Source organism: Takifugu rubripes, chromosome 22, assembly GCF_901000725.2.
Source record: "Takifugu rubripes chromosome 22, fTakRub1.2, whole genome shotgun sequence".
NCBI lineage: Eukaryota > Metazoa > Chordata > Actinopteri > Tetraodontiformes > Tetraodontidae > Takifugu > Takifugu rubripes.
Window position 1 is genome coordinate 6,952,147 of NC_042306.1, and position 142,237 is coordinate 7,094,383.

The 142,237-nt window shown below is 42.7% G+C and overlaps 5 protein-coding genes and 1 long non-coding RNA gene across 14 annotated transcripts; 2 read left to right on the forward strand and 4 right to left on the reverse strand.

The window, feature by feature from the left end:
* Nucleotides 1-14,837: 14,837 nt before the first annotated feature.
* On the reverse strand, nucleotides 14,838-19,845 carry LOC115248055 (uncharacterized). Of its 3 annotated transcripts, none has more exons than XR_003887093.1 (2): nucleotides 19,619-19,845; nucleotides 14,838-15,388 (listed from the first exon to the last, which is right to left on the reverse strand). It is a non-coding gene; the product is annotated as an uncharacterized lncRNA (long non-coding RNA). The 3 variants fall into 3 exon arrangements; XR_003887095.1 differs by lacking the exon at nucleotides 19,619-19,845 and adding an exon at nucleotides 18,221-19,392; XR_003887094.1 differs by lacking the exon at nucleotides 19,619-19,845 and adding an exon at nucleotides 17,484-18,213.
* A 603-nt stretch (nucleotides 19,846-20,448) lies between these two features.
* ptf1a (pancreas associated transcription factor 1a) lies at nucleotides 20,449-21,781 on the reverse strand. Its single transcript, XM_003975508.3, has 2 exons — nucleotides 21,084-21,781; nucleotides 20,449-20,972 (listed from the first exon to the last, which is right to left on the reverse strand). Exons 1-2 carry the CDS (start codon nucleotides 21,700-21,702, stop codon nucleotides 20,767-20,769), a joined length of 825 nt encoding a protein of 274 aa, XP_003975557.1. The 5' UTR covers nucleotides 21,703-21,781; the 3' UTR covers nucleotides 20,449-20,766.
* A 4,873-nt stretch (nucleotides 21,782-26,654) lies between these two features.
* Nucleotides 26,655-87,340, reverse strand: LOC101066834 (disks large-associated protein 1-like). Of its 4 annotated transcripts, none has more exons than XM_029830405.1 (16): nucleotides 87,192-87,340; nucleotides 73,325-73,417; nucleotides 65,515-67,026; nucleotides 61,684-61,898; nucleotides 61,064-61,259; nucleotides 60,093-60,363; nucleotides 57,675-57,793; nucleotides 48,193-48,318; nucleotides 47,927-48,085; nucleotides 46,729-46,811; nucleotides 44,793-44,838; nucleotides 44,357-44,638; nucleotides 43,842-43,974; nucleotides 43,497-43,588; nucleotides 33,115-33,267; nucleotides 26,655-28,995 (listed from the first exon to the last, which is right to left on the reverse strand). In XM_029830405.1, exons 3-16 carry the CDS (start codon nucleotides 66,913-66,915, stop codon nucleotides 28,771-28,773), a joined length of 3,501 nt encoding a protein of 1,166 aa, XP_029686265.1. In that variant the 5' UTR covers nucleotides 66,916-67,026; nucleotides 73,325-73,417; nucleotides 87,192-87,340; the 3' UTR covers nucleotides 26,655-28,770. The 4 variants fall into 4 exon arrangements, with proteins under 4 accessions (XP_029686265.1, XP_029686266.1, XP_029686264.1 ...); XM_029830406.1 differs by having other exon boundaries at nucleotides 73,319-73,417; XM_029830404.1 differs by lacking the exon at nucleotides 73,325-73,417.
* Nucleotides 87,341-90,283: 2,943 nt separating this feature from the next.
* Nucleotides 90,284-98,569, forward strand: cahz (carbonic anhydrase). The gene is made up of 7 exons (XM_029830412.1): nucleotides 90,284-90,441; nucleotides 90,643-90,840; nucleotides 91,467-91,585; nucleotides 92,229-92,321; nucleotides 92,567-92,629; nucleotides 92,743-92,898; nucleotides 97,707-98,569. The coding sequence occupies exons 1-7, from the start codon at nucleotides 90,408-90,410 to the stop codon at nucleotides 97,824-97,826; spliced, it is 783 nt and encodes a 260-aa protein (XP_029686272.1). The 5' UTR covers nucleotides 90,284-90,407; the 3' UTR covers nucleotides 97,827-98,569.
* Nucleotides 98,570-111,167: 12,598 nt separating this feature from the next.
* LOC105418115 (uncharacterized) lies at nucleotides 111,168-120,137 on the forward strand. 4 transcript variants are annotated; one of them, XM_029830408.1, is made up of 7 exons: nucleotides 111,361-111,400; nucleotides 111,884-111,890; nucleotides 112,087-112,358; nucleotides 112,515-114,218; nucleotides 114,800-114,889; nucleotides 119,552-119,659; nucleotides 119,938-120,137. In XM_029830408.1, the coding sequence occupies exons 1-7, from the start codon at nucleotides 111,376-111,378 to the stop codon at nucleotides 120,120-120,122; spliced, it is 2,391 nt and encodes a 796-aa protein (XP_029686268.1). In that variant the 5' UTR covers nucleotides 111,361-111,375; the 3' UTR covers nucleotides 120,123-120,137. The 4 variants fall into 4 exon arrangements, with proteins under 4 accessions (XP_029686269.1, XP_029686268.1, XP_029686270.1 ...); XM_029830410.1 differs by lacking the exon at nucleotides 119,938-120,137 and adding an exon at nucleotides 119,732-119,775; XM_029830409.1 differs by lacking the exons at nucleotides 111,361-111,400; nucleotides 111,884-111,890 and adding an exon at nucleotides 111,168-111,269.
* Nucleotides 115,685-127,407, reverse strand: gad3 (glutamate decarboxylase 3). Its single transcript, XM_011616343.2, has 16 exons — nucleotides 127,234-127,407; nucleotides 126,214-126,312; nucleotides 125,561-125,667; nucleotides 125,039-125,174; nucleotides 124,792-124,882; nucleotides 124,568-124,680; nucleotides 123,355-123,470; nucleotides 122,961-123,040; nucleotides 122,474-122,528; nucleotides 122,096-122,212; nucleotides 121,584-121,648; nucleotides 120,312-120,390; nucleotides 118,361-118,510; nucleotides 117,907-118,014; nucleotides 115,937-116,026; nucleotides 115,685-115,858 (listed from the first exon to the last, which is right to left on the reverse strand). Exons 1-16 carry the CDS (start codon nucleotides 127,253-127,255, stop codon nucleotides 115,685-115,687), a joined length of 1,602 nt encoding a protein of 533 aa, XP_011614645.2. The 5' UTR covers nucleotides 127,256-127,407.
* Nucleotides 127,408-142,237: the final 14,830 nt, after the last annotated feature.

Sequence of the window (142,237 nt, forward strand, 5' to 3'; positions counted from 1 at the left end):
TCAGTAGCATTGTGGGACTTAAAATATTACCTCTAAGTGTGTAATTTATGCCCACTAGGGGGAGACATACAGCCGTTCATAGAAAAATCAAACTCGAGAACGTCTGTCATATCTATGAACCATCTTGCAATGTAGTTACACCACCCCCCTCCCCAAACCATCGCTCCTTCTACCGCTCCAAACACACACGCACGCATCGTAATTGGAGAATATGCCATTGTTCCTGATCACAGATGGTCTATTGTTCTCACTCTGAACTAAACATAAAAATGATTCGAACCAATGAAGAGATCAGAATAACCAATTTTAAATGCTATTCATTGATAATTATTTCTCAGACTTAAGTTGGGCATGGAGTTGATCACATGTGGACTAATCAGAAATTTGTGATGATTGAAAAAAAGAGAACTGATACACCATAGGTGTTTACACACCTTTGGAGCAGAGCAATGAATAATTCAGGAGTGTAACATCAGCAAAGGGCCCCATCAACCCTATCAAAAAACACACACTGGCGCGCGCGCACACACGCGCGCACACACACACACACACACACACACACACACACACACACACACACAGAGTTTTCTCCACAGTTGTCTGTTGATATGTGTCATTGATGGTCCATTCATTCTTGGACCCGCCCAACTGTCCGTCACTTCCACATCATTGCTTTTTCCAACGGCTGCTGAGTCCCCGTGCTCCAGACACCCCTCTGGTCTCAGTTATGCAGTCTGACTGCTTATTGCTGTAAAAGATTATTAGGCAAAATGAAACAAAACAATGCGCCAAAACCTTTTTTTTTGTTTTGTTTTGTTGTTTTTTAAACATAGGTAAGCACTGTCAGTCAGGGTCTCAGAGATTTAGGTTTTGATTAATTAAAAATAGAAGCATATTGTTAAGCCCTCGGGGCAGACTCATACAGTAGAGAAGCTACGCTAGAGGAGACAGGGTGGGGTCACATCTCTAGTTATCAACAGACATCCAATAGAGGCCGCAGGAGTGGTGGTGGTGGTGGTGGTGGTGTGTGTGTGTGTGTGTTTGTGTTGAGGGGAGGGGAGGGGGGGCGTGCATTTCTGCAACCAGGGATTATGCAGCTCAATCAGTCTCTGACAGATTATGTCTGAGCAAAACAGACTCTAGGGAAGAAGATTAACAGTTATTTCAAAAATAGTTGTAATGGGTGAAAACAATCAGCACTGTGATTAACAACAGAGCTTGCGGCATCAAATTGCCCCCAGATGTAAAAGCGATGGTTTTAGAAGATAAATCAGCCCCGCAAATCCTCTCAGATCCATTGGTGCCAATATGTTGTGGATGTCGGATGATAATTGCCATGATTTTACTAATCCCAAAAAATTTGAAGTCTTTTAATTATAACATATAACACTATAACAAAATATGTCTCTGTCTGAGTATTGTTGAAAATTCCCAATAAGATTAAATTCAGAACTCTGAAATAGAATCTTCATTCATTTCTTTGTTTTTGTTCTTGATTTTTCGGGTTCCCCTATTTTATTCTATGCAAACCGTAAAATGATATGAAGTTTGAAAGACTCGTCACAGATTGATGTGATGATTCATTTTATCTTCATTTTGGTCATTTGCTTTCAGACGCTGGATGACAGTATTGGAAAAATAAACAGATTATGTCAGATCTCAGGAGACAGTCCTTGCAACCTACAGGTGTGAGGATTAGTGTTGTTGTAGGTAGAAATTAAAGTCAAGAGACTATAAATTCTATAAATTCTGTGTGTGACTGGAGTATCCTGTTATTTGCAATGACATAAACAAGGAAAATTAAAGAAAAATGTGTCAAAACCTAAAAAAAGTCCATAGTGCCTAAGATCCTCCTTTTTATGTTTTTAAGTTGTGTTTATGTTCAAGGAAGTAGTCTTTTTACTTTAATAATACTGGGTCCCCCCTTCCCTTAACACAGATACACACACACACACACACACACACACACACACACACACACACACACAAAAAAAATTGAATTGACCTTCTCATTTACATTTTTACAGTAGTTATATGAATTTTGTTTTGGAGTGAGCCTTTTTAATGTCCTAAGATATCTATCTTATCTATCTCATATATATCAACTTATTTTAATCTTTCAGCACTTTAAGACATACCGGTACATTTGCCCTCGTCCCTTGGATGCCTCTCAAATTATGTTTGACATTGGCTGTTTAAGCCAATGTCACAATTTTTTGCTTGGTAAATTCTTTAATAAAAAAGTGACTTTTTATTTCTTCATTAACCCAATGTAAATAAAAACTGACAGCGGATATAATTCAAGTTAATATGCTCAAATAAATGAAACCCCAGGCTAGTGAAAGTGTTTTTTTGCTGTCAAATGGAGGTACAAGCTGGACGATGGGTGCATTCCACTTGATTTGTGCAGTTTTTCAATCCAATGATGGTAGTCCTTTCACCCTATTAGCTCTGAATTCCTATAACTGGCTTTCTAAATGCATAGAGACCCTTACCATTGCTGGCTCCTGCTGGGAGGGCATATGGGCTGCTTTGTTATCAGGAAGGGAGTGTGTGTGCAGGGTCCACCAATCATTGCCCTCGCCTGGGGAGTTAAACAAATTGATTGGCAGGCTAGTGGCAGTCAGTTCCAGACTCTGTGGTCCCCATTCACATAAACACAGGGAGGAGACCAGCTGAAGACTTGTTCTCTACTGGGTTCAGAGTTTTAAACACACAGATAAAAAGTAACATTTGTGGTAGCTAAAAATTTTGGTCATGGATTTTCATGTACATGCATATGTCAGTGCACATGTGAGAGAGAGAGCATGTGTTTCTAACTAATTTCTGTATGAACTAGAATCTGAACTTGTGGTTGATCAAACAGGCCTGATAATCCATTAATTAATGGCTGCTGCTGCAGGCCCTGGGATTTGGAAAATGCCTGGAGACAATTTTGATTTGTACAGTTACTTAAAAATAAACAGGAATTACAATGAATTTAATACAACTGCCACGGAGACGATTTGCCTCATGAAGTGAAGACAATGAAGGATATGTCATTTACCAGTTTATAAGTTATTTCAGTTTTGGGAATTTCACTGTATCTCCTTTACCACCTAGACAGATGTACTCAGCTGCCAAAATTGGCCAATCTATCTATCTATCTATCTATCTATCTATCTATCCATCCATCCATCCATCCATCCATCCATCCATCCATCCATCCATCCATCCATCCATCCATCCATCCATCCATCCATCCATCCATCCATCCATCCATCCATCCATCCATCCATCCATCCATCCATAATGGTCTTGTTTATGTCTCATTGGCAGAGCAATCAGTGGTTGAAGTAAATTTGAATGTTGCCTTTTTTTTAGTGTCAGTAACAGCATCAGTAATGTATTCAAATAGTTGCACATCCCCCACAACAAAAATGGGAATGAGTGAATGGGTGGGGGAACTCTCCTAGCCCTGCAGGAAGCCAGTGACTGCTCGAACAACTAAGGCATAGTTTTTAAATACATAAAGAGAGCCGAGGTACACTCAGGGCTGCAGACTGCAGACATTTATGATATTTAACAACACTTATGTATTTGAGCACTGTCGCACAATGTGTGGGAGCTTTGTGAGAAAATACAAACGGCAAACAGGTGATTCAGAGTTTCAAGGGCTTCTTTATCTCCTGCAAATATTTAACTGCCGTCCAGCATGGTTATGTAATTTGGCTGGCAACATTAGGCTCCATCACCAGTGTTAACAAGACTGATATACACTAAATCTGTCAATGGATTGATGAATTGTTCACAGCAGAAACAGGCTTCAGACCTGGACGGAACACTTTCATGCTAAGTGGACATCTATAAGCTAGAGTAAACAGTAAAGGGGTTGCTCCTTACACACACACACACACACACACACACACACACACACACACACACACACACACACACACACACACACACACACACACACACACACACACACACAAATAAATACAATTAAATAAATACGCACACAGGATCTCTAGAGTTCAGACAATGAACACAGGCTACCTAGTCAAGACCATTTTCCTAAGACCTTGCTCAGTTTGGAAAGAGTTATGGTTGTTCCAAAACATTTTCCATTTTCAAGATGCCGGAGGCCACTCTGCTCTTAGAAACCTTCAGTGTAGCAGTCATTTTGTTGTTGCCTTCACCGGATATGTGCCTCACTCAACTAAAGCTAGTTGTAGCAAAAGTGTAAATACTTATGTCTTTTCAATATTCATAGTAAGTACACATAGTATATGCATCACATACATGTGAGCGCATGCTAATGTTTGGAGCTCTACCTGTTGTATAGTACTCCAGTGAAATCATGCACAGACTTATCTGAAATTCCATGGGATTCAACATAAAAACATTGTAAAACAAACAATTCCAGAACAAATGTCAGCATCATGGGAGATGTACACTCCAAACCAATAAAAGCTCGCCACACACCTCACGTGTCACTTTGTATTTGTACACTAATATATCAAATAAAATAAATGCCTATAGATTGGGAGTATTGTGTTACTGTAAACCACCAGGATAGTGATGTAAATGCACTAAATTACTTTATTGGGTTTTATCAGGTTTTTCTGAGGCAAAACAGAGTCAGTTAATGATTGATGTGCCTGCGCACCAAGATGGCTGAAACACATGGTGAATGAGTAAAATTGAGTCGTAGCTCTTAGTCTTTATGGTGTGGGCTAATTTGTCCCTGGCAATCAAAATGCAAATACTGATAAGGAGTGAATGGCTAATTTTTCTTCCGTTAGTTGTGTTTTAATATTGAGAAAACCAGAGCTTTTTTGATCAGTATTTGAAAAGGCTGTAATGGTGATGTCACTGAGTAATTTCACTGGAGTTTAATTCCCAAATATCTCTGAACTGGGTATATTACTGAGGTGTCTTCATGTATAATGCCCAACCTCAATGTGTGAGGGGGCCATTTCTCCCCCCCACCTCCACCTTATTTTAAACAAAGGCATTATTGAAAGACATAGGGGCCACTTCACTATATAAGTATAAGGACCCGATCACTTGTTTAGAAAGCCTGTATGGAGCACACATCCTTAGCATTAAGACTCCATTTATATTACATTGATTTGAAACACATTACGGTAACCATTTTTACCATGCAAAATGATAACCGATATTATAACTACTTGATTTCAAAGAGATGATATGGAAGGAATAGCAATTTTAGAAACACAAGTAAACTACCAAATGTAAGTATTGTGGGAAGATGTGTTTATCTTAGAGTGATTTGTCACTGGTGTTTAAAAATGCTATTATGGCCATCAATCTAAGATCATCTATCTATGTCTACATGTCATAAAATGAGTATATGAGTTTCAAATAATCCCCTGCTGAAAGCTTATGGTCATATGTGACAGAATGACTTAAACAGTTAGCCTTAACAAATTCAGTACGGGTCAATGTCATGCTCAAATTCAATATGTTTAATACTATTTACTTTTGATCTGTCATTTTGCATAGATACTACTTTATAGAATAAAAGTCAAGTGAACTCTGATGCCTTTCTTGCTCTTAGATCCCACTTGTAGAAATGTTGTTGTAGGGCGCCTTTTTAGAGCCACCCATTAAAACCTTAAACAGGGCTAATGAATTGAGTTCTCTGTTATGACACAATAATAGGCGTTGTTTGAGGAGAGGTAGAGGGCAGTTGAATGAAGAGAATAATGTCATGAAAATGATAGAGAGCTCTTTACCTTCACAACTCATGGGCACAAGTGGAATTCAACCGTTATCATGCCATGACAATACACACAATACTAATAAGCATCAAAGTGGGCAAAATCAAGGGTGCTATTCTAACTGAAAGAACACATCTACGTCTTTAGTAAAGTAATGGACACATGGGCGATCACACAAATAAAGGGAGGGAAAGAGCATTAGAAGGACACATACAAACATAGGCATACACAATTAACCAGATAAAGGGGTAAAGGTTGGGATGAATGATGGCTAAGTAAATGGTATAGTAGCAGATGCTGGACACAGCCTCTTATTGGTGGAACCCCCTCTTGCTGACATCTTGTTAATAGAGATGTCCTCCTTCAGGTGTTTTCAGGGGGCAACCATGTTTTGTCTGATAAACTAAACCCCACATCCACAAAGCATTTTGTTTATGGCTGTGGTTTTTGTCTTTCATAGACAACAGACCTGTGCAGTTTATTTTACTACGTAGTTATACACTATTACTCATGAACCTTTAGAAATAAGGATGAAAACAAGAGTTCTATGGGCAACAGTATATCTAATATATAAAATTGATTATTTCAAATTTAAATTGTGTCAAATGGCATCTCCCTGTTTAATTCTGTCTGATTATGTCAACTTAAGGGTTTCAGTGACAACAAGATTAAAGTGTTTAATCAGCATCACCTTGTATCCACTGATCATAGCATAAAGGCTATCAGACAAAGAGAAAACATTCATGGGCTAAACACACATATGGCTCCCGCCACTATTGATTTTTTGTTAATGTACAACTGTTGGCCTAACACAGTCAACAGTGAAGTGTATTTATCAAGGTGGCTAAATTAACACGTTTTACCAGCATCAGGAATGTGAATACAAGCTGGAAGATCTTTGAGTTTCACTCCAAAATGATCAGCTGTGTAATAAACATGTATTACAAAATTAACCAACTCCCAAAAGTGGTTGTGAAGCTGCAAAAATTGTAAACTGTATTGTTTTATTTATATTGTAAACATCCCAAAATGCCTCCCAAACCTCAAAATGTTTCTAATCCATAATATCAGTGCCATGTATTAAGTGTGCTGCAGCTGACAGCAACTGTAACTTCTTCTTTGCCCACGTTTTTCCTCTGAATCAGGCACTTTAAATTTTTATCTGCATTAGTGGAAGTTCTGATCAAATTGGCACCTCATAAGAAATCCACCAAGAAACATTACATTTCAAATACCTTCAGAGTTTGGAACATAATGTTGCTTTCACCTTGTTGCCAGTAACAAACACCTACACTTCCCCTCTTTTTTCTGAATGTACAATGAACATCAGAACTTGAATTAGCAGGAGGGCTTTCTTTACTTTTCCAGACTGAGTGAAAGAAGTGAATCTGTCACTGGCCTTTGACATGATTATTTCAGCCAGACCAGAGCTGACAGTGACACCCACTAACATTCCCCGCTATTGCTAATGTGACAGGCCAGGCTGCTTTCCATTCAGCCGCTGACACATTTACACACAACCCACACACACACACAAATAAATAAATAGAGTAACCATCACCCTCCCCATACATAGTGTGATGAGTCTTTGAGCGTGTCCTTTCAGCTAAGCTTTTGTCAGAAGAAGGTGCTTGGAAATCCTCCAATGTCTTTAACTGGGATGGTTGACTGGAATTTGGTCAGATGTTAGTTTCTATGACGCTGCATTGTTTACTTCACAATATCACAGACTGTCACATTAAACAGTTATAAACCTGAAATGAAATCATTCAAGCATATCTAATCAAATTACAATCATTTGGAAGATTTAGCCAGATGCTATAGGTTCCTTCTTTATGCCAACATCAATATAATGTAAGACATATAATTACAGTAGGACATATTTTCAATAACACAGATCAGAGTAAAAGCTCAACAATAATTATTTGTGAAGGGACCAAGTGCGAATGCCTAAATGCCACATCATTTGTGCTGAATTTGTGAATGAATTTGTTTTGCAGGCAGTTGTTGCTCTACCAAGTTTGGCCTTAGTTCTATTAAGCACAGTGTGTGTTTTACAGAGCTTAAAATATATATATTTTTAATCTTTTTAAGCTGCACACAATATATACTGGATAAACGTCCATGGCACATGACCAACCAAAATGTTAGTCAAAGGCCACACTGGAGCCTAGAGTGTTTTCTGTTTTAATAGCTGGCATGCTTAAAAAGCTCAGCTGAGATCCTGTATCATGTGTGAAGCACATCAATGTCAAAATAGCTCCATTTGCCAGAATAGGGAACTCCTTTGCAGCAGTCAGGCCAAAGCAATCCACGGGTAGACGACCAAAGTTCATGCTTTAAGGAAACCATTAACTCACATCATGTCAGTCAGTCCCTCCTGCTTCTTAGCCCCACCAGGCCTGAGTATCTAATTTAAAATGGCTTTGCAGACAGGTCATTTTATTTATCCATCCATTTTTCTTTTGTTACATGATCTCTCAGGGCACATCAGTTTGCACAGTGTTAAAAAATAATTTCCTGAAACTACTGGAATTTCTTTGATGAACATTGCATAGAAGCCATATATCAGGTCACTATGACACTGTGCAGGCTGTCCACTTTCATTGTAATGGTCATTACAGCTCCATCTATGTGACTGCAGACACGCTGCAGTAAATTAGATGTTCCGGGCTGACCTCTTGTGGCCTGACCTTCACCTATCTCTCAGACCACAAGCATTAAATCTGCCACTGCAAGTCATTCACAAAGCTGGCCCAAGCCCCTAAAGAAAGGGCGGCGGGCCCACTTACAATTTAGGACCATGGGCCATGAGAAAGGACAACTCAAGTTATCCCTGGTTTGGTTCCTTTGTGAGAGCTGCAGATAATACCACAGAAAACTTAAAGTTGTACTTGTATCAGACATTGCGTAGAGTCTGAGAAAGGAAGAAAAAGTTGCCATATTGAAACAGTGAACTCCTGAACTGATCCCAACATAGTTTACATAGTGTACCTTCATTTTTGATCTACTAACAACACTTACCACTTTTAATGAAAAACACAGGGCACAGATTTTCTTTGCGGGGCTATTTTTCTCATCTTAATTGTTTTGTGGGTCACTGGAGAAAATAGATCCTCTTGAAATTTTATTGGCTTTGTTTTCTTGGGTCTGGTGTTAAAATGAGAAAACGACAGAGGTCACATGTGTATGTTTTCCTGAAGCTCCTGATGAAAAAGCTGAGACTTCGACTGACCGGTACAGCTGAATTAAGTGCAATAATCTGCAGACCTCATATTGACTTACTGATAGTCAGTCTGTGGACCTAATGAGCTTATCTGACATGGCTACAGCCGATAAGTCTGGAAGCTTCAACACAATGACCTGCACCCTTTATCATTATGGAAGCTCACAGCAGAATGACGTATCAGACACACAGAAGCCAGGCTACTCATGCGAGCAGATTAAGTCATAGCTGTGAAAAGAGCTTCCTCTGCTGATTAGGCCTAAGAGGAGGATTACTTTAGGAGAGCTGTTATTGGCATTGATCTAGATCTGGTTGAGGGTGCTTCGGCATACAAGAATTTCTCATTTTCATATACAGTACATCCTGATATATTTCTGCTATTTGTGTTTATCATATACATTAGAAAACATTCCAAAATGTTTATTGTCCATCAAATAATTTATTGATTATGAAAAGTATCAAAACAATAGCTGATTAGATACCGGTATGTAATCATACTCTCATAGTATCTCAATATGAATATGGTCTACTATACTTATGTTCTGATGAGTGATATTGGAAGATGTTATAATCATCTCATACTTTATTATCGTTATTATCTTTATCACAGAACAAATTTTATAATCCAAATGTATAGATTGATTGATTGTTTTTTTTAACATCCAAGTGCAAACAAAGACAACTAAATAAATGATAGATAGATAGATAGATAGATAGATAGATAGATAGATAGATAGATAGATAGATAGATAGATAGATAGATAGATAGATAGATAGATAGATAGATAGATAGATAGAAAGAAAGAAAGAAAGAAAGAAAGAAAGAAAGTAAGAACATACAAATTGTTCCAGAGGCATTTTTTGAATGTAATATACATGTTTAAGGGGTAGGAAGAAATAAATACTTCTAGGGTCCCACTCCATGATGAATGACTTATGTCAATGTAAAACAACCTGCAAAACCCTCTGTCCTTAAACCCTTGATGTAAATAAACAGATGAACAAATGAAAATGAATCACAAATCATGGAATATCATCAGGTTTTCCCTTAAACAGCTTTTTCTCCATTCATTTGATGCAGTTAATTCAAGTATGCATCTACATTTGTATCTAAGAATTGTCACACAAACACACTGTCTGTGTGTGTGTGTGTGTGTGTGTGTGTGTGTGTGTGTGTGTGTGTGTGTGTGTGTGTGTGTGTGTGTGTGTGTTTCACTCACTTGTCTTGGGTGTTGCAGTCAAGTAAAAGTCAACAGAGCTGACAGGGATCATGCTCTGGGGCAATCGCCCTTGGAAAAGAACCACCACACCCCTCCTTGCCATATTACTTCAGTCCATATAAACATAATCACACACACCCACCATGACCTGACCATGTGGTCCAAGGCCACCTCCAGCCAGGTCCCAACCTTTTCTTCCCCATGCTGCCTCATAGATCACTGCTGACACATTGGTAATTGAGCTGGGATAGATAAGTGTATGTGGTGAGGGCTCCGGAGTCTTGACGCTGTTGAAAAGCTTAGAGCAAACACTACATGTCACCACATAAGATCTAATGGATCCCTCAAAGTCAGGTTTCTAAGCATTTTTATTGGGGGCTGTCTTTTCAAAACCAGCTCTTGTTTTGAAATGCTGTTCTCTTCTTTCTTATTTATTATGGCAATTCCACTGAAATGAGTCAGATTTTATTTACTTATTATTGAGGCTGCACGCTCTTTATTTCTATAAAGGCTTTCCAGCAGTTTTATTCAAATTCAGGAATCATGTCACCACAAGAAAATGTATTGTCCATCAGCTTACAATACTGGCACAGACAGGTCATAATATCTGTAATCACTGGAAAATCACTTTCCGTGTGTATTAGCCAGATGAAAAATGTGTTCATAAAACATTTAAGGTAACCACAGATGCAGCAGTAGTCTACATGTTTGAACTGCAACTTTGATGTAGGCTTCATTGGCCTGATGACATCAGACTTTACCATCACACTGATTCAATGATGAAGAGTAATTCTAGTTCTCAATATTAACTTCACAAGTTAATATTGTGATTTGATCTTTATAAATTAAACAGACTTAATTTGCTTTAATATACGCAGTAAAATATTTCCAAACAAGTAAAAATAAAACCATACATACCAGCAATTTTGGCATTAATTCAAACCTAATAAGAATAAACACCAAGAATGTGTCACAGTTGTGGGCAATCATGCCCGTGAGCCGCCTAGCCCCGCACACCTGTTGTGCATCAGGACTCTAATGAGCACTCTTCTTAAACCCCGGAGGCACACCTGCTCTCTGCCAGATCGTTATTCGTTCCCGATGACTTTCCAGCGTATTCCTGTTTGCCTGCCTGCCTGCCCGGTTCCGACCTTGCCTGTTCCTGACCGTTCTGTTTTGCCTGCTCCCCTGTAAACTCTGTCTGCCTTCTGCCCGATCTCGACCTTGCCTGTCCCCGACTATTCTGTTCTGCTCGCTCCCCGGAGAATCCTGTATGTTGTCTGTGTCCAACAATAAAGCGGTGTTCAGCCAGACTCGTGTGTCGCATTTGGGTTCTTATCTGGTTTCTGACAGAATGTCTACTGGGATATAATTTAAAGTTCAGAAAGTTATCCGAATTCCTCCACACTGCTTCATGTATTCATATTTTCTTGAACAGAGACAGAGACAGAGACGCAAATGTTTAATTTAGCTCACTCTGATAGTCTTCTACCTATACCAGACATTTAAGTTCTCTTGTATTAGTGTCAATGTCATGTGATTTTATGCAAATGTGAACCGGCGTATAGTCAAAATAGTAGTAAAAATATGGCCAGAGTTTCTGCTTTAGAAAAATGTTATTGCCACTCTTGGAGTCCTTTTTTCAGTGTCGCAAGCTCCAAAGCCTGTGTGTCTAAGAGAAAATCTGTGTTTAGACTAAAAAGAGAGAAAGAGAGGGGGAATATGTTGTTAGCAGGACATACAAGCGTGATAAATTTCTGTTCGTCTTTTGTCAGTGAATACGTCTGGGCCCATATGCTGGACTACAAAGCAATGTGAAAGCAGCATTTAAAAAGCCAGGCCTACCACATTAAAGCCTATAACAATCTGTGTTCATGGTAAGTTATCACTCTCAATTAATCACGTCACACAATAGGATTTCTGATGTGTTCAAGCCCCTTGAAAGCTGCAGGTCAGGCTGAGGGCAGACTGACTCCCAGCTTCCCAGTCCCCATCCTCTGCACTTTCCTTTCACTTAATCACAACTTTGCCAGGATAACCACTGCCACATTTTTCTGATTTCTGCAAGAATCATGGTTAAACATGGCTCCTAGCTCCTCAGTAAACATATATCTATAGACGAAAAGATGAGGCTTTGTGTAGGCGGTTCTGTAGTCTGGCAACATAATCAAAAGTCTTTCTGCCTGATTAAAACCCCTCCCTAGTCATTCCACTTGGCTTGTGTAAGCTCATGAATGGTATGGTATTGTCAGGGCTCTCTCCATTCCTGCACTCCTGAATGGGTTTTACCACTGGTTTAGATTCGGTTACACGGTTTTGGTTAAAAGTGTTCCCCACCCACCACTTTGGACTCCATGGTTCCCTTGGCTGACCTGTTTAGAAACTGCTGTGGAAATGTCATGTCGCCCCTCCCATAGGCCGGACAGAACATTCATTTTGATAGATTAGATAAAAAAGAAAAAATTACTTGGGATGAATTAAACCAACGGAACCAGGTGGAGCTGAACAGTCAGTCTATGGTGCAACACAAAACCATAAACAATGCTCAATAGGCTGAGAGGCGTTGACCAATATTACCCAAAGAACATTTCAAACCTAATGCAAAAATGCACAAGGAAAGAGTTTCTGTGTTTTAGAATATTATACTTTTGTGCATATAGAAATTAAACCCAGTTTCTTTGCAAAAGCTAAGAAGATAAAAACACTAAAGCCTTTTGAAACAAAATGTTGGATGTAGATTAAGAAAAATTAAAACAATTATACTTGTTATCAGTGTACATTAAACAATGTCAAATGTTATAAAATGATGTAATTAATATTAATATTAGATAAATTATTAGAAAAAAATAATATTAGATACATTCTAAATGTATCTTTACTTTTATTAAGGTCACAGTTTTGGTCGCACTGATTTTAGGATTTTGGCATTAAATTAAAGGGGAATTTATGGCAGGGATGATGAGGCTGAATGGAGGGAAATCAGGAATCCTGAGACTTTATATTTGGATCTGAAACTGTTTGTTTTAAAGCCATCTGCCAGTCATTCTGCTTTCCTTAGAGCACTGTTCACATGTTGCAGGTGCAGTATTTAAACACATCCCCTGCTGTTTGTACAAAATGTAAACTGGTTTAGAAATCTAACCTGATTTCATTTGCGATCATTCCCTGTTGAGCCTATAATCAATTAGCTGCTTTCTCCTCGTGTTGCTGTCAATTAGACTGAGCACTGAGGAGACTGCTCATTAGTTCAACCAGCACCTCCTACATTACCAAAAGATGAGAATCCAATAACATCTTATTTACTTGACACTTATTGGACAGATATTTTTCCTTTTTGACCGTCCCTGCTGCATGACTAAGAAAACCATCACTGGCTGCATTTGAAGGTGATACCTTTTTAAATGGTTTGGCTGTGCCTATTCATGTTCCATCAGCCAATGTCCATGTTCGATCAGTTTTGTGTTGGTTGGATTTATTTTCTCATTAAATTGTAGTTTAGAAACATAAAGTTTGATGTTGAATTCATGTATCATCACAATCTTTATGCTTTTCCCACACTTGAAAAACCTTTTCACAGTTAACATGAAATTTTGTTTGATTGTGGTGGGGCCACTCCCTTAAATTCAACACTCAAAATGTATATGTTGATGCTGACTACTACTACTACTACTATTATTATTATTATTATTATTATTATTATTATTATTATTATTATTATTTGGGGGGACTTACTTGTAACCAGTAATAAAAAAGAAACAATGTATGTTCAAATGTTTTACTTCAGGATTCCAAGGAAATTCTTAATTGTTTTGTGACTATCAGAACATGAGAAATACATTTCAGTACAGTGTGTTTTAATTTCATGAGGGTAATTATTCAGGAAATCAGGAAAAGAAACAAGTAAACAAGTAAGTAAACTGCATATATGTAAAATGTTAATGGCATCTCCCACATATCAGCCAGTTTCCATGGTTACCAAGGTATATTTTATTGCCTGTTGAAGCGACTCAGGAGGGATTCTACTTCAAGTCCGCCTCTTCTTTCACAGCTCAACTCTCCATCTCAACAAGAACAACACATATAATGTCAACACCAGAGTTCCCACTAAAAGTAATTGGCCTTCATTGGAGAGCATATAAAGAACAGTAGCTGGTTGCAGGGGGCTTCCAGCCGAGTTGAAGCACTCCTGGGTTAATCGCATTTCCTGCGAGGGCTGGAGTTTGGTTTTTTTTCTGCCTACAAGCTATTGGAAGCTGCTGATATCAGCAAGTAAAGCTGGAAGGAGATGATGAGATCATGATGAAATCAACATTTTACTGAAACAGATGAATGAGTAAATGAACATAAATATTCTCATTTACTGTATATCTGCTCACCAAACTTGTCCATAGCACACAAAAATGTAACATCAATCTCTGAGCAGGACACTGTTCTGGATGCTGCAGTTTCAATGTTTGAACATGATTGCTAACTTCTAGATTAGCAGATACAAAACTGTAAGGTACTTGGGGAATAAATACAGATTTAGCAGAAGCCATACTTTGCCACACGTGGGAATAAATCTTAGCAATCAAATGCATCAGTCTTTGAATGTTTTGTCTTCTTTGCTTCATTGAGAAAGCTATACTTTAATGTTCAGACAATAAGTCACAATGTTGAATGTTTTAGTGTAACATGTTTATTAACTGTTTACTTGAATCTTTCCTTTGATTCTTTTGAACAGTACAGAGATCCGTTATGCTGCAAAATTTAAAAAAAATTCGGAAACCTCTGAATGTAAACGTTATGACTATTTCTTTATGAAGTACTATTGTTTGAATATGGAATAATTTCTTGGTTGATAGGAGAGGGAAAAAATACAATTCTTTAACCATAAACTCGGTATTTTCCTCATGTGCGCTTTTGTTTTTGATTGATTTGACGTGCGTATAATGCTGACTTTCTCCATCCCCTCGGCTTGCTGAAACGGCCTTTTTGTGCCACTTGACTCCCTCGCACACACTCAGCCGCATTTGTCTTGCAAATCCATCCCCGCTGCGCTGCGTTCAGGCGAGAAAAAGAGAGCAGTCGGACATCAGTGAAGTTCAGGCCAACGAACAAGCGGAGAGGCTGTTCCATAGCAGCCGCTTTTGTCGATATCAGAACGGAGAGCTGGTGAAAAATGATGCATGCTTTTGCACATCTGAAGCCTGGCAACCGACATAGTAAGGGCCCTGGGGGAGGGGGATCAAGGAAAAAAAAATTAAAAAAGGCCTTTAAAAAAAAACCTTTCCATCGTAAGGGCTAAACAAAGAAGACTGGGTGCGTAGAAAGTCCTCTTACACACGACGGGGATCAGAGTGTCGGAGAAAAGACGCACGGCCGTGATTGAAATTAACATATTTGTTATTTATCACTTTTTCAAGTTTCAGGGAGTTCGGAAAGCTACACAGATGGATTATCCACTTACTCTGAAGAAATTCAACAAGTCATGAATCATTATTAGATCGTGTAACCAATAATATAATATAATATAATATAATATAATATAATATAATATAATATAATATAATATAATTTATTTATTAGCCTAGAAGTTTAAATCTTTTGTCTTGTGCCATGAAATTCGGTCTAAAATCAGACCCGTCTGGTTCATTTCCATATCCTTTCAGGTTGGCTTCCTCGTGAATGGACTGTAATATTTCATGACGGGGCACGCAAAAGCTGTGCACAATGCCACTCATATCCCCTCTGCTTTCAGTCGTAACAAAGATCATAGCAAGGAGTCTTTATGGCTAATTCACTGAAAAGCACATCTTTCGTTCTCTGGCACGGAGGTCAGGCCGCCGTGTTCCGTCCACCAGGAGGGTTTTCAGAGGCAAGAGGCAACCAACTGGCTCCATCACACGACCCGCCCCGCCCCAAACACACGCACGTACAAATACGCGTGCGCGCGCATACAAGCACACGGATAGATGGGCTTACATGGACGTATTCGCACGCACCATATAACTATTTGACCATTAGAACTTGGACAAGAAAATAAAATACATATTGGAAATCTATTGATAGCTTGCAGAATATTCAAATTGATTTTTAAGCATTTAAGATATATGGTTGATTTCATACATACATACATACATACATACATACATACATACATACATACATACATACATACATACATACATATATACATACATACATACAGTGTTATTAATAATAATAATAATAATAATAATAATAATAATAATCGCGTGCGAGTCCGCAACAAGCGGATCATTACGCATGGAAGTAATACTGGAATCTGCCTTTACGCGTGAACGCACGAATTGACTGTGGATGAGTTGTTCCAGGGAAGGTTTTCTAGTGACTTTTTAGTTATTATCAATTCAGGGTATTTTAGTTATTAATCATAATTCATGCCACATTCATGGAGAAAATGTTAATTCAACCTTGTAAGTAGTTTTCAGAATGTTCACATGCTAAATCATTAACTCGTGTCCGCATGCGCTCTCGCTTCTGTGGATGTTTTTGCGCTTTTGGAACCTATCCAAAGCAAAGTAACCCCCTATCTAGGAAAAATATCATCCCTAATCTTTAGACACTGTCTAGTAAACTAATAAAATAATCTTTAGGCTCCTAACTACTTGGTTTCTTAGACGCCTTTTGCACAGTGGCCAAAACTGCTGGTGCGCTCGGAGGTACTTGCTGCGGACGCATAAAGTTGGTGCTATTGAGAAGTTTAATATCCCAGGAGAAACGCAAGTTTGTATCTCAAGAGCTTCGCAGGGACAAAAGCCCAGCGCCTTCGCACCATATGCTTAATGGTCACAGCCGTCCAGGCTTTATTAGTGGCAAAACGTGCTTTTTTAAAAGTTGGAAAGGCTCTTTTATTTGAGTTAGATGAAGCACTTGCGCACAAAACCAGAAGCGCGCGCTGCCATTGACTCGCCCCCTTTTTCTTTCTTTCAGCGGTCTGAAGCGGCCACCGTCATCGCCCGTTTCACTCCAACATAAGCTTTTCATCACCCGGCTTTGTTCTCGGTGAAAGTAATGCTGCGAATCAAAGACATGACAATATTTTCCATCAGCCTGGAGACTCCGGACAAGAGCCCTCGAGCCTTGGCAAAAATCAGGACCGGTTATTCATCCTGTCACTCCGCACCTGTGGTCCCGCATTCAAAGTATACAAACCTGTCCCTATTAACATTAATTATTCACAAACAACACAAAGGCTGAAATAGAGCAGGTTGAAGTCTGTTTATAGCTTCTAAATGTTTTATTTCTCTGAAGATGTGCCCAAAGCCTTTTCTCCCTCTTACTCACCACCGAGTGCTCGTCTCTCTTTCAGCCTTGAGTAGCTCTACAGCTTGGATTGTACAATCGCAGCATCTGCTTAATCTAGTGGATAAAATATGGCACAAAACATAGCTAATAGAGGATTTTTCAGACAAACCCCACTATAATGACTTATCTGTGCCGGAAACAAAGGTGCGGGCGCTGTGAGCCGTGTGCTCATGGCTGCACTGGTTTGAGGAGAAACATACCAGGTGATGTCAAGAAAATCAGCATACCGAGAAGGACAGTGCTCCGAATCCTCATTGGTCCATGAAAAAAAGCCCGAAGACCTAAATTTAATTGGTCTATCAGAGGGCCACCAAAGACCTGATTTTTAATTGGGCACACAAAACAAACTGAGGGACACGTTAAGCGCGATTGGCCCGCGTTCTGCTTTTAGTCCAGTGTCACATCATTGAAAATCTGTTTTTATTGCAAAACGGCATGCTTTACAGTTGCTACATTGTGACCTTCACAAAGGCTAGTGGGAGATTAAAGACTATGAAAACTGTGCCAACCCGTCGTGAAGACACTGCGAGGGCCTCTCTTTGCTTGTTTTTGGGCAGCTGCTGTCCAGGGACTCAGACGCAATAAGGACATGAAAAGAGCCTAAGTTTCAACAACCAGGTGCATCCATGACACAAGCTGATCTTTCCCAGCGGGAACGAGTAAACGCCAAAGATGTCATTTATACTGGATGGTGTAAAACAAAAGCTTTATCTCACCTCTCCAGTGCACACTGTTCCCTCCTCCACTTAACACCTTGTATCCTGCAGACACGTGTTGCTCACCAGCAGAAAGCCCCCAAGAGTGTTTATGTCACCCGCTGAATATCTCTACAACAAAATAATCTTCGAGTTAATCCGATGTGGAGCTGTCAACTAGCGCGTCAGATCCCCGCTTTATAGCGTATTTCGGATGATCAAGGGCGACTTTCCTAATTTTTTTCACATGAGTTACTTTTAACCGAATCCCAATTAACCTTTCTGGTCAGTCTTTTTTCATCTATTTTTCTTTTTCAAACTAAGAAAAATTCCAATTTTCAGCTATGGGTGTAATTTCAGCGCACATTTATGTAAAGCGTCGGTGCGTAAAAGTGTAAATTCTGTTTTCAAATAAAGTCTTGGGATGACATAGAACTGAGCGTCAAGATTTAGTTCCGAAAAATATCAGATGCGCGGAAAAATGAAGTATCTTTACACAGTGTGTTGGAAATATGTTCACTATAATAACAGAGCCGAGAACGTTTATCTGTCTGCCACTCCAGTTCAAAACATCACTTAATTTAAAGAGTTACGCTAAATTTCAGCCAAAACGAATTTAATATGTAAGTCAGCAATAAACGTTTCAGAACATTTTCAAATGAATGTTCAATAGTAATACATGTGTATTTGGAATTCAGCGCAAGAAACTCAACGGAAGTTATTATTTCCATTTCCGTGACTAATTCAGATCTCAATTCAATAAAACGAGCAGTTATAAGAAAATTATTTTAAGAAATCACATAAATTGCTATTTTCCAAAAACCAGAGCGTTAGATAAACATTAAAATCCTTCTCTGTTCTATAGTTAAACGGCGACTATTCAGCTCAGGGCGCCGGGCTTTTATTAACCAAATTACCGCTCTGCACGGCCGTCCTATACGTCCGTGCCTGCTGGAAACTAAAAGGAATAAAACCTGTCAGACAGTCAAACACCCCCGTCCCTTAGAGCCTTGCCAAGCCCTCGGTCGGAGTGACAAGATAGCGCGAGAATTTCAGCCCTTCCCTTCCGCTTGGTTGAAGCGCACTAAAGAGCGTGAAATGACAGTTTGCGCACCAAAACCTCCGAGACACGAAGATCTGGTGTCGCTTCAATAGCTTTTCAGCCCGCTGACTCATAAACGCAACACTAACGTTAGACTGGAGTTGCAGGGGTGGACTGTGAGATTACTTTTCAGAGAAAGACAGAGAGAGCGAGAGAGTGAGTGCATGTGTGTGTGTGTGTGCGCGCGCGCGCGTGTGCGTGTAAGGGAGAGAGAGAGAGATGGAGAATAAAATGATCTCTAACAGTATTTCAGTTTTAAAAAAGAGCAATAATAATGATATGCATGGATGAATAATGATAAATACGTGATTACCAACCTGTTATGTGAGGGGTTTCTGACACCAGTCCTAACAGCAGTGCTCTACATGTTGCAGCAGCCGCCGGGTTTGCACATGGCTCATATGCGAGAAGCGCGGTGATGTTGTCGAGGCGGACACGAGGCCGCAGGGCCGGGAGGCACATGCGGACGGATGTAGAGAGATGCGGATACCACATGGAAAAGGGTCCATGCAGCACCTGGCAGCATTCAACACGCGACCTCACACTAAACTGCTCGATTAACACCTTCAGCTGTTCCACAGGCTTCTCATTAGCATAGTATTAAGATGTAAGTCACCACAAGCTACAAATACATTTATATCTTCATCATTTCACTACCTCCGTTTTCAGAAATACCTGTGGCGCACAAAATATCATAGACCAAATATGATGTTTCAGGTGCTTTGTTTAGAGTTTTCACCAGTTTACTTTTCAGATAATTGGTCTCTGACGTCATTACATTAAAAGCACATATATTTTGCATAATGTCGGTTTTCATGCGCCATAATCCAACGCCAACAATATAGTTCATGAATAACCCTGAGTGTTGACACCAAAATATTACACTACATTTATTTTCTCTGGACTCGTGTATTTTGATATGTTCTATTGGATTGATACCAGTAAGAACAATCTGAATTAAATTGTGAGAGTTAAACTGCAGTCTGGAGTCTAGTCGTGCCCCCCCCCCCCCCCCCCCCCCCCCTTTCATCTGTCAATCAAGAAGGTCAGGAGGTATAAAATACTGATACTGAATATCAACGACAAAAACTGAAGTAAAAGTATATACGGTCATTACAAATCACACAAATTTTCAGGAACAGATGTAGTTTCAAGTGCTTTTATTCAGTCAATATAAATAAAATCAGAGTAGAACTATATAAAGTATTTGACATTTCAATTACAGTTAAATTAAAATATATATTATCAAAATAAATATATGATTGCCAGTTGCCTTAATTACAAAATAGAATTATCAACGTGATAAAAAAAATGACGTTATCAGTCTTATATTGCTACAGCATTGTTACATGTACAGTAGAAGCTCCACTCAGTGTTCACAGTTTGACAGTGCGCACTCAAATGCGCATTAAAGTAATAAAGTTCACAGTCTTCATATTTCCAATGTGCTTTTGATCAGAACAAATCACACTTTGTTTAGGCCAAACGGAGGTTCGTTTTCAATGTTCGACAGAGTCGTTTTGCTGTGCACTTTTCTTGGGTCCTCCGGGGTCCATACCTTAGCCGTGCGGATGATGTTCTGCTCGCGAAGCAGCTTCTCGTCAGACCAGGAGAGAGAGTGACCGGTCAGGGGCGGCAGACCGTAATCCGGGTCGTTTGGGGAGGGCGACCCTGAAGGAAAAGCATTCATCAACATTAATAATTAATAATAAATTTTTGTTCATCTTCATCAGCTTTGCTACCTGTTTGCAATACGAATATTATGCGAAGTTCCAGACTTACTAGTTCCTCTATGACAAATGATGACCTTCCTCGGTTGTGTATGTGTCTCGCTGCTGTTATTCCTGATCGGGAGGTCGGACTGCACAAGCTCTGCCAGGAAGTTGATGTATCCGATGGCCAGGCGCAGCGTATCGACCTTGGACAGCCGTTTCTCGTAAGGCAGGGTGGGGATGTGCGAGCGGAGGCCCTCGAAAGCGTCATTGATGGACTGCATCCTTCGGCGCTCCCGCACGTTGGCAGCTTGTCGTAGCTGCTGCATCTCCATCTCCGATCTCATTCGCCTTCTGCGTTTCAAAAGCGGCACACCGTGCTGGCCCATCTGCGGGGACAGCTCCGGGGTGCTGTCGGCGCAACCGTACGAGAAACCAGAGGAGGAGGAGGAGGAAAAGGACAAGTTGCCGATGTCGTAGTCTCCATCGTGATGGGCTGCTTTATTGTCGTCTTTGCTGTAATAGTCCTGGAAGTGACTGGTGAGAAAGTCTACATCGTCATCCAGAAAATCGTCTGTATCCAGGGTCGCGTCTCTGGAAGAGTGGTCTGTAAAGAATTCGTCGTCGTCAAAATAAGGAGGAGACGAAAAGGAGTCCAGGGTGGAGAAAGGCTCCAGGACGCTGTCCATGTTTGTATTATTCTGGTGCTGTTGCACGAACAATAAGCCCTGTTTGTGTGTTCGCTGCTGCAGGGTCAACTTTTACATTTACTCCAAGCGCCGGCACGCGAGGATACTTTATAGTGACAGCCTGAGTCGCGTGCCGCTGGCTGAGACATGGAGCCAATCACAGCTTTGTCCGCGCGACGCACCCCGATTTCCACGAGAACTCGTCACGCCCCTTTTACGCTTCTGGTTCTTTTGACCTTTTGAGCCGACACGAATAATACACAGGCACAAAGAGGGGAAAGAAGAACAATAAAATTGAATAAAATCATACTCCCCAAAATAATGAACAATAATAATAATAATAATAATAATAATTAATAATAATAATGAAACTGCGGATTAGCACAAAGGTCTCATCATCACCTCGGTGCGGTGTCGCGCTGACTGTAAGTTTATTCAAGAACAAGGCTTCATGTTAGTTTTATGTCGATTATTACACTTATGTTCAACATCGACTTGACCGGACACTTTTAAAGGTAAAGGTGGAACTTGTGCAAAACACAAACCCTTCATTACTAACTAATAATTCGTCGCTAAAAAAAAAAGATTTTAAAAAAAGTTTTATAAAATGCACTCGTGTATATATATCTCCTATACACAAATATCGTGATGTGGAGGAAAAACTCGCTCATTTAGTCATATACTCAGAAAGTGGACAATGCCTTCCTAAATACATGCACCAGTTGGTCGATGCGCCACTTGTGCCATCAGAAACCGTTTTTAGTTTAGGAGCTGGTAACAAATAAAGGCACAGTGGTGGGCACACGCCCCTCTGACACCTCATGTGACAAAACCATCGCGGAGTCGCGAAAGAGTACCGGTGTTTGCAGTGTAAGTACCCATCTATTCACTCTATTCAGTCTGGACTTTGTTCTGCAAAATGGACCACTCTGTGTGTGCGGCGTGCATGCGCGCGTGTGTGATAGAAAGCTGCAATACGGGTCGCGGCCGTGGGAAGGAGGCCAGTTGCGTCGCAATCGTCAGTCAATGCAACATGTTGCGTTATAAATGAGGCTTGTGTCGCTGTCTGTCTACATAATAAAGCTGTAGCTGAAAGCCCACACGTCCCAAACAAAACACAACAATACATGCACGTCCCAGCACCGAACAGGTGCCGAACAAAGCCACCAGGAGCCCGTAGATCTGCATCTACCAATCTCTCGATAGCTGCATACTTTGTGTAATATCCACATGCAGGGCTGTTTCCTGCAAACTTGATTTCTGTGGTTTTCTGTACACAAAAATCCAGCTATGTTTAACGGTGACAGTCCAGAATTGACATAACGGGCCTTGAAGACAGTCATTTGCTGTTGTTCATAATTACGACATTAATTGATACAACAAATTCTACTCTCAGGACATGAGCTCTCCTTCTTTACACACATGCCACACGCACACGTCTGCGCACGTCTGTACAAATCCTTCATTGCGTTGCTGAAAAACGCATGATAATTCGAACCGTGCAGGTTTTTAAAGCGCCGTGACCGCGCGCTCCACGCCACCACATTGATGAATGTAACGTCACGCTTAACAGGGCGACGTGTACACGCGGACAAGTGTCTTGGTTCCCATGCTGCACCTCGGTTTGCAGCATGCAATAGGACACACACACACACGCACACACACACACACACACACACACACACACACACACACACACACACACACACACACACACACACACACACACAGTATATTTGTGAGTATGGTCGCCAGAGGCGTCGCATGCTGATAATAAAAGCAACAGCTAACGCAACTGTAATCAGCAACAATAATTGTAGGTCGATGTAGACTATAAAGACTTGACTTGCCGAATATTTTTAACAATTAAACAGTCATCTCCTTTTCTGTCAAACAGCAAAACAATAATGTGTCCTGATATTGCTATTTATTTATCTTCTAAAAGTTTGAATTAATATTTATGAGAATTCATAGGGATGTAGATTTGTGCATGGATTTTGTGGGGCCACCTCCGGAACAGATTGGCTGTCAAGCGCGGAAATCCAGAAAGTGAAGTTCAGGAGACCAATATGTGGAATTAGTGTTGTAGTTAATCCTCAATTATAATCCTGTGTAATCTCCTCATACAGAGGATTATCCATCTGTATGACAAAGGGATTGCCAAAACAGTATCTTAACTAATTGGATGCATCTTTATCCTTTATCAGAGCTAGTTAGACTGGGGTGTTTTAAGATCTTTATGATGTTTTTGAGATATCTGAGCTCCATTTGAATTTTGATATTTAAAAACAAAGCATTAATTTAGATAATCAGATGATACTTAGAATGATACACTCAAAATACAATTCTCAAATACTGCTATTGTCCCTGCCGTTTATAGACTATTTGCACACTCGTACAAATGACCAGAAATATGGAGCCAAATCCATTAATATTTGTCACACTCATTTCCTGAATTAAAATATCTTCTTCATTATATTCATCAATAGACATAAATATTACTTTGAACTGCTTAAATAACAATAAATAATATAATTATTATTCTCCTAACAAATCGACAGTTAAGTATTGTCACAATTTACGAGCTGTTATTTAGTCAGTTTAGTTCATTCATCTTAAACAGAACTTGTCAAAAAAGCAATGATCATCTCTAGATGCTGTGGGGAGGTCAGTTTGAATGGAAATGCCATTAAAAAGTCTTAAATCACCATTACTTCTATAGAAAATACAATAAAACTAAACTATGGCTTCGTAGCTGAATGCAGTTTTTTATTTATTGTGTATTTCCCAGCATACAATGGCTGGAAGATATTAATACATTTGTATAATACTGTTTTTCTGTTGGCAAATGTCTGCATGTGCTCGTGTGTGACTCTCTGTTTGTCTGTTTGACACACACCCCCAAACACACACACACACACACATGAAAACAGGTCACAAGGTGTCATTCTGCAAGCTGCTGTGTCAGCACTGGGAAGGTCTGGGAATCACACCACATGCACAAGGACAGACAGGAGGTAGTTGCTCTGTAGATTGACAGACAAATTAAGGAGCCCTTCATAAATTCATCTAACCGTATGGCAGTGCCACAGGTGCGCGCGCACGCACACACACACACACACACACACACACACAGAGGAGCCTATTCCATCTTCCTTCAGGTGAAGGGCATGGTATATGGGCCAGCAGCCTGTTGTAGACAAACACATGCTCACATTCACATCTATGATTGGTTGATTTAAAATAGCCACCTCTCTTCATTATTTGCATCTTTGGAATGTGGGAGGAAGCTGAACCCAGACAGAAAACACACAGGCACAGGAATAGCATGCAAACCCATAGAGGATTTGAACCTTGAATCTTCATGCTATGCGGCAACAGCACTAAACACTTTGCTGCCCTCAGCAAACTATACTAAAGCGCATTTTCATTCAGTATGAAGCACAGCTGTTAATGTCTGTAACTGACTAAGATATTAATCTGGTTGTTCCAGACCAAGAAAGGGGCTAATATCTGAGGAGGGCAGAGAGAGTCCAACTCTGCCAGAGGCTATTGATGCCTCAAGAAGGATTTGATGGGATTAAGAGAGATCTACAAGTTGATCCTTTATTACTCAGTGAAATCTCAGCTTGTTGAGATATATGTATATATGTATGTACTAGATAGATAGATAGATAGATAGATAGATAGATAGATAGATAGATAGATAGATAGATAGATAGATAGATAGATAGATAGATAGATAGATGTCTGTCTGTCTGTTGCTCACGCTGAAATATAACTCAATCCAATGTGGCATTATGAATTAATACTGTTAAATCATGCATTTGTTATAATTGTTTTACTGTTAATAATGTTAATTCACACTGATCTTTTAATGTGTGATAAAAGTAGTTTTTGTGAAATAAAGTCAAACTCCTCTTGATAATGTTCTTGATAAATACAGAAGTACGGTATTTGAATATTTGATATGTATGATAAACATTTGAATCTCTAACATTTCTTTATCAGTTTTGGCAAAACTAGAGAAATAAATGAGAGAGACAAAGATAAGAATTACTTTTATTTCAGCTTCATCAATAACTGATTGACATATATATTATACTCTTTTCTTTACAGTGTAACACAAAATCTAACAGGAGAAACCACGTTAAAAAGGATATTGTTGTTTTTGTTGTTTTAAAAAAAAACAACTGAATAAATTAGAGCATATACAAACCAACCATATTCAACTGAGGTTTAGATTCATTTGTACCAATAATGTGTCTGCATGCATTATGAATCTTAAGGAATCATTTAATGTATAAATACATCTGACCAATTCATGTACAGAATGACTCTATGAGGTTGCTATAGAACAGAGAAAACAGGGAAGCACTTTAAAAAGACTATACACAGACACACACGCATGTACACCCGCACGCCGCACACACATATGCACACGCATAGATGCACGCACGCACACACACAAACAAACAAACAGTTCTGTTACTGCACAATTACATGTGTGAGAACAGACATATGAAAACAGACAGACATGTCTGGGAAACCCTGAATTTTGTTTCTTAATGTCCTTCTTCCTGAATGGTAACAAAGATATCAGCTCAGGATCAGCAGCATTGTATTCATGGAAATGTTGACATTTACTCGCAGTAATTCCTCTTTTAAATGCTAGGCTATTTAAGCATATGTTGTTGTTGTTTTTTAAAAACCCATCTAAATAAGGAAGGGATTACTATTACTATCTGACACCTTGGTATTTCATTGTTTAGTATCTTTGTTACGAAGGTATTCTCATAATGAAAATAGGTTTTTTTTGCAATAATAATAATAAATGAGGAGTTCACATTAAATCTATGGCTCACTGACATTGTTTCAACACAGAGGTAATCAACTGCTGTACAAAATCCCCCCCCCCCCCCCCCCCCCCCACCATTAAATACAGAAAACCAATCTGTACAAATTAAGTTAATCAATGCATCAATCCATTTTTATCATCCTCTTCCTCCTCCTCCTCATTGTGTAGATAGTATATAGAAGCGCCAAATAAAATATCATAGCTGGTGCCATAAAAACTAAACAATAAAATATGACAGTGTTCAGAAATGTTGTGTTTCAAAGTGCCAGATTAGACATTCTACTTTTTAAAAACATAAAATAAATGTGTAAATGAACTAATCTGAGAATGGATAGTGATCTGATCTATCAAATTTCTAAGGAAACACAGGAAATTGCTGCCAAAAGAAGAAAGCAGTACATAACAGACCAATAATTACCCACTGGGTGTTAATGACGCTTTTTGTACCAACTTGTGGACGCTTTGAAATCTCATTCTCTTTATTAGTAGTGACATCTGGTGGCAAACTGACATTAAAACAACTCTGGGAGCTGCACGTCACCCTTCAGCCTTTCTTACACTTCTACATGCTGTAATAAGTCTGTAGAAGGAGGAGGATAAGGTTGAATCCCTTTGGGACAAAACACATTCTAATCCAGGGGTAAGATTAAAAATAATAAAACTCCAGAAAACATTGCACAACCAAACATCAAGACATCAAAGGATAAATATTCCATTTTATCTCATTCCATACTTTTAGCTGTTTGCACTACATAGAATATCTCTGAAATCTTTCATAATAGTATTGCTGTAATGTAAATAAGTGATTTTTAGGGACAGATCATCTGTGGATGAGGTAATATTAGGATAAATGAGCCTATCATCAGTGCATGGATAGCGATCAGACAAATACGGCAGCTATAGCCATTCATTCCTCTTTTGAAGTTATGGCTATCAGAAGCTGCATCAGTTAAACTGGAGCCCCCTGGATCACTGTGAGCTTTGTCTTATTCACAAACAATGCAAGAAAAAAATCATTCTTTCAACACTGTTTCATAGTGGCTTTTATAAAAATGTATATCGTGTTATTTTAAGATCATATCAAGTATATTATACTTGGTAGGAGATGGAAAAGGAGGAAAAAAAATCAGCCACCACTTTAACACTCAGTCTTCATGCATTTGCACATAACCTGATTATTCTGGACTGTAATGACCATGTGTATATGTGTGTAGGATTCTCCATCACCTCTGTACGTGTACGTTTGTTTAAAAATGGCCTACAGAAAAAGCCAACATCAGCCAAAGGGAAAGGCAGGTTCTGACCAGTCTGGTTCCAATCTCATACTGCACCAAACACTAGAAAATCCACATTTACTCAGAAAGAGTGTGATATGTTTTAAAAAGGTTACGCAAACAGTTCAGCTGTTTTTTTTTTCGAGTACTGAAAAGCTACCACATGGATTCTGATACTGATAATAACTACTAGTAACAACTGGTAATAACTGGACAGCCTTGTTATTTACAATTTTTGTGCATTAAATAATTATTTGAAAACTTTGCTGTTTGATGGAAAGGTGATGATCAGTCCCCATCCACACAAATAGGTTACAGTTCAAACTAAAAAACAAATTCATGTGTGCTTATGTAGAGGCCTCTTTAGATTTGAAATTGAAATTTAATGAAGAGGTTCAGCAAGGGTGGTCCATTTTGGTGATGTATTTGCTCAGATGTAACATTGCTTGATGAATTATGACTACCAACCAGTGTTAGTTTAGTTTAATAAACTAACACTTAATCCCCCCAAAAACAACAAAAAAAATCTGGCTGCTAATCATGTGTACCTGATGTGCGCATTGATCTGTGTCTGTGTGTGTGTGTGTGTGTGTGTGTGTGTGTGTGTATTATGGGTGAGGTGTGGGTGGGTGGGGGTTGTGTTCAGCAATGCTGTTAACTGTACAGGGTGGCTCTAACATGCCTTCCCCTGCATTTTACTGCTGATAAGGCTAATATTGTAATATCGCCGTGTCTCTATGTAAAAGTCATTTGGGAAACATGAACATATTAGTTTGGACCTCCAGAATATGATTCTCTAAAACCAAATTTGACCTCTGTGTATTAAAAATATGTATATATTGTTTGCACCAAAATACTGTACTGTGGTGTGGACGACCATACATATCCGTGCTGTGTATGGCGTCTCTTGCGTGTTACTGTATCCCCAGGACATCCTCATAGCCTGGTCTGAGCCTCAGGAATGTAGATCTCAATGCTGTCAGCACTCTCTGTGGCTGAGTTTTGCCTTACAGATGCAGCTCTCTTGGCAGCCATCAGGCGTTTTCTCGCCTCTTGCCGTTGTTTCTCTGAGCTTTCCAGTGAGCGGTCTCTGACCAGAGGGGGGTGGTGGTGGGGACCCTTGGGTGGCTTTTTTGCCACTGAAGGAGGAAGTGGCCTCTCCTGGTAGGGAGATGATGTTAAGGGAGTAAGGCAGAACAATTTAATGAAAAAAGATACTTTTGTTCATGCGACTTGGATTGCTTTATGATCACCTAAACCTTTGTGCTTATAATGTAGGAGGCTCCATCTTTTATTCAAAATATAAATAAAATAGATAATTTACATGATTCTACTCCATGGTAAAAGCGTGTTCCAGACAAGACACAAATGATTATCCCTCACATAAAAGGAAACAAGAGCAAACAACTGCAATATCTGTTTTACACTTCACTTAAATAACATGGGATTATATAGATGATTAGATTAGTGCACTTAGTGCAAATGTGCCAGTCAGGTCTCTTATAATTACCTTTTAACATTTGTCTCCTCCACTGCAATTTAGAAATTTTCAACTTTTAGATTCCTGTTTTTAGTTAAGTGGCGTTTAACCAACACCCATGGCTATGAAATTCCCTAAAAAGAAATTTAAAGAACTGTAGGCAGTAAAAACTTTTGTATTTTGGTCTTTTGCTGATTTTAAGAGCAGAACCATTTTTTCCAGTAAAGAAGATATTGCTCTGGGTCTAACATGAGCTCTGAAGCTTTTTAAGTGAAAGGAGCCTTTCACTACATTTATTCATATACTTTCCTCACAAGGCTGTTTTTTTTATTATTTGCTTCATTAAATGCAGTATTGGACTTAATGTCATCCAATTCTCATTCCATTTATAATATCAATTATTATTATTTTTACTAAATGGCACTGATTAATATTTAATAACATTTATCTCTCTTGTTTATCTATAATAAATTGGTTCTGCAGCCACAATTACACATCCCAAAAAGGTAACTGCATTTGTTGGTCGGTTGGTCAGTTGGTCATTAGGAAGGAATGAAGGAAGGAAGGAAGGAATGAATGAATGAATGGATGAATGAATGAATGAATGAAGGAAGGAAGGAAGGAAGGAAGGAAGGAAGGAAGGAAGGAAGGGAGGGAGGAAGGGAGGAAGAGTCAAAAGTGTGAAGAAATGGATAGAATGACAAACAACGGCGCAGGGTACCAAGCCCCTGTGGTGCTGTTGGCATTGCAGTGATGCTGTTTGATGTGTGGTGGATTGTGGGGGCCTTCACTGTCAACACAAAAAAGCACAAGGAAAAATACAACAAATAAGAAAGCCAGCAGAGTCATCCAACACAGTGATGCAAAGCCACAACAGACATTATTATGGCAGGTGTGTGATTTACAGATACAGTAAAACACTTGCAAATGCAACTGTATCTGCATGAGACACACCCTGACAGTCAAGCTCCAGCAGTGAATACTCAATGTTGCCTAAGACATTGTTGTGACAATGTTGTAGGAGAGATTAATGATGGACTTCATTAGAACAATGTAGAGAAACATATTTAATAAACAGCCAGGCCGATAGTATTGTTTAGTGCTGACTGTTAACTATCTTCAAGGATCAAGGATTTTTATTTTCATGCCATCACATTGCACACATGCTGCATCAGATGGTCCAAAATGAAGCACCCAAGTCACAATTAATAAAGCACAAAATAAGGCACATGAGCAATTCACAAAATAAAGTATAAAAACATAATACATGCAACAATATATGTATATACCAGATGCTATTATCAGAAGTATCCATTCCCAAACAATAAATACAGAAAATTTGATTCTTTGATTCTTCCTTTGATTGGTGCATTTTGACTGATTAACCATGATTCAGATTAAGGAGTAAATGAATTGATTACATCTTTAACTAATCATCGGTTGCATTTTGCTTGATTCACTTGTATTGTGATAACATTTTAATTCATTGTGCCATGGATACTGAAATAAAATTAAATGTGTCCAAATCTGTCAGTTTTTCTTGTGTAAGGTTGTTATTTGACTTCAGGTTGTGTGTTTATCCTTGTCCTGAGCCTCTCTTGTCTCTGTCTCTATATTGGTCTCAACCTTTTTGCTTCCTCCATCCTAAAATCTGAGGTTTTGATGCCACCAGATAGGCCAAAAAGGTCTATCAATAGGACTATGTCTATGGTTCCTGTCCTTGCAAAACTCTTTAGCATGCTCCACTGTGATGACTGTGGATGTATGAATTCTCTATTGTGTCCACTGGGATGTCTCTTTTCAATTGCAGCATTGGTAATTGGTCAACCCTGTTTTCAGGAGGTGAATGTTCCTGGCATCTTGCTCAGTGAGCCTGCCAACTCCAGGTACTTTATATAGAAAAGCAATAGAATGGAGGTGTTGCAAGGGCCTGTGTGGCTACCAGAAGGTGTAGCAGCACTCAGTCACATAAAGGCTGTAGGCCTTAGTGGCCAAAATTATTACTGTTGTGGCTGTTAGGCTGTGTTCCATGTCAGCAAGGTCAAACCCTTAAGGAGAGTTCTCTGGTCTGCTCCCAGATGCCAACCACATTCGTGCTTTTGGACTGTGCTATGGTGTCATAAGAGACAACCAATGCAATTACCCTCCAGGGGTGGCTGGGGATGACCTTGGGATAACTTAAGGCTCGCCACATGGTTAGCAGTTAATTGTTAATCTTGTCATTGGCCACCAGGGAAAAGTACCATGAAGAGCTGCCAGTTAGTGTCATGATTTTTTTTTTGTGGGTCGGTTGTGTCTTAAGCCATGTCTGGTGTTTCTCCTGTCTCTGGTCTCTCTCTCGCTCTCTGAACTTTCTCCCTCCTTCTTCACCTAATCTCATGATCTTGATTGCCTGCATCTCTGTCCAGCATTCCAGCCTTGTGTTTCTTGTGTTCTTTATTTCCTGTGTTTAGCTTGATAAAATCCCCATCAGTGGACTCTCAACTGGGTTGTATGCATATTGTTCCATGAAGTTTATTTGTTTAGTATCTAAGTCATACACATTAATTACAGTATTATAATGTAGAAAAAGATCTGTGTATTTGAAAGTTCCAAGGTTCTGAATAATAATAATAATAATAATAATAATAATAATAATAATAATAACAATCATCATCTTGTCAGGCCCACCCCTCGATGAGTCTCCATTTCATCACAGGGCCCGATATGAGCAATTGTGGGTTTGGTACCTTGCTCAAAAGTACCTGGGCAATGCTCTGAAGGTGTTCTGGTACCTCTCCCTACTACCAGAACACCTTCCATGTTTTGTCTGCCCTGGGGCTCAACCAAAGAACACTCCACTTCTTAGCCCAGTTCCCAGCAGACTGAGCTACTGCCACCACCCCTAATAATAATAGTTATTATTATTATTATTATTATTATTATTATTATTATTATTATTATTATTGTTGTTGTTGTAAATCCAATTTAGAATTAACAAAGTCTGTTTGCTCCACGGCAGGCAATAAAATGTGTTTTGCTTACCTTTTTGGCCATTGCTGGGCCTTTTTTTAAGCCTTAATTATTGAGCAGTTGATGAAACACATACAGAGCGATTCTATAAAGTATCGTGTCTAAAACAACAATACATTTAATAGGGAAATACATTAAGTAGAAAGCATGTAATGACCATGGTAAATGGAAGTTAATTTAAGAATTAGGGGGAAATGTCAGTGAAACAGAGCAACAGAATTACAAGATGCTTCTTGCAAATACAGTCACTAAGTCAACCTTAACCCTCATCTCCAACCCTAAGACTTTTATAGCCGCCGTATGAATTTGGACTGAGCAATAGTTCACATCACTGATATCATAGTGTTGTAGTTTTATTGAGATTATACCATGACTAATAATTTCATTAGCTATGTCATAAAGACAGGTATGGACAGACTGCTTCAAGTTAGAGGCTATTCCACCTACATATTTATGGCTCAAAGCACTGAACATTTTTTAATTCAAAGCAAAGTGACAAAAGTGACCCCTAGCCTACTAATAGCACATGTATATTAATATATAGTTTGAAATAACCTCTGAAGTCTGAGTAGGGCTGTTTTGCCAACAAAAAAACGTTAATTTACCATTTGAGGTCTCTGCTTCTGTTCACAACTTCACTGAACACACAGCTTCATTACTCTCAAGCTGATGTAGTTTCTGTCTTCTTGCCAAAACTTAATTATGTGTACTAAAAATCTTACTGTTGTCAACAATGTCCTGACATTACTCAGTGTTTAATAGTGATGGAATGAAATTGAAGGAGTTACCTTTCTTTCCGGTGGATCAACCGGTCTCCAGTTGTTGGCTCTGAGCTGGTGAAGCTCATCAAACTTAAGACTGATGTTCTCAATTGACAGCTGAATCATATCCCAGAAACCAGCAAGGTCAGAGGCTATGGGACGAGGGTGTGCATTGGGGTTCTACAAGAAGGTGAAAGCCACAAAGATTTTAAATTCAAGCTTAATTTTTTTATAATAAATGTAGAGCAGAAATGTACAGCATAGTTTGTTTAGAGAATACACAGCAATAATACTTGCAAAATCCACATGAAAATGATAGCACATAGCCGTAATGTCTAACTGAGACCTGGCTTCAGGAGGAGGAGTATGTTAGCTTAAATGAATCTACTCCTCCTACCCATCTTAATTATCATATTCCTCGCGTTACTGGTTAAGGAGGGGGAGTGGCAGCAATCTATCACTCCAAGTTATTAATTAATCCTAGACCAAAACATGGTTCCAGTTCATTTGAAAGCCTGATTCTTGGCATCACCAATCTGAACCGGAGGACAGAAAAGCCACTTTTGTTTGTAGTTGTATATCGGCTCCCTGCTGGACCACATTCAGAGTTCCTATCTGAGTTCTCTGATTTCTTATCTGACTTGGTCCTTAGAACAGATAAAGTCATTATTATTGGAGACTTTAACATCCATGTAGATGTTGTAAATGACTGTCATACCCTGCTCCAGCCCATGGACTCAGTTCTTTTCCACTCCCCTGCTCACACCACACCCTCTGATCACATACCTGCTCTCAGTCACTGATCACACACCTGCCCTCACTCACTGATCACACACCTGCCCTCACTCATCAATCAGTTCACCTACCAGTATATATTCTCCAGCCTCACACTCACTCGGTGCCAGATTGTCTTTGCTATGCATGACCTTCCAGCGTTTACCTGCCTGTCTTCCCGGAATCGACCCTGCCTGTTTACGACCTGCCTGTTCTGCCTGACCTCCGGTAAATTAACTCTGTCTTCTGTCTTGACCACGAGCTCAGCCAGTCTCCCTCTGGATTGTTTGCCTGATTCTGCCTGCCTCCCGGTTACTGACTTTTTGCCTGCCTCGACCAAGTCCACTGCCCCGCCCTCAAACTGTTCTTTGTTTGCCAGATTACAGTTAATAAACCTGTTAACGGATCATCAGTTTATTGCCTGTTTTGTACTGCACTTGGGTCCATACCATACCCGTCACAGTACAATCTGGCCAATCATGGACCCAGCAGAACCACCGTCACCACGGGATCGGTTTGAGAGAATTGAGGGAGTACTCATGCTTCGTGAGCAGCGGTTGGAGGAGGCGGCTGCCCATGCCCGACAAGCTGCGGAGGCCCAAGCCAGGGCCATCACAGCCCTCACTGCTCAACTGCAACAGCTGACCTCCACCCTTTCCTCTCCAGAGGCCACTGTCTCTGCACCAGCACCTCCACCTCCTGCTCCCGTTCCAGCGCTGCCGAGGATGATATCAGAACCCCGGCTGGGGGCCCCAGAGCGCTACAATGGGGATCCCAAGCTCTGTCGTCCCTTCCTGACTTCCGGTTCCCTGCTCTTCAGTCTGCAGCCACACACATTTGCCACTGAGGGAGCCAAGGTGGCATACGTCATCAGCAACCTGACAGGAAGAGCTCTCCTCTGGGGAACTGCAGAGTGGGAGAGGCAGACTCCTGCCTGTGCTTCATTCCAGGCCTTCACGGAGGAGTCTTCGGGCTGGGAGCTACGGGTCCAGATGGCACTTCGGAGCTCCTCTCCATACGGCAGGGGAATCAGTCCGTGGCAGATTACTCCATCGACTTCCGGACCAAGGCTCGTCAGAGTGACTGGAACCTGGCTGCACTCCGGGATGCCTTTCTGCATGGTTTAGCAGAGTATATCAAGGACGAACTGGTTTCTTACCCTCTACCTGCCACACTGGATGAACTCATCAAACTCAGCACTCGACTGGATCTCCGTGTCAGGGCCCGGAGAACAGAAAGGAGACAGAACCCCGCACCTTCCACGGCAGCTCACCGCCTGGATTTCCCCCCCGCTTCGGCCCCTGTTCCTGCTGACACAGAACCGATGCAACTGGGTCGCACCAGACTCACAGCAGAGGAGCGTCAGTGTCGCCAGATGGGGAATCTCTGTATGTACTGCGGGCAATATGGACATTTTATCTCTGTCCGTTAAAAGGCAGAGCTCACCAGTGAATGAGGAAGTCCTGGTGAGTCATGTGGGAGTGAAATCTTCCTCACAGATTAAACGCCCCCTCTTTCTAGCCAAGCTTCTTCTCGCCGATGGCTCTCACACCCTGGCCACCTTCATTGACTCTGGTTCCGATGGCAATATTATGGACGAGGGCTTGGCTATGCAACTCGGGCTGGAGAGGATTCCCCTCAACCCACCAATTCCTGCCAGGGCCCTGGATGGTCATCTCCTGGGAACGGTTGCCCACCAGACTGCCCCTGTTCACATGCTGATTTCTGGTAACCATCATGAGACCATCCAGTTTCTTCTCCTGCCCTCATCCAAGATCCCTCTGATCCTGGGCTTTCCTTGGCTCCGCAAACACAACCCGCATGTCGACTGGACCACAGCCACTATTCCCAGCTGAAGCGGCTTCTGCCACCAGGTCTGCCTTCGGGATACATCAATGCCGCGCCAGACTACGCTCCCCAGCACCTGCCTGGACCTGGCCAGAGTCCCTGCTGAGTACCACGACCTCAGGGAGGTGTTCAGTAAAACCCGAGCTACCTCGCTGCCCCCCCACCGCCCTTACGACTGCGGTATTGATCTGAAGCCTGGCACGTCACCTCCTAAGGGGCGCCTCTACTCTCTGTCTGGTCCAGAGCGGGAGGCCATGGAGGGCTATATTAATGACTCCCTGGCTGCAGGAATCATACGCCCTTCTTCATCCCCTGCAGGGGCAGGATTCTTCTTTGTGGACAAGAAGGACAAGACTCTGCGCCCTTGCATCGATTACCAGGGTCTCAACGACATCACAGTCAAGAACTGGTACCCCCTACCACTCATTTCCTCTGCCTATGAGCTACTTCAAGGGGCCAAGATCTTCACCAAGCTTGACCTTCGTAATGCCTACCACCTCGTACACATCAGGGAGGGGGACGAGTGGAAGACGGCCTTCAACACCCCCACAGGACATTACTAGTATTTGGTGATGCCATTCGGTCTCACCAATGCCCCCGCTGTCTTCCAAGCCTTGGTGAATGATGTCCTCCGGGACATGATCAACAAATGTGTTTGTCTACTTGGACGACATTCTTATCTTCTCCACCTGCCTTGAGGATCACATTCACCATGTCAGGACGGTGTTGCAGCGTCTCCTGGAGAATTCGCTGTTCGTCAAGGTTGAGAAATGCGAGTTCCACACCCAGTCGGTGGCCTTTCTTGGCTACATTGTGGTCGAGGGACGCTTGGAGATGGATCCTGCTAAGGTGGAGGCGGTAAAGTCCTGGCCAGTTCCGGAGACCCGTAAGCAACTACAGCGTTTCCTGGGTTTTGCAAACTTTTAGCGACGCTTCATCCGGAACTATAGCTCCATTGTTGCTCCCCTCACCATGTTGACCTCCCCCAAGAGTCCCTTCCGCTGGTCCCACGCTGCAGACTCTGCTTTCCAGACCCTGAAGAACCGCTTCAGCTCAGCACCCATCCTCCAGGTCCCGGAGATTGAACGACAGTTCGTTGTGGAGGTGGATGCTTCCGATGTTGGAGTGGGTGCAGTCCTGTCTCAGCGAGCAGCAGGTGACCAGAAACTCCATCCATGTGCTTTCTTCTCTCGGCGTCTTTCACCGGCCGAGAGAAATTACGACATTGGCAATCGGGAGCTTCTGGCTGTCAAGCTGGCCCTAGAGGAGTGGCGACACTGGCTTGAGGGGGACTAAGCAGCCCTTCTTAGTTTGGACAGATCACAAAAACCTGGAATACATCCGGACCGCTAAGAGGCTCAACTCCCGACAGGCACGATGGGCCCTCTTCTTCACCAGGTTTGATTTCTCCCTCTCCTACAGACCCGGCTCCCGCAATGTCAAACCAGACGCGTTGTCACGCCAGTTTCAGGGAGAGGGGGATGAATCCATCCCTGCAGACACCATTCTACCGTCTCCTTGTGTTGTCGCATCCCTGACGTGGGAGATCGAGGAGAGGGTGAGAACCTCTACAGAGGGGGAGGCTGGTCCCAGTGCTTGCCCCCCCAGATCGCCTGCATGTGCCTGCAACCCTAAGGACAGAAGTGCTCCAGTGGGCTCATGCCTCTAGGTTTTCTTGTCATCCGGGGATCCAGAGAACCTGTGACGTCCTCCAGCAACGCTTCTGGTGGCCCTCGTTAGAGGAGGACACCCGGAAATATGTCAACGCCTGCCCTACCTGCAACCAGAACAAGTCTTATCGTCAGGCCCCATCCGGTCTTCTACAGCCACTTCCTGTGCCGCATCGTCCCTGGTCACACATTTCTTTAGACTTTGTCACTGGTCTGCCACCATCTGAGGGGAAGACGGCCATACTTACAATCATGGATCGCTTCTCCAAGATGGCTCACTTCGTCCCCTTACCCAAGCTCCCATCAGCTAAAGAGACTGCCCAACTACTCCTCGACCACGTCTTCCGTCTCCATGGAATTCCTGTGGATGTGGTCTCAGACAGGGGACCCCAGTTCTCTTCCGTGTTCTGGCAGGAGTTCTGCAGATTGCTGGGAGCCACGCTGGGAGTCTGTCATCAGGGTTCCATCCTCAATCCAATGGTCAGACTGAAAGGGTGAACCAACAAATGGAAACAGCCCTTCGGTGTACTGTGTCCCAGAATCCATCTTCCTGGTCCCAGCAGCTGTTGTGGGTGGAATATGCTCACAACACTTTGACAAGCTCTGCCACAGGCCTGTCTCCTTTTCAGTGTGCCTATGGGTATCAGCCACCCCTCTTCCCAGCCCTGGAGAAGGAGGCCTCTTGCCCTTCAGTTCAAGCCTTCCTCCATCGCTGTCATCGGACCTGGGCCCGAGCTAGAGCCTCCCTCCTGAAGACTGCTGGCCGCTACTCCTCTGCTGCCAACCGTCGTCGTTCCCAAGCTCCAGAATATCAGGTGGGCCAGAAGGTCTGGCTCTCCACCCGGGATCTTCCACTGCCGGTGGAGTCCAACAAGCTGGCTCCCAAGTTCATTGAACCATTCCCCGTCGAAAGAGTCATCAATCCGGTGGCAGTCAGGCTCAAGCTTCCCCGGTCCATGAGGGTTCACCCAACCTTCCATGTGTCCAAGGTCAAGCCTGTCCGAGAGAGCCCTCTGATGCCTGCTGCTCCTTCACCGCCTCCTCCTCGCTTCATTGATGGGGGACTCACCTATGCTGTGCGCCGCATCATCCGCTCCCGTGTTCATGGCAGGGGCCTTCAGTATCTCGTTGACTGGGAGGGGTATGGCCCAGAAGAGAGATCTTGGGTTCCTGCTCGTCACATTTTGGACCGACAGCTCCTCCGTGACTTTCATCGGCAGAATCCAGATCAGCCCTCTCACGACATGATCGGGGGCTTCCCTCGTCGAGGGGTGCGTGCTGTCGGCCCTACTGCTGCTCCAGCTCCTGAGCCAGAGGAGGATTCCCGGTCGCAGACACGAGATCTGCAGGTGACCTTGTCCTCCTCTCAGGAATTCTAACCCGCCTTCCAGTTTCCCCCTCCTCCCACCCTGGCTCATGGGACTTTTTGGGGACGTCGGGAGCTGTCCCTTGAGGGGGGGGGTTCTGTCACACCCTGCTCCAGCCCATGGACTCAGTTCTTTTCCACTCCCCTGCTCACACCACACCCTCTGATCACACACCTGCTCTCACTCACTGATCACACACCTGCCCTCACTCACTGATCACACACCTTCCCTCACTCAACTGTTCTTTGTTTGCCAGATTACAGTTAATAAACCTGTTAACGGATCATCAGTTTATTGCCTAAGTTTAAGGAAGTGATCCATGTGCTGATCCCAGGACCACCGTGTGCTTCTCCAGGGATCAATCATTATAATCTTAGCCCTGCAGAGGTTGACTCTATTGCTGAAGGTGCAGCAACCTCACTGAGAATAACGCTTGTGTGAATCACGGTGTGCCACGTGGTATAATTCACATATTAGGACCCTCAAGCAGAAAGTGCGCAGACTAGAAAGGAAGTGGTATTCTTGTAAAATGGATAGCTATCATGTAGTCTGGAAAGACTGTCTGGTAGTTTACAAAAATGCCCTCTGTAAGGCTAGAACAGCTTATTTTTCTTCTTGAAGAAAGAATTGAAGAAAACAAGAACAATCCCAGGTTTCTTCTCAGCACTGTGGCCAAAGAATCTCAGTGTTTTAGATCCACGCATCCCTTCTTCCCTTAGTGGTGAAGACTTCATGAGCTTCTTCACTGGTAAAGTTCTAGCTATCAGAGAAAAAGCTAACCAGGCCATCCCAACAACTGGATCATCACCAGATGTGCTGACTGTGGGAACATACAGGGTCTCCAACGAGCCCTTAAACTCCTTCACCCCTATATATTTTTCTGAGGCGTCTTCGCTAATTCAGAAATCCAAGTCCACCACGTGTCTTTTAGAGCCCATCCCAACACACCTGTTGAAGGATGTTTTACCATTGATAGGCAGCTCTATCCTGGACCAGATCAATGGTTCTTTAGTGACAGGTTATGTACCCCGGTCCTACAAGGTGGCAGTGATTAAGCCGTTGCTTAAAAAACCATCACTGGATCCGGATGTACTAGCAAATTATAGGCCTATATCCAACCTTCCTTTTATCTCTAAAATTCTTGAGACGGTTGTGGTGACTCAGTTACTGGAGGACCTGCAGAGAAACAGCCTGTTTGAGATGTTTTCAGGCTTTAGAGCTCATCACAGTACAGAAACAGCACTTCTCAAGGTTACTAATGGTCTTCTTACAGCTTCAGATCATAGAGTAGTTTCTATGCTGGTTCTGCTGGACCTCAGTGCTGCTTTTCATACAGTTGATCACAGCATCCTGTTACAGAGACTGGAACATGTGATTGGGATTAAAGGGACAGCACTACACTAGTTGAGATTGTATTTATCAGATAGATACCAGTTTGCTCATGTCCATGGCGTTCCCTCTTCATACAGCAGGGTTAGCCATGGAGTTCTACAAGGTTCTGTACTTGGACCACTCCTTTTCACCTTGTACATGTTTCTCTCAGGAAACATTATTCGGCAGCATGGGATAAATTTTCATTGTTATGCTGATGACACTCAGCTATATTTATCCATGAAAGCAGAGGAGACAGAGCAGTTAGTGAAGCTTCAGACCTGTCTTAAAGACATAAAGTCTTGGATGTCTTTAAATTTCCTTCTCCTTAATTCAGGAAAAACAGAGGTCATGGTGTTTGGTCCTGAACCTCTCAGGGATAGATTAGATCACATGATCACTCTAGATGGTATCTCATTAACATCTAGTCTCTCTGTGAGGAATCTTGGAGTAACTTTTGATCAAAATCTCTGCTTCAACTCACACATTAAAACCGTCTCTAGAAGTGCCTTTTTTCACCTGAGGAACATCACAAAGATCAGGAAACTACTGACGCGACATGATGCTGAAAAGTTAGTCCATGCATTTGTTACTTCCAGGCTGGACTATTGTAATTCTTTATTATCAGGGTGTCCAAACAACTCTTTAAGAAGCCTCCAGGTGATCCAAAATGCCACAGCTAGAGTTCTGACAGGTATTGACAAAAGAGATCACAATACTCCTATACTGGTGTCTCTTCATTGGCTGCCCATTAAATTTAGAATAATTTTTAAAATCCTTCTTCTGACCTACAAGGTCCTCAGAGGCTTAGCTCCATCCTACCTGGAGGAGCTAGTGATACCTTATGAGCCCAATAGACCGCTCCGCTCTCAGAATGCTGGTCTACTTGTGGTCCCCAGAGTCTCTAGAGGTAAAATGGGGGGCCAAGCATTTAGCTACCAGGCCCCCTTGCTGTGGAACCATCTCCCTGTCCAGGTACGGGAGGCTGACTCCATCTCTGCTTTTAAGATTAGGCTTAAAATTGTCACTAATTCTGTCGTTGTAGTTATTATCCTAGACAGACAAATTATCATACTTAGGGGGTCGTCTAATCATTAGGTTAACATCTTAGTTATGCTGCTATAGGCCGAGACTGCCGGGGTCCAGATACATGATCACCTGACGGACCTCTGTCACCCCACTGGGTCATGGTTTCCTCTCCTCTCCTCTCCTCTACCCGGCCATCAGCAGGAGAGTTCCCCAACATGAGCCTGGTCCTGCTCAAGGTTTCTTTCTGTTAAAGGGGAGTTTTTCCTTGCCACTGTTGCTTGTTTGGTGTTAGGCCCTTGGATTCTGTAAAGCACCTAGAAACATAGTTGCCAATCTATACATGGAGAAGGTGGAATCCCAGGCCCTGACATCCTTCACAGGAACTGCGCCAAGCCACTGGTTCAGGTATGTGGATGACACCTGGGTCAAAATTCGAACACAAGAATTGGAAGCGTTCTCCGATCACCTCAACAAAACAGACGAGCATGTAAAATTCACCCGGGAAGATGTAAAAGGAAACAGTCTGGCCTTTCTGGACTGCGCAGTCAAGATCACTGAGGACAGAAATCTCACCATCGAAGTCTACAGAAAACCTACACATACCGACCAGTACCTTCAGTTTGACTCTCACTACCCACTGGAACACAAGCTGGGAGTGATCAGAACTCTTCAACACCGGGCCAGAGAAATACCCACCACATCCCAAGGCAGAAAGAAGGAACAGGACCACATTAAGACAGCCCTCAAAACATGTGGCTACCCAGACTGGGCCTTCACCAAAACCTCAAGAAAGCCAGACCCCAGCAAAGGAGAGGAGGAGAGAAACAAACGCTGCAGCGTTTCCATCCCCTACCTGTCTGGAGTCTCGGAGAAGTTTAGGAGGATCCTCCAGAAACACGACATACCGGTTCAGTTCAAACCCAGCAACACTCTCAGACAGAGGTTAGTACACCCGAAGGACAAGACACCAAGACACAAACAAAGTAATGTTGTTTATGCTGTACAGTGCCAGGAGAAATGCAAGGAACTGTACATTGGGGAAACCAAACAACCTCTCCACAGAAGAATGGCACAACACAGATGCGCCACCTCTTCGGGTCAAGATTCAGCAGTCCACTTACACCTAAAGGAGAGTGGGCACTCCTTCGAGGACAACCAAGTAAGAATACTGGCCAGAGAAGACCGCTGGTTTGAAAGGGGGGTCAAGGAAGCTATCCATGTTAAATTGGAAAAACCATCCTTAAGCAGAGGTGGTGGCCTGAGGCACTTCCTATCACCCACATACAATGCAGTTCTCCACTCCTTCCAACAGAAAAACAAACATTCACACCATTCCAGGAGACCCAGTGACTCACCATGTGATCCAGCAGACAAAGGGGAGACACCTCAACAGAAACTAGGTGAACGACCCGACCAACGACCCTGCTAATGACTCTCAGGTGACCACCCAGATCATTAGCATGCAGATGGTCCACAGGGGCTATATATTTTCAAGCTCTCTCCCCAGCGAGTTCAGAACTGAAGAAGCCTTCTGGATAGAAGGCGAAACGTCTTCAAGAGAAGAAACCCAGTCCAGTTGACATAGAAAACTATCTTGGACACCTAGAAACAGTTTTGATTGTAAAAGACACTATATAAATAAAGATTGATTGATTGATTAATTGATAATGTTGTTTTTGTTGGTGTCTTTAAGATGACGGATTTAATTATGAGCCACAGTTCGAGAGTCCATTGGGATTGATGGGACTACACTGCCATCGTCTGGTGTAATGAGGTATGGGGCTTGTTCACTTTATATACTTACGGTTTGAGAAAACTCTGTGCCTTTTGAGGTAACCACAGCAGTAATTGTCCACTACGTGAGGACGTGACAGTCCAATACTGGAATAGCTTACAATACTGTGCAAGCAGCTTCTTCATTGACACTGTTGTAGTATTCAAGATATTTTTTTACTGACAGTCTTTAAATAAAAGATTATGTCAAACCAAAATTGTTATTGTATGTGATTTACTTGTGGAATCTATTTTAATAAGATCTATGCAGCAGAAACATCATCTTAGACCAAAAATTTAATGTAGATTTAAATGTATTCAATATGTTGATATCCTTGATAGCCTTAATGTTTTCACTTCGCATCTGTCAATGAACTATAATCTGGAAAGTTGTTACTAGTTTAGCTTAGAGAGCAGCAAGTGTTTCAAATTTCAATTCTGAAACCAGATTATCAGAAATATACATCAGGACATTGATGGGTGAAGCAGTTTAAAGTAAAGTATAAAACTTCTTCAGGTGAGCACTGTCACAAAGAAATGATTACATGTTTTGTGAGAGACAGTAAAATTTACTCACCAAATTCTCTTCACATAGTTCTCTGAACTGTTGAAACTTTTGGGAGATTAGAAGTTGAGCACTTCCAACAGCACTCCTCATCTTCCCAAGGACTACAAGGACAAACACCAGTGCATCCTTCAGTAATCAGATTGTAATCAAATATTTAACATTTAAAGCATAGTTTCAATAATGAAAACAATCTAATTTTCTGACATAGTGTTACACACTTCCTGTAAAGATGTACACTATATAGTACACTGAGCACATTGAGGCTTCTTTATATTTGACATAATGTAGCAAACTTAAATATAAGTAATTTCTGTAACCCACCTAAGTAAACTTGATTAACATAATAAAACTTACTGTCTTCAGGAAGGGCATTCTCCCGCTGGTCAAGCTCCATTTGTCGACACCAGCCCTCCATACGGTCGCTCTCAGCTTGGAGCAGTTTGAGAAACCAGCGTCCATCTCTCTGACACACTGATCTCTGCACCACCTGTCAACCATATTTCAGAACAGTAGAGGCCATGGTCTATATATTAAACTATACTACTGTATATATAATATTTAGTAATTGTTAACTAAAAGTGGGGATTTGACAATAAACTCAGTACATGTATAAATCTCTACTTTGTTCAACTGTACCAAAGATGACGATGATCATGAAGTTTCAGTTAAAAGCAAACTAGTATGAAGCCTTGGGAAGACTTGAATTGGATTTGATTTGCCCTCTTTAAGAACCTGCATTGCCCCAGTATATATTTAAACCAAATGTCTTGGTCACTTGTGGAAACACTGGCGCGTCTGTGAATAATGTTTCTGGGATGACCGGTGCATTCATATTAAACTGAACTGCTAATGACTAATTTGATGCACACCTCCAGAATAGCAGAACTGCTGACATTGACATCCATTGGGTCATCTGTTATACTGTCTATCCATGGGTCTGGAGGGGGGAGGATAGATGGGTCAAATCCAACATCCTCATAGTCATCTGAGGCACAGGCATGGTAGTGGTTCCCTGAGCCTTGGATACTGACAGTTGAGGTGGCAGCGTCACGAGAATATTGTCGAGAGAGGACACCAGATGGCAGTATTTCCATATCGGTATCTGGGGAATCCAGAGGGGTGCCCAGCAGGTCCGGTATGTCTAGATCTGCCTAAATGGGGGGGAAACCCAAAAAATCTCAAAGCTTTTTACCTGACTTTTACAGGTAGATCAGGGGTAACTGAAAAGTACCTAATTGGTGTTAGTCACTATTCATGAGTAAAAGGTTTTAAGGTTAAAAGGTTAATTTTTTTAAATTAAAGTACCTGTACAGCAGCTGTAACACTGTTGGAGCGCTGGCACCGACGATACCTGATGACAAAGAGGAGACGCTAAACAACAAGAACTCCATTATTTATTATTATGTACAATATCACAATTTAAACAGAAACATGTTTGGATTCATGCAAAATGGAGTTCAGATGTCTTACTGTATATTTAAATTAGTAAATGGGTATTATATACCAGATTATAGGAGGGTCCAGCCATGTTCATAAACAAATATAGATCTTATCTGACAGAGGAGGCTAATTATATGAGCCCCCAAAGCATCTACTACCCCTCTAAACATGTACTTATTTTACAATAAGCACAATGTTGTACATATTGTAACTAATATTTCACAAGCTTCCTGTAATGAGAATTTAAGAAACACACCTTGCATTAAAAATGCTGAATGTTGTGGATATAATTACTTTGATTTTTTTAATGTTTTGATATACATGTTAAATGTATTCTAAGATATTTTAGGGCAAACCTGTCACGTCATGGTGATTTTTTTTGTTGCGACTCCCTCTTTTATTTTGAAAAGTAACTCTCCTTTCCTTACAGGTCACTTGCTTTTCCCTCATGCGTCACCTGCCTGATTATCCTATCTGATTCCTGATTCAGTCCACCTGTTCCCAAATGCCCTTGCCTACCGTCTGTCTTTGTTCGTCCTGTGGAAGTGTTTTGTCCTGTTTTGTATGCCAGCATTTGTCGTTTCATGCCATAAGTCTTTTCTTGCTGCTGTTGTGTGATTCCATTTTTTCATTGCAAGTTTTGTAATTTTGTTTCGGAATTGTACATATCCTCAATTTCAAAAGCCATTTTTGTTTGCTTCCTTTGGTAGTGATTATTTTCAGATGGAGTACATTAGAATTTTTTTAGACCCTCCATACTGAAGAAGCCCATTTTAATTCTTCCGAGAGTCAAGCGTAAATTTTTTATTATCCTCCAGTCTGGAGCATTTTTGGTTTTTAGTTTAACATTTTATTTTTCCTCTTTAAGGAGTGATTTTGATTTGGATAAGCTTTTGGACTTTTCATTTTTTCCTCCATCAGGAGTGATCTTTATTTTAGTGTTTAAGTGTTGCAGCCTGTTTACTTCCTCACTTTGTAGAGATGTGGGGAATCAATAAATGGAAAAGTGCCACTAAAGTGAAACTTAGGAGCATTATGGATTTTGTCCTGTCTTGAAACCAACTCTGAGTTGGTTTGGCCATGTAGCCAGGATGGTGTTTTGTATACATCCAACCCTGGAAACACTTTTGGATGTCCCCAGAGCGGCTGAGAAGAGGAATATCTGGGCCTCCCTGCTGAGGCTGGTACTCCCATGACCCAAATAAGCAGTTTGAAGAAAATTGTCATCAAGAGCCCAATACTAATTTTTCTTGTATACTTTAAAATATCGCTTCAATTTGGGAAATGGAAAATGCCATTCAGTTGTATTTTATTTCCCTGTTGTATAATTTAATTGCTGTAAGCCTTTTTAGGCCCTTAATTTTCCTTAAAATATTCTATCTATTTTTTTTACAAATATGAATTACCTTCCTACCTACAGGAAGGGCATTTAATCTACCACCAGGTTCTTGCCAATCATCTTAAAGATAACTATTTCCAAAATTAGTTTTCCACTGGAAATATTTTGTGGTTTGTGTGGACTAGTACAACCAAGAACTGAATGAAATTATAAATGGAATGCTCTGAGGTAAACCGCTCTTTGTCACTGCAAGAGAGTTCAGAGAAAAGGGCCTAATGAATATGAAGTTTATCACATTAGAACCTTTAAAGTGGAGATGTTACATAATCCCATATTCAAATTGAATCCCACGAATGAAAAAACAATAATATCTAAGAGGACACTCTTCTGCCAGTTTATTCATTATTACATTTAAACTAATGACCCCAAAATATTTACAGTTGGCCTTGAGAAGAAAATTACCCTCTGTGATCCTCAACTTGCACCCCTACAGATGTGAACTTGGAGGGATCTTCAGGATCGGGGATTTCCTCTGGACCATCCACCTAAGGGAGTAACGTTTCACAGTATCATCAGACTGTAGAACTATCAACTTAAGCCTTGCTGCCTACAACTAAAACTGCAAGACAAACGTTCAGTTGTTGAAACAGCTAAACCTTCTTGTTGGGCTTGATGTTTTGTCACCTGTCACATTTGCTGCTTCGTACACCATCCATGTAGATCTGGGGTCTGTCTAATGTTTCTGCCTTGTAAAATCAAGCTTCTTGCTCTATATTTTGGTCATAGAAAAATATAATTCTTTCATATAAAATAAAATAATTTATGAAGTGTTAAAAAATGGTGATTTTTAAAATTATTTATTTAATTATTTTATGTTTTAATCCAGTCTATTGATATTGCCTGGTATTTTGTAATGCTGAAATATGCTCTGGATCAAGTCCACTCTTTGCTGGTCGGCTGCAGTTATACATGAGCATCAAATGGCTCCGAAAACTATCTGCCTGATTTGTGGAATAACAAATATGGACTAACCAAATATGGACTATACTTCCAGTACAGACGATCTCCACCTATGACACAATTTGTGTTTGCTCATCTAAAGTATTCAAAAACCTACACACCCTACCACTCCTGATTTTCATTCTCCTCCTCTGTGACCAACTACTTCCTGTAAATTATTTTTCTTTTTTCAATACTAAAATAACCAAGATGCATTGTGTTAGGTTTAAGACTTTCTTGTTGACCCCCTTACCTGCTATACTAGTTTCCAACAACTCTTTCACAAAACTAAGGTTCTCCTTGTAAAGGCTAATCACTCCACCATGGCCAAATCAGACTGTTTTTCCAGCTTAACATCCACAAAAGTCCCTCACACAGTTATCCGTAAAAACCGTAAAATCCGGAAAAAAAAAAAATTCTGTCCAGACTTGTATTTCATGTGATTTTATGAACAAAACTTTCTTCTTCTTGTCATTATTGTAATACATTATTATTATTATTATTATTATTATTATTATTATTACTAGTAGTAGTAGTAGTAGTAGTAGTAGTAGTAGTAGTAGTATCACTCTGATATCACTATTTCTTCAGGGCAAACGGAATTGATTATCAGTCACTTGGTCTCTGTCTGTCTTCATCATTATTTTCTACCTGTTAGTACCTGAATACCTATGGAGAGACATTTGCCCTTCCTGAGTGCATCTTTTCGATAATCATCCTGGTAGTCTTCAACAGCTGGCCTCCTGCTCAGCACCGAAGGTTTGGGGGGGCTGACAGTCATGGTGCTACTACTGACATGTTGACTGGCTGGTCCATGAACCTACACAGAAACAACAGGGATTTGTTGGCATTGTTGGAAAAACCACATTTACAGAAATGAGTTTATTTCGTTATGATCTGTTATGGATAAATTACAGAAAAGCTCACCTGTGCATTAGCAGCTTCTATGGCAGCTGTTAATGCTTTCATGCTGTCAATGCTCTCTGTTGAGTTGCTGAGTCTGGACTGAATGGTCATATCACCTCGGGGTCCTTCCTCCTCCATGTATGCATCCTGGACAAATGGAGAAATAGGGGAAGAGAGTTGTTAATCCACGACTCTGGATCTCTAATAAAACTATCCTGAAACTGTTTTCAATCTCTTGATACTGAACAAAACAACAGTGACATTTAATTCCAAATTGCTATGTGCTGTTTTAATATGCTGAGAGCTTTTCTTTTAAAAAATTAAAATGTAATGTGGTTTGTGTCAAGTAAGATTTATTTGTGTTAACCTAAAAAGATCAAAACAGCTCCCTTATGTTAAAATTTTTCTTCATCTACACTGTAAATAATTTTATACATTTCACAGTATAGATAGGAGGGTGCTTTGAAATTAATTGAACTATGGGGATAGTGCTTACCTGTACAAATTCCAAATTGGCTAAAATCTGCAGTAGGTCTGCTGCTTTCTTTGTAAGGTCACATGATTCATGAAGACTCATTTTAAGACTAGGCAAAAACAGACCTACTGAAAATTGATCCTATGTGATTGGAAATATACTGTTACTGGATCCCCTCCCTGGGCTGCCACCTTATCGTGGTGGAGGGGTTTGCGTGTCCCAATGATCCCAGGAGCTCCGTTGTCTGGGGCTATATGCCCCTGGTAGGGCCACCCATGGCAAACAGGTCCTAGGTGAGGGACCAGACAAAGCGTAGCCCAGGACCCCCTAATGATGCTAAACAACTTTGGTGCCAAGTTTCCCTTGCCCGGATGCGGGTCACCGGGGCCCCCTCCTGGAGCCAGGCCTGGGGGTGGGGCACATTGGCGAGCGCCTGGTGGCCGGACCTCTGCCCATGGAGTCCGGCCGGGCGCAGCCCGAAGAGGCAACATGGAACCCCCTTCCCGTGGGCTCACCACCTGCAGGAGGGGCCAAGGGGGTCGGGTGCATTGTGTTTTGGGTAGCAGCCGGAGGCAGGGACCTTGGCGGTCTGATTCCCGGCTGCACAAACTGGCTCTAGGGACATGGAATGTCACCTCTCTGGTGGGAAAGGAGCCTGAGTTGGTGCGCGAGGTTGAGAAGTTCCGACTAGATATAGTTGGCCTCACCTCGACGCACGGCAAGGGCTCCGGAACCAGTCTTCTTGAGAGGGGTTGGACTCTCTACCACTCTGGAGTTGCCGATGGCGAGAGGCGACGGGCAGGGGTGGCAATTCTGGTTGCTCCCCAGCTCAGTGCCTGTGTATTGGAGTTTACCCCGGTGGATGAGAGGGTAGCCTCCCTTCGCCTTCGGGTGGGGGGACGGATCCTGACTGTTGTTTGTGCCTATGGTCCAAACAGCAGTTCAGTGTATCCACCCTTTTTGGAGTCCTTAGAGGGAGTGCTGGAGAGTGCCCCTTCTGGGGGCTCCCTCGTCCTCCTGGGTGACTTCAATGCCCACGTTGGCAATGACAGTGTGACCTGGAGAGGTGTGATTGGGAAGAACGGCCCCCCTGATCTGAACCCGAGTGGTGTTTTGTTATTGGACTTCTGTGCTCGTCTCAGATTGTCCATAACGAACACCTTGTTCAGACATAAAGGCGTCCACATGTGCACTTGGCACCAGGACGCCTTAGGCCGCAGATCGAAGATCGACTTTGTGGTTGTGTCATCGGATTTGCGGCCACATGTACTGGACACTCGGGTGAAGAGAGGGGCGGAGCTGTCAACTGATCACCACCTGGTGGTGAGTTGGCTCCGATGGTGGGGAAGGATGCCGGACAGACCTGGCAGGCCCAAACGTGTTGTGAGGGTCTGCTGGGAACGCCTGGCAGAGTCCCCTGTCAGAAGAAGCTTCAACTCACGCCTCCGGGAGAGCTTTGACCATGTCCCGGGGGAGGAGGGGGGCATTGAGTCCGAGTGGACCGTGTTCCGTGCCTCCATTGTTGAGGCAGCTGACCGGTGCTGTGGCCGCAAGGTGGTTGGTGCCTGTCGTGGCGGCAATGCCCGAACCCGCTGGTGGACACCAGCGGTGAGGGATGCCGTCAAGCTGAAGGCGTCGTATCAGGCCTTACTGGCCTGTGGGACTCCTGAGGCAGCAGATGGGTACCGGCGTGCCAAGCGGAGTGCAGCTACGGCGGTTGCCGAGGCAAAAACTCGGGCATGGGAAGAGTTCGGTGAGGCCATGGAGAACGACTTTCGGACGGCCTCGAAAAGGTTCTGGACCACAATCCAGCGTCTGAGGAGGGGAAAGCAGTGCACTGTCAACACTGTGTATAGTGGTGATGGTGTGCTGCTGACCTCAACTCGGGATGTTGTGGATCGGTGGAAGGAATACTTCGAGGACCTCCTCAATCCCACCAACACGCCTTCCAGTGAGGAAGTAGGGCCTGGGGACCTGGAGATGGGCTCTCGTATCTCCGGGGCTGAAGTTGCCGAGGTAGTTAAAAAACTCCTCGGTGGCAAGGCCCCGGGGGTGGATGAGATCCGCCCAGAGTCCCTTAAGGCTCTGGATGTTGTAGGGCTGTCGTGGTTGACTCGACTCTGCAACATCGCGTGGACATCGGGGGCAGTGCCGCTGGATTGGCAGACCGGGGTGGTAGTCCCTCTTTTTAAGAAGGGGGACCGGAGGGTGTGTTCCAACTATAGGGGGATCACACTCCTCAGCCTCCCTGGTAAGGTCTATTCAGGGGTACTGGAGAGGAGGGCCCGCCGGATAGTCGAACCTCGGATTCAGGAGGAGCAATGTGGTTTTCGTCCTGGGCGTGGAACAGTGGACCAGCTCTACACCCTCAGCAGGGTCTTCGAGGGTGCATGGGAGTTTGCCCAACCAGTCCACATGTGTTTTGTGGACTTGGAGAAGGCATTCGACCTTGTCCCTCGGGGGGTCCTGTGGGGGGTCGGGCCCGCTGATACGGGCTGTCCGCTCCCTGTACGATCGGTGCCAGAGTTTGGTCCGAATTGCTGGCAGTAAGTCGAACTCGTTTCCGGTGAGGGTTGGCCTCCGCCAGGGCTGCCCTTTGTCACCGATTCTGTTCATAATTTTTATGGACAGAATTTCTAGGTGCAGTCATGGTGTTGAGGGGATCTGGTTTGGTGACCTCAGGATCGCGTCTCTGCTTTTTGCGGATGATGTGGTCCTGTTGGCTTCATCGGCCCGTGACCTCCAACTATCACTGGATCGGTTCGCCGCCGCCTGTGAAGCGGCTGGGATGAGAATCAGCACCTCCAAATCCGAGGCCATGGTTCTCGACCGGAAAAAGGTGGAGTGCCTTCTCCGGGTAAAGGAGGAGATCCTGCCCCAAGTGGAGGAGTTTAAGTACCTCGGGGTCTTGTTCACGAGTGGGGGAAGAATGGAGCGGGAGATCGACAGGCGGATCGGTGTGGCGTCCACAGTAATGCGGACTCTGCACCGGTCCGTTGTGGTGAAGAGAGAGCTGAGCCGAAAGGCGAAGCTCTCGATTTACCGGTCGATCTTCGTTCCTACCCTCACCTATGGTCATGAGCTTTGGGTCATGACCGAAAGAACAAGATCACGGGTACAAGCGGCTGAAATGAGCTTCCTCCGTAGGGTGGCTGGGCTCTCCCTTAGAGATAGGGTGAGAAGCTCTGCCATCCGGGAGGAGCTCGGAGTAGAGTCGCTGCTCCTCCGCGTTGAGAGGAGCCAGATGGGGTGGCTTGGGCATCTAGTCAGGATGCCCCCTGGACGCCTCCCTGGTGAGGTGTTCAGGGCATGTCCCTCCGGTAGGAGACCCCCGGGGAGACCCAGGACACGTTGGAGAGACTATGTCTCTCGACTGGCCTGGGAACGCCTGGGGATCCCTCCGGATGAGCTGGAGGAGGTGGCTGGGGAGAGGGAAGTCTGGGCTTCTCTCCTTAGGCTGCTACCCCCGTGACCCGACCCGGATAAGCGGTAGAGAATGGATGGATGGATGGGCTGTTACTGGATGTACTGTTACTCTCTCATCAGAAACAACCATTTATGTGAACACTTGTCCATCATCTATTTCTACAGTGAGCAGAAAACCCCTGCCCACAATTTCAAGTGCCACTGTACATGGCCCAGTGTTTGTCTGATATATTTGCTCTCCTTAATGTTCTTAAAGTGGCCAATGATTTGGATGGGTAATAAAGTGGCAGTTTAGCTAGTTATAAAATTTATTAAAATTTATTATAAAATAATTTGTTATCCATCCAATTTCAATTCTCCTGTCCTCTTCTTTCCCCTGTCATCCCCGCTCTCTGTCCCGTCCTGTCCTCATTTGTAGGTCAGTCTCTGATGTCAGTAACCTCTTTTCTATCACTATGTACAGTATCTGTTACATGACTTTTTAGTTGACTGATGAGCGTGACATGATGAGTGGCCCCACTGACCTTAGTTTTATTTCATTTTTTTCAGTATATCTAATGTATACGCACATGGATCTGGCCTGTACCAGATTCTAAATAAATATATTTGAAAAGAGGTTTGTTTGCATCTAGTGACCACTAGGTAGTACTGGCAATATTCTTGAATAAAGACATGAGGACATGAGGTAAAGAAAGTATTATAGAAAAACAAAAAATGATGTTCTCATATAAGAATATGGAGTCTTAATACAACCTCAAAAATCTGCTTGTATACATCGTGCTATGTATTGCATACAGATTTGGTGATGTTCTATAACACACAAGCTGGCTGATTGTGGCCAAATGGTGGAGCACTGAATATTTTATGGATGAGTGAATGGAGTGAAGAAGACAAGTTACACCCTGATGGTTGAGGCGCAGATAACTAGCTGGAGTAGTTTAATGTAAAAGCAGTTTAAAGTAGTTTCATATTTGATCTCCCTGCTATTCGCAGACTGCCAATGATCCCTCAGCCTCACAGCACATATGATATTGAGGCACGCTTTTGCTCAAACTATCAGGTTTTTTTTACAGGGCTTGGTAAACTTAGAACCCTATGTCCTTTCTGCCAGATGACTTGTAGTCATTCCTCTCTGGATAACAGTCAAAGAGAAACTAGACCAGATAGAAAAGATAGGGGGTCAAAACCTGTGTTGAAGAACCAAATGAATGGGCAGAATTCCTATCGTAAAAAAACATCAGGGAAAATACAGAGTTACCTGGACATAAATAATCTGAATAAGATCATTATTGGAGAGAGACAGATCTTTCAGCCAGTGAAGGGGTTGCTCAAGTTAAAACACTTGATGTGACATCAGGCTTCTGGAAACTACCACCCCTCAACAGACTCATTGCTCTTGACCACATTCATCACACCAGAGAGGGCTGCTATCACTGCAAGAAGTTGTCTTTTGGTATATTGTCAGCATTTCTCAGCTGATTGATGGCATTGATGGAGTCCTGCGCCATGCCGGTAATGGCCTTGTCACAAGAATGTACGGGGCCAGAGCATTATAAATAGCTGTACAAAGTACTACATATATACAGATCAGAGCTGGGTTTACTTTGAGAAATGACAAAGATTCACTTGCTGGGCGATATTATAAATTAAAATGGCATCAGAGCAGACCAGATAAAATAAAAGAGCTGAAAAATGTGGTGGCTGTTCACTGTTTCATGGGCATGATGAACTTCGTACACAAATTTTCATCACGCCTGCCTGAGTAGGCCCACCTGTTAAAGACAGAGAACAGCTGGAAATGGGGGAGTACCCCAACAGAAAGCATTTCTGGAAACAAAGAATGAACTAGGGTCACTCTCTGTGTTTGTCCAGTACTGCCCAAGTCAGGAAAACCACTGTAACAGCAGATGCCTCTTCATATGACCTAGGAGGTGTCGACACAACAACAACAACCAGATGGTTAGTGGAGACATGTAGGTTTCATTTGTAAAAGTCTGACCACAGATGAATTAAGATTTGCCCAAAGAGAAAAAATCTTTAGCTGTGACCTTGACATGTGAGCACGTGCAAGGATACTTGAGTGGCCTGGAATTTACCATTAGAACTAATCATAAGCCACTCATAACACTTCTGAAGTCCAGAGCATTAGATGACCTAACTCCAAGGATTATCAGATTCAGACTCAGGTTGCTTCGATTCACTTTCAACTTCATCCATATCCCATGTAAAAACCTGAGAACAGATAATGCCCTGTTCAGGGTGCCCCTTCCAGCTGCAGCCATGCAAGCATCCTTGCTAGCATATATTAATGGCTGGCCTGAACACAGACAATAGGTGCATGGGCTGCAGCTGCTTCACTGGCCTGAAAGGTCAGTCCTGCATAATGTAGGGCTGCTGATGAAACGTGAGGGACTAATCCCTGAAAGTATGAGAACTTACATCATACAGAGACTTAACCAGGGTTATCAATGTATCAACAAATGCCTATCTAGAGCAAGCGAACCAGTCTGGTGGCCAGGCATCAAATCTGCTGTTAAGCAAATAGTCGAGAAAACTATCTGACAGCACACCAATAAAACAGACTATTGCAAGATTTAAAGCTATGTTATCTAGGTATGGATACAGAGAATTGCTTGTCAGAGACAATGGTCCTCAATTCTTCTATAATGAATTTGCTCACTTTGCCCAAGAGTATAAATTCACATACATGGCAAGCAGCCCTCATTTTCCCCATCAACGAGGAAGCAAAATGGGCTGCCAGATCTGTGAAGTTCCTCTTAGAGAAAGGGCCACTCCATTGGCACATGCGGGCTCCCCAGCACATCTACTAATGGGGAGGAGAATCACAACACCAATGTTTCTGACTACATCAAGTTCTGCACTGAGAACTCCGTCCCCACCAAGAAGGTACGCTGTTACCCAAACAACAAATCATGGGTGACAAGTGACCTGAAGGCCCTTTTGAACAAGAAGAAGAGGGCCTTCACTGCTGGAGACCCGGCTGAGCTCAGGAGAGTACAGAAGGAACTGAAACGCAGTCTGAAGGAGAGCAAGGACGCCTATAGGAAGAAGCTGGAGGAGAGACTGGAGAGGAACCAGACCAGGGATGTTTGGAGTGGGATGAGGACAATCACTGGCTTCCAAAAGAAAGGAATACGCTCAGCTGATGGGAATGTGGACCAAGCTAATGAGTTGAACCAGTTTTTCAACAGGTTTGATTCTAGCTCCCCCTCCCCCAGCTGTCCCAATATTCCTCTGGATAACAATGGGTCCCCTTCACACCTCCCAGAGCCCCTAACACCTCTGCCAACTTCTTCCCCCTCCCCCCTGCTGACACCCTACATAGATTCCAACATGTCAGCCATCCCCCCGACAGGACTATCCTTTACGTCTAGCCAGGTGAGGAGAGAGCTGGAGAGGCTTAACCAGAGAAAGGCTGCCGGACCGGACGGCATCAGCCCACAAGTGCTGAAGAACTGCTCCAGGTAGCTGTGTGGAATACTGCAGCACCTGTTCAACCAGAGCCTTCATCTTCAGAGGATCCCAGTGCTTTGGAAGACATCCTGCCTTGTCCCGGTGCTGAAGAAGACCCATCCTGTGGCACCGAGTGATTACAGACCAATAGCACTGACCTCCCACATTATGAAGGTCATGGAGCAGCTGGTGCTGACACACCTCAGACCTCTGGTGAGCCCCTTTCAAGACCCTCTGCAGTTTGCCTATCATCCCAAGGTGGGGGTTGATGACGCAGTGATATACTTGCTACAGAGGGCTTACTCCTCCTTGGACAGACTAAACTCCAGAGTGCGGGTCATGTTCTTTGACTTCTCTTCTGCCTTCAACACCATCCAGCCAAGACTGCTGAGGGCTAAGTTGGAGAAGATGCAGATGGATGCTCCCCTTGTTTCTTGGATCGAGGACTACCTGACAGGTCGACCACAGTTTGTGAGACTGCGGAGCTGTGTGTCCGACCCCCTGATGAGCAACACAGGGGCTCCCCAAGGAACTGTGCTGTCCCCCTTTCTGTTCACCACCTACACAGCTGACTTCCAGTACCACTCTGAGACATGTCACCTCCAGAAGTACTCAGATGACAAAGTCATAGTTGGATGTGTGGAGAATGGTGGACAAGAGGATGAATACAGGGACCTTGTGGAGAGTTTTGTTAGGTGGAGCAGGGAGAACCTTCTGCAGCTCAACGTGACCAAGACAAAGGAGATGGTGGTGGATTTCAGTAAAAGCAAGTCCCCACCCTTCCCAGTCTGCATTAGTGGGAAAGATGTCGAAATAGTCCCATCTTACAGGTTCCTGGGTGTTCAGCTGGACAATAAACTGGAGTGGTCGAATTTTTTTTTAATTTTTTTTTTTATTTCTGTATATACTGTACAATGTACATAGCAATGTACATAATATAAGAGTCTTTGTATTTTTCTTTTTTTTCTTTTAGTACTTTTCTGTATTGTACACCACGGGCTACCGCTGTAATGTGCAATTTCCCCGATGTGGGATCAATAAAGTCTTTTATCCTTATCCTTAAAACACCGATGCTGTCTACAAGAAGGCCATGAGAAGACTCTATTTCCTCAGGAGACTCAGGTCCTTCAGTGTTTGCAGCAGGATGCTCCACATGTTCTATCAGTCTGTCATGGCTAACACCATCTTCTTTGCTGTGGTGTGCTGGGGAGCAGGCATTAAAGCTAAGGATGCCAACAGACTTAACAAACTCATTAAAAAGGCAGGGTCTGTTATTGGCTGTAATCTTGCAAACTTGGACGAGGTGGTGAGGGACAGGATGGTGCTGAAATTGCGGACAATCATTGACAATCCCTCCCACCACCTCCATAACACAGTGGACAAACTGAGAAGCAGCTTCAGCAACAGACTCCTGCAGCCTCGCTGCTCGAAGGAACGGTACAGGAAGTCATTCCTGCCGTCCGCCATCAGACTCTATAATTCATCCAAACCCAGTCAATAACAATAATTTTCTAATGTTTATGTTGTAATTTTATTTCTATTTTATTCTATATTTATGTATATATATATATGTATATATATTATATTATGTATATATATATATATATATATATATTATATTATATATATATGCTTATAATATATGCTGTATATATGCTTATAATGTTCTAATCTTATTTTTATTTATTTATTCTATTTCTATACTTTGTAAATACAAAACCTAGACTATAGTTATATTAATCCACGTTAGGCTGCTACTACAATTCAATTTCCCTACGGGGATGAATAAAGTACATCTTGAATCTTGAATCCAACACAGAGGCCCAAACCCAGTCTCCTCTTCAGCCTTGGCAGCAAGTGCAGATCAAACCTGTATGCTCCAGAGGGACCATTGTTGGTGTTGCACCTATACGGCACTTATATGAGACAGAGGCTGTCTGTGGTGCATTTACACCCCAGGAAAGCACTAGTGCCTCTAATGTCAGGTGAGGTGACAATGACTGAGTTAGAGAGAACACTCATAAATAGCAGAGAAGCTGCCTCGTGGTTGTTGTGTCCTTGAATACAAACTATAGAGCAACAGTACACAAGCAGCAGACCAAATAAAATGATAGTTTTCATTCAGTACCTGTGCAGATTCTGTGCTGCTCTGGGCTGTTATGGAGATGTAGGGTTTGGAGGAGCACGTTGAGGTTCTGGGTGGTACTGGTGGAGGGGTCTTCTTATAGGTAGTGATACATGATGACACTGCAAAGAATAAAGCATTCTAATAGACAGGACAAGATATTGCAACATATATAAATCTTAAAATAGCGCATTCTCCACTGCAGGGACTGTTTTAATTAAGCCAAAGAGTCATGGCCTGTGTGTTTGGTGCCTTTTGTTTTCCTGGTTTTCTCACTAGGGGGTGTGGTGGATTCACCTTGGTACCCTTCTCTGGTGACATCACACCTGCAGTTGGTTACCAATCAACACCCTTCAAAAGCCACTGCCTCCCGATCACCAGTGTCTGATAATTTTCATCGGCTTTATGGTAAATGTGGGCCAATGGTATCGTTTCGAGTTCGGTCCCTTCAAGTAACTTTCCCCGTTTTTCTCGCGTCTCCTCCTAGGTCACCACGCACACCTCATTCAGAAGAACGATCTGCACTCCGCGCACCGCACCTTTTCACCACATGGTGCAGCTGCATCCTAACACAAGGTTGTGTAAAACCTCAACATGTTTCCACCAAAATTATCTGGAAAAGCATTCTGCAAACCATAAAGTAAAGTGAGGTGGGATTCCTTGGATTTTCAAGGGGTGGGGCTGTGTGCTGTCACAGTATCATGAGAAAAAAAGTACAAAATAAATAGGAACATGGATCTTATTAGATATTTTGACATTGGTCATAAAGATATTTAGTTTATTTAGTTTATTTATTAATTCACAGTATTGCCTTAGTAAGCCAATGTACATGTGTGTGATCATTTGGAAAATAGAGCAAATCAAGCTATGAGAGGCAGATGGAAGGTAAGGTCCAGGATCTTTTAAATGTATATTCCTGCTCTTTTAAGTAATTCAGCAGAACTTAGAGTTGGCAACTTTAAACAACATAGTCTATGGATGAATAACAAGCTGGCAGCACATGACATAGGTCATGTACAAAAACAAATTTAGAAGTTCAAGAATCTCATGGATCTCCTCCTCCTTGTCTTTTAAATCACTCATCCTGACCTGGCTTGACCCTGTCAGTTTTTTCTCATCAGCTCATTTGAATCTAGATGCATAGATCATTGTGATGTTTTGCCCATTGCTCTTCGAATTTAAATCCTTTGACTGTTGTGGAGAAACAAATTGACTGTTTGTACACCAAAGTATATTCAAGTACAACATAAAGACCAGATATACAGTATATGTACGTTTAAAAACGGTGTATGGCTTTGTGCCTATTTAGATTCAGATTCCTTTATTTCTCCCACACGGGGAAATTTACAGTGCAACAGCAGCAAAAACATGCAGAGAAAAAAATTGAAATAAGAATAGAAAATATATAATAAAGAATATATTGACCCCTTTGAGAATTGCCGTTTTTCTTAATCAGCACAAGTAGCATAAAACCTGAAGAGTGCACTGAAATGAGCAGTGATCCTGTGGACTTCTAAAGCTATGGCTCATTAGCTACAAAAAGAATACTGCTCTCCAAAAAGACAAATGAAGCCATTCAAATCATGAGCAAAATTTCGCAGCACAATATGCTTGAATGGATAAATCAATTCAGCAGTCATTGGCTCAGTATTTATCAGTACATTGAGCAGCCAAGTGGAAGTGGAGGTCCTTTGCTGAGCACATGAGAAGATCATGTGCATTAGTGAATAATATATAAAGTACACAATTGGGCTCATCCACATGTGTGTATCATATACTGTATTATCCCAGAGGCTTATAATAAATGTAGGTCATCTCCAGTGCAGCACAATGAAGAATCTTCTAATAACAAGCAGACAAGTCTAGAGTGAGTTCTCTGTGGCATGTTCTAGTCTCAATACCATGCAATGTGGCAGCTTTTTTATGATTATATCTCTAAGGCCTCTGGCCTATTGTTTGAATGCACAGCAGAATATAAATGTAATTGCAACCTGAAGTTGTTTACATTTCTGTCTCTTGTTAGTGGATTTATCGAGCAGCAGATTATTATGTTAGCAAGAAGACATCCTATAACATAGCACCACTGTGCTCATCTGCAGAGAAAACCCTCCTGCATCAGGCTCTAACTCCTCATCCACTTTGAAACACTATGCTCATCAGTTCTCTCCAGTTTTCAGATATTTCCAGCACCTCATTAGCAATGTGCAGTCACATACCGGCTGGCTTCAAAAGACCCAGCACCATCCCTCTTTCCAAACAAAGAATGACAGGACTCAATGACCTCTGAATCCAGTAGGTATTTTGAACACCTTGCACCACTCCATATAAATGATCCCATTTGTAGGCCACCCACAGAATCCAATGCAATACAATAAACTTCAGTTTTTGTTTTATTTTATTTGATTATGTATTTATTTTTACCTGTGCTGCTTTGAATGGTTCTCACTGTAGTGGCAGACGTCCTTGGTGGCGAGGACGGAAGTATGAGCAGTGGCCTCCCTCCTTTTCCCTCTTCTTCTCCAGCACAGCCCTGGTCGATTGCCCTCACATAGCTGTGGCTTCGCATCCTAAAGGATCCTGGCATTGGAAGAGTGTCCATGGTGTCCATGTTGTCCATGGACCTTCCCATGGCCTGAGACTGCATCTCACTGTAGACCTGCTCAATCTGCCCATTTACCTCCACCTCACTCAGCTGGTAGACAAAAAGAAGTTGGGAAACGGAGAGAAAATAAAAGGATTTGGAGAACCTTTACAAAAATCATCAGTGATCTACACGTGTGGTGCCTTTTCTTTTAGCATCCCTTAAGGATCGAGTCTGAGCTCTTATTTTGGCCTGTTATTCTCACTGTACTGCTGCTCTTGGTGTCTATTTTTAGGTATATAATGTTTCTGTTATGCTGATGGCATACACATTCAATTCAAATACAAATGAATTTCCCTATCAGAACTAACTCTGTATATGAATATTTATTTAGTACAACAAAAAAAATTGCATAGGCACAGAGTAAACCAAGAATAATCAGAAACAAGAGACGGAAGAGAAGAAGAGAATGAAAATAAAAAAAGACCACTTGACTCCTCTTTGAGTTTCCCTTCAAATGAAGTAATTGTCTTCATGTGTCCACGTGCAGCTAATTGTCACTTGCTTTCTTTAAACTGATTCTCCTTTCCTCCATAAATAGAATTATGAGACTTATTGTCTAATGAGAGGATAGGGACTAAGTTTAGCCACAGTGGGCCAGCTACTGTCCATAAAAGCCCTGAGAAATATACATAAACTGTCATAAGCCTACTCTGGAAGAATGGCTAGAGGGCTCTGTTATGTTTATTGTTTCAACAATAGTGACATTACAGATAGAACCTTTAACAGGGAAGGCAAGAGTTCTACTAACCTGACTGATGGTGCTCATGGCCCTCATGTAACTTTCATTTCGTGAGCGGTATTGTGGTGAAGATAGCAGCATTTTTGGGTCAAGGAGAGTTTTTGGGTCCAGGGTATCGAGACTTCTGTTGATTGAAACCTCGCTGACTGCACGCAGATAACTATGGCTCCTGATCTGCAGTTTGGGGGAGTGTTCTGTGGATATCCTGGAACAGTTATAGCAGAGATGATTGTCAGGACTGTAGCAAGATTATTTCACAACATGCTGTACTATAGATGAACCATGCAGAAAAAAAAGACTTTTAGGTGTCTTTGTTGAAGTAACAGGCACTGAACATTTTAGTTAGTCAGGACCTGCTTGGGCTATTCAGTCTGGTCCCTTACTAGGTTAATCCTGTACTATGTCATCTACATTTCCTTTTTTTTTGGATTTACTATTTTGTTTGCTGCTAAGCCATTTATGTCAGAAGGTACGAATGCTTCATAACATACACTAATTTCAACTAAGTAGAAACAGAAATATGTGTTTGATTTGTCTATAGCAAGCACAAAGAAATCCATTTTAATTAAGGGAATGAATTACAAAAGACAAACAAAAACTGTAAAACTGTGGACAGAAAAAAGTCGTACTGCAGAGTCGTCATTTCGGTCAGTGATGGCTGTGTTGCTTTCAGGTAACTGGCCCTCCGTGCTTGGATTTTGGGAGAGGGTTTGGGACTCCCATCAGAGTCTCCGCTGTCATCCTCTGCCATGGCTTTAACATAACTGCCACTCCTCATCCGCCGACATGGGATGTCATCTTCTTTTACCAAAGGAGAAAAGCTGCTCCATTCATCTTGAGGTACCTGAGGTCCAGCAGTAAGGACAGAGAAACAGTCAGGAACAGATCCTCTACTGTTTTCACAGCTAACTATGCTGGCCCAGAGGGGGTTTATAAAACACAGCTAATGTGCTATGTCTTACATTTGTAAGTGTGTATGTGTGTGTTTGATGTAGGTAGATAGTTCAGCAACCTCTTTATAGTTACTCTATTTGCATGTATGATACATCTGTCTGTACCCCTCCTCTCCCCGTCCTACACCCTACTCTATGTCACTTTCTGATACTAGGGTCTTCCCATAGGAACCTGGTCCTGTTCAAGGTTTCTTCCTTTAAAAGGGAGATTTCCCTGCTACTGTTGCTTGTTCAGAGAGGCAATTGGTTTCTGTAAAGCCCCTAGAGACAACTTTGATTGTAAGAGATACTGTATAAATAAAACTGAATTTGATTGGACTGGATTATTGGACCATTAGACTATGTGTTTACATAAAGACACTTAATTTCAACAGAAACTATGTGTATAGAATTGAAATTGTAGTTTACAAATGCAACTGTAAACTACAATTTCAATTTCAATGCAATTGTAAACTGATTGTTTTTTTAATTGTTTTTATAAAGCAAAAACATGTCACTTGCATTTTGTGGTGATAAATTTGTTTACTGTTTCTGTGTAAATTCTCAGTCATCCAGGTCATTGTATCCAAGGTAGTTTTCTCTGTCAACTGGACTGGGTTTCTTCTCTTGAAGACGTTTCGCCTTCTATCCAGAACTGATGAAGCCTTCTGGATAGAAGGCGAAACGTCTTCAAGAGAAGAAACCCAGTCCAGTTGACAGAGAAAACTACCTTGTTTACTGTTTCCCTCAACTGTTATTAAATGTTATTTAATAACATTTTGAGTTAGATTGAGTGATTTGAGCATGCACACATTTACTGTACCATCATCAGTCTGGGGGACAGAGTGATGATTCCACAGTCTGCACAGCACTGACTAATTATATATGAATCGCACAGGGAGGGAGAGAGAGAGAGAGAGTGTGTGTGTGTGTATGTGTGTGTGCGCGCGCGCGCGTGTGCGTCTGAGTGAGTGACGTCAAAGGCACACAAATGAGCAATTTAGCTATAAAAAGAGAATGCGGGGAAAGGACCAGCTGCAGTAGAATCAACAGCTTGTCACCCACGCAGCAGCTTCCTTGTTCTGCTGTAACTGAACATCACCAGGCTGCTTTTTATCACTCGCACTGTCATTATCTCAAGTCACCTGCATTCCCTTTAGACTAATTAATACAATCGATACACAATACATTTGCACAAACAAACCAATCCCCAGCATGTCTGTCCAGAGCACTGTCTACTTTCTATTACAGCTAGTATACAGCTTGTTTCCTTGGCAACACTGCATTGATGGTTTAATGTGGGGGCATTAGAAAATCAGATAGACTAAAAAGGCAGCCAGTAGTCAAGCTTTTAAGATATTGAAGAAAATAATTTTCGGCTCAAGCATCTATAACCAAAGGGACGGATTTAGCAGTGTATGTATAATTTATTTTGGTTCCTGGATCAGATTCTGTTAACTTATTCCTTATCTATTAGATATTGCTTTTATGGGTATATTATTTTTCCTTTAAGATACATGAATAGCAAGTTAGCTGAGTTTTTGAGAGGCAGAGCATAATATGTCCTCATTTTATCTCATTGGAAGATACCTGGATTATATAGATCAACAAAGTCCCTGAATCATAAATTATAACTGAATTATTTTAATGATAATCCCACAGTAACAAAATACTTTATGCTATATAAACGTTCATCAACATTTTTCTTGACTGGACCAGTGACAGAGTAAAATTACATTAAAGATTTAAAAGTGAAATACACTGGTTTTCTCTGTAGTTATAGGATCATTCTGATAAATGTCATAAGTGTTATATGTTAAATATAAATTAATTTTCCTTCACACACAGACATGCAAACATAACATACCACAGAGTACAAGACAGGAAAAAATGACACAGAGCTGTTGAAGAGGTCATTTCCTAAGTGCTCATTTGCACATCAAATAGTTCATCGTGTAGATTTTTAAGATTATTTTTTTCCTTTTAAAAACAGACAAGTTATTAGTAAAAAGGTTTTTCTAGTCCAGCACAAATGAAATGACAGAATTGACTTCACATCAGTAAAATAAAAACTGTCAGGAGGTTTGCATGACACAAATAAACAAATTAGTGTGTTAGTCTGAATTTAACAGTATAAATTGGACTAGGTCTTGAGATTGTGCAGCTAATATTATTCAATCCATATGAAACACGGAAACACTATAGTATTGTGTTCAATTTAACGGGCATTGATGCAGTGGTGACATATAGTGCTTCCAATCAGAACTTTTCATAGTTTAAGACCTCTTCAACACAATGCATCACGTAAAACAACACATTAAGTTGCAGAGCCAAATATGGTGACAAGATACACAGAAAAAAATGTGCCAATGAATAAAGACATGAGGCAGAAATAAGTTCAGATGTTATTGATGAATTCATGTCATTACCTACATTCAGAGAGTAAGGCTGTTACTGACTTTGCACTTACTTCTCTCTTTAACTTAAAAGGACCAAAGAGGAGGAAGAGGAGAAGGAAGAAGAAGGCTCTCCAAACCAAGAGGAAATAAAGGAGGTGGAGGTGGGTTGGTGGGTGGATAAGGAGTGTGAGAGTAAGTTATGTGAGTGGAGGAAAGGTGGTGGGGAAGAGGGAGGAGGTGGCAGTGGGGTTATTAGGAGATAAGAAACTGGCGATTGGCCAGCAATGTTCCCTCTAAGTTAAGGACATAACTACAACCTTGTGTATCACAACACTCTAAGGGTCAGTGTAGCACGGTGCTGACTACCTGGTATTAAATAATTTTAATTGGGATTTAAAATCTTTGGTCTTTTAGGTTAATTTAAAACAGTACCAAAGATTGATCACATGAAAAATAGAAAATACTTGAAAATAAAACTGCATCTTTCATCATTTGGAATCCCTGTGATACCTAAATACATCCAGAATCTGTCGCAGGCAATAAATGCAGTTAGCATTTTTCTGTGTGTGTACAAAAAAAAACCATCATGATGTCTGGTAAGAATGTGATAGTAGGCTTTCTTAAACTAATGAGTTTTCTAAATGTGTGATGACACAAAGCCTTTTCATATGTTTTTTTTTCTTATATTTACATTTACAAACTTTAAACTTGTAGTCTAATGTTATAACTGGATTAAAGATTTTTTATGGTTATGATCATAAGATGTGAAACTACTTTACATTTTAATTGACCTGTATAATATGTTTATGTTGTTTATTGGTGTTATTTATAGTAACAAAAAATGATCAATACACTATTTATGTGTCCTACTACTCAGTGCTTCATACCAAAACATATAAATAGTTGAAGTTTACAGTTTCATGTAGTTAAACAGAAAATAAAATAAACACAGCCAATTAAAGATGCCATGAATCAAAGTATATTGTTTGATAGCACTGAGAAGTTAAAGCTGCATAGATTACAAACTGCTGACTTAGAGGAAACATTGGTGAGAAAGTGAGTTGTGAAGAAAAAGGAAGTAAAGGGGGTACGACTTGTTTTGGATGGGAGTCAGTGAGGAATTATTTACCTGTAAGAAATGGCAAGAGCGCTCCTGCTGCTGACTGCCCTTAGATTTGACTAGAGCTCTATCTATATTTAGGTTACCAGATCCTGCGTTGGCTCGTGCTTGGTTGTGGCTGCTGTTGTTCGTGTAGAGCTCTCGTGCCCTGCTCACCGTTAGACTCGACGAACAGGCCCCTTTCTTCATGAGAGGCCCGTCCACCAGACCCAGTGGTAGCAAGGAGCCACTTCCTCCACCGATACCGTCACCGCTGTTTTTGCTGCTACCACTAACTGGCACACATGTTGACGACACTGCGTACTTGACATCGTTGTTGCTCCGGGAAGCTTTGAGTGCAGAGTGGTGATGTGTGTGGCTGTGGTGTGCATGACTGTGTGTGTGCTCATTGAGTGTGGCATAAGGGTCTATCATAAAATACTGGTGAGACTGTGAGGAGGAGAGATTAGGCAGTGGTGTCTGGGGGAATTTTTCAGGGACATTGCTGGTGTATCGGCCCATTGTCATTGCGATGGGAGAGGGAGAAATGGAGGGTGAGAGTGGAGTTTGGTGAGGATGGGGTTGGTAGAGACACAGCTCTCGTTCCAGGTTGTCATCTGAGCTCCAATATCCAGAACCCGGAGTTGAGGCTGAGCCATGGAGCTGGTGGTGCCGGTGATGGTGGTTTCGATGCTTAGGCTCCGCTGATCGACAGCGCTCTCGGCTCTTGCTGCGTTTCCTTTGGCTGGGTCCTATCAATGGAGTTTCCCCTTCAATGCTGGCCCTAGAACCACCACCACCAACACCTCCTCCACTGACACTAAGACCACCATTAATGCTCCCATTACTGGCCCCCTTGGAGCACTGTGTGTGGTGTGGCCCTTCCAGTGAATGTGACTTGGTAAAGAGTTTTTGGACTGAGTGGACCAGGTGTCGAATTCTGCCTGGGCTGTCATTGTTGTTTGCCACTATCCCACCAGAATGACCCAACATTCCTCTTTTATATTGCAGTGTGTGGTAACCATCCCTGGGAAATAATGACTGACGCTCAAGTGGGTCAGCAAAGGTTGCTGGTACCTGGGTGGGTGTTTTACTTCCATAGCCTCCTCCACCTCCTCCTCCCCCTCCTCCTACATATGGTACAATGGCCATACATTCATCCTTTACCTCAGGATGATGAGAAGAGGAGGTGGAGTGGCACCTCCTTGGGAAGGTTCCATAAGGTATGTTGCTGTTGCTGTCAGAGGGGTACGAGGTACGCTGAGCATTGTAGTAGGGTAGCTCAGATGGATGTGGCACAGCAATTTGCACAGGGATGTCATTGTGACTGATCAAATATGGCTTGCGGTCAACATGGTGACCCAGTGGATCATATGATGGTTCATAGGAGATCACGTGATGGTGACTCCGACTACTGGACAGGCCTTTCATTACAGGAGGAAGGGTGGGTGGCTTGAAAGAGGAATGAAATGTAAGAGATGTCAGGCAGGGCCAAAACTCTAGATGGGCTGCAGAAGACTGTCCCTGAGAGATCTGTAGACTCTGAAAGACAAAAATCAGACAGTGTAAAACCTCAAAACACGTAACACTGAAGGATTCATTCAAATACAGGGGTATCCAAATCTGAATCTGGATGCAATGCAGTTATTAACCAGGAAACAACTTTAGTAAGTGGATTCAAATAATTACAGAATACACTCATCAACAATGCGTGTGCACATGTACATATGTGCGTGTGTGTGTATGCCTGCCACTGGAGCATGTTAGTGTAGCTTCTTCTTCAGTGGAACTGTCAGGTTGCGTTAGCTTGGAAGGTATGGTGTCATGGGCCAAGTAGGACAGCTGAAATGCTGCTTCACGGGAGCAGGTCCTGGAAAAGTTATTGCAGCAATATAAAAAGAAAACCTAAATAGGATTGTGTCAGCAAGAGTTTGAAACCGTGGGAGATTCCTCAAAAGCAAAATAAATAGATTTATAGAATTAGTTTGATAGAAAGGACAACCAGATCAGAGATGTGGAGTGATATTATGTTGCCACTTTATGTTAAAACATGAACATTTCTGAGCCCTGTCATATCATCTGGGACAGGTCTCCTCTCTGTCAGAATTAAACAGCTTTCAGGTTTTATGCAGCACATCTCTGGAAGAAACCTCATGTAGGTCTGCTGCAAATTTAAATCCGGGCTGTAATCTTTTTTTTTTGTTGCCTTTTAATAAATCAAATTTTGAGGTTGGGATTCATATCTTCTACTGTACTGTAACTCTTACTCTTTTATCAGAATTATTTTTTTTTCAATTGAACAAATTTTAAATATATTAACTGTTTTCTTCTTTCTTTTGTTTTCTCTACAATTGTTCGTATTTTAAAACCTGTCTTATTTTGTCTTATATGTTATCTAAAAGAAATGGAATGATTCAGATGGTGAAATGTGTAATATATATAAAATTGCCTTGCCTAAAATAGTCTACACCCAATGCTAATATTCTAGTTTAAATTCAACAACAAAGCTTTTTTAACCTCATGATGGTGTTATTCTTTTAATTCAGTATCTAGCTGTGGGCAGCTTAATACACACTGAACATGAAATAACAGGTAACCTTTGCAGATTTGTAAATCACTCGCACATAGTGGCAGTCCCTATATCTGAAAATGATGGCTTCATTTTATTAAAGTTTTTTTTTTTTTTTAAAGTACCACATTTATGCTATTTCAAGTTAAGCCCTGATCATTATGTCTGCGAAGGTTCTCAGTCATCCAAGTCGTGGTAATTCTGGAAGTTGAATCATAGCAACTGTACTGTTTGAGCTCCATGAAGATGTTTCACCTCTCATCCAAGAGGCTCCATCAGTTCTAACTGACTTTTGGGGAGTTCCAGATAATTATACTCTTCAGGCACCATGAACACATTTGGAGCTTAACACTCGATTGACAGCTGAACCTCCTCACTCCTTTTGCCACCACCTCCTGCTACAGTTTTCAAACAGAAATATGTACCATGCAGGCTAAGCTGATGCTGAGCGTGTAGGTGGAAGGAGAAATGAAAATAGGTCTGAGATCAAGTTATTTTTGGGTTAAAAGGAAGCAGGCAAACAAAAAGCTTTTGACTCACCCTCTGAGGGTGGAAACCAGCACCAGAGGCAGACAGGAGACATGTAATGTAATGCCGGATTTTCCTATGTGAATGAACAAGCAATAGATCAGTCTCCGATCAAATATTACATGATCTACAGTATTTGATATTAATAATTTCTTAGTAGAGAGGTGAATGTCACCTCCCTAATGGGAAAGGAGCCTGAGCTGGAGCGCGAGGTTGAGAAGTTCCGACTAGATATAGTCGGCCTCACCACGACGCATAGCAAGGGCTCTGGAGCCAGGCTTCTCGAGAGGGGTTGGACTCGCTACCACTCTGGAGTTGCCAAGGCAACTCCCGGCGACGGGCAGGGGTGGCAATCCTCGTTGCGCCCCGGCTCAGTGCCTGTATATTGGAGTTTACAACGGTGAATGAGAGGGTATCCTCCCGTCGCCTTTGGGTGGGGGTACGGATCCTGACTGTTGTTTGTGCCTATGGCCCAAACAGCAGTTCAGCGTAGCCACCCTTTTTGGAGTCCTTAGAAGGAGTGCTAGAGAGTGCTCCTTCTGGGGGTTCCCTCATTCTCCTGGGTGACTTCAATGCTCACGTTGGCAGCGACAGTGAGAGGTGGAGAGGTGTGATTGGGAAGAATGCCCCCCCCCGATCTGAAACCGAGTGGTGTTCTGTTGTTGGACTTCTGTGCTCGTCTCAGATTGTCCATAATGAACACCTTGTTCAGGCATAAAGGCGTCCACATGTGCATTTGGCACCAGGATGCCTTAGACCGTAGATCAATGACTGACTTTGTGGTCATGTCATCGGATTTGCGGCCGACACCCATTGTTCTGGACACCCGGGTAAAGAGAGGGGCAGAGCTGTCAACTGATCACCACCTGGTGGTGAGTTGGCTCCGATGGTGGGGAAGGATGCCAGACAGACCCGGCAGACCCAAACGTATTGTGAGGCTCTGCTGGGAATGCCTGGCAGAGTCTCCTGTCAGAAGTAGCTTCAACTGACACCTCCGGCAGAGCTTTGACCATGTCCCGGGGGAGGTGGGGGACATTGAGTCCGAGTGGACCATGTTCTGTGCCTCTATTGTTGATGCGGCTGACCGGTGCTGTGGCAGCAAGGTGGTTGGTGCCTGTCATGGCGGCAATGCCCGAACCTGCTGGTGGACACCAGCGGGTTCAGGCATTGCCACAGTGAGGGATGCCGTCAGGCTGAAGAAGGAGTTGTATCGGGCCTTACTGGCCTGTGGGACTCCTAAGGCAGCAGATAGGTACCAGCAGGCCAAGCGGAGTGCATCTATGGCAGTTGCCGAGGCAAAGACCCGGGCATGGGAAGAGTTCGGTGAGGCCATGGAGATCGACTTCCGGACGGCTTCGAAAAGGTTCTGAACCACCATCCGGCATCCAAGGAAGGGGAAGCAGTGCACTGTGAACACTGTTTATAGTGGCGATGGTGTGCTGCTGACCTCAACTCGGAATGTTGTGGATCGGTGGAAGGAATATTTCGAAGACCTGCTTAATCCCACCAACGTGCCTCCCAGTGAGGAAGCAGGGCCTGGGTACCTGGGGACAGGCTCTCGTATCTCCGGGACTGAAGTTGCTGAGGTAGTCAAAAAACTCCTCAGTGGCAAGGCCCCAGGGGTGGATAAGATCCGCCTGGAGTTCCTTAAGGCTCTGGATGTTGTAGGTCTGTCGTGGTTGACACGACTCTGCAACATTGCGTGGACATCAGGGGCAGTGCCGCTGGATTGGCAGACCGGGGTGGTAGTCCCTCTTTTTAAGAAGGGGGAGCGGAGGGTGTGTTCCAACTATAGGGGGATCACACTCCTCAGCCTCCCTGGTAAGGTCTATTCAGGGGTACTGGAGAGGAGGGTCCGCCGGATAGTCGAACCTCGGATTCAGGAGGAGCAATGTGGTTTTCGTCCTGGGCGTGGGACGGTGGGTCAGCTCTACACCCTCAGCAGGGTGGGGCAGTCTTTGAGGGAGCATGGGAGTTTGCCCAACCAGACCACATGTGTTTTGTGGACTTGGAGAAGGCATTTGACTGTGTCTCTCGGGGGGTCCTGTGGGGGGTCCTCCGAGAGTATGGGGTGCCGGGCCCACTGATACGGGCTGTCCGCTCCCTGTACGATCGGTGTCAGAGTTTGGTCCGCATTGCTGGCAGTAAGTCGAACTCGTTTCCAGCGAGGGTTGGTCTCCGCCAGGGCTGTCCTTTGTCACCAATTCTGTTCATAACTTTTATTTGTTGAGGGGCTCTGGATTTACTGGTTGATCTTCGTTCCTACCCTCACCTATGGTCATGAGCTTTGGGTAATGACCTAAGTAACAAGATCACGGGTACAAGCGGCCGAAATGAGCTTCCGCCATAGGGTGGCTGGGCTCTCCCTTAGAGATAGGGTGAGAAGCTCTGCCATCCGGGAGATAAAGAATATCATTGGTTTTGCCTCTAATTCCTCTAATTTGTATATTGCAGTTCCTCATCTGTTTAATGCATTCATTTGTTTTTCATGAACCCATCTAACTGAATTAAAATTTAATTCAAAATTTCACATTTTCTTATGAATTAAGATTTCTTATGTTTTGGGGGGGGGGGGGGGGGGGGGGGGGGGGTTAGCTTCTTTTTGTTTACCAGATTTTTCATGTGAAAAAGTTCAGTCAAAAAGGATTTGGTTACAATTCAAACTTTGCTTTCTTGACCTTCACAGTTGCAGTAAAATTTTGACAGGTAAAGGAATTCAGTTTAAAAATAAAATTAAAAAAATAATTTATATCAACATTAATTAACATTAATTTTCAAATAAAGACAGGAAAACAAGTCAATAAATAGCAACATATCTGGCATTAAACATATATTTTAACCGTGCACATGTCCCCTGAACTAAAATGTTCTCTTCCTCTTGACTATCTCTGTATCAAATTCCTTCCCATTCAAAAAGACTGAGAATGTGTAACCATGGCAACTTCAGCTGTATGTGAAACACATATGACTAAACAGAATTTCAGTCATTATACATGATGTCTTCTGGACACGCTTGTATGAATACATACAAATGCACTGGATGCTCAAAAGTATATTTACTCTACTTATTTTCCAATACAGGAAGACATGAGCCATGAGTGACAGCAAGACCAAGCCAAATTCTATTATCTGTGTCACTATTTCATATGTATTTAAGACATATTCATTTATCTAATTAGTAGTTTCAAGACAAATATTTCCTGATGTTTTGAGGGGATAAAATAATTCTATAGCTGTTCAAATCATACCTACAGAAATTATAGTAACAGAGGTTTGTTGTACATATTACCAAACACAAAACATTCTGGATGTTCTGTCACTCTTAACGCTGGAAGATTAAATTAGACCTGGCACTTCTTAAGCACTTCTTCACTGTACAAACCTTTTCACACAAACCTACACACCCATGTAAAGTGCGAATAAAAGTCCAATTTGCTGTCGTAATTGTTTCTTCTTTAGAAATACTTTGATGCAGAGACCTGAGGATTTTATTTCAGTGGATGGATGTTACGAGTAAACAAAGCAGGCTTTAAAATGCTATAGAGAGACGAAGCAAGAGGAACTGGGGGTGAGCAACAGCTCCCTCTCCATCAATTATTCTCTTCTTCATCCCATCCATACAACCCCCAATTGACTATGGAGAAGTACGTCAGAATGTGCGTGGAAAGGATTTTTCCCCCCTGTCTTACTTTTCGCCCACTAACTGCTATGATTCAGTTCAGTCTTTAAAGCAGGATTGAGGAGAGAGAGAAGCGTGGGCTTAACCTGTTTCTTTCTTTCTGCTGCTCAGTGCTTGACAGAAATGAAATCTTGTCTCTATGCATGGCTGAGAACCAGCAAAAGATAGACAGATACGGAGGAACAGCTCAGTGGTGGGATGTGTGAAGGAGGTGGGGACTGCAATGACCAGCTGACTGTGAAAGAAGAGTGAATCATGTTTTTAACACTCATATTCTACTTACAAGCTATGATAGACTGATGAGTTTCCACTCAGACGAAACACTGCTTTCGCTATGTTTATCCACTCCAGTGAGAATGATAAAAAATATTTTTATTTTTTTTTCTGATTTGGCAGCGAAATACAATTGTATGCAAACTGTGCTTTCTACTGCTGTTTTCTGTTCCTCCATGTTGCACATTTGAGCTGTTCTATTCAGAATAATGAATGAGCAGTGTGACTTGATTGTAGAATTGACAGCTTCAAGCATTATAATTAATTTAAAAGAATGGTTTCATGGCTGATGTGCATGATTTGTGAAATTGTAATCACTGCACTGCAGTCAGTACTGGTCCAATAATTAGAAGACACAAATGCAACAAATTATCCATTTAGATATTCCAATCAAGTTGGTTTTTCATGTATTGTGAGTACATTTAAAAGCAAAGTGCTATATTACTATCTTAGTTCTGTGACAGCTTCTAAAACCTTGTAATTTCAAAATAACTGCTATATTTGTAATTATTTTCAAGGTGTTGTTCCTGTGATCATCTTCACAAGAACATGTCAGATCTACAAACAGTTGAACTAACCTAGAATTTTAATTCTTTTAAACATGGATGACCTTACACAAGAGGTTTTAAAGTAATTGTAATCTGATTATATGTAAGTACATATACTTTATACTTAATTTCCAGTGACATGTATGACATAGCAAATAGAAATAACTGAAATTATTACAAGTTACATAGCTGGTGAAGATTAAACGTTTTATTTGAGACTGAGAATCAGACACATACATTTACCTGTCTCTCTCACATCCCCACGACTGCACAGTTGTTGCTAACTGGAAGAAATTCTCTTCTATGTATAACTGCTCTCACATTAGCCCCATTTGTCTAGGGAAGAACACAATGCATGCAAACACATCAGTAGTGTTGATAACACATTTTCAGTGTCATTATTCTGGCACAACCTGCTGTAGCTTAAACTATAGAGAAGTCTAGAGAAAACATCAAGATAATTCCAATAAGTCATTTCTGCATTTGAACATCATTTAAATGTAAAAGTGCATTATACTGAAGTCGAAAAGAAGGAGAGACTTTATAGCCCTAGCAATTCATCATCAGGCAATAATGACCATAGTTCTGAAACTGTATCTCCCAGTGAAAGTTATTTTGTAAAATACTGCACTGTCTGTACAGCAAAAGTATAACTTACGGTAATTGGTTTTATTGTATCATTAAAGTTTTCATTTTCCAATTAGCTTTATTTTGGAATTAAAGATGCATGCAGTTTATAGGCTTTGTTGAATGTATTTTAGCATTGGTTTTGGTGGTGTCACATTATGTATTTTGTAATTTTTGTGAAGAGAATAGCCTAGATGCCGGGTTGCTCATACTGTACTGTACTCTAACTCATACTGTAACTGTCCCTGTTTTACTATAAGCAGCTAAGCTCATTTGTCATTTCCACTGATACGTTGTGATGTCAGTCGATGACACAGCTAAACTCCTGACATGGATGACGGCAACTGTGATGACCTCGGTAGAGCAGAAGGTCAGGTGATACATGGACGGTCCACACAGAGAGCCACAAAGAATTAAACCCAGGAACTTCCTGCAGTGATGTGACTGCGATGACCAGTGCCAGTGTACCGACTCCTTCACAAACACATACAAAAACACAAACACCTACAAACGCGCACTCGCATCACATGTACATTTAATTCTGTCAGATAAGATGCTTAAAAGACTGTGTCTATATAGGTAATATGCATGTCCCCTTTAATATTCACATTTGTACACTGATGGCTGAATAAAGAGTTAATAAAAAAATAAGCATCCCTGACATGCATACACTGGGGACAGCTTCAGGAGAAGCAGTATTTTGCTCTCTTTTGTTGTCTTGCTCACAGACACTTCAACATTTTTTCCAGAATTAAACTAATGGCACTTAATACTAACAGAAACACCAGTCGTGGTCATCAAAGGCAGGAGCGTAATACACGCCGAATTTAAATCAACTAAAAAACACCGGAGCATTGAGAGCCATGTGTACATGCAGGAAATCAAACTGCAGATAAGTATTTCATTCACACACAGAAGGATAAGGAGAGAGGGGAGGTCTTTTTTTGTGTTACCAAAATGAGACCACAGAGTTCCTCCTTTTCTAATTCCTTGTGAAGAAACATGTTGTTGCCTGGAAACAACAGCATTTACACTCAGATATCGAAATGTACATTTAACCTGTCTGATACAACGGCTATGTGACATGGTTAAAGCCACACTTCTTACATCCCAGTGCTGTAGGTGGCAGAATAAAATGGGGTAATAAGCAAAATGGAGGGGGGGGGGGGGTGGGGGGGGGGGGGGGGGGGGGGGGGGCATGAGTTTCAATACAACTAATTTAATAAGTCATCCAAAAAGCCACTGCAATTACAAAGTATAAGGATACAGGTAGTTCATAAAGGTTATGAATGTAAATATACAAATAAAACATCTGTGTATATGTTTTCAGTGTTTTGATGTAAATTGTGCTCATGACCCTTTGCACTCAGCAATGCTGAGGGTGTAGACAATGCTGGTGAGGGCTGCTCTCATGGAAGAGGAAGAGCTACAATCACACAAACATCTGCAGCATAATTGTGATTGAATGATGTGTTGGCTCCTGCAGAAGAGAGGTGTTAACATGGCACTGTTACTGGAGCTCACGCTACCGGACATTTGCAATCTTGAAATGGATTTTCAAAACAGTCTGAGTCACATAATAATAATGATACAAAAAAAAAACCTCAAAGAATTCCAATCTCAGCTCTGGTAACAAAAGCAGAGGGATAACCAGTAAGATGAGCAAACAAAGCTTTATTTTCGTGAGAGAGCTGGTTATGAGGTGTTTGAATATGTTTCCTGGTATTTCCTGGTCAGCAGGTTTAATAAATTATATTCATACATGAGCCATATTGCACATATGAACAAGTATTGCTCATTCTTCAATAATTGATTAATCTGAAAAGGTCAGACTAAATATATACTGACCAATTCATTTTCTAAATTCTTCAGATAAGAAAAAAAGAAATGGAGAAATTCAGTTCTAATTAGAAGCAATCGAATGTGGATCATTTTGCAATCCATTAGCCATTGTTAGATCAGGTCTATGGATGTATGCTGGACAGTAAGTGGTTCATACAGTATGATTTTGTTTATCATCATTGTCCTTTGTCTCATATTCTTAACCACCTTATCCCTTTCAGGGTCACAGGGAGGATACACAATGGGGGCGAAGGTCGGGTCCATTGCTAGATGAGTTGCCAGTTCATCACAGGGCCCTATATGAGCATTTGTGGGTTCGGTGCCATGCTCAAGGGTACCTCAGCAGTGCACTGAAGGTGTTCTGGCAACCTTCCCCCCTGCACTGGGGCTCAAACCCAGAACCCTCCACTTCTCAGCCCAGTTCCAAACAGACTGAGCTACCACCACCCTGACTACTTCCTGATTACTGTACTTTCAATATTCTGGCATATTTCACTGTGTGGATAAAAAAAAAGCTTCCAGAAGTTTTATTTTAATGATATAATAATATTTTTCGTGAGAGTTTAGAGCTGTTCGGATACGGAATATGGAAATAAATGATGCTTTTGGGAGAGCTAATAATCTCAGTGTTTTATAAAGTAATCCATTAACTAATTTTAATCCCTGCCTTCAGCCAAAGTACTACAACTCCAAAGAATCTCACGAAAAGCTCAACCACTGAAACATTTAAAGCATGAAATCACAGTCAACTGCTCACTGTAGTTATAAAGCAAACAAGTCTGCCAGGTCATGCAAAATCCAACATTTTCACGTTCTATAAGATGTAGCATAATAAAGAAAGACAACCTCATTAATGCAAGACAACAGCCATTACTTGAACAGTTAAATGCTGTTACTCTTGGATTCTGTCAGTGTTTATATACTGCAAGTGTAGCACTGAATACTGAAGGCCTTTCTGATTTAAACATCTTTTTTAGCTCTACAATAACAGAAGGTATTGATTAATTGAGTCATTCATTCATTCATTGAATCACTAATCCATCGATAGTGATTCCTTTATTTATTGATATCCCAGCACACCATCCACTCCACATTCAGCGTGAAAAGATGTTACTTGTGCACGGCAATCATGGTAATCACATGGGAGCCATACACACAGCTATGGCTTAGGGTGATGTAATCCATATTGGCCCAGGAACTGATAATTACCTGAGTCAACAATTCTAAACAATGAAACCCAAAATAGCTCCTAAAACCATCTCTTCAGTGTACAAATATGCTCAATAGGTTAATTATAATGCACAGATGGCTCAGTCTCTGCCACTAGTGTATGAATGTAAATGGGTGAATAGTGACTTACAAAGAGAGCAGAGATAAATGGAGAAGTGCAATATAGATATAGTGCATTTGTGACACTTAATACAATCATCAATTATTTTGAGTAAAAGAACTCATGACACATACAGTATATATTTCTATAATAAAGATGGCACCAACATCATAATCAACATTTGTATGACTGTGGAAACACTTTTAATTCACATAGTTGATGTTGCATTAGTCATTTTTCTCCTTATATTAAAGAGTCATCTGTTCTTATCACTGGCATTTATTGTAGTGAGCAAAGAAATAATTTTATTGAACAGGGAAACTTGTTTCCTACTATAGGACTGACAAATAAACATTTTTGATAGCAGAAAAGAACCATTGAAGTACTCGTGAAACACAAAGAGTCAGAAAGAGTCTGTGTCACAAAGAGACGTTAACAACAAGCCAAGTTATTTTTATTTGACTTTTTCTTGTCTGTTTTTGATTGTTGTACATCTATATAGTAGACAAAAGGCATTATATATTTTTTAAACTGAAAATCTGGAGCTCTGTAGGCCATTGCTTTCTGTTGCTGTAGGCTTAAAAGGACTTTAACTTTTGCAGAATTTTGACAAAAAACATTTAAATTAAGCAAGTATCAGTGAACTATACAGTGGGACCTCTACTTACGAAATTAATTGGTTCCGGAAGTTGTTTCGTAACCTGAAAATTACGAAAGTAGAGATGCGTTTTCCATGTAAATGCCCTAATCCGTTCCAAGCCCCCCAAAATTCAGACATAATTTTTTCTATAAATCATAAAAAAGCATCAAAACATGTAACAAATACATGTTACAATTAGATTACCGCACAATAAATGTAGGAATTCAGTGCAAGGCTTCTCCCGGAACAAAATTAACTTTATTACAGGCTAATCTTACATTAGCCGTCATTACTAGCAACGAACGTTAACACTTGTGGTAACACCGCCATCTAATGGACAAACATACTAACACCCACAATAAATCCCGAAGACGACAAAGAAGATGCTGGGATACACACAATCTTGTACATATTGACGTCCCTCCTAGCCAATGGGATTACAGGAAGATGGCAGAGCAGCTACAAGGATGTTTGCGTTCACTAAACTCCACGAGCTGCGAGTAGCAGCGGTAGCGTATTTTTGCCTTTCGTATCCAGAAATTTCTTTTGTAACAAGAGGAAATATTTTCCTGTTGAGACGTTTCATAACCTGAAAATTTCGCATGTAGAGACGTTCATAGGTAGAGGTCCCACTGTATATTTGCAGTATATTTTTTACTTTTGTGTTGCTATTTTCTATCTGAAGATACTGAAAAATAAATTGACCGTCAGTCCAAGAGGTACTTTAGTGGCAATTTTTGCCCATTCTTCCAGAAGCGCATCTGTCAGGTCACACACTGGTGTTGAATTTGAAGATTCAGGCTGAGCTCAGGACTCAGTGCCAGTCAAGTTCTTCCACACCAAACCTTCACATTTTATTGACTTTGCTTTGTGCACTGGCGCACAGCTGGAAATGAGCTATATTATTTAGCCCTATCATAGTCATACAAGAACAGCATTATAAGTCAGATGCACATAAAAATACTTGCTTGACCTTAATTCTTCCTGAGGGAATAAATGTCTCCATTGAAACCCAAATACAACCACATCAGGACTACTTCTACTTCATGTTATTTTTCTATTTTATTTTTCTATCTTGTATTGATGTTATCACAGCAAAAGATAAGTCATTAAGTTAAATTTTCATTGTATGCTGATGACACTCAGCTATATTTATCCATGAAACCAGAGGAGACAGAGCAATTAGTGAAGCTTCAGATCTGTATTAAAGACAGAAAGTCTTGGATGTCTTCAAATTTCCTTCTCCTTAACTCTGGAAAAACTGAGGTCATGGTGTTTGGTCCTGAACCTCTCAGGAATAGAATAGATCACATTATCACTCTAGATGGCATCTTCTTAGCATCTAGTCTCTCTGTGAGGAATCTTGGAGTAACTTTTGACCAAAATCTGTTCTTTAACTCACACATTAAATTAGTCTCTAGAAGTGCCTTTTTTCACCTGAGACTAATCGCAAAGATCAGGAAACTACTGATGCGGCTACTACTACTGATCCAAGCTCCCTGTCCAGGTACAGGAGGCTGACCCCATCTCTACTTTGAAGATTAGACTTAAAACCTTCCTCTCACTAATTCTGTAGTTCCAGTTATTATCCTAGACAGACAAATTATCATACTTAGGGGGTCATCTAATTATTAGGCTAACATCTTAGTATTGCTGCTATAGGCCAAGGCTGCCGGGGATCCAGAAACATGATCACCTGAAAGTCCTCCTCTCCTCTCCTCTCCTCTCCTCTCCTCTCCTCTCCTCTCCTCTCCTCTCCTCTCCTCTCCTCTCCTCTCCTCTCTCCTCTCCTCTCCTCTCCTCTCCTCTCCTCTCCTCTCTCCTCTCCTCTCCTCTCCTCTCCTCTCCTCTCCTCTCCACCAAGTAGATCCGTGATGTTATTTCTTGTGTAGTTTTTCTGCCCCCCCCCCCCCCCCCCCCCCCCCCGCTGTATCCATCTACAGTTATCGCTGCCTTCATAGCTGTATGCTGACCTACTGACCTCTGACCCCGCTGACCCACTCAATTCTACTGGCAGTTTATTAGAATTAATATAATCAATGTATTTCATTGATCTCTGCTTAGTCTCTCTTCTACCTGTCCTCCTGCTCCGCCCTCTCTACCCAGCCGGCCATCAGCTGGAGGGTCCCCCTATATAAGCTTGGTTTGGCTAAAGGTTTCTTCCTTTGATTGTAATAGATGCTATATAAAGATTGATTGATTGATTGATTGATTGATTGATTGATTGATTGATTGATTGAAGTGTTTACTTGAACATTAAACATATTCAAGCCTTCTCACAGACGCAAAGGTATCTTTGATTGTTGCCAGCTTTTCTTTGGATGGAATACTTTGGAATACTTTTATAAATGCTGCGGTTAAAAAAAGCACCAGCCGAAGAGGGAATCCCCCCCCTCCCTCTCACACACACACACAACGTAAACTCTGGAGTATCATCAATCAAAGTGGCTCCATCTTCCTGGGCTATCCCTGCTATTCTCTTGCCTCATTTTTTTTTTAAATGAGGCATATTTCCAGGAACACCTTGAACTTAACACTGTGCATTAACACACAGACATAATCACAGCACTGCACACTCAGTTGCTTGGAAGCACCTGAGATTGGTTGTCTAACACTGTGGCAGGGGTGCTGTCTGCAAATACACAAAAGTGGTGAACCATCATTGATTTATGGGAAATCTGAGTGAAGCACAGTTTCCTGGCTTTGACTCTTTTTTCCCACAATAATAGAAGATCTAGAAAATCTGTGCTTGGCTGCATTGTTGAAACAATTTTCTCTCTCTCTCATTTCTCATCTCATCTTTCTCATTATGTCACACAATGTGAGGAGCTATGTTTTCTGATTTTCTAGTTTTAGATTTCAAATCTATTTTGAATACCTGATACCATCAATTTCCTCCTACAGATTTTCATCCAGGAACAATAACATAATCATAAGCTTGAATATACTGTATACTGGCTCACCAGAGAAGGCACACTACTGTTCAGACTGTGAGAATGTCTCTCCTTTTTGTTTCTTTCCCATTCAGATTGCTGTCATTGCAATCACTTTTTTCCCTCGGCCATACTATCTCTCCCTCTCTCTTGTGTATCTCACCCATGGTCTCATTCCAGCCTTTTTTGGATGAATGGATGTGAGATGCCTTGTATTCACGCAAGCCTGAGGTCTGGAATTGCATCCCAACACTGTCTACAGTGTCCATCTTATCTTAGGTCTTATAGATCCTCACTCTCATCAGCTCATCTATGGTGGCTGTGAATGTATCTATGCAGTTACATTCACAGCCACCAGTAGTTGGCAGTCGATCACGTTTTATGTCTCATCACTCTTTTAACATTAACATTAACTTTAGGAGATTTAATTTATAACATTTCCCAAATTACACTAGTCATACTATGGTGACAGTATTTTCTTAGGTGCCACCTACCAATTTCAGTTACCGTATTTTCATGACTATAAGGCGCACCTAAAACACTGAGATTTTCTCAAAAATCAACAGTGCGCCTTATAATATGGACCGCCTTGTGTGTGGACTGAGTTCCAAAATCTGTGCGCCTTTGGTGTGTGCACTACGGTAAATGCTCCGCCAATCGATTAGCGGCACACCTACGCGTAAGGATCCCCTAAAATGGCGCCGGTCAAGCGAGACGTGTATGAATGAGGCTTACTTTAAACTGCAGGACATCGAATATGCGGCTGAAAATGGCAATCGAGCAATCTTAGTGTTTTCGCTTCGTGAGAAGGCGGCATCTCTCCATACGCGCGAGGACAACTGTTGCGCAGCGGTTGCCCGCGGATTACCAGGAGAGGGTGGCCATCTTCCGTACCTACTGCCGCAACAAGATAACCATGCCCAGCCACATCACCAACATGGATGAGATCCCTCTGTCTTTTAACATCCCTTTGACCCACAAAGTGGAGAAAAAGGGACCAGCACGGTGGCGATACGCACAACGGGGCACGAGAAGTCGTTGTTCACCGTGGTTCTCGGCTGCCACGGAAACGGACAGAGCGCTGGATAACGGAAGGCGAACACTCCTTCACAAAGACTATGAGCTAGCGGCGGGCAAGTTATGCCACCATATGCGGGTGGATTGTAGACGCATGGGCTATGATACCGTCTTCATGTATTTTAAGAACTTTCACAAAATCAACGCTGAACCGGAACCGGTCGGTGAGTCCGATTCAGATGATTAAGAAGAGGAATTCGGGATGTTGGACATTGAAATAGTGCAGCTGTTTAATTCAGATACAGAAGATGAAAACTTTGATGGTTTTGTGGCGGAAGAATGAATATTTTGTTCAATAAATGTGTCGAAACTCACTGTTTTACTTCCGTTGTCATTTTTTACTGTATGTTTCACCATGCGCCTAATAATACGGTGCGCCTTGTGTATGTTTTAAATACAGAAATAGCACCCATAACTGAGACTGTGCCTTTTAATACAGGGTCGTGAAATATGGTCGTGAAAATACAGTATATGTCGTGTCGTGAAAATACGGTATATGTCTATGCCTTCAGTGCAATTTGGACTTCATTATCTTCTGTATGCCACAGTTTCCTGTGACCCCTAGCCAGCCTCAACATCATAACTGAAAACCAAGAGATGGAGCAAGTTTAACATGAGCAAAATCATCATGGCTAATCGACTGGGTCAGAGCTTCTCGAAACCTGCAGCCCTTGTGGGGTGTTCCTTGTCTACAAAAATTAGTAGTTATCAAGGAGGGAACCTCTCAGGAGAGGAGAGGAGAGGAGAGGAGAGGAGAGGAGAGGAGAGGAGAGGAGAGGAGAGGAGAGGAGAGGAGAGGAGAGCACAGAAACACATACAAAAATACACTATACAACGGGTCAGCGGGGCCGGAGGTCATCATGCAGCTCCGAAGGCGGGGCGGGGGGGGGGAGAGGAGAGGAGAGGAGAGGAAACCATGACCCAGTGGGGTGACAGAGGCCTGTCAGGTGATCATGTTTCCAGACCCCAGCAGCCTTGGCCTATAACAGCATAGCTAAGATGTGACCTAACGATTAGACGACCCCCCTAAGTATGATAATTTGTCTATCTATAATAGTAACTGGAACTACAGAATTAGTAACAATAAGCTTTTTCAAAGAGGTAGGTTTTAAGTCTGATCTTAAAAGTAGCAATGGAGTCAGCCAATGTTCCCTCTAATTTTTCATGTGTCTGAGCAGACACACAAGTTCCCTGAGCACACTGAGGACCACTGTGAGCAAGATCAGATGGGTACGCTGTGGCCACACACCAGTATAACGCTTGTTCAAAACCTTGCATAGATTTTCTTGTGCGCTGAGTATGTGCAAGCAGCTTCGAGGGAACATTGGAGTCAGCCTCCCGTACCCGGACAGGAGAGGGAGCAGGGGGGTTTCATAGCAGGGGGGCCTGGTAGCTAAATGCTCGGCCCCCCATTCTACTCCTAGAAACTCTGGGAACCACAAGTAGACCAGCATTCTGAGAGCGGAGTGGTCTATTGGGCTGATAAGGTGTCACTAGCTCCTCCAGGTAGGATGGAGCTAGGCCTTGACCTTGTAGGTCAAAAGAAGGGTTTTAAAAATTATTCTAAATTTATCGGGCAGCCAATGAAGCGACGCCATTACAGGAGTTATGTGATCTCTTTTATCAATACCTGTCAGAACTCTGGCTGCAGCATTTTGGATCAACTGGAGGCTTCTTAAAGAGTTGTTTGGGCACCCTGATAATAAAGAATTACAATAGTCCAGCCTGGAAGTAACAAATGCATGGAGTAACTTTTCCGCATCATGCCGTGTCAGTAGCTTCCTAATCTTTGTGATGTTCCTCAGGTGAAAAAAGGCACTTCTAGAGACTAATTTAACAATAGACACATGAGCATCAGAGCTGGCCTATGGAGCAACGAAAAAGGGTGTCCTGGCCTGATAAATTATATTTTCTTTTACATGACTTGGAAAGTGGAGGAACAGGCGGTAGAAAGTGATTGAGTGACTTGGAAAGCCAAGGGCACTTACGTAGGGAACACATGGCACCGGGATGCATTACGGGAAAAAAAAAGACAAGCCAACACAGGCAATGTGATGGTTCTGGTAATGTTCTATTGGGAATCCTGGGGTTCTGCCATCCATGCGGATGTTACTTTGACAGGTTCCACCTATCTAAAAATGTATACATGCCAAATTCAGCCTTTCATGGAAACTACAGCATATTCCGTTATGGTTGAGGACCCTCTCCGCAGGAAAATGCTCACTGTCACGCAATAATGGCTTAGACTTGGTTTGAAGAACGTGAATTAAAGGTGTTGACCTGGTCTAAAAAATTCCAAATCCTCCAGTCCCTCGAAATCTCCATCCAATCAATCATCCTCGGAGGCCCCAACCCCACAATAGATAAGACTTAAAGGATCTCCTGCTAACTTGTTGGTGTTATATACCACTGTACACCTTCAGGGGACCATATTAGTCCATGACATTTACGGGTCAGGGCTGTTTTGACAGCAAAAGAGGGACAAACACAATAAGATGCCATTACAACAATTATGCCATTACCACCTACAGGAAATATTTTACAGATTTCTACTCATGGGTATTTGTTCACAATATGGTCTTATTTAAATCAATTTCAGAAAATTCTTCAGAAATAGAAAGTTTGGATTTATTTTATTTATTTGAAAAAGATAGAATTCATACTTTTAAAAAAATTGCAGAGTACTACTAGAAATAAATACCGTAGTTCAGTAGTTTATGTAGATAAACTATTTATGGATAAACTGAGCACAGTTTTTCTATAAATGATGCAAAATGTGGCTGCAGCTTCATAGTTTATGACAGACAGCAGGGGGACATGGTTGACAGCTGCAGGGAAACATATGAGGCGGTTTAGGGCAAAGAGGGCAGAAGAGTCCATCGTCAGCATGAGAGAAACAGCATGAGAGAAATATAAAATGCAGGCCCACACAGCTTGAAGTTGTAAATAATTTATCAGAGTACACCAAAATGTTCTCTTAATCCATGATATGTGTATAAAGGGAGGTGAGGTTGATGGCTCTGTAAAGCAGCATTAGCTTTTAGAACGCATGGCAAATTGACTACCTTAAATAGAGATTTTAAAGATTTTATATTTATATTTAAATTTATTTTTTACAAAGCATATCATTAGCAAAATATTGGACATGTGATTCAAAAGCATTACTACACTAAGGTGATGTTAATGTCTTTCAATGCTAAGTGCAGGCAGCCAATTAAAAACTTTCCCATATATTTTATTAATTGATGAGCATAGATGGTAATTAATTTAGCATCAACATGAAAAAGAGATGGAGAACATATGGTATGAAACTTTTTAAGGATAATCTCACAATGTAAAAAAAAATATCCTGAAGTGCCCTGTGGTGTCACCTGTGCAGGGCAACCCACCTCACCTCTGGAGGCTCCTATGTCTGCAATTTGGCTCAGGCAGTGCACAAAAACCTGATGGCTGAATGGCTCATTGGATGTATGAAATACTTTTGACCTCTTTAAAGTAATGGAGTCATCATTTCCAGTCTACAAAGTGCCCAGATTTCCTTAAGGCTCTGGATGTTGTAGGGCTGTCGTGGTTGACTCGACTCTGCAACATTGCGTGGACAACGGGGGCAGTGCCGCTGGATTGGCAGACCGGGGTGGTAGTCCCTCTTTTTAAGAAGGGGGAGCGGAGGGTGTGTTCCAACTATAGGGGGATCACACTCCTCAGCCTCCCTGGTAAGGCCTATTCAGGGGTACTGGAGAGGAGGGTCCGCTGGATAGTCGAACCTCAGATTCAGGAGGAGCAATGTGGTTTTCATCCTGGGCGTGGAACAGTGGACCAGCTCTACACCCTCAGCAGGGTCTTCGAGGGTGCATGGGAGTTTACCCAACCAATCCACATGTGTTTTGTGGACTTGGAGAAGGCATTCGACCGTGTCCCTCGGGGGGTCCTGTGGGGGGTCCTCCGAGAGTATGGGGTGTCGGGCCTGCTAATACGGGCCATCCGCTCCCTGTACGATCGGTATCCAACACACTATTTGGCTAAAACTTAAAACACAAAGCCTTCTCACAGAGTAAATGAAAGCAGTGAACATGACACATCGAGCTGAGGCTGGTAACGGGCCATTCAGAACTCATCACATCAAACTCTAAGTGTCTTTGTCTTGGCGGCTCATAAGAACCAAGAGCTGTGAAAGTACCAACAGGAATGTACTCCGGCACTGTAGCTGACTCATCCACAAATCTGTTTAAACAGTCAGAAGGCCAAAAACAAATTCTCAAACTTGATTCAAAAATGCAGTTAAACAGTCTGAAAAGCTACAAACATTCTAAAAGCATCTGTCGTGAAAATAAAATGTCTTCTTTTATTTTCAATGATGACAGGTCTGGACTGGAGATTTGGCAGTTCTCTACTATTGTGTTGTCTATAGAACAGTCATGTTTCCTGTATTTGTAATATGTTGCCCCTTTCTGTCTATAGATTATCTTTAATTTATAACGTATGCTGTTATTTTAACCACAATATCTGGACTAGAAGGACCTCTTAGACACCATGCATGTAATAATATTATACTTCTGGTAAATCTGTGATTTATTGTGCAGCATTCTATTCCACAGCACCCCCCCCCCCCCCCCCCCCCCCCCCCCCCAAAAAAAAAACCCCACTATCTATCTATCTATCTATCTATCTATCTATCTATCTATCTATCTGGTTTTTTTAAATAATACCAATTCAAAATTAATCTCAGGTCAGACTATTTAATAATCTTTACGAATAAATCAAGAGAATCCTAACACTGTCAAGCTATGGGTATGGGGAAAGACTTCCTGTAAGCAGAAACTTTGAGCAACCCTGGATATAAAGTGTGAGGACAGGCAACACTTTCAATCACTCACAATAGAGCAAGTCTTGTAAATTATCTTGCGTATTGAACAATGGCAAATATAAATGTTCTCAATATTATAATAGAAAGGGTAAAATTAGCTGCAATAATTAAAAAATATGACTCATAGGAAGTGCTCTTTCTAAATGCACTTTCAAAAACACGAGTGTTAGTTGTTTAATACTAAAGTAAATAACACCTTGCTGTAAGTTTTTCAGATCAGCCCGCTCTTATCCACAAACTAACTGATGGAGTGATGTAGTGATGTTGCAGCTTGTCCACTGCACTCCTGACATCAGAACACGGCTTTTTATGTCAAATGCATACTTGCATCACCTATAGCAACGCCAACAGCTCCTCTGCTGCTTAGCAACACTCTAGACAGCTGTGCTAGGCATCATGTGGGAGACCCTTGCGTTTTATATGGAATCAACGTACAGATCCTTGGACCCCATTTAAAACACCTCTCACAGCACTTTTTGCCAGTATAACCATGTCGCTGTCTTGAAGTTCATTACATACTTGTTACAGTGTATATTTTTTCTTGAACTTTAATTTTGGGTGACATCGTACCGTTGTTTAATTTCATATTTCTGGTCACATTCCGCTACGCAAATAACTACACAATCCATAGCCGTAAATGTGCACCATGATGAACTCATTCATTTGCGCCGTTACCGAAGCGCGTCGCTTCAAATTGGTGTTTTCATCTGCCAAAAGCAGCGGTGCTTGGCAAACTGATAAGCTGTTGAATCCTGATATTGGACCAGAATCAGACCCTGAACCTCGGACCGTCTTACCTGTCGCTGTTCTTCACATCGTCGCAGTAACAGCAGCTGATAATCCAAAACGCGTCTGCAACAAGACGATCACAACAGAGTCACTGGTGGAATGTGTGCGTGTGTGGGTGCGTGCGTGTGAGATTGCGGGGGCATCAAGTGGCGCAAGACTGCGGTCCATGAATTCCGGAAAGTTACACATAGTTAAACAGGAAAATACTCTGGTTTTGCTACTGTACAAAATTAAAGCACAAGCTATTGTGTTGCGTAGTGTTTTGGTAAAATATTAAATGCTAAACGCTGCCATTAATCAGTAAAATGTAATATTATCTGTATCAATCAGGAACCACCAGAATACAGAACACCAGGATCATGTAATTTCAGTTATCAGTATATGATCAATCAATTAATCAATCAAAGATGAGATGTTAATTCAAATATTTATAGGCTTGATAGTACATGCTTGTTGCTCTATAATTTACAGAATATAACAAGAGATTATAACAATAACAAGGCACCAAGGTGAGTTTTGCTTCATATGTAATAAGCCATCTTTATACAGGTGGGTCAGTTCTAGGCGCATATTCTTATTTTGAGACCTGTGGGCTAACCTAAAATGTATTCATTTGCCGCTGTTTTTACTCTTAAACGTTGTAGATTTTATTTTGAAGTCTAAACGGAAATAGAATATGATTTTCACGATTACCTTCACTTTGGCTCATTCACTTGAGATCACAAGTGTATAGCCACTGCCTGGCCCAAAAAAGTCACACAATCTAATATGTGGTTCGGCCCACATTTAGCTTTGGTTACAGTACACATTCAATGTGGCATCGTTTCGATACACTTCTGCAATGTGGCAAAAATAATTAATTAATAATAATTTGTCCAGCGCTGCATTTATTGTCAAGATTTTGCATTGATTATGGAAGACTCGGACCACTGCACAAAGGCTTTTCCAACACATCCCAACGATTTTCAATGAGGCTAAGGTCTAGACCAGGGGTCGCCAACCCAAAATGTTGAAAGAGCCGTATTGGACCAAAAAAAACCAAAAAACAAATCTGTCTGGAGCCGCAAATAATTTAAAGCCTCATTATGTATTTGTAGACTACTTTTAAAATGATACGTAGGCTACAAATACATAATGAGCATTCATGATTAAATGTTTATTTTCCCTGCAGCTCATCTTGGGGAGAATGACGCACCACGTGGCTACACGATGATGCTTTGAGTTTAACTTCCATTATAATGAGAAGTTAAAATTAAATATTTGTTATACACATTTTTACAGCATTGGAAAACATTGTTTGTCATGTTTTTCCTCCTACAGAAATTATATTAAAGCGATATATATAAAATCACCCCATCTTTTTCCATTTTCATATTTGAAAGCTCCAGGGAGTCACTACGACGGCGCTAAAGAGCCGCATGCGGCTTGCCGACACCTGGTCTAGACTCTGTGGTGACCAATCCATGCGTGAAAATTATGTTTTTTAATGCTCGTTGAACCACTCTTTCACATTTTGAGCCTGATGAATCTTGACGTTTGTCATCTTGGAATATGCCCGTGCATAAGAAAAAATCCAGGAAGAAAAAAAAAATCCATAACCTGGTCATTCATGTAGTCTGCCCATCCTTTATGTTCATAACCTCTCTGATCCTAGACCTGACCAAGTACTGCAAACTCCAATCTCTCCCACAGGTTGAAAAGTAGGCAGCAGGCTTGAAAGATAAGCACTAGGCATAATGCATAAGGGTAAGAATAGAGATGGCTGATATGATGCACCTATCACCCTGGAACATGGTAGACCTTGACTCATCAGTCCAATATTTATGCTCCCTATAAATTGAAGCCTTTCCCCTCCTCCCCTGATTGGCCTCATTGATAAGTATTTTTTGAATGCCACTATAGCTGTTTAGTCCAATCCCTTGAGTCCCCTACGCATTGTGCATAAGGAAATTATCTTAATTTTGCTATTAAACATAGCCCTTCTTCTACTGTTGTTTTTCTACAATTTGATTTTTAATGTTAAATATAATCTTAAAGAGAACACCAATCATTCAAGTTTTGTTTTCAGACATTTAATCCACGAAGTTGATGGTTTCTCATCTCAGCAATCTTAGATGTTTGGTTTTACTTGATGTGTCCCAATAACTTCAACCTTCTTCATGACTACAGGACACATCTTTTGACTTTTGATGCCATCAAATGAAAGCATGCTTTTATCCTTTACAATTATTTAACTTGGCTTTGATCAACCAGCAAGCATAACTTTGGGTAAATATTTTATGGCTGCTTTGGATGTAGATGATAACTTATAGATCACACATATTTTAATATAGTACCAAGGTTAGTTAAGCAAATGGCAGTGGAAGTTTTTATTTATGCTCAGAGTTAATTATGCTTATAGTTATACTTATACTTGTGTTGTACTTCTTAATATACATATACTTATGTTTATGCTTATACTCACTCAAAATTATACTCAATTCTTATATTCATACTGTACCAATACACATAGAAAACCAGTAGATGGTAGCAAATATCTATCTTTTCATGTTAGCAGCGTCTGACAACTTTAAAGAGCTTTAAAGCGAAATTACCTTACAATAAGTGAGTCAAAAGGTAGCATGTTGATTTCTGGTCTTCTTTATGGACCCTGTATAGGAAGCACAAAATTTTAAATTTTTTTGTCCTTTCAGTTTAAACCTCAAATAATAGAATTTCTTTAGACATGACAGCTGGCTTTTCTGAATCTGTCACAAAGTTGTTGTATACATGGCTCCTGTTTTCACTTTTTTTAAAACAAAGCACTGAAATGAGCTTTTTTACATTGTATTCACAGATCTTGTCTCACTACTTAGTTCTTGAATTTTCTCACTCCAAGAGTTCTTTGACCTGGATGTCTGAGAACATTCATTGGCATTTTGACTCATTTTTTTCTTGGGAGTGGTGTGATTGAACTGATGAAGGTAGAGATAATGGTCCACCTGGAGATATGTGATGTGTTTTTGGTCAAACTAAAAGCAGACGGGCTAAGATGAAGTTTATATGTTCTTATCTTAATGCTCTGTTCAAACTGAGGCCAAACCCTCCAGTCTGACAAAGAGATAGCGCACCTACTGTATATAAAGCAACAGCAAGCACATTTGGGCACCCGATCGTCTGCACCTATACAATAGGAAGTCCCACATAAACCTTTTCTGTCCGCAGTTTAACAAATAGAAGCAAATATGTCTCACACCTGGGGTTACGGGCCTAGTAATGGTAAGACTATCTATCTGTTTATCTGTGTTTCATATTTAACAATATGCTGCTATAGGTTTGAAATTTTAAAAATGCAATTAGTACTAAAGTTAGTTAATACTAAATCTGTGGTAGGACAACTTCAAGACTGCATAAGCTTTGCAGGATTGGAATCAGTCATTTTTTAAATCATTTCCTATTTAAAACATGAATATGTTCCAGGACCTGATAAATGGGCAAAGGATTTTCCTATAGCAGATGGGTCTCGACAGTCTCCGATTAACATTGTGCCCATGGAAGCCCAATACGACCCTTCTCTCAAGCCTCTGAAACTCAACTACAACCAGTCCAACGCAAAAGGAATCCTCAATAATGGCCATTCTTTCCAGGTGGACTTTGTGGATGATGCAGACAGCTCCAGTAAGTGACACAAATGGCATCATTATGTCATATTACTGAATTTTATTACTTTGTCCAAACCAAAACAGTTAATAATTTGCGAAAACACTAAATTTGAGGTATTAGGTATTGTCTTGACAAACCAACTTCAAGACCCCACCCTGCTGTGCATGCAGTTTCAGATAAGTTGTCTGTTAACTCTGATAAGTCTCATCTTTATCTGGAGCTCATTAGGACATGAATGCCATTTCATTTCGCTGTCCATTCAATTTTCAAATAAGAGTGCTCCTCAAGTCATCTGGTCATATTTTCCTTTTATCTGTTGGATTACCAAAGTAATTTGTTTAAAACATTCAAGGTATGATTCAACTTGATAAATTGACCATAAACAAGGTAAAATGAGTTGCCTCTAGGTCAAGATTCAATACCAGATTATCAGATTTGCTAGTTGAGATCTGTATTACAGACCAACACCACAAACATCCATTAGGGGTGAATTCAGTGGTTTGGTGTTTTAGGAGAAAACAAGTTAATCTTTCGAGTTTTTTCCTCCATCACTAGGCTAATTAACTAGAAGAGAGCTAAATACTCTCCTGATATTTCCTGAATCCAGCTCTAATTTCTCTGTCTGCCTTTATTTTGATCAGCTCTGACTGGTGGTCCTATTACTGGAACATATCGTCTGAGGCAGTTTCATTTCCACTGGGGGGCCAGTGATGACAGGGGCTCAGAACATACCATTAACAATGTCAAGTTTCCCTCTGAGGTAAGGAAGCTATGTACTAACACAGTGTGTCACCCAGTTTCTACCATATCTGCTTGTAGTACCTTTTTTAATGAATACACTTAAGAGTTAAGAGTTAGCTTGAACAGGAAACAGCCAAATGAGTCTCAAAAGGGTTTATTTTAAATGAAAGAAATCTTGAACGCTGCGGGGGGGGGGAACTTGCTCAGCACGGGGAAAAGATCTTGCACGATTCTTCATGAAAGGAGGGAGGCGTGGTGACCTTAAGAGTGAAGTAAAGAATGAAGAAACAATTACAAAATCACAAATGAATCAAACCTCAGAGTCCACATCTACCACAAAGCTGATGGAACAATCCAACACTGATGAACAGGAGGCCAGAACCTAAATAGCCAGCTGATTTGCAATAGGCAGCAGGTGTGAATGTCACCAGCTATCGCTGTAGGAAAATGGCTGCACCACGCCCCCTGGAGAAAAAAACAGGGAAAACAACCAACAAAGAACGCCAAACAACGCCCAGGACCCTAACATATACATGTCAGGTCTATGAGCTGCTGACACTGCTGTCTGGACATAGAAATAATGAAAGAAAATTAAACATGCATAGGTGCTACTTAATTATCGGGCCACAATGTCCGTTTATGGTTTGTTTATTTGTTTTTAGCTGCACCTTGTACACTGGAACACAAAATATCCCAGCTTTGGAGAGGCATCTAGCCAGCCTGATGGACTCGCTGTGGTTGGGGTATTTCTAAAGGTTGGTATTGATTCATTCAACAGTCTGACTACTGCACCTATGGTAGACTACTCTATATATACTATGGTTTTACCTATGCATCGCTTTGGCCTCTTAAACCAATGTTTAGTAAGTGGAATCAGGTTACATATTAAGATGGGCACCATATTATTGGCCTGAAAATTTTGCTTATTTTCATGACCAATTAGTTGATCTTTGAGAAACAAAAAAGAAATCAAAGTTTAATCTCTGTTGGTTTCCTGCAGATCGGTGCTGCCAACCCAAGGCTTCAGAAGATTTTGGATGCTTTGGATGTCATTAAGACCAAGGTAAAACATAAGTTCTTCGCAACTCACTAAGCAGTTTGGTTTAATTAAAGACTAATCATGTCTCTGATGAGTATATGCTTCAATTCCTCATTCTTTCTCTTTATCTGTCCTAGGGAAAGCAAACCACCTTTTCTAACTTTGATCCAGCTACTCTTCTCCCAGGTTTTTTGGATTATTGGACCTATGATGGTTCTCTGACCACCCCTCCTCTTTTGGAGAGTGTCACCTGGATCGTTCTTAAGGAGCCAATAAGTGTCAGTCCTGTTCAGGTAGTTACCATTTCTTAAATATTTGTACTGTTATTGCACATATAAAAATTATAAGACAGAAAAACTGATAAACTATTATAGGTTCAAGGTTCCCCTCCCTCGGCTGCCACCTTATCGTGGTGGAGGGGTTTGCGTGTCCCAATGATCCTAGGAGCTCCGTTGTCTGGGGCTATATGCCCCTGGTAGGGCCACCCATGGCAAACAGGTCCTAGGTGAGGGACCAGACAAAGCGTAGCCCAGGACCCCCTAATGATGCTGAACAACTTTGGTGCCAAGTTTCCCTTGCCCGGATGCGGGTCACCGGGGCCCCCTCCTGGAGCCAGGCCTGGGGGTGGGGCACGTTGGGGAGCGCCTGGTGGCCGGACCTCTGCCCATGGAGTCCGGCCGGGCGCAGCCCGAAGAGGCAACATGGGACCCCCTTCCCGTGGGCTCACCACCTGCAGGAGGGGCCAAGGGGGTCGGGTGCATTGTGTTTTGGGTAGCAGCCGGAGGCAGGGACCTTGGCGGTCTGATTCCCGGCTGCACAAACTGGCTCTAGGGACATGGAATGTCACCTCTCTGGTGGGAAAGGAGCCTGAGTTGGTGCGCGAGGTTGAGAAGTTCCGACTAGATATAGTTGGCCTCACTTCGACGCACGGCAAGGGCTCTGGAACCAGTCTTCTTGAGAGGGGTTGGACTCTCTACCACTCTGGAGTTGCCGATGGTGAGAGGCGACGAGCAGGGGTGGCAATTCTGGTTGCTCCCCAGCTCAGTGCCTGTGTATTGGAGTTTACCCCGGTGGATGAGAGGGTAGCCTCCCTTCGCCTTCGGGTGGGGGGACGGATCCTGACTGTTGTTTGTGCCTATGGCCCAAACAGCAGTTCAGCGTATCCACCCTTTTTGGAGACCTTAGAGGGAGTGCTGGAGAGTGCTCCTTCTGGGGGCTCCCTCGTCCTCCTGGGTGACTTCAATGCTCACGTTGGCAATGACAGTGTGACCTGGAGAGGTGTGATTGGGAAGAACGGCCCCCCTGATCTGAACCCGAGTGGTGTTTTGTTATTGGACTTCTGTGCTCGTCTCAGATTGTCCATAACGAACACCTTGTTCAGACATAAAGGCGTCCACATGTGCACTTGGCACCAGGACACCTTAGGCCGCAGATCGAAGATCGACTTTGTGGTTGTGTCATCGGATTTGCGGCCGCATGTTCTGGACACTCGGGTGAAGAGAGGGGCGGAGCTGTCAACTGATCACCACCTGGTGGTGAGTTGGCTCCGATGGTGGGGAAGGATGCCGGACAGACCTGGCAGGCCCAAACGTGTTGTGAGGGTCTGCTGGGAACGCCTGGCAGAGTCCCCTGTCAGAAGGAGCTTCAACTCACGCCTCCGGGAGAGCTTTGACCATGTCCCGGGGGAGGCGGGGGACATTGAGTCCGAGTGGACCGTGTTCCGTGCCTCCATTGTTGAGGCAGCTGACCGGTGCTGTGGCCGCAAGGTGGTTGGTGCCTGTCGTGGCGGCAATGCCCGAACCCGCTGGTGGACACCAGCGGTGAGGGATGCCGTCAAGCTGAAGAAGGAGTCGTATCGGGCCTTACTGGCCTGTGGGACTCCTGAGGCAGCAGATGGGTACCGGCGTGCCAAGCGGAGTGCAGCTACGGCGGTTGCCGAGGCAAAGACTCAGGCATGGGAAGAGTTCGGTGAGGCCATGGAGAACGACTTTCGGACGGCCTCGAAAAGGTTCTGGACCACCATCCGGCGTCTGAGGAGGGGGAAGCAGTGCACTGTCAACGCTGTGTATAGTGGTGATGGTGTGCTGCTGACCTCAACTCGGGATGTTGTGGATCGGTGGAAGGAATACTTCGAGGACCTCCTCAATCCCACCAACACGCCTTCCAGTGAGGAAGTAGGGCCTGGGGACCTGGAGATGGGCTCTCGTATCTCCGGGGCTGAAGTTGCCGAGGTAGTTAAAAAACTCCTCGGTGGCAAGGCCCCGGGGGTGGATGAGATCCGCCCAGAGTCCCTTAAGGCTCTGGATGTTGTAGGGCTGTCGTGGTTGACTCGACTCTGCAACATCGCGTGGACATCGGGGGCAGTGCCGCTGGATTGGCAGACCGGGGTGGTAGTCCCTCTTTTTAAGAAGGGGGAGCGGAGGGTGTGTTCCAACTATAGGGGGATCACACTCCTCAGCCTCCCTGGTAAGGTCTATTCAGGGGTACTGGAGAGGAGGGTCCGCCGGATAGTCGAACCTCGGATTCAGGAGGAGCAATGTGGTTTTCGTCCTGGGCGTGGAACAGTGGACCAGCTCTACACCCTCCGCAGGGTCTTCGAGGGTGCATGGGAGTTTGCCCAACCAGTCCACATGTGTTTTGTGGACTTGGAGAAGGCATTCGACCTTGTCCCTCGGGGGGTCCTGTGGGGGGTCCTCCGAGAGTATGGGGTGTCGGGCCCGCTGATACGGGCTGTCCGCTCCCTGTACGATCGGTGCCAGAGTTTGGTCCGAATTGCTGGCAGTAAGTCGAACTCGTTTCCGGTGAGGGTTGGCCTCCGCCAGGGCTGCCCTTTGTCACCGATTCTGTTCATAATTTTTATGGACAGAATTTCTAGGTGCAGTCATGGTGTTGAGGGGATCCGGTTTGGTGACCTCAGGATCGCGTCTCTGCTTTTTGCGGATGATGTGGTCCTGTTGGCTTCATCGGCCCGTGACCTCCAACTATCACTGGATCGGTTCGCCGCCGCATGTGAAGCGGCTGGGATGAGAATCAGCACCTCCAAATCCGAGGCCATGGTTCTCGACCGGAAAAAGGTGGAGTGCCCTCTCCGGGTAAAGGAGGAGATCCTGCCCCAAGTGGAGGAGTTTAAGTACCTCGGGGTCTTGTTCACGAGTGAGGGAAGAATGGAGCGGGAGATCGACAGGCGGATCGGTGCGGCGTCCACAGTAATGCGGACTCTGCACCGGTCCGTTGTGGTGAAGAGAGAGCTGAGCCGAAAGGCGAAGCTCTCGATTTACCGGTCGATCTTCGTTCCTACCCTCACCTATGGTCATGAGCTTTGGGTAATGACCGAAAGAACAAGATCACGGGTACAAGCGGCTGAAATGAGCTTCCTCCGTAGGGTGGCTGGGCTCTCCCTTAGAGATAGGGTGAGAAGCTCTGCCATCCGGGAGGAGCTCGGAGTAGAGTCGCTGCTCCTCCGCGTTGAGAGGAGCCAGATGGGGTGGCTTGGGCATCTAGTCAGGATGCCCCCTGGACGCCTCCCTGGTGAGGTGTTCAGGGCATGTCCCTCCGGTAGGAGACCCCTGGGGAGACCCAGGACACGTTGGAGAGACTATGTCTCTCGGCTGGCCTGGGAACGCCTGGGGATCCCTCCGGATGAGCTAGAGGAGGTAGCTGGGGAGAGGGAAGTCTGGGCTTCTCTCCTTAGGCTGCTGCCCCCGCGACCCGACCCGGATAAGCGGTAGAGAATGGATGGATGGATGGAGGTTCAAGGTTCTAGATAGAAACATGGTTTAAGCACCTGAATGAGTCTCGTATGTATCTAATTATAATATGAAGATATGTCAGAATTTCTATTTAGGCCAAATGATCTTGTCCCACTGAAAACAATTGGCATATAAACCTTCTATATCAGGGGTGCCCACACTTTTTCAGCATGCGAGCTACTTTTGAAAAGACAAGTCAAGAAGATTTACCTCCTATAAATTTAAAAACATACATTTATTCATAAATATATTGAGAATTCTTTATATGATCTATATATGTTGGTGTACCTCGCATAACTACATGAATCCATACTGTTCAATACAAATCTGTGCATTTTCTCAGCATGCAAGCTACTTACAAAATGATCAAAATGATCTACCCACCACAAAAATGCAAAACATCTAATTATTTTCAAATGTACTGAGGATTCTTTGTATGTACAATGTATGTTGATGTACCTTTCATAACCAAATGAGCCAATATTGCAAAATACACATAATAATTAACTAATTGGCTTAGAATCAGAGGTAATTAGCTGAATAGCTTAGCGCCATTGTTTGCACATGAGCGGTGACCTAAAGGTCAATCAAGTAACGGGACTGCTGATAGGCTGACATCGTACTTAGCTCCGTTGTTTGCGTTTGATTGGTCACCTAAATGTCAAATTCAGTTGTCATCTAACTGGCTGCCCTGTATATCAATCAAGTGACGGGATGAATGATAGGCTGATATTGTTTAATGTCACGCCCTGATCGGTATGTACTACCTCTGCGATCGACCGGTAGATCCCGATCGACGTAATGAGCACCCCTGTTCTATATAGTCAAAATCTATTCTTGTAAAAAAAATATTTTTTATAAACGACTGTATGTATTATAAGATTTTTTTATTTATTTTTTTATTTAAAAATTGAGATATTAAACAAGCCTAAGTGAGATCTGGAGTTGCTCACATTTTCAAACAGCCACAAACACTACAGACTGGATCAAGTGTTTGTGTAAGTGTAAAGAGCCAGTTAGACTTGAAAAGGGTGGGTCTTCACTTGAAAGCCTGGTGTTTCATATAGATTACACAGGTTTCTTGTATCTTTAGTTGGCAGTTTCTTCAGTGTGATATTGATGTTTCCTTACTTTCAAGTGATAGAAAATTAGAATAAATTATATAAAAAAGTAGAATTTATCAATTATGGAAATTTGAAAAAGCATTTGATAGGTTAAAAATCAGCTTTGCCCAAACACCATTAGGCGGGGATATTTGTGTGCTATTAACGAGCTGGATTTATCTTCAAAAAGCTGGAGCACATGGGAATAACATTCTTCTTTTTCTGTGTCCCTATTTTTGTCCTCAATAGATGGCCATGTTCCGTTCCCTTCTGATTACTGAAGAGGGAGAACATCCATACTACATGGTGGACAACTACCGTCCCCCTCAAGATCTGAAGGGCCGTGACGTTCGTGCTTCATTTAAATAAACACAACTTTAGCATATCATATCGTAGCATAACATAATTGTTGAGCTTTAATAAAAATAATTTCTTCATTGTCTCAAGTTTCAACTAAGGGTGATTTTATAGGCAACTAGTTCTAAGTATTAGAAATTTAGTCTTGTTAGTGTTGCTCTGTGTAAACTGTTTACTTTAATAAAACTACATATGCAGTGAAAGACTTATTGATAAATTACACCATAAATGATTTTCACATTCTTGTTTAAAAGTGAACATCAAGAATTGTTTAAGGAATAGAATAAGTAATTGTGTGTTTTTAAAATGAAGTAATTGAGTGCAGTGTGTGATATCTACAAAAATAGTTTGGGATTATTGTAAGACAATTCAAAATGCTCAATTCACAAAATATACAATATGATGAATGCAAAAGAGACAACATAAATTGGATGCTCAATTGGAAAATGTATAAATAAAAATCCAAATCCTATTGCAACTATTTTGTTTTGAATCTATTTATCCAACATTGTTTTTAGAATTTATTTTCACAGTAATGTAAGCTAATTTTAATTAACAACATGCCTGTCATCAAATGATGCAATGAAAAGATGGGAAAAAAAAGAGGACTCTAAGTATTTTTTACAGTCTGGTCCTCTTTAACTACAATGCCTTATGGGCTGTCATTTTCTATGTAGTGACTAGATCCCAGTGTTTTTTATTGTAATATGGTAACTTGTAATATGATAAGTCATCCTGAATATATAAATGTGTTATTTTGAGTTCATTATTTGCACTTTAACACCAAATCTATTTTCCCTGTGAGCAATATAATAGCTAGCAGTGATTAAAAAACAGCACACGCACAAAGGTTAAATAATAAATTACAACACAGTTACTAAACACCATAAACCAAAATCCTGTTCCAGACACCCCTGTGTACCAACCACGCTAAGAATCAAATTGCTAGAATACAAAGTTTTGCTGTCAAATTGTTTTTCAATAAAAAACACAAATGTTGGGAGGGTGAATTTTTGTGTGGGGGGATAATCCTCCCAATGGCCTTCCTGATCAGGGATTTGAGAGTTACAGTATACTGTATGTTGAACGTCAGTCAGAGATCTTGGTGCTTTTGATGAAGGTCAACGTTTTCCTGGTTTCCAAAAATGATCAATTTCATAATGAGGGATGGCTTGGTGTTCAAAGTAAGAAATGTTGTGTTAGGGATGTCCCTAGATTTTGGTACTTCAGTGCCCCTCCTAATTATCACATGTCCCCTTAACACATTATCAGTTACAGTTTGCAAGTGGTGCAAAGTTGCAGACTTTAGCTTACAAAATTGGCACCCACTCTTTTCTGCTGATGCAGCCCAGCTGAACCAATGTTTAATGTGTTGTGGGTGTGCTGGAACAAGTAGTTACATTACAGAATGTTAGAGGGGGTTAGGGACTGACCTCTGACCACAATCATGTGATACTTTCTCTTGAGCTTGTGCGTAGTCAATAGATATAGATATATGATTCATCCTTTTACTCGCTACCCTACAGGGTGCCACCTTTACATCTGCAGGTTTAATGTTTGATATTTGAACATTTAGTATCAAGAACAATTTGTTTGCTCAGTGAGATATACTGCATATAAAAGACAAAACCTACACTCTCAGATCACATGATGACTTTGCTTCCACTCTACTTGACCCCTAAATTGTTTGATGGTTTGTAAATGAGTGCTTGATTGTGTGATATGCTTGTAAAAGGTGCTTTAAAAAATGAATTTTCAATTTAATTCCAATGTAGCCAGCACAGTTTATCACATGGAAAAAGGGAGAGCTGGACAAAGACATCAAAAATTTGTGCTCATGTGTTGTACTTGTGCAGGACCAGGCTCATGTAGGGGGACCCTCCTGCTGATGGCCTCCTGCTGATGACTCAATTTAATTTGACATTACAAAAAACAAGAACATGATCCGAGTAACACTCAGTTGAGGAGGCTTCCAAAGACCAGTTCCTCCTCCTCCACCAGACATAGTCCATCATTTAGGCACCATGTGCTCTTAAACTCTTCAATACTGTTCGTTGGTCGGTAAAAATTAAAGTCCATTTTTATCCGAGCTTTGACCATCCGAGCGAAAATGGTCTGAAGATCACAGTCCAAGGACCCGCCTATCTTGTTCCTCCTGCTCACGTAGATGGCTAGTTTCGCCTGACCTATGAAGAAATTCAGCAGCTGGCACTTAGCTTTCCTTCTCTTGTGGTATCTGAAACCCAGAATGAAGATGGTTTGTGAGTAAGTTTCACCAAGCAGGGAGAAAATCTGATTCAGCAGCAGGAACAGCACAGAGAGGCGATCACACTCGGAGAAATAGTGGAACACCGTCTCCCTATGGTCACAGAAGGGACACTCGGCACTGATGTTTGGGTTGATGTGCGATAAGAACCCGTTGACTGCGATGGCCCTGTGAAGGATTCTCCATTGTAGATCCCCGCCCCTCCACATTAGAGGTGGTTTGTACAGGGCCCTCCACTCTGGCCTCTGAGTCTCTGTGAGGGCCAGTTGCGTCCTCCATTTGGTATCGACACGACCTGCCAAGCTGCGTTGGTTTAGGACCTTGACCAGTGTTCTGTACATAAGCTTCCCCGCCGAGGAGCTTAAATCGACGGGCTGCACGTTTCTTAAGAGTGGTTGCAAGCCAGGAACATCCCACAGCACAGGCGTTAGCCTCATTTCTGGAAAGGGGTCATTATGATTGGTTGGTTTCCGAACTCGCTCACCAGCTCCAGCTCACTGGCCGCCAGTTGGTGTCTCCATCCTCCCAGCATCTGGTTCAGGACCCTCACTGACCTCACGCCTGTGTGCCGAGCCAGTGCTGTTGCATTGTCCAACCGGGGGCCACACACATTCACCAACTGCCTCAGTGTGAATACACCTGCCTCACACATTTTCTGAGCCAGTTGCAGTCCTGCCTCACACCTGAAACGGGCCCCATAGACCACCGGCTCCTCCAGAAGCCAAAAAGTGGAGTTGCAGGCGGCCCGCCTCCCCTGTGTAAACAACTTCCATACCTTAAAAAGTCCGTTGTAAAACCCTGGGAGTTCATCCAGTCTGACCCCTGTTAGGTCCATTAGAAATAGGGTTGCTGCCAACCCCATCCCACCACATCGCCTCAGCACGGCTTGAGCCACAGGTCTCCAGACCAGATCTGATGGACCACACAGCAGCATTTGGACAAACTGGAGCCTGAAAGTCGCTCCTCTGCTCTCCAGGTGGACCAAGCCAAGTCCTCCATCCTCCCTCGGCAGAAAAAGGACACTGTGGTATCCAGTGCAGACGGTCCCAGAAGAAATCCACCATAACCGCCTGTATCCTGGACAGGAGGTTTGGGGGGGGGTCCACACATGCCAGGCAGTGCCACAGCATGGATGACACTAGATTATTAATGACGCGCTTAATGGCCTTTGAAAGACATCCTTGGAAGAAGCCATCTCTATCTCTTGAGCCTCCCCTCAACTTTTTCTAAAACCCCCTCCCAATTCTTTGTCATAAAGTCTTCATCACCAAGGTGGATGCCCAAGTACCTCAACCCCCCTGCCCTCCAAGAGAGGCCCCCCCGGTAATGTTAGCTGGTTACACCGTTCTCCCACCGCTAGGGCTTCACTTTTGGCCCAATTAACCTTCGCCGATGACAGTTTGTTAAAACTATTAACAGTTTCACAAAGGTTAGTAATGTTGTTCTGACTGTTGATGAAAACAATGATGTCGTCGGCGTAAGCAGACACAACATAACGCCTCAGACAACCTGGAATGGTGAAACCCGATAGCACTGCTCTCAGCCTCCGGAGGAGGGGCTCAATAGACAGGGCGTAGAGCATCCCTGACATTGAGCAGCCCTGCCTGATCCCCCTCCGGACAGCGAAAGGAGCACTCAGGCCACCGTTCATCTTCAGCACACTCTCAATGCCACAGTACAAGGCCTGGATCCTGGCTATGAAACCTGAGCTGAGTCCAAAGGCCTGCAGCGTCCGCCACAGGTACTGGTGTGCAACCCTGTCAAAAGCCCTGTCTTGGTCCAGAGAAACAGACCAAGCCCACGATCCAATGAACCAGAGAGGTCCAAAATGTCTCGAATTAAGGCTATGTTATCAGAGATTAACCTGCTGGGCACACAGTACGTCTGATCCTCATTAATCACCCTCTCCATCACCTTTCTCAGCCGAGTTGCCAACACCTTGGACAGCAGCTTGTAGTCGGTGCATAGCTAGGACACCGGGCGCCAGTTCTTTACGTCCTGTAGGTCCCCTTTTTTTGGGAGGAGGGTGAGGACGGCTCTCCTGCAGCTCAGTGGCAGCCGACCTTGGCTCAGACTGTCCCTGAGGACGCACAGCAAGTCCTCGCCGAGAACAGGCCAGAAGGCCTTGTAAAACTCCGCTGGAAGCCCATCAATGCCTGGGACTTTCCCACCAGCCAGGCCATGCAACGCCGTTGTCAGTTCCTCCGCGGACAGAGCAGCATCCAGCTCCCTGTTACTGTCCTCACCTACCTGGGGTAGACCATTCAGGAAGAAACGCTCCACCCCAGACCCTCCCCGGCATTCCGTCCTGTAAAGATCCCGGTAATATGTCACTGCCCGCTGGCGAATCTCGATAGGGTCCTCGAGCACCTGTCCATTGTTGGCCCTCAGGGAGTGTATCATCCTCCTTTGGCCATTCTTCCATTTCAGGCCAAAGAAAAGGTGAGAGGGGGCATCCATCTGGGCGATGTGCTGGAATCTTGAGCGAACCAGAGCGCCCTGAGCAGCCACACCCAGCAGGTCAGCTAAAGCTGATGATTTAGACTTGAGAAGCTGAATATGCTCTCCTTTTCCTGTGGATTCTGCCAAAAGCTGGAGCTCCACTACTTCTCTCTCCAGGCCTCTCATGGACCTGGCCATGTCCCTGCTGGCATTGAGGGTGTACTGCAGACAAAACTGTTTAATATGGACCTTCCCAACATCCCACCACTGCTGGATGGAGCTGTAGCTGTGTTTTGTCATTTGAAAATTGCTCCACAGGGTTTTGAAGGCTTCCTTAAAAATATTATCCTGCAACAGGTGGGTGTTAAAGTACCAATATGCACTTGCACACTTTGCATTCCTTATATGAACAACACAACTTAAGAGAGAGTGATCAGAGAGACCAACCGAGCTAATAAACACCCTTGTAACTACTGTATATTTATATGGTGCCTAAAGAAATAGAAACGATCCAAACTGGCCAGAGAGAGCTGGTTCCCCCTGGAGTGGGTCCAGGTGAATTGACTCTGACCCAGATGGAAATACCGCCACACATCACACAACTCACGAGCCTGCACCAGCTTTGTGAGGGTGCTTTTGGACGGCAGATGAGGTTCCGGGTGGTTCCTGTCCAGCAGGGGGTTTTCCGTGCAATTAAAATCTCCGCCCAGGAACAGAAACTCATTGTTGTTACAACCTGCAACAACCTTCTCTATCTCATTTAACAAAAGCAGCCTGTCCAACGCAGCAGTGGGAGCATACACATTCACAAAAACAAGCTTAACATTTTCAAAGACAGTGGTTATTTTTAACAATCTGCCTGGTACAGGTTCCTCTACAGCCGAGGAGAGAGGTACAAAGTCTCTGGAGAAAAGGATCCCCACCCCCCCACTGTTGCTGCTCCTATGGCTAAGAAAAAGCTGCCCTGCCTACTCCCTTCTCCAGTCAGGCTCATTGTCCGGGGTGCTGTGGGTCTCCTGAAGAAAGGTCACGCTCAGTCTTTTGCTGGTGATGAGGGCAAAAACTGAGGCTCTTTTTGTGTCCTCCCGAGCACCATTAATGTTCAGAGTTCCTACCCTGATATCTGCCATGATGAGGCTGCATGTTGTTGGATCGCGATACCTTTCAAGTGTAGCTGCCGATCCGCGTGTTCTTTGAATGAAGACTTCGAGAAGAAAAGTACCAATTTCAAAATGTATTTAACAATAGAACCAATTCCAGACACAAATATTACAGAGCTCCGTGCCAGTTCATAACCCTAGCAACAACAGAGTTAATTGTCAGGGCATGAAGTCTGACAACCTAACTATCCCTTGGCCCAGTCTTTTATAGTACCACACATGCAAATTCACAATGTTCATGCAATCCAATCCAGATCCCCTGCTGGGATGGCCTCGTCCTCTTCCTCCAGTCCCATTTGGTGTTGGTAGAGTTCTTCTTTTCCATTGTTTTCCCAGGTAGCCAGATCCCATTCTTCATGCAAACGTGATCATCAACCCCCCTGATGTCCTGTATACAATGAGTGTTTGACACCCCCTGCCTGACTGGCTCCTGAGATTACAGTGGAACAAACAACAATCCTGTGAATGGAATGTCTCTGTTCTTTATTACATTTACCAATGAGTCTACCTTGCCTAACTTCTAAGAGAAAACAGAAACATATGGTGAAACACATAACAAGATAAAGACAATTCTCAACAATGTCAACACAGAGGGAACGTGTGAGGCCTAGTCGGCACCCTCAAGACGAGACTGAACCTTCTGCAGCAGTTTTTTGAGGCGGTATATCTCCTGGTCAGTAAAAGAGGGCTCGCCGAGGCTCCCAGCCCTCATGAGGTGCCTGGCGGACTCCTGAAATAGCTGGAGGTCCGGGAAGTAGTCCCCCGCCTGTACAGACCTCATCCCCTTTGTGTTCTTGAGGAAAGACCTAATCTTTGAGAGAGAATAGTGATGATGGGTCTCCACCTGAAAGTCATCACTATCATTAAAGGTCTCTTGCATGTCCTGTGAAACGTTGCTTTCCTGTGTGTCTAACAAAGCGTTTTGTGCACTTTGTGTGTCCATTGGGGTGCTTTGTGCATCCTGTGAGTTGTGTGTGGCCAATGAGCTGTGTGTGTGTGAGGTGAGTAAATTATAACCTGTGTGTGCTGTGGTGGGGAGGTTGTGTGTTGCGACCTTACCATGACCTGCCCGTCCTGCAGGCCAGGTGCGTCCACCGCCGGCCCAAAAGCAGGAGACACCTGTTCTTCGGTGGACAGTTTCTTTATCTTATCATTTTTTTCCTTTGTATCTGTGTTCTTTCTTTTGATCGACACACATTGAGGCCGTTCTCCTCCACGACAGCATCCTCCATCTCTAGGACAGTCTGCTCCACCAGCTCCCTGGTGGTACACTCACTCCCCAGTTCCAGGTGGTGTCCCTGCAGCCCTGCTGGCTCTTCCGCCTCCACGGTCATGCCTGCCATTGTGCCCTGTGTGTGTCCCAGTGACTCTGTGTTTGTGTTGTCCGTAAGCGTGATATTACCTGTATCACCTTGCGCGGGCTCGCTGTGCCTGTCGTGCGCGCGCGGCGCTGCACTGACGGGCGGGTCGGCTGGCCGGCGAGCCTCCGCGCCCTTCGGGCACGACCGGATCAGGTGGCCCTCCTCCCCACAACAAAGACATTTTTGAGAGTCGGTGGTGACAAACACAGTATAATCGAAATCATCCACCCTGAAACGAAGACTCAGCCATACTTGCCGTCTAAACGACACGACATGCCTCAGCAGCGAGGACTTGGTCCCGAGAGGAATTACCCTCATCGGGGACACTATGCGCCCGTGCCTGCTGAGCTCCCGCAACAACATGTCATTCTTAAAAAACAGAGGGACGTTGGACACCACCACCTTCTTTACCGAGTTCGACAGGGGAAGCACCGGCGTCAGTTCACCATTAATTACCACCCCCGTCGCCACCAGCTGATCAGCTTTGTCCGTGTTGTCCACAAACACCACCACCATTTTACTCATTCTGGACGCGGACTTCACACTTCCGTGCCCCACAATGTCCCCCACAGCCAGCGCGCACTCCTCCATGGACACACCGGTCGGTGGAGAGAGTTTGACGCCGTGTCTGCGGGTGAGTTTTTCAAAAGCGGAGGCTCCCGGCGCCGCTGCCATGACGGGCATGGCGACCGTGGCCACCAAACAATTTCACCAAAGACAGTGAATCAACGCTCGAAACTGCAGAAAAGTGCTCCCCAAAGTGAATAAACACCACCCGGTGTGACAATAAAGATTAGAATATAGAGAATGTTTGGAAAAACGCAGAAATCTGTCTCTCACTCACGGAGCCAACGCACTCACCACCCTCACGCTCAGAGAGAGAGAAAGAGAGAGAGGGGGGAGGAGAGGAGCCCCCTAAGTATGATAATTTGTCTTTCTATGGTAGTAACTGGGACTACAGAATTAATGACAATAAGCTTTTTCAAAGGTTTTAAGTCTAATTTTAAAAGTAGAGATGGAGTCAGCCACCCGTACCTGGACAGGGAGCTGGTTCCATAGCAGGGGGGCCTGGTAGCTAAATGCTCGGCCCCCCATTCTACCCCTAGAGACTCTGGGGACAACAAGTAGACCAGCATTCTGAGAGCGGAGCGGTCTATTGGGCTGGTAAGGTGCCACTACCTCCTCCAGGTAGGATGGAGCTAGGCCTCTGAGGACCTTGTAGGTCAAAAGAAGGGTTTTAAAAATTATTCTAAATTTAACGGGCAGCCAATGAAGAGACACCAGTACAGGAGTAATGTGATCTCTTTTGTCAATACCTGTCAGAACTCTGGCTGCAGCATTTTGCTGGATCAGCTGGAGGCTTCTTAAAGAGTTGTTTGGACACCCTGATAATAAAGAATTACAATAGTCCAGCCTGGAAGTAACAAATGCATGGACTAACTTTTCAGCATCATGCACGTCAGTAGTTTCCTGATCTTTGTGATGTTCAAGTGAAAAAAAGGCACTTCTAGAGACTGTTTTAATGTTGAAGGAGAGATTTTGGTCAAAAGTTACGAGAGTCCTCAGAGAGACTAGATGTTAATGAGATACCATCTAGAGTGATCATGTGATCTAATCTATCCCTGAGAGGTTCAGGACCAAACACCATGACCTCAGTTTTTCCTGAGTTAAGGAGGAGGAAATTCGAAGACATCCAGGATTTTATGTCTTTAAGAAAAGGTTTGAAGCTTCACTAACTTCTCTGTCTCCTCTGGTTTCATGGATAAATAAAGCTGAGTGTCATCAGCATAACAATGAAAATGTATCCCATGCTGCAGTATAATGTTCCTTAAGGGAAGCATGTCTAAGGTGAAGAGGATTGGTCCAAGTACAGAACTTTGGTCCAAGTACAGAACCAGTCCATGAGCTGAAGCTAGTTCATTAGTAACCTTGAGAAGTGCTGTTTCTGTACTGTGATGAGCTCTAAAGCCTGACTGAAACATCTCAAACAGGATGTTTCTCTGCAGGTGCTGCAGTAACTCACCACCAACTTCTCAAGAATTTTAGAGATAAAAGGAAGGTTGGATATTGACCTATAATTTGCTAATATATCAGGATCCAGTGATGTTTTTTTAAAGCAACGGCTTAATCACTGCCACCTTGTAGGACCGGGGTACATAACCTGTTACTAAAGAACCATTGATCTGGTCCAGGATAGAACTGCCTATCAATGGTAAAACATCCTTCAACAGGTGTGTTGGGATGGGATCTAAAAGACATGTGGTCTTGGATTTCTGAATTAGCGATGACGCCTCAGAAAAATATATAGGGGTGAAGGAGTTTAAGGGCTCGTTGGAGACGCTGTATGTTCGCAGTCAGGACATCTGGTGATGGTCCAGTTGTTGGGATGGCCTGGTTAGCTTTTTCTCTGATAGCTAGAACTTTATTAGTGAAGAAGCTCATGAAGTCTTCACCACTAAGGGAAGAAGGGATACGTGGATCTAAAACACTGTGACTCTTGGTTAATTTGGCCACAGTGCTGAAAAGAAACCTGGGAGGAACCTGTTCTTATCCTCAATTAAAGAAGAAAAATAAGCTCTTCTAGCCTTGCGGAGGGCCTTTTTGTAAACTAATAGACAGTCTTTCCAGGCTACATGATAGCTGTCTATTTTACAAGAATGCCACCTTCTTTCTAGTCTTCGCACTTTCTGCTTGAGGGTCCTGATATGTGAATTATACCAGGGGGCACACCTCTGATAAGATTATAATGATTGATCCCTGGCGAAACACAGTGGTCCTGGGATCAACGCAGGGGATCGCTTCCTTAAACTTAGCTACAGCATTATCTGAAAGACATCTGCTATAGTAAGACTGTGCTCGGAGCATAGAAGAATACTTAATCATAAATGTAAAAGTGATCAAAGAATGGTCTGACAGGAGTGGGTTCTGAGGGAACACTGACACATGTTCTACCTCAACACCATAAGTCAGAACTAGATCTAGGGTGTGGTTGAAGCTATGAGTTGGTTGGTTCATCTGCTGGAGGAAACCAACTGACTCAAGTAATGAAATGAAGCCATTTCTAAAGCTGTCATTTACAACGTCTGCATGGATATTAAAGTCTCCAATGATAATGACTTTGTCCGTTCTAAGGACCAAGTCAGATAAGAAATCAGAGAACTCAGAAAGGAACTCTGCATGTGGCCCAGCAGAGGGCTAATATACAACTATCGTATTTTCACGACCATAAGGCACACTGTATCAAAAGGCAGTGTCAGTTATGTGTGCTATTTCTGTATTTAAAACATACATAAGGCGCACCGTTATTAGGCGCATGGTGAAACATACAGTAAAAAATGACAACGGAAGTAAAACAGTGAGTTTCGACACATTTATTGAACAAAATATTCATTCTTCCGCCACAAAACCATCAAAGTTTTCATCTTCTGTATCTGAATTAAACAGCTGCACTATTTCAATGTCTAACGTCCCAAATTCCTCTTCTTAATCATCTGAATCGGACTCACCGACCGGTTCCGGTTCAGCGTTGATTTTGTGAAAGCTCTTACAATACATGAAGACGGTATCATAGCCCATGCGTCTACAATCCACCCGCATATGGTGGCATAACTTGCCCGCCGCTGGCTCATAGTCTTTGTGAAGGAGTGTTCGCCTTCCGTCATCCAGCGCTCTGTCCGTTTCCGTGGCAGCCGAGAATCACGGTGAACGACGACTTCTCGTGCCCGTTGTGCGTATCGCCACCGTGCTGGTCCCTTTTTCTCCACTTTGTGGGTCAAAGGGATGTTAAAAGTCAGAGGGATCTCATCCATGGTGGTGATGTGGCTGGGCACGGTTATCTTGTCGCGGCAGTAGGTGCGGAAGATGGCCGCCCTCTCCTGGGAATCCGCGGGCAGCCACTGCGCAACAGTTGTCCTCGCGCGTATGGAGAGATGCCGCCTCATAAAGTGAAAACACTGATTGCTCGATTGCCATTTTTCAGCCGCATATTCGATAACCTGCAGTTTAAAGTAAGCCTCATTCATACGTGTCTCGCTTGACCGGCACCATTTTAGGGGATCCTTACGCGGAGGTGTGCCGCTAATCGATTGGCGGAGCGTTTACCGTAGTGCACCCACCAAAGACGCACAGCAGATTTTGGAACTCAGTCCACACACAAGGCGCTCCATATTATAAGGCGCACCGTCGATTTTTGAGAAAATCTCAGTTTTAGGTGCGCCTTATAGTCATGAAAATACGGTACAAACAAAAGTGGCTTTTCTGTCTTCCAGTTCAGATGGGTGATGCCAAGAGTCAGGCTTTCAAATGAACTGGAGCCATGTTTTGGTCTAAGATTAATTCATAACTTGGAGTGATAGACTGCTGCGATCATCAATGTGATGATCCGCTATCAGGTCATGCACTAACATGGATTTACACAAAAGAGTTCTAATATTTAACGGTCCACACTTAATTGTGATATTAGTTTCCCCAACTTGTGCTTTGGTATTAATTTTAATAAGATTATGGTGATTGACCACTCCCCTGCTCTGTGCTTGGTGAACTTTTAACTGTGGAACAGAGACTACCTCTATCGTGTTAAATATATTATTGTTGGTGGATGAGGATTCCATGGAAGCAGCAGAGAGGTGTGTAAGACTACAACTCTGCATCCTGGTCTGGACCCTGGATTGTCAGGTCACTTTGGGTCTCAAAATTAGCCAAGTTACTAGAAATGAGAGGCACCATCCCATGTGGGATGGAAGCCGTCTCTCCTAAATCAGACCAATGTTCTGATGTACTTACAGGACTAATCCTGTTAATTCCAAATATTACATCAAAAAGACTTCTTTCAAGAGGTTACTCTACTTGATAACACACAACTACCTCTCGGTGACAGCAGAAACCATGAAACCACTGCACATTCATACACACTCCATACTTACTATTGATATTTCAAAGACAGACCTGAATTATACTGTCTGTAGTAGTTCCTGTTCTGTCAAATGAATATTAGCAGTTTGACTCTCACCGACAATACTCACTCTGAGGACTTGAGCGCAGAGCTTTCAGGAAGTAACAGTCTTTATTCAAACTCAAAACGCCTCCAAGGAGGGATGAAACAAAAAAAAACTAAACTAAAGAAATCCAAAAAAGGGGCAAAGCCAAACAAAATACACTCTCTTACAAGGATCAGACAAACAAAGGTTGTGATAGTCTCGAAGATTCTCATGGCAATGAAGGACAAGCTGGTGATCATGACAAGGGCCACAATACACTGGCACAGGACCAAGGGAGACACAGACTATAAGCACATGGGGGTAATGGGGAACAGCTGGAAACAATCAGGAATCAGGGAAGACAATTGGACAGGTGACACATAAGGAAGAGCAAGTGGCCTGAAACGAGAGGAGAGTTAGTTTCAAAATAAAACAGGAAGTCACAAAACCAACATGGAGACGGGACAAAAAAGAGCCAACTTAACCCACAGGTGTGACACTCACAGCAATAGCTCAGTGTTAATTAGTGGTTCAGTGATATTTGACCCACTTCAGAGGGGCAGTGGCATCAGCTGCTCAGGCATCAGAAATCCGTGATCTGAGGGCTTTTGGTGATGCAGTGTTGTTCTGGGATGAGATTACGCACACATTTCTCCAAAAGAAAATCATTTTACTCAATCTGTGGCAAATATCAACCTTGCTGTGTTATGTGTAAAAACAGTTGTTGGCTTTCATTTGGTCTGTGTTTTGGCCCATGGACGAACGTCAAAATGAAGGCACATTCCTCCGGATGTTTACTTTAGCGATATTGATGGCACACAAAGGCATCACGGTGTTTTCAAAGTTACCCTCAATAAAATAAATTAGAACAAAGATCAACATGCCTGATTAGAGTTCAAAGATGACAAGTAATATATGAATCTGTCTTTCATCTATTGTGTTGATCAGCATCAGCCTTCAGGGACATTAAAACTAGTGTCAAGTTGTAATATCTATCTTAAAACAAATGTCAACACTATAGAACCATGTTGATGAATGTTGTCAGTAATCCAGGTCACTATATTTAACTCTGGACTTGTTTGAGGCAAAAATAATGAGAAGGAAGAAGATAGATTGAAATACCAGCAGGAGGCGTCTGTCTTCTCCATCAACTGATGACCAACACACGTGTAGAATCAATGACTACTTAAACTCAGGTGTGAGTGGGTGCTTCATGTTTTTTTCTCTGCTTTCTTCAAGTTCACAACAAGGTAAAGTGCTGATGCAGTGTCACAACAACTGCTTTTTTTTTTTTTTTTTTTTTTAAAGAGAAGAAAACAACTATCGAATGGCATTTACAATCAGTTCTTTTATCAGATGCCACACATTTATCAGCATTTAGGTGCAGCATTCAAAACCTTCTGAATTTGTATTGCACTCATGAAATAAGATGTCAAATGATGATAAGTCATGTGTTAGTTTAATGTTTTACAATTACCTTTTTTTCCACTTATGGTTTGTTTGCCCTCTTCTGTTTGTCTTGTTTTGGATAAAACATTAATTATTTTTATCTACTTCACACATCTATTCTGTGATGGAAATCTTTCACTGCATATATAACTAGTAGTTGTAAAATTGTGCAGCTCGGAATATTTTGTGTGCATACGGCCACTAAGTGGCGCTGTGCACCTTACAAAAACGTTGTTCTGCAGTAACTGTGCGTACTAAATATGAAATGGCTGCATTTTGGCGCTAATTACTTCACAATATTATTTGATGTGTCAAACTTGGAAACTCATGCATTTAAGTGAAAAGATGACTGTTAAATTGATTTGGTTTGTATTCATAAGTGAAGTTTTTTTTTTTTTTTTTTTTCCGACTGCAGGTTACAGGTAAGATGACTAATTAATTGCATCGTTGCATAACTTCAACTGAGGTTTCTTTGTACATACTGTATAAGGTGATGGTGATACAGGGGAGGGGAAAAAACCTGAAATGTTGCCCTGCACCCTGTGACTATGATTAGAATCTGGCTAAAGGAGGAATACAGAACTAAAGGGCTTAATCACTTGACATCTTGTATTGCAGGATGATGTCAGCAAAAGCAGCTGGGAACAGAGCTGGGCCAAATGACCCTGGACCAAATGGTGGAAATCTCCACTCTTGTCCCAACAGTGCACCAAATTGTGGACAGCAGGACCTGGGGGCACCGATGACCAGTCAGGACACAGGCCCTTCATCTCATCCACAGCAACACTTCTCTACCCGACCAGTTTTTTATGTTCCTGCACCACCTCCACCACCTTTCCTTCCCTTCCAGTGGCCTATGCCCTTCCCGTATAACCCTTTTGGGGTTTCAGGTAGCAATTTTTTTTTTCCCCCACAAACTTTTTGTCAAACTTATAGGCATAATTCTGCCTTGAGACACAACTATATAGATTAATCTGTAGTAGTTTAAAATTTGTCAATCAAAATTTGTTCAACTTTGAGATTAACTGCAATCTCAATCTCTTTAGGTTATGGTATGGTCATTCCCCCATTTGCTCCTCCTCCATATGTGGACTCTCCAGCCTACATTTTACCCAACCCTCATATCCAGCCAGTTGACTATAGGCGTTTGCTGCACTCCCAAGTCCCTGTACCTAATACACCTTACCAGAACCCAAACCATACTCGCAGAATTCAGATGCCTCACACAGCTCCTGTTCGAGAAACTGTCAACTCTGCAGTCCAAACAGAACCAATACAGAGGCATGTTGATCATTACACTGATGGGAGCCCACAAATTCGATCCGATTCTGGCCATGGAACTACCTCAGACTCCCCATCTTCCTCGAGCTCAAGCTCACGGAAACAAGCATCTGTTCATGACTGTAGTTTAACCAATGGCTGTGCAAGAGAGTTGCAGTCTCATAAGACCTGCAAAACTGGCACAGACAAAACTATCCTGACACTTCATCCCGTAGACGTCGAAGTCCCATCATGCGTCCGAATGACTGTGGAAAGACAGAAATGCAGTAAGGCTAGTGATCAGGCGAATGTCCTCCCTTACAAAAACAGTCACTGTAATATGTGGTCAGTAGGGTCTCCAGACAGTATAGTTCCAGTATGTAGTTCTTCTCAACAGGAGGATGAGGTCATCAAAGAAAGACGTGTCTCCTTTCCAGATATTTTAATGAGTTGGGGAAGTGGAACGCCACAAGCAACAAGCCAGAAAATCCCTGACAAGGACTTTGCTCAAAATGAGAACCAGCTGCAATTTTACAAAAATGTAAAAGAGGAAGAGAAGAGTCCAACAGCAACAAACACTTCAGTGGAGCTTAAAAACACTGATGTGGGTGATGATTCAGTAAATGTTCTGTGTTCTCCGGAATTTCAAATGGACTCAAGAAATGGGCCTCTATGTTTGGAGGAGTCTGAAAGACAATCCTGCCTCAAAGATCTGCTCTATGGTGCAAATGTGTCAAATGACCAAGTCAATGATGAGTTGGATTTGTCTGAAGAACCTACTGATATGATTTCCTACCAAAAGCTTTTAAGTAGCTATCACTTGAAGGTTAGAATGAATGAGTCTGTTTGGTCTGTGGAATCTCTTCCCCCTTTTATTCCCCGAAAGGAGTTGATACTTCAGAAAAAAAATGTTGATTCTGAAATGATCACCAAAATGTCAGAGGAAACAGAAACCCAAGACGTGACCAAATGTGACAATTCGGGTGACGAATCTAACAAAGAAAAAGCAGAGTTTCATGGGATTTCCTCATCTAGCTCTGTTTCGGTGTCCAAAAAGTTGTTTAATTTTACCTCCCCAACCAGAGCAGAGCCGAAGCCAGATCAGAGGTCACCTAAAGGAAAAAAAGAAAAAGCTTCCCTCACCCCATCACCATGTGACATCACCCCCACTGCAGAGGAAGTGGATGAAAATCGGTTTTCTGACCCAGAGGCTACTCAAAGTCCGAACCAGGAAGTGACTATAGAAAATACAGATCAGGAACAAAGCAAATGTACTCCGCCAGTATCCGTTGAGGGAGAAGTGATTCACAAAATGGGAACCGACATGGAAACTATCTCTTGTGGAGATGAGAGGTGTGGCGTGATGGTTGAACAGAGGACTGACACTGTGTCCCCATCTAAGGCACAGTTGGTGGACTGTGGCATCCAGTGTACTAGCTTACTACCATATCCTCAGGATGAACCAAGAAGATCTATTTTCAAATATTCAGGTGGGTTTTATGTGTTTATGTCATAGATGGTGATGCAATGTTCTATAACAAATTGAATGGATTCCATCAGTACTGATGAGTAGCAGAACTCATTTGTTCACAAAGAGGAGCATGGAATCCTTCAATTCTTATAAGTAATGTCCTGGCAAGCTATGTGTTAATTTAATTATGAAGTGTGAAATATAAATAATTCTGATCAGTAAAATTTTATGCCACTTTTTAATTTGGGTTTTTTTTCCGTATGAACTTGAATTGATACTGGACTTAAAGTAAATTAGTCCATTCAAACTTGACTTTTGAATATGAAGCATTTTGAAACACTATTTGTAGTGTAAATTTGCACTTCATTTTGGATTAGTACACATTTCTTTATGGCAGCTAACTAAAAATGTGTACCGTTAACTGGATATACCACTTGAATCCAGTCTCTAAAAGAAGACTGCTCCTGAGTCCTAGTGGTGATGTCAAAATGGTTGGTTTAAAAATACATCCCCTGCAATATTTACAATATCCCTTTTCCCACTTCACATTCTGTGCTTTTTAATTCAGAAATATGTATCTGGCTAAATTGACTGTTATAGACATGAAGAAAGACAACGGTGGTAAGGCTGAGGGATTCTGTAGTGGACAAATGCAGAAAAGCAAGAGGAACGGATTACGCAAGTACAGAGGTAATCAATATCATGCTATCATTTGGAACTCCCAGTCAGACCATAATTGGTAAAATATAATCATTTGAAGAGTTGGAGTGGTTTGGCAAAATTTATTTGGATTTTGAATTAAATGGTTGGCTTTTGTTACATTCAGCTGTGTTTTTTTAAATATTTCATTTGCTTGTTTTGCCACTTTAGATGTGTTTGTTTTGTGTTTGTCAGGGAATGGAAGAAACCATTGGCAACGAGAGCCTGAAATGTTTTAATCAGATTAATATTAAAAATTTAAAGCAGACATTTTCAATAAATTCATATTAAAACTTTTAAATGTATGTTGTGAATTCAGGTCTGTTATCGAAAAATCTAGTGTCTGTAGTTGTGAAATTTTGAAGAAAGTTGAAAAATCACTTTCAATATTCTTTCATGCCTTTATTAAAATAGGAATTGAAAAGATTTTACATGAAACAGCCCTTGTATTACAGAAAGTTTGCAGAAGTGTAACAAAACAGTGAAGTCTGACCCTTACTGTACAAAATATTTACACATTTTCATCTATAATATTGGACCAAGAAATGTATCCTAGTGATGTAAAAATGATTTTGTACTAATTCAAATGTTTGAGAAGTTCCGAACTGGATACTACTAGATTTAAGATGGTTTGGATTGCAAGAAGGTTTCCCCTGCAATCAGTAAAATTTAACTCGGATTAAAAGGTTAAACATTTCAAATGGCAGCTACTACATGTCTTCGACATAAAAATATATATATTTCAATTACGTGGACAGAATGAAATGTGTATTTAAATTGGAGACATCAGAGGTACTGGCCCAGCTGGACAATTTGGTCCAGAAGGAAGTCAATGTCTTCCTGCTGTGTAGCAGGATTAGATAAAACGCATCTGAAAAAATTGACTTTGCCTCCCAAAGGCTGGTAGCCAACCATAGCAGAGCCTTTCTCCATCATCCTAGCTTTAATCCAAGGAGCCAGCTGCACAGAGGTATAAAGTGAATGTTTAAAAAGTGAAAGTGTCCAGAGTGCAGACAAACAATATTATTCTGCACAAACCTGATGTAGTTTGGCCTCTTTTTCAGGCCCAGCTGGTAGACATCTCAAACTGGGTGGGGTGTACCAGAAACAGACAGTACAATGCTCTGGCTGAGAAAGAAGAGGTTGTCACTAATGAACATGACAGTTGGCAAAACCAAACGTGTAACAGTGGCATAAATATGAAAATTGGATTGTAGACATTATCATTAGGATGACAGAATTAGTGATGCAGGTTTGCCAAAGACCGAAATTAAATATTATCTTATTGTGCACATCGAAGACTATTATTGCTTCATATTTTTGACTACAAACTCATGTACTCATGCAAAGTGAGTACTGGTATGTACAGTGCCTTGCGAAAGTATTCGGCCCCCTTGAACCTTGCAAACTTTCGCCACATTTCAGGCTTCAAACAAAGATATAAAATTTAATTTTTTTGTCAAACAAGTGGGACACAATCGTGAAGTGGAACGAAATTTATTGAATAATTTAAACTTTTTTAACAAATAAAAAACTGAAAAGTGGGGCGTGCAATATTATTCTGCCCCTTTACTTTCAGTGCAGCAAACTCACTCCAGAAGTTCAGTTAGGATCTCTGAATGATCCAATGTTGTCCTAAATGACTGATGATGATAAATAGAATCCACCTGCTCTGTGATAGTCTCAGGGTTCTGTTTAAAGCGCAGAGAGCATTATGAAGACCACAGGAACACACCAGGCAGGTCCGAGATATTGTTGTGGAGAAGTTTAAAGCCAGATTTGGATACGAAAAGATTTCCCAAGCTTTAAACATCTCAAGGAGCACTGTGCAAGCAATCACATTGAAATGGAAGGAGTATCAGACCACTGCAAATCTACCAAGACCCGGCTGTCCCTCCAAACTTTCATCTCGAACAAGGAGAAAACTGATCAGAGATGCAGCCAAGAGGCCCATGATCACTCTGGATGAACTGCAGAGGTCTACAGCTGAGGTGGGAGAGTCTGTCCATAGGACAACAATCAGTCGTACACTGCACAAATCTGGCCTTTATGGAAGAGTGGCAAGAAGAAAGCCATTTCTCAAAGATATCCATAAAAAGTCTCGTTTAAAGTTTGCCACAAGCCACCTGGGAGACACACCAAACATGTGGAAGAAGGTGCTCTGGTCAGATGAAACCAAAATCGAGCTTTTTGGCCACAATGCAAAGCGATATGTTTGGCGTAAAAGCAACACAGCTCATCACCCTGAACACACCATCCCCACTGTCAAACATGGTGGTGGCAGCATCATGGTTTGGGCCTGCTTTTCTTCAGCAGGGACAGGGAAGATGGTTGGAGCCAAATACAGGACCATTCTGGAAGAAAACCTGTTGGAGTCTGTACAAGACCTGAGACTAGGACGGAGATTTATCTTCCAACAGGACAATGATCCAAAACATAAAGCCAAATCTACAATGGAATGGTTCACAAATAAATGTATCCAGGTGTTAGAATGGCCAAGTCAAAGTCCAGACCTGAATCCAATCGAGAATCTGTGGAAAGAGCTGAAGACTGCTGTTCACAAACGCTCTCCATCCAACCTCACTGAGCTCGAGCTGTTTTGCAAGGAAGAATGGGCAAGAATTTCAGTCTCTCGATGTGCAAAACTGATAGAAACATACCCCAAGCGACTTGCAGCTTTAATTGGAGCAAAAGGTGGCCCTACAAAGTATTAACGCAAGGGGGCCGAATAATATTGCACGCCCCACTTTTCAGTTTTTTATTTGTTAAAAAAGTTTAAATTATTAAATAAATTTCGTTCCGCTTCATGATTGTGTCCCACTTGTTGTTTCTTGACAAAAATTTTAAATTTGATATCTTTATGTTTGAAGCCTGAAATGTGGCGAAAGGTTGCAAGGTTCAAGGGGGCCGAATACTTTCGCAAGGCACTGTATATTCAAACTCTTTACACATAGAAAACCAAACATAGCATGGGGGGGGGGGATTTTCCTCATGCAAGTTTCACTCACTTTAGAATCAAAGACAAGCTTGAAGTCTGTCCTCCTCTGCAGTTGATCATACAGATATTCAGCATTCTCTAAGCATTTGTTGATCTGAGCTTCAAAACCTTCTGAGCCCTGAGAATAATACATAAATCCTTTACTAGTTATTGTTCGTGTTTTTTGATGAAAATATTGGTCAGCACATTGTAGCTGTCCATGGAAGTATGGACATGAAACCCTACAATACATGCGGAGGAATAAGTGGAGAGAGAACTCTGAAGCTTTACCAAATACATCTGGAAAATGACAAAGCTGACATAACTGTCCTAAACTATGTAGATCTCTGTTCACTCTGTCATGCAAAGATCCTAACCACATATCATAGCTAAGTCTTTTAGGATCATTCAGAAATGGGTGTCAGGAATCATACATGTAATAAATGGAAACAAACATGATCACATTGAGTCCATAGTATTCATACCTTTGCTTTCCACATCAGCCAGAATTTGAAGGCATCCACATGGCGGCCACACTGGATGCTCTTGTCCCCTGTGTCATAGCTCACATCATAATGTTTGTCTTTCTGGAAAAGGTACTCAGCCCCCAACTCGTTACACTCTTTTAACAGACCCTGCGGAGGGGGGTGGGGATTAAATACCCATGTATGCATTTAGTCTGAGTGAGCTGAGGACCACTTGCCCACCACTCCTGAAAATGTATGGGCTTGTGACTTGTGAGCTTTTGATCACAAATGAAAATATTTTCAATTTTAATGTTAGCTTGCAAGTTAAGATCAATACTCCACTGAATGTGAAGCCTGGGACACACACAGCCCAGGCTGACAATATAAGAGGTCTTTTCATAGCACTGATGCTGAGTTGGTTCAGTCAACTTAAAGTTGATTGGTGTCTTTATCCTGCCAGCAAATTCTGCAAAAGAACTGCTGGGAAACACTACAAAGTCAACAGAAGCTGATTGTAGCATGTACATTCAATACATATGCAGTCTGTCCATGTCAGATTAGGATGGTTGAAGGAGTAACCTTTGACCAAGAGCTATCCTTTAATTCATATTAAAATAGTCTCTAGAAGTGTCTTTTTTTCACCTGAGAAACATTGCAAAGATCAGAAAATTGACACGGCACAATACTGAAAAGTTAGTCAATGCAGTCAATTGCTACTTCCAGGCTGGACTATTGTAATTCTTTATCAGGATGTCCAAACAATTCTTTGAGAAGCCTCCAGCAGATCCAAAATGCTGCAGCTAGAGGGTATTGACAAGAGATCAAATAACTCCCGTACTGGCATCTCTTCATTGGCTGCCCATTAAATCTAGAATCATTTTTAAAACTCTTCTGACTTATAAGGTCCTCAGAGGCCTAGCTCCATCCTACCCGGAGGAGCTAGTGACACCGTTTCATCCCAATAGACTGCTCTGTTCTCAGAATGCTGGTTTACTTGTGGTAAACACAAGTCGTCGTCCCCCCCGCTGTGGAACCAGCTCCCTGTCCAGGCACGGGAGGCTGACTCCATCTCTACTTTTAAGATTAGAGTTAAGACCATCGCCTTTGAAAAAGTTTAGAGTACTGTGATTCTGTAGTTAGTCATTATTGTAGTTTAAATATTATGCTTAGAGGGTCAGGGTTTTCTAATTATTAGTTATGCTTCTATAGGCCGAGGCTTCCGGGGTCCAGAAACACAATCACCTGACCTGCTTCTATCACCCTGCTGGTTCATGGCTGCCTCTCCTCTCCTCTTATCCTCCACTTCTCATCTTGTAGGTCAGTGATTATGTCATGAACACGTTTTCTTGCATAGGTTTTGTGCTTCTCCGTCTCTCTGTGTCCATCTAGTAATCACCTACCTCATAGCTGTGCATTGACCTGCCAACCTCTGACCCCACTGATCCAGTCAGCTATTGTACTTATAGCTTCCAAAATGTATTTACATAATTTGTGCCTATTGTGTACTTATAGCTTCCAAAATGTATTTACATAATTTGTGCCTATTCTCTCTTCTACCTGTCCTCTCCCCCTTTTTCTCCTCCCTCTCTATCCAGCTGGCCTTCAGCAGGAGGGTCCTGACATACTGTATGAGCCTGGTCCTGCTCAAAGTTTCATCCTGTTAAACAGGAGCTTTTCCTTTCTACTGTTGCTTGATGGAGGTCATGCCCTGGGGTTCTTACTTAAAATGCCTAGACACAATTTTGATTGTAACAGATGCTATATAATAAAGATGATTTGATGGTAGTCTACATATCACTTGTAAAGCATTGCATATTCATGTTTCTAGCGCGCTACTGGATGTTGCTAGACAAATTTGATTTGACAATATTTCAGAAATTAGAGCTGTCTACATACTTAGATGAATGTTCTCCATGATGAGCTGTGAATTGTCTCATTATAAATGAAGCAGGAGAAGGTAATGTCTTACTCTCTTCTTGACCAGTATGGCAGAACACTGCAGAGGGACACCCATCATCTTATGTGGATTCCATGTCACAGACCAGGCTCTGGAAAACGGCGATCAAAACTTCAATAATCCCACACACTGATATCGACAACCTCAGGCATCACTTTTGGCTTTAAGGGACAATTTTACAATGTTAAACCTTGTTTCTTTAGGTTGTCAAATAATCAGGCAATAATTGATCCAGCTTTCATTGCCATCGGTGTAAGCAGTTTATATTTTACACGGTGGAGCCGCAGCGACATATGTGCGATGGCAATGTTCCCTCTAAGCTGCGCGCTTGCGCAATCGCGCACTGCTTGCACATACTCTATGCAGCGCACAAAATAAAATTCAACAGAAACGTATTAATTAATGTCTAATTTTAGAACTGATATAATCTAGTTAATTCGACCAGTAATATTGTTTTCTGTACTATTTCGCAACGTAACTCAATGAGCGACAGGTGTCCAGCCAATGATCCGATACAGTTCACTTACGCTACGCAGCCAATCAACATTGACAGTGTTTGCGTCTGTGCCCTGCCTTTACTCGCCGTGCACGTTAGCTAGCTAACAGCAGTGCAGCGGATCTAAGAGACGCAAATGCTAATCCCTTATCATAGCGAAACGAACGGGCAGAGCCACATCCACTCATCAAGCCAAAGTAAAAAAGAAATGCGGTTCTTTTAAAATGGAATGGCTGTCGGAGTATGTGCAAATAGAAGAACAAGCGGTGAAACTTAGTGAGATTTTTTCCTTTTCCAGGACTCTTCCTATGGTTAAAGCAGGACTCTCACATATAACAGTACACATCTCATGAACAACAAGATTTTTGTCTTTTTCATTTTATGTGCTGCTGTCATATGATTCTTTTAATGAGCCATGTAACTTGCTATGATCCAAGGTTTTGAACAAGCGTGATACTGGTGTGTGGCCACAGCGTACCCATCTGATGTTGCTCACAGTGGTCCTCAGTGTGCTCAGGGAACTTGTGTCTGCTCAGACACATGAAAAATTAGAGGGAACATTGGGCGATGGTATGGTCAACCGAGAATAAGCCACCAGCTCTCAGATCAGTTCCCTACAGACTGAGCTAATGGTTTTTAAATAACCACTGAAATATAGACAAAACATATGGTTTATTTAGTCTACGCTGGGTCATGCAAAAAAGGCTTTTCCCTCTCAAAAATGAATGGTCAAAAATGACGGACAGACAGACTTTTAATAAATGTGTGGAGTCAGGATAGATAGATACCTTTCGATGCCCTGCAGTTTCATCCTGTGTCTGTCAGAAATCAAGAGGCCTCCACCCCAGGCTGCCTACACATGGTTACACATTTTCAAATACTCAGACAACATGCCAAACCTGTGTGCAATATCTATAATTACATCCATTATAAAGTCCATTCTGTCAAGCACTCTTTTATGGCACATACTGTAAATACTAATTATCATCACTGGTGCAGGACCTACACCAATGATGATAATTGACCTACACTGTAGGTCGAATGTCTGTAGAGCTTTACATGCTAAAATAAACAGCCTTTAATTACACTGCATGATTGTGGTTCTGGGGATACTGGACTTTGGTGTTTTTTATTTTTCACCCAAATGTCCAACAGATCAATTGAGCAATTTAAAACCAATATTAGACCATTACTGAAATTGTAACATAAATTGAAATTGTAATTGTATGGTTGAAAAGTCAAAGGTTCATACTTTGTGTTTTAATGGTCAAACTAAGAAAGATAAGATTGTGTCTCTTACATCAACATGCATCCACAGTGAGTGTCTATGGCAGATATCTGCGATGTCATTGAGAGGATCAAATGCTCCATATACAGTGGTACCAGCTGTTGCATTGACATAGATTGGAACCAAACCCTGTGAGACAGAAGCTGGTATTACTTCATAATAAGCTAATTGATTCAGTCTTGACACACTTCTATTAGCTCATCTAAAGACAAGGTTAAAACTTGGGACTTCTGGGACAGTGACCCAAGTTTAGACCCAAAGAAGTCTTTTGGTTGAAAGGTGAATCATCCTCAAACAAGAATGTGGAAATTCATTTGAGATAGAACTGACTTATATTCATTTTTTGTGCTAACTGTCCAAGATTAGCTCTGAGGAAAACATTTACGGTACCTTCTTTTTAGTTGAAACAATGGCTGCCTCTAGTTCAGCAGAAATCATTTTTCCTCTGAAACAGGAAATATACATGTGAGGAACAAAGCATATTGTTAACCCAGACTACATAAGTGACTCAGAGTTATGGATTGTAAAATGCCAGTATTTACATTTATCCCATTTTAGAAGCATAATTGTTGTAGTAGTTATTTTTTAAATCATTGGGCTGTCATTTCAGCAAATATAAAACAATAAAAATAAAAGTGAGTCAGTTCTCCACTGATGAAATGAACTACAGACACAATGTAGTGGAAATACTTAAAAAAAACTTTCACATCAACATTCTATTGATATTCACAACAAAATCAATAAAGATATGATTAAGTGCACTGAAACTTTGCCGTGAAAAACCACACAGACACACCTGAGCAAACAGATCATTGTTTTGCATTACAATTGCTGTTAGCTCATATCTGTTTACCTGGGAAGAAAGAAGCTCACCTACCTTTCATCACATTTCACCATGACCATATTGTCAGTGCCCAGCCCCAGCACAGCTGCAGATTTCTTTAGGGAATAGTGACTCTGAATAGGTGGAAAAACTGAGCATTGGTCAACAAACAACACTTTGAATATTGTAGAAAGGCACGCTAGTCTGTTTGACTAAGAAGTTCCCGGGTATATTCGAAATAACACTGACAAGTAAGGAAGTTATACACCTGATGGCTAACAATGATAAAAGATATCTGTACATGACAGAAATAGTAATGTTGTCAGGGTTAGATTGTACTTTTATAGTATGTCAGACAGAAGTTGCCGCATTAAATCCGGGTAAAAACTGTGCGTCCTTGCATGCTAGTCAGTGTTGTAACTGTAATAATGGAGTGAGGAGTGTTTACATGTTCTGAAGTGAAGAGGGCCAGTTGAGGCAGAGCTCCCATTCCTCTGGTCTTCACCTCTGGGTAGAAGTGATATCTGGCCAACAGGATACTGTACAGATTGGATATGGTGCCTCCTTCAGACAGAGAATACACACAAGTAGCAGCACCACTCTTTAAATTTATTTTGCTATCACAGTATTAAGACCGGGAACCACTCTTCTAAAACAAGCTGAATCATCAACAAATACTATAAGAAATAAGAAATTTTAAAAAAGAATAGAAATCAAACTATCAAAGGGAAAGAAGAATTAACGCTAATATATTTCTACTACAGTGAGCAGTACTGTTGTCTTTAGGCTGTCAGTCAGTGCAGTTTAGGATGATGGGGAAAATGTATTTAGCATGTTTAACCCGTACCCCAAAAGAACTCTTATGTTTTAAATCACAACAACATATAGTGTGCAGTGAATTCTATTCATGAATCTCTTCTCAGATCCAAGTGATCCTCTAAATCATTCAACTCCATCAACAAGTCTTTTGAATATAATATAACAAAACAGAGGTTTTCTAGCAGAAACAAAGAATATATTTTTTAAAGAATCTGGTGTAACTTCTTATGTCAGTGGAATTGCATTAAAAGAAAGCCTGAGGTGAAAATCCCATATGATTCTCAGCACCTGATTTTAAGAGTGCGAACCACAGGAATGGAGGTGGGGCGTAACTCTAGGCAGTACCAGGAGATAATATTCAGATAATAATAAAGCACTTTTTTTTCTTTGAGCCATCCATCTGTCAATCCAGTTTTTTCCTTGCGGGGTCGTAGGCGAAAGCTGGAGCCAATCCCAGCTGCACTGCATTTAGAGGATTGCTTAAATAACCTTAGCATAATGTTCCGTGAATCTTGACAAATCTTATTATTGCACTGGTACAAACAGATTAAAGTGGAGCCATCCATCTGTCAATCCAGTTTTTTCCTTGCGGGGTCGTAGGCGAAAGCTGGAGCCAATCCCAGCTGCACTGCATTTAGAGGATTGCTTAAATAACCTTAGCATAATGTTCCGTGAATCTTGACAAATCTTATTATTGCACTGGTACAAACAGATTAAAGTGGAGTTGTTGTCATTGGAAAAAATTTAAGTTAGTTTATTAAAAACTCATTCTTTGAATCCTGTCACAGTAATGCTCTTGTTGTTCTGTAGTCAGAACTAATGACCTAATAACCTGTCTGTACCTGGACAGAAGATTCCATCTCCCTCATCTTCTAACCATCCCACAATATTTTGCATCTTCTTGAGTAGAACCTCCTCCATAAGAACAAAAACAGGGGACACCTCATATGTAAACCTTGGAAAGAAACAAATGTATAAAGTGCAGGACATGTCATACTGCATGCTATCTTATTTTATTTTACTTTCAGTTTCTCTCTGAAACTGTTGACTGTTAGTGACATATTACATGTTACTATTTGCTGTAGATGTCAACCACTCGCCAGCTAAACCAACCACATCCAGACCCGAGGACAGCTGGTTGAAGAAACGGGGGTGACCTGAAAAAATAGAAAATAATAAATCTGGCTACACTTTGTACTGTATTTATATTTTCTCAACAGTTTCCAAAACATTACCATCAAACTATTCCCCCATCACACACACACACAAACATACATACATACACACAAACTAATACATACGTACACACAGACCTGTTCGGACACCATACTTGAGAGTATCCCTGCAATCTACCAGTATTTGCTCGAGAGTTTCTGGTTGGTCAGGCAGCTCCATGTTAAGGCCCTCCAATCCAGCCTTTAGCTGATGTGGATGGTGAAAGTCCAGTACCTAAAAGAGAGACAGTGATTTTAAAATTATGAAATTCCTTGTGTTAAATTTGAAATTATCAGTTTGAAAATTAAATGTAGATCATTTTCAGATCTCTGATTTCAATGTAGTTTAATAGAATGTCATCTTTTCTTGAGGTCAGAATTTGGCTGGTTTCCTGGTCTGTTTAGTTTATAATGCACCAAATGTTTGAAATGATATATAAAGACAAGAAAAATGTCAGCTTTCATATAATTGAGTTGTAGTGCATGAAGAATGTTCCTTGACTTTGCCTTGATAGTTTAACTGCTGGACATTGGTCACATTTATTGTTTTAACAGAAAAACTGTAATTTATTGCATTCTGCTGTTGCAGTTGTACTTTATTTGAAACCAACAGGTGCATACCTTTGAGTTCCGTTGATTTGACTTATGGATATAGGCCCATAAAATGTTTGACACCTCCTGCAGAAACTTTCTTGTTATTTCTTCACCACCAAAAGCAGGTAGCAAGTCTGTGTGTGCACACATTATTTTACGGTTATTGTTGTTGTTTTAAATTCCACCAGCTTCTACGAATTTCCATCTACACTATTGTAAGCAGTTGGAGAAAATGGATGAGCGGGTTATTATGAGTAATATTAATAATATGACAGAGTTTTGGTAGGGAGGGGATGCTGCTATTGTTGTGTTTATGTGTGCATTCAATATGTTATATTGAAAACTAATTTCACTATTAGTACACTTATATACAGTATTTGTAAGATATTTTTATGCACCAAACCAAACCGCAGATCATAGATAAAGTCCAACCCAAAACAAAGATTCTAGGTCCATTTGATGTCCTGAGCATCAGATATCAGCATATGTATGTAGAATAATTATGTTCTCTACTGTTGTTGAAACCACTGTAAACCATTGTAAAAATATACAGCTCAAAAAATTGTTGATTAAAGCCCAGTGATTGTGATGAACAGTACTGTGTGCAAATGAGGAGAACAGAATCTTCTGTCTTCTCTACTACCCCCACTGTTCTGTGAAACTGTCTTAACCGTTTTCACCTTTGCTGTAGATGCTGTTGAAATCAACAGGCTTTCTATCTTTGACTGCTGGATTTTCTTGCTGTTTGTCCCGTGGTGCTGCTTTCTTAATGATTCTATCTGAAAATATAAAACATACAAATTATTTTGTTATGATCAGGTATTATTATATCAGATCTACAATGATGAATAGAGAAAACCTGTCACAAGCGATATAAGTATAAGATTTACAGGTTGGACAGTTTGTCCTGGTGTGCCACACATTCTTAGAACGTTTACTCTCAAAAATGTTATCTTCTCCACGAATTGTTTTGTCATCTAAACTTATCTGTCACACAACAGTGGCAGGAACAAGTCTTCTGTATTGTCAGATCATAAAAACTTGTTTTCAATTAAAAAAAATTGGAGTGCACAAGATTGATTGGAATGCATAGAATAGAACTGAATCATGTTAAAATAAATGTTCTTCTTTTGAATACATTGTACATAAATAATTATTGCAGAAAAAAGGTATTTGACTGTAATCAAACCATGTTATGAGTTGGTGACTTGTCCAGGTTTTACACATGTTGCCCAACGGCAGCTGGGATAACTTCAAAGAACAAATTAAGGTAAAAACGGTTGAAGATGGATGAGTGTATGGCAAATATCCAGTTTGCTGTGAGAAATTTGTTTTCTAAGCCAAAGTAAGTAAATAGTGTAATTTTTCCTCTGGGTCATTCTGCTATCAAGGGCACATCAAGGATAACAGTGGTCAGGATTTTTATGTCTTTTTTTTGCATATTATTCAAATAAAGTATATAGTGGTATAGTGTTTTACAGTCAAGCTGCTCACATAGACAGATTAAACTTCACAATTAAGAAAACCACATTTAATTTTAATTGCTTTATATATTTTAGGCATGTTTCAAAAGAGAAGCAATGAACAGAGCACCTCACCATCAGTGAAAATACATACATCAATATCATTTATAATTAAATTTGATATTTTTCAAAATATGTATGGGGGAAAAAACATCAATAAATCACTCAGTGACTTACCTGACAGCTTTTCAAACTCCATAATCAGTGCCGGTTCTTATAAGTTATAATGTTTCGGAGTAGTTTAATAAAGGATGGTATGATAGCAACACAGACCGACTGTGATATTTGTGGATCACACCCTCTGATGTGCTGGTCACTCTACATAGAATTTAAAAGAAGGTGTGGTTTGCATTCTGCTCTATGGCTGCCTGCTGAATGCATGTTTGACTTTAGCTCAATAACAAAAACGAGATTTAAACAAATACAATGTCTCATTATTCGAGTTTCAAAACAGAAGTTAAAAAAAATAATTCTTTAAAAACTTGAGCTTTAAACTGTAAAATATATTTCTAATGTGGAAAAAAACTGGTTCCAGCTTGGATTATAAAAAATCTTTTAAACCTAGTTGGAATATAAGGATTAGTAATGTTTTTATTTCTATTTTGGTTTGGTTTTGCTCTCTTATGTTGAGTGTTCTCTTTCTGGTTTTGTCTCCTTTTTTTACACATCTCCTGTGTGTCTTTCTGCTCAGAGTCACTCAAGGTACCAAAGAAGGAATTTGAAGATGTCACTGAAGATTTTGTCCAAAAAAAACACTCTGGGTATGTTTTTAAATGAAAAGCCACAAAACACTGATTAGGAAGTAAGTTTATATTGCGCAATATGGAGACAACAAAACTCCAGTACAGGTGTACATCTGAAAAGTGTCTCCGTGAAGGGAAAGTTCAGACAGCATTTATATTACAGTGAGCTCTCCTAAAAAGGTGACATTTCCAGTCTGGTTGGAGAACTATTCCAGTCTGGCTGTTAAACATGCAGTGTCCATTTTCAGATGTCTTCACAGGCTCCGAGCTCCTGCTGGCCATTGCATGTTTCCCAGTAACCAAGCCTTTTGACATCAACAATCTTTTTAAATAGCCAGGCAGTTGTTGTTGTCTATATGATAAACTCAATATGGTCCCAGAAGCCGGAGAATTCCTTATCAAAGACCACTAAAAAACAACTCAATCAGCCAAACATAGACTGGAACAGTGGGAGTTACTACCAGACACACCAGCACTGCCTCAACACCAGCTAAAACACCAGCTAGACGACAGTCCCCCAAGAAGGAGTGAAGCTGAGAGTGAAGTAAGGAAGCTTCAGCTTCACGTCCAGGACCAAATGGAGTTTCATACTGGCTGTATGAAAACACCACAAATACCTCGCACTTCTTGTGGAGGCAAATGAAAGCAGAATATACAAACCACCCCAAGTTTGGCAGAGAGCAGGGATAGCATCATTGGACAAAGGATGACAACCTCCCTGATACATAACAACTCAATCAACACAATGGTCCAGATAGCTGGTACAAATGGTTTTTCAGGATGCTTAGAACACACAAGCATGCTATGGCACCAGCTCTTATCTACCAAAAGTAAAGTGAAGAAAGAGACCTACACATTTCTGGGCTGAGCCAATGTATTTGGATTTGCTCGCCATTCCCTCATCTGGAGAACCTTCAACTTTTTTCACATCCCAAATACCAACACAGAGCTGGTCAATTCAATTCAATTCAATTCAACTCAATTCATCTTTATTTATGTAGTGTCGCGCACTTTACAGAAACCCAGGGCCTGACCTGTGTCAGGGAAAAACCCCTTTAACACAAAGAAAACCTTGAGCAGGACGAAGTTAAAATGAGGGCCCTCCTGCTGATGGCCAGCTAGGCAATGGAGGAGGAAAACAAGGGAGGACAGAGAAATGAGACTAGACATACATCATAGTACATTCATTAAAATTAATCAAATCAAAGCTGTGCAGGTCAGTGGGGGTCAGAAGTCGGAAGGTCAGTGCACAGCTATGGGTTGGAGATATTCATCTACAGATACCACCAATGTGTTATCAACCCCAGAGGGGAGTGGAGTGGGAGGGAAGGAGGCCATCAATTAGCAGTGTGACAAAAACATTTAGGTGGTCATGTTTCCCTAAACCTGCAGCCTCAGCCTCTTGCAGAATACCGGTAGCTAAGATGATACCCCAAATTATTAGATAACCCAGTTCTACTATAATTATTTTGACTAGAAAAATGACTGTAACTACAGTTATTTTACTGACTATACGCTTTCTCAGAGGAAAATTTAAATCTACTCTTAGACACAAACTACTTTGTCAATTCTGTGTCAAAACAACAGAATACACATCATCGCAACCATTGAAAGTACAATGAATGGCAGGATGTACCATTTCCCCATTAGCCTTCACCATGGGAATGGAAGGGATTATTTGAGCATTGAAGAGAATTATTTTCTTCCGAGGCCTCAGTCTCAGCTTCCTCTTCGTCCTCGTTGCTGGAAGCCTCGGATGACAGGGAGGACAGAGTCTCTAAATTGGCACCCCCACCAGCATTGGGGATCTTGGAGGGCTGGTCAGGGTGACAGTGATGGAACTCGCGGATGAGCTGCGCATCCAGGATGTGACGGGCTGGGACCCATGACCTCTCCTCTGGGCTGTATCCCTCCCAGTCTACGAGATACTGAAGACCCCTTCCACGGTGGCGGGAGCGCAGCAGGCGGCGAACTGTGAAGGCAGGACCCCCATCAATAATCCGTGGAGGTGGTGGCGGCTGAGAAGCAGGCATCAACGGACTCTCTCGAACCGGCTTGATCCTGGAGACATGGAAGGTTGGGTGGATCCGCATGGCACGGGGCAGCTTGAGCCTGACAGCCACAGGGTTGATGGCCTTCTCGATAATAAATGGCCCGATGAACTTAGGAGCCAGCTTCTTGGACTCCACCCTCAAGGGAAGGTCTCGGGTCGAGAGCCATACCTTCTGCCCCACCAGGTAATTGGGAGCCCGGGAGCGACGGCGGTTGGCTGCCGTCGAGTAACGGTCAGCTGCTCGTAGGAGAGCAGCCCTGGCCTGGGTCCAGGTCCGGCGGCAACGGCGGATAAAAGCCTCGACGGACGGACGGGAAGCTTCCCTCTCCAGGGCTGGGAACAGCGGCGGCTGGAAGCCATAGGCGCACTGGAAGGGTGAAAGTCCAGTGGCGGAGCTGGTTAGGGTGTTGTGGGCATATTCCACCCACAGTAGATGCTTGGACCAAGTGGAGAGGTGTCTGGACGCCATGCAGCGAAGCGCCGTCTCCATCTCCTGATTCACCCTCTCCGATTGGCCGTTGGATTGGGGACGGAACCCAGAGGAGAGGCTTACGGTGGCCCCGATGAGGCTGCAGAACTCCCGCCAGAATACGGACGTGAACTGGGGACCCCGATCAGAGACTACATCCGACGGAAGGCTGTGGAGCCGAAATATGTGCTGTAAAACAAGTTCAGCAGTCTCCTTGGCCGATGGAAGCTTGGGTAGGGGCACAAAGTGGGCCATCTTGCTGAACCGGTCTACCACAGTCAGGATAGTGGTGAATCCGCCCGACGGTGGCAGACCGGTAACAAAGTCCAGCGAAATATGGGACCAGGGTCGATGTGGCACAGGCAGAGGTTGCAGGTAACCGGCAGGGGCCTGGCGGGAGGACTTGTGCAGACTGCAGATCGGGCAGGCGTTGACAAACTCTCTGGTGTCCTCCTCTAAAGTGGGCCACCAGAACCGCCGCTGCAGGACCTCTTTAGTGCGCTGAATCTCTGGGTGACAAGTGAGCCGGGAGCCGTGGGCCCATTGTAGGACATCAGACCCTCCGGGACAAACAGGCGGTCAGGAGGGCAGGAGCTGGGACCAGGTTGGTTCTCCAGGGCGGCTTTTACACGCTCCTCCACCTCCCAGGTGAGAGAAGCCACAAGGCAGGGAGCAGGAAGAATGGTGTCTGGGTTGAGGGCAGTGTCCTCTGTTCCCAGGAACTGGCGAGATAGAGCGTTAGGCTTGACGTTGCGGGAGCCCGGCCAATAGGCGAGGGAAAAGTTGAACCTGGTAAAGAACAGGGACCACCTGGCCTGACGGGAGTTCAGTCTCTTAGCTGAAGAGAAATATTTTATCTTGTTAGCATCTTTTATCCTATTAGCATGTGTTATACTATATGTTTTGTTTTATGTTACAGTTAGTTTAGAAGTTAAGAATACTATATACTCTTTAGTAGGAATACACAAAAGCAAGTCAGTTGACCCTTCCTTGACCTGAAGACTGGTCAGACAGTTGGAGCCAGCCAGACAGGAAAGGGTAGATCCCCATCGTAAAACATGACAACGTAGTTTACTGGTGTTGATAAGTTCCTTGGCAGGAATATGACTTCGGACCTGGCCATCTGGAGAAGATAATGGACAAGAAGGACCACACCAACACCAAAGGAGGCTGGAAGAAGAAGATGGGGTCATCCAAGAAGAAGGACTGGATTGGACTGAATTAGCATCAATAATTTACATATATCTTTCTATATAAGACTGGGTCAAGGGATAGTTAGGTCGTCAGACTTCATGCCCTGACAATTGACTTTGTTGTTGCTAGGGTTATGAACTGGCCCAGAGCTCTGTAATATTTGTATCTTGAATTGATTCTGTTTGCTAAATACATCTGTTTGCTAAATACATCTGTTTGCTAAATACATTTTGAAATTGACATTTGTTTACTTGAAGTCTTCATTTAAAGAACACGCGGATTGGCAGTGACACACGAGAGGTACTGCAATCCAACAATTTGGTGACCCCGACGTGATGAAGACAGAGAAGTCATCTGAGGCAAAGAATTCAACAACGGTCACTTCGGAGGACAACTGACGACAATGGGATCCCTAATAAAAAGGTAAGCAGACACCTGTTTAATCAAGCTCTGCACATTGGCAATTTCTAAAAATTTGTCGTCACTGTCAATTGAAGTGTCCTAGTTATAAATTCCAGATACAAATATAGAAAATATTGAAACGACTGCAGGAATTACGGTTAGAGTCCGGAAGTACTGTTGAAAAAACAGGGAAATACGGTTAGAGGCCGGAAGTACTGTTGAAAAAACAGGGAAATACGGTTAGAGGCCGGAAGTACTGTTGAAAAAACAGGGAATAGACGGTTAGAGTAAACCGTAACTAGTACAGTGCTGTATTGCTGTATGCAGTGCACTGTATATCAAAAAGATTTGGGTTGGGACTCGGAGCGCAGTTGACGGGACGGACACTCCCGACGCCCGAGATTTGTGTTTTTGTGTGGGTTGGAAAAGTGCCAGAGTGAACGTGAATTAAAAGGCTCTTTGTCCTTGGGAATTAACCCCCAGAGTGGAACCGGATCAAAGACGTTTGATCTAGAAGCTTGTTTCACTGAGGCATTGAGTTGACCGTTGGAGTCATTCACATTCAATCTCACTTGGGAGCATAGTTAAAGATGGAACTGGAATGTGGTAAAGCGTGTTGGGATCAGGGAGAATGTTCTCCCTATCCTCGGTCTGTGGAAGAACAGTGGAAGTGGACTCTTGATCAGGTGGTGAGTGGCATGAAAGAAGAGGACAGGGAAAGAGAATTGGATGCAATAAAAAAGTTGTGGAAAGAAGCTCAGAAGCAAAAGATACTTCCCCCTCCAGAGGTGAAGGTTAATTTAGCAGAAGCATTGTGTAAGTGGGAGTCAGAAACTCACACCATATTACAGGATCATCTTGATAATACAAAATTAGGTTTTATAGCAGGAGAATCGTGGCAAAAACAGGGTAAGGAGTTAGAAGATAAGCGTCGAAGGATATATGTTGTGGCTGTGACATGTGCAGCGGTGCACTATTTCAGATCTAGGGGGGTCACACGAGTGCCCAATGTAGAGAAACCTTCATTAGAAGATCCAAACCAGACACTGACACTTAACACCACTCTTTATCCATCATTACCTACTACCTCTTCCCCACCCCCATATCAATTGCCAGTTTTGACTATTAACAGTGGTCAGTTAGATGTGGACAGAAATGAAGAAATGCAGGAGTTACGTGAGACAGTGGGTGAACTTTGGAGACAGGTTAGCAGGATCAAACAGGGACAGGAAGAGGTTGAAGATAACTTAGGAAAAATTGAATGTAGAGAAGAAGCTCAGGTGGTTCGCCCTAAAATCTCCCAACAAACTATATTCAAAAAACAGGACAGTCAAAAATCTGCGTTAAACGTCTTTAAAAAATTTAGCAATCAAACAAAACAAGTGAAAAGAGCTGATCCATCAGGAGGATTTGCCAGGGCTGAGCGCAGGGAGGAGAAGGCAAGATTGATTTATGGCAGTGATAAAGAGGAGAGTGAGAATAAGACAGATACCTACAAAATTCCGGCTACATTTATTGGTGAATTGGAGGTTCAGGAGCCTGTTGAAGCTCAGACAGAACCATATGAATTAGAATCATGGGAAGAGAGTGAGTGTGACTATAGAGGTGAACCGTTGACAGGGGCCATAAATAATGAGGAGGCGGGTCAGATAGGAATACACACACGGAGTAAGGGGCCTGTTTTAGGAAGACCGCAGTTCCAGGCCCCTCTGATACAGAAAAGAGGAGGACAGCTACCAGTATATGTTCCGTTTGCTATCACAGACATTAATTGTTTGGTAGATAAGATGCCCCCACCCGCAGAGGGAGGCGGCAAGTGGATGTCTACCCTTTTCAGTTTAACACAGAGCATGCAGTTGGCAATGGGAGACTTTAGAGGAATTTTAGGGAGACAGGTATCTCTCTGGGATTTGGATAAAGTTGAGGTAGCAGCAGGCATTAAAGACAGACCCAATGCTGCACGTTTTGGCCCTTGTGCAACCAGGGTTGCTGAAGCTATGAGACAGATATTTCCAGTATCTCCAGGAGCAATGCAGAACCTAAGATTTAAGTGGGAGGAAAGTGAGTCGGCACATGGATTCCTTACGAGGTGTAAAGAGGAATGGATGTGTGCCACAGGGTGCCATCCTGGTTCTAAACAACAGGGAAAGAAAGAGGAGGTGATGACAGCGCAGGAACGGCTCCTAAAAATGCAGTTAGATGAAGCACTGAAAAAGCTTAATGATAAACACAAGGAAGAGAAACAGATGGTTCAGCAGTTTTCTCGGCAGGTGCAGCCAGATCCGTTAGGTCCGCAACAAGATTTTGCTCCGATAAACCCGTATTGGGTCAGTCCAAGGGGAGGCATGTGTGGGAGACGCGGCAGGCAGGGATACGGCTTGATAGGCGGGTACTTAGGCCGAGATCAGTGTCACGCCTGCAAAGGGTATGGTCATTGGCAAAGGGACTGTCCATATCGCAACTATCCGGAGGTACCAGGCAGTGTTCCACCATCTCAGGGAATTTAACACCGGATCTGATTTCATTTGACACCGTCGAGCTTGTGGGGTTCTCAGGAAGCCCGGAGAGACTGCCGTTTTCTGGGCCATTAGTGACTCATTTTGCCGGACAGACTGTGTTGCACCCTTTTTTGATTTCACCACATTGCCCTATCAACCTGTTGGGACAAGATCTCCTGGTGAGGACAGGAGCAGCTATTCTGTGTGGAGACAAAGGTCTGGTGGTGCAATTTCCTAATGGAATGAAATTGAATTGCTGTATTCCACACCAAGGGGTGAAGGGACAAATGCTGATGAGTGTGACACCCTTTCCAGAACAAGGGGTGTGGGCGGACATTTATTGGGGAGAACTTGAGCCTGAGACCTCACCTGGTGTCGGGGTTGTGGCATTGTTTCAGAGCTGGAGGCCCTGGCTGTCGATGCTGAGTCCCTTTGCCCCGCCAGTTGATCCCTATCATGTCACTCTATTTTATGACCGTGAGAATAATGAGGTCTATCAGGATGCGTTTAGAGAAAAGTTACAAGGAAATTTCTGGATGATTACATCACCGTGTTTGTTTGTGGGGCCTGAGGGTGTGGCTGCGCAGGTTGACCTTACTGCTGAACAAAATGAGTGGTATGAGATGGCTGAGGAAGCGTGTCCCCACGTTACCCTTGCCATCCATGCTGAACATCAGGCAAAGGACCTTGGTCCTATGATAAAAAGGTTAATGAGTGTCACAGATTGGAGCTCTACTCAGATTCCTGGCCTGTTATATTCTCCTTTAGAAAAGAGTTACAAGATAATGCATACAACTACTAACTAGTAATCTTACAACATCGACAGATTCAGAGGTTTCATGGGAGAGAAAAGACTGATCATCCGGACAGTGCAAAAACTTTAAACTCACTTCCAGAAACTTTATGGTCCTCTGGCCCGACAGATGTGGGGTTGTGTTCTACTGTTGAGCCAGTGACATTCAGTGTCTCGGATTACAACCCTGTCTGGCAGAGTCAATATAAACACAGACCACCTGCTGAGAAAGGTATTCAGGAAACAATAGAAGGGCTGTTAATTTCTTGGGTTCTTGAGTATTCCACTTCAGCATGGAATACTCCGATTTTGCCAGTGAGAAGCAGGAAAAAGGGAAATATAGGATGGCTCATGATTTGAGACGTATTAATTCTATTGTGACAACACCCACAGTGCCAGTTCCCAACCCATATACTGCAATATCAGCTTTGTCTCATTCCCATAAATGGTTCACATGTATTGATCTGGCTAATGCATTTTTTGTCTCCCACTGGACTCTGCTATGCGTGACATCTTTTCTTTCACATATAAAGGCAGACAATTACGATATACACGTTTACCACAGGGATTTATTTTATCCCCTGGTATTTTCAATCAGACATTACGGAAGTTGTTGAAGGACCTCACTCTACCAGAAGGGGTGGTCTTGATTCAATATGTTGATGACATTTTATTGGCGGCTACATCAGCTGAGTCTTGTTTGCAGGCAACACAGGCACTCCTTACGCATTTGTGGGAAAAGGGATTTAAGGTCTCTAGAAAGAAGCTTCAGTGTTGTCGTCGCCCTGTGAAGTTTTTGGGTAGGGTGGTTTCTGCTCAGGGTACAGGTGTATCACCAGCTCATAAATCCTCTATCCTTGAACATCCTAAGCGAGAGACTGTAAAGGAAATGTTGTCATTTCTGGGTCTCGCGAGCTATAGTAGACACTTTATCCCTGCATATTCAGAAAAGACTACGCCCCTACGTGCAATGGTGAATGAACAGGGAATTCGTGATTTGGCAGCCCGGTTGACATGGACAACTGAGGGAGAGAAAGCGTTCATTGCTCTTAAACAGGCACTCACGACATCTGCATGTTTTGCCATTCCGGAATATAAAGATACTTTCTTTTTGGATGTTTCTGAAGGAGAACATACAGTAAATGGTGTTCTCTTTCAGAAAAAAGGGGGTGAAAGGAAAGTATTAATGTATGCAAGTATAATGCTGGACCCTATTGAAAACAGGCAGACCAGGATGGACAAGATTTTAACGGCACCACACATAACATACACACATGAAGGGATCAATATGGCAGATGGCATGGGAGAGGGTGAACCACACAGATGTGAAGAGAAAGTGAAGAAAGATGAAAAAATCAGAGTAGATCTTAAGACGGAGCCGTTAAAGGATCCAGATGAAATACTATTCACAGACGGCTGTTGTTTCAGACACCCACAAGAGGGTCTGAAAGCTGCCTATGCAATAGTTAGACAGTCAGAAGAAGGCTTTGAGGAAGTGGAAACAGGAAAGATAAAAGGTAAAGAGTCAGCACGACTTGCAGAATTGAGGGCAGTTATTAGAGCATTAGAAATATCAAAGGGAAAGAGAGTGACCATCAATACAGATTCAGCATATGTAGTGGGAGCAATTCACTTAGAACTTTGTCAATGGTTGCGGGCAGGTTTTATCACAGCATCAGGATCTCCTATAAAACATGAGGCAGAGATGAGGCAACTGACACAGGCACTCATGGAACCAGCAGAGGTCGCAGTCGTAAAGTGCAAAGGTCACAGCAAAGAGAACTCTCTGGAGGGAAGAGGTAATGAGGCTGCAGATCAGGCAGCAAAGAAGGCTGCAGGTTATAAACCAAGTTACAATTTGTTGTTGGCAGAGAAAACAGTTCATGAAATTCTTCCAAGATACGACAGGGAAAGACTTAGTTGTGATCAAGAAGAAGCTTCTCCACATGAAAAAACAGTTTGGAAGGAAAGGGGGGCTGTGAAAGTTGAAGGAATTTGGCGGGGCCCAGACGGCAGACCTGTTCTCCCGCCCGGTCTGGTAGATGCCGTTCTGGAAGAGGCCCACGGCCTGACACACTGCGGGAAACCACGAATGATGCAGAGAAGGTTCAATATGCACACGATTTAATGTGAAATCAACAATTCGATCACACGAGGGCAAGTTTCCAGTTGCCCCCATGGCAGGGCAAGAAATAATTATAGATTTCACTGATATGATAGACAGGGTCAATGGGTTCCGATACCTCTTGGTCGCAGTGGATGCATACACTGGCTGCCCAGAGGCGGTTCCCGTAAAAGCAGAAGACGCAAAAAGTGTTATTAAATTTTTGATTAATCCGATACATGGTTTCCCCAAACAAATTAGGTTTGATAATAGAACTCATTTTAACAAGAAGTAGAAAAACATTAGGCCTTAAACATGCATTTGGCACCGTCTATCATCCACAATTACAAGGGAAGGTAGAAAAAATCAATCAAACACTGAAGAGCAAAATTGGCAAGATATGTGCTCACAGTGGAATGAAATGGACACAGGCACTTCCAATAGCCTTGATGTCAGTAAGAAGCTCTGTTAGCTCCCGAACAGGATTCACTCCCTTTGAGCTCGAGAGGGGTGTTCCCTTTCTGGGACCAGGAGCAGAAAATCCATAGACCAGCCCAGCACTTTTATGAAATATAAATCTTATTTTGTTCAACTAAAAACAACTCTCTCAGTTTTCTCCCAACAGGCAACCTCTGTAACAACAGTCAGGAAGGATCCAGGAACTCAACACACAGCTGAGTGGGTTCTTCTGAGAGTCATCAAGTGGAAGTGGTCAGAGCACAGGTGGACTGGTCCCTTTGAAGTTGCAGAGTGAACATTACATGTTAACCCTAACATACTAACATACTAACACTCTAACACATTAACCCTAACTCTGGTATCACTGGAATCAAATGTACCCCAGCAGGTAATCTACAGAGAACGCTTGGACAGATTCGGAAACATCTAAAGGAGACGGCACAATGATTACAGTTCTACTTTTGTGTGCGTTGTGGGGAGGATCTCAAGGCAACGTGGGAGAGATCTGACTGGGTTACACAGGGGTGATTCTTGATTGCACCAAAGGGAGTGATACAACATTTCAGTTTGATTTATCATAGGTGGCTGTAGAGACCCTGGAATTTGGAGGACCATGGACACATGTATGATCCACTTTGTCAGCTCTTTTCCAGTGGTCTTGAATAAGACATCTCCTCCTACATTTGTTTCAGTCAGATCCAATTTTACCTGCTTGTCACGAATGGGAAGAAGGTTGGTAGGTGACTTGCCTTCAACATGGTGTAAGTACATGGTAAATGTCACTACATAGAGTAACGCTTCACACTTTCCAGTTCATCGAGCTGATTTGTTTTGGCACTGTGATCCCACCCGATTGGTCAGGAACATGTACTCTGGTTCGTCTCCTACTCCCTATCACTTTATTAAGTCCAAAGGGGGAGCAGGTGCTACCTCCAATTAGACATAGGAGAGGAACATCATTTGATCTCACACAGGGATCCCCAACATATATTGATTCAATTAGAATTCCAAGGGGAGTCCCTGATGAATGTAAATTAGTGGACCAGGTATCAGCTGGATTTGAAAATGTACCTTTAATCTCTGCACTGTTTCCTATTGCTCCACTAGAGAAATGGATGGATAGAATGTTTGGTAAATGGAAAGTGATCATTCTATCTGTTTTGATGTCATTAATTTCTGCAACTGCCGGCTTAATTTTGTGTGGTTGTTGTTGTATTCCTTGTATTCTCTATGTAATTGTGTAATCGTAACTGCAATTGAAGGAAAGCAACCTCCTCCTTACCAGATGGCTCAAATTCGAAGGGAAACCATTCCCTTGATGGGAGTAAGTGATGGAGAGATTTAAGGGAATTGACAATAATTTGGTAGTATTGGCCTAGTTTAGGCTAGGCCAAAAGGGGGACTGAAGAGAAATATTTTATCTTGTTAGCATCTTTTATCCTATTAGCATGTGTTATACTATATGTTTTGTTTTATGTTACAGTTAGTTTAGAAGTTAAGAATACTATATACTCTTTAGTAGGAATACACAAAAGCAAGTCAGTTGACCCTTCCTTGACCTGAAGACTGGTCAGACAGTTGGAGCCAGCCAGACAGGAAAGGGTAGATCCCCATCGTAAAACATGACAACGTAGTTTACTGGTGTTGATAAGTTCCTTGGCAGGAATATGACTTCGGACCTGGCCATCTGGAGAAGATAATGGACAAGAAGGACCACACCAACACCAAAGGAGGCTGGAAGAAGAAGATGGGGTCATCCAAGAAGAAGGACTGGATTGGACTGAATTAGCATCAATAATTTACATATATCTTTCTATATAAGACTGGGTCAAGGGATAGTTAGGTCGTCAGACTTCATGCCCTGACAATTGACTTTGTTGTTGCTAGGGTTATGAACTGGCCCAGAGCTCTGTAATATTTGTATCTTGAATTGATTCTGTTTGCTAAATACATCTGTTTGCTAAATACATCTGTTTGCTAAATACATTTTGAAATTGACATTTGTTTACTTGAAGTCTTCATTTAAAGAACACGCGGATTGGCAGTGACACACGAGAGGTACTGCAATCCAACATAGCCGAACGGATGTACTCCAGGTTCTTGTGGTCCGTCCAAACCAGGAAGGGCAATTTAGTCCCCTCTAACCAGTGACGCCATTCCTCCAACGCCAGTTTCACCGCCAACAGTTCTTGGTTCCCAATGTCATAATTTCATTCTGCTGGAGACAGACGTCGGGAGAAGAAGGCACAGGGGTGCATTTTCTGGTCATCAGCAGAGCGTTGAGAGAACGGCGCCAATCCCCACATCAGAAGCATCGACCTCTACTATGAACTGCCTTTCAGGATCAGGAACCAGGAGAATGGGAGCTGAGGTGAACCGGGCCTTGAGGTTCTGGAATGCCTCCTCGGCAGCCTGGGACCAACGGAAGGGTACCTTGGAGGAGGTGAGAGAAGTGAGCGGAGCGGCCACGGTGCTGTATCCCTGGATGAACCGTAGAAGTTGGCGAATCCCAGGAACCGTTGCAGCTGTTTCCAGGACTCGGGGATGGGCCAGGAGGTGACGGCAGAGACCTTGGAGGGGTCCATCTCCACACTGCCTTGACCGATAATGTATCCCAGGAAAGAGACGGAGGTAGCATGGAATTCACATTTCTCCGCCTTGACAAACAGCGAGTTCTCCAGCAGGCATTGGAGGACGGCCTGGACATGATGCACGTGTTCCTCCTTGGTACGGGAGAAGATCAGGATGTCGTCCAGGTAGACAAACACAGTCTTGTTGAGCATGTCTCTCAAAATGTCATTAATGAGTGCCTGGAATACGGCTGGGGCATTAGTAAGGCCGAAAGGCATGACCAGGTACTCATAGTGTCCAGTGGGTGTGTTGAAGGCGGTCTTCCACTCGTCCCCCTCCCGGATCCGGACTAGGTGGTAGGCATTGCGGAGATCCAACTTGGTGAAGACCATGGCCCCCTGAAGCAGCTCAAAGGCTGAAGCGATGAGTGGGAGAGGGTATCGATTCTTGACCGTGATCTCATTGAGGCCCCTGTAGTCGATGCAGGGCCTCAGGGACCTGTCCTTTTTCTCCACAAAGAAGAACCCTGCCCCAGCAGGCGATGAGGAGGGACGGATAATCCCGGTAGCCAGAGCGTCATTAATGTAGACCTCCATGGCCTCTCTTTCTGGCGCAGACAGTGAGTAGAGACGACCCTTGGGAGGCGTGGTGCCGGGCTGAAGGTCTATGGCGCAGTCGTAGGGTCGATGAGGGGGCAGGGAGGTAGCCTTAGCCTTGCTGAACACCTCCCGGAAGTCATGGTACTCGGAGGGTACCGCAGACAGGTCGGGGGCCGGAATGGATTCGACTGATAGTAGAGGCACGGCAGCTTGATTAAGGCAGACCTGGTGACAGGAGGAACTCCACCCCAGAATGGAACCCGTCGCCCAGTCAATGTGGGGATTGTGACGACGGAGCCAGGGGTAACCAAGGATGAGTGGGAGGTGAAGTGACTTCAGGACGTGGAATTGTATGGTCTCGTGGTGGTTGCCCGACAGAAGCATGTGGATGGGCGTGGTCTGGTGAGTGACAGTCCCTAGGAGATGGCCATCCAGGGCGCTGGCAGGAACTGAATGTGGTAACGGAACCCGGTCGATACCCAGCTGGACGGCGAGCTCCTCATCGATCAGGCTGACATCAGCCCCGGAGTCTATGAAGGTGGCGAGGGTGTGAGAGCCCCCCGCCAACATGAAACAATGGCAGGGGGCAGAGTCTTGAGTCCGGCTCAGCAGTACCCCCCCCCGTCTACTGCTGAGCCCTCCCCTTTTACTGGGCAATGAGAGACAAAGTGCCCAGCCTGTCTGCAGTAGAGACAGAGGTTCCCCTGTTGTCGTCGCTCTCACTCCGCAGGAGTCAGGCTGGTGCGTCCCACCTGCATGGGTTCGGCCCCCCCAGATGCGGGCCCTGTGAGAAGGTTGGAGGCGGCTGGAGATCCTCGCAGGCGGGCAGATGACCGGTGCGCCGCCTCTCCCTGGCGTAGCTCTCTTCTCCTTGCCTGGATGCGCCTGTCCAGCCTAGAAGTCAGCTTGATGAGTCCATCAAGGGAGGGCGGAAGATCAAAGGGAACCAACGCATCCTTTATGTATGGCGCTAGCCCATTGAGGAAGGCGTCGCACTGGCCTGCTGGGTTCCAGTCACTAAGCCGGGCCCGGGTACGGAAGTCGATAGCGTAGTCAGCAATGGGCCGACTTCCCTGCTTCACGCTCATGAGTCCCCCGGTGGCATCCGGGCCCAGAGAAACAGGCCCAAAAACCTTACGAAGTTCCACAGAGAAGGCCTGGAAAGAGGAACAGGCCGGCGTGCCCCTCTCCCACTCTGCCGTTCCCCACAGGCGTGCTCTGCCAGTCAGGTGATTGATGGTAAAGGCGACCTTCGCTGCCTCCGAGGCGAAGGTGTAGGGCTGTAGAGCAAACAGG

What these genes read in the sequence shown, in the direction of transcription:
- ptf1a (XM_003975508.3), bottom strand. Translation starts at nt 21,702, where the DNA reads ATGGACAGCGTCCTGGAGCCTTTCTCCACCCTGGACTCCTTTTCGTCT. An exon ending in CATTTGTCATAGAGGAACTA is followed by an intron (nt 20,973 to 21,083) that starts GTAAGTCTGGAA and finishes CTTTTCCTTCAG; the next exon opens with GGTCGCCCTCCCCAAACGAC.
- gad3 (XM_011616343.2), bottom strand. Translation starts at nt 127,255, where the DNA reads ATGGAGTTTGAAAAGCTGTCAG. An exon ending in ATGGTGAAATGTGATGAAAG is followed by an intron (nt 122,529 to 122,960) that starts GTAGGTGAGCTT and finishes TTCCTGTTTCAG; the next exon opens with AGGAAAAATGATTTCTGCTG. An exon ending in AGCTTGTCTTTGATTCTAAA is followed by an intron (nt 116,027 to 117,906) that starts GTGAGTGAAACT and finishes CTTCTTTCTCAG; the next exon opens with CCAGAGCATTGTACTGTCTG.
- LOC105418115 (XM_029830408.1), top strand. Translation starts at nt 111,376, where the DNA reads ATGCCACACATTTATCAGCATTTAG. An exon ending in TAACCCTTTTGGGGTTTCAG is followed by an intron (nt 112,359 to 112,514) that starts GTAGCAATTTTT and finishes CAATCTCTTTAG; the next exon opens with GTTATGGTATGGTCATTCCC. An exon ending in CTCCACTTCTCATCTTGTAG is followed by an intron (nt 119,660 to 119,937) that starts GTCAGTGATTAT and finishes CTCTCTATCCAG; the next exon opens with CTGGCCTTCAGCAGGAGGGT.
- LOC101066834 (XM_029830404.1), bottom strand. Translation starts at nt 66,915, where the DNA reads ATGAAAGGCCTGTCCAGTAGTCGGAGTCACCATCACGTGATCTCCTAT. An exon ending in AACTATGTGAAGAGAATTTG is followed by an intron (nt 33,268 to 43,496) that starts GTGAGTAAATTT and finishes ACCTTCTTGTAG; the next exon opens with AACCCCAATGCACACCCTCG. An exon ending in TTGATCCACCGGAAAGAAAG is followed by an intron (nt 28,996 to 33,114) that starts GTAACTCCTTCA and finishes TCTCCCTACCAG; the next exon opens with GAGAGGCCACTTCCTCCTTC.
- cahz (XM_029830412.1), top strand. Translation starts at nt 90,408, where the DNA reads ATGTCTCACACCTGGGGTTACGGGCCTAGTAATG. An exon ending in ATGTCAAGTTTCCCTCTGAG is followed by an intron (nt 91,586 to 92,228) that starts GTAAGGAAGCTA and finishes ATTTGTTTTTAG; the next exon opens with CTGCACCTTGTACACTGGAA. An exon ending in TGGTTGGGGTATTTCTAAAG is followed by an intron (nt 92,322 to 92,566) that starts GTTGGTATTGAT and finishes GGTTTCCTGCAG; the next exon opens with ATCGGTGCTGCCAACCCAAG.